The following is a 144,179-nucleotide window of genomic DNA, read 5'->3' as shown; positions in this document are numbered from 1 at the left end:
AAAAGGATTAGTAACAAAAAATGTGAATGCTTTTCCACTTTCAGGGTTGTTTCTTGTCAGCACACTTAATGACACACTCTTTCAGTCCTCCTTTGACTGGTGGCTCTAATGTTGTATCCTTAAATCATTCAGAAGCCTGCATGAGTCGGGCGAGATGTCTGTAACTCCAACTGTTGTCATATCCAGCAGTCTTGCACCAGTCACTGAAGCCTGGTATCAGTTTGTGTGCCACAGACATTCACACACACTCACCCGGTCATATAGCCACCCACCATAGTCATTGACCCTCCCATCCATGCTACCCCACAGAAATAGGTACACACAGTTTCGGCTATCAATTGCCAAATTATTTTATTATTATGAACCAAGTTTACTATTGTAGACAAAGGTTTGGGAATCTTATCTACTTTTCAGGCTTGAGAGAGAGATCAAATTTGCCATAAGACACTGACACTGACCAGTTGAAAACTGTGATTAAAATGACTCCCTAGTCTCATAGTCAACGAAGAGATAAACATTAACTAATGATATTCAATAATATTATATTAATGAAGTTTGTTTCATAATTTCTTAGTTTTGGGTATTGTCAGATAGTACAATATGCTGAAAATATTGAGAGTGATAGTTCTCAATTAATCTGAATATGGCTAGCATTTTGACATGTGACTGCCTTCTAGTGTTCTTGTTCCAAAATTCATATGATGTTCAAGTTTGCAGATTGCACACATTTAGAAAATGCACCCGTAGCCATCTTTTAATTGCTATTTCATCAAGTTTCAAATGTGCAAAACTCTCAAAACATTATATAATTAGGACACTAAGAAATGTCTTATCATGTTATACTACCTTAAAAAGACTGCAGTTTCAACTTTAGGGTCTCAGGCAGCCTTGTGATTGAGTGACTGCTGGAATGTAAGAAAACAGGAAAGATATGCGGATAAAAGCTAACCACTCCTTGGTATAAAGTGCATACCATAAGGGCAATCTGTGCAAATACCATAGTCCCCCAAGAGTTCAATAGGAAATATTGTGATCAAATTCATAAGCTTGCATTGGCTGAGAATAAATATTGCACCCAAAAACAAAGGTAAGAAGAGTAAAAGCAAAGCAATAATTTACTTTTATAGATGTACCATCAACGTGAGCAATTAAAAGTTCAATAGAGTGGCCACCCATCATGGCTGATCAGACGTGACTCCAATCGGCTCCGTCCCAATCCCTATGACTTATATGGCCTGAGGCATTTTGTAGCGCACTCTGACACCCCCACGAAGCATCCAGGCGTGGGGGAAGTACAGCGCATTTGCTTTGCACCTGGAGGAGCCCAAGGGGGACAGCGACTGCCCGACAATGGACTGAGGCTGCCCCAGAGCGATCTCCTAAAATGGTGACCCTTCCCATTGGAAGGGCCGTTGCGCCTCCCAGCTGAGCCCCGGAGGTTCAAGGGAGGTGCCTAGAATGCTGGAAGCGCTGTTGATGTCCCCCTGAGCACTCCCGCTTGGTACAGAAGGAAGGAGGAGCAGTGGACGGCCAGCGGGAGGTCCCCGTGATCCCTCCGGACTCCGCAATCAAAATAAATGGCGGGATGGCGAATCGGCTGAGCTGGGCCCCTGCGGCGATGAGATAAGAGCGCACGGGGCTGCAGCTGTCAGATTCCGGGCCGCTGACGACTGTGTAACCTTTCTGGGCGGGCCACAGAGGTCCTGAAAGCAGCACCCCGGGGCCCCCCCAAGACCACCAAGTGAGAGAAGCAGACCGGGATCCGACAGCAAACCGGGGGGCCGAAGCGAGAGATTGGAGGCTGCAGTGGGAACACTGAGCGAAGCCGAAGGCAGTGCGGGCCCCCGAGATGCAGCCCGCCTTCCTCACGTGGGGGCTCACATTGGCGGGCGGCCTCTTGGGTGACTTGAAATCACCTCTATGGAGGGGGCCATGGAGAGGATCAACAGGGCCCATTTGGCACCCTAGACCACGAGGCGCCTGGATTTTAAATGGCCGCCGTGATCACAGCTTGAGCCCTGCAGCGCCGAGGAGCAGAGGAGCAACGGGGTCTGGCCCATCCTCCCAGGAGCTTCACTCTGAGTACCTGGCATAAGCGGCATGCATAGAAGGGGCCCTGTGGCTAGCTCTGACACGGGACTCTGGGCACTGGTTGCCTGACCTTAAAATGGCCGCCAACAACCATGGACACTGGCTGAAGTGATCTAACGGCAAAACCAGCGCTGCTCTGCTGGCCCCCCTACCCATTACATGTTAAACGAAGATCACGTTCTGAGGAGGGCATCACCAGAGGCTGCCGCCTTTCTAACAATGATCCAACACTAAAATGCAGACCGCCATCATCAAGTGACCCCTCGGACCAGCTTCTGTGGCCCGGACAACTGGTTCCCAAGGTATAACCGCAAGGTTTTGCAACACTGGGCGGGGGGCCCCTGGGTGAATAAAGAACGCACAACTTGGTTCTGCGCGATAATCAGGGGCAGCCAAGAGCTGACCAAGCAAAGCTTCGACTTATGCCACCGAAAAGACCCCCAACAATAAGGTCTCCAACTACTTTGCTGCAACGGGAGCAGGGTCATCCAGTGAGGAAACAGCGGTACCCACAGGAGCAATGGCACTCACCAGGGAGGACCTGCTGGCTTCTCTCCGAGAATTTAAAAAGGAGCTCCAAGCGGACATAAAATCTGAAATTTCCACCCGAAATGCCTCCTTGGAAGCATTTCGGGTGGAAATGAGGGAGAAAATGACGACCTTGCAGACATATGTGGATTCGGTTGGCACCAGAACACTGGATCTCATGGCGAAAGTGCAGGAATTGACAGATCGCCGGGATAATATCCGAGTCTGTAGCCTAAAGGAAGATTGCAAGGGGCAGGATCTGGAGGCCTTCATGGTGGGCATCTTCTCCTCAGTGATGAGAGAGGTTGGCCCCGAAATAGAGCTGGAAAGAGTACACCGTGTGGGACCGCAGCTTCCTGGGGAGGGCAGGAGACCCCGAGATGTGCCGGAAAAGTTCAGCTCCTTTAAAGTCAAAGAATTGGTCCTACAAAAAGCTAGAAACATCGATCAAGTCTCTTTTCAGAACGCCACGTGTTCGCTCTTCCAAGTTGTGGTGCAGGCCACTCTTATCCGCCGACAGCAGTTCCGCCCGATCACCAAGTGCCTGAGAGAGAAGAAAGTCAAGTACAGATGGACCTACCCATTTGGGATTGCCTTCCAATGGGAAAACAAATATGTGCACTGCACTGAGTTGGCAGAAGCGACAGACGCCCTGGGTATCACAGCTCCTGTGCATGCTGGTGCTGCAACCTCTGGTACCACGGAAGGGGAAAAGCAACGATAGTGAATGGGGGGCGGCCAGTGGAGGAGAGTGGGCCGCAAGACCAATAAAACTCCGGACTGAGCTTCACGACCAGTGGATCCGGAGACCAAGCTTTCTTCACTGGACCAGACACTCTGACCCCCCCTTCCCACCCCATGGGGGCAAGCAGATGCTGATAAGGAGAGATGGATGGAGCAGAGAACTTTCAGTTCGCGAGTCTGTGCGGTAACTATAGATCTGGTCATTTAATGTGGCTTTGGTTCTGCAGCTTGAGGCACCGGTGCTGCCTGGGCGAGCTACGCTTGTTGCGAGAGATGTGTGGAGAGACATGTCTCTAATGTGGTAAGGAGATTCAGATGGGAGGGTAACTGGAGCTGAGGACTTGCAGTCTCCTGGACAAATGCGATGCCGCCCGGGACTAACAGACTTGAATAGCTCGGGCCGGGGTGTTAAGCCAAATGATAGGCACAAGTTGGCTGTAAAACTTCGCAAAGCACATACCTCAATAGATATTGTTTTAGGGGCTGGGGGAACGGGAATGGTAATGCTCCACGAGTTTGACCTGGCAAGGAGGTTCCCCTCTGGGAGGGGGATTCTCCACACTCAAGCTTATTGTTTGTTCTGGTTTGTTAACTTAGTTAGATGTCATGGTACCTTTTTTATATTGTTTATGTGCTGGGGGAGCGGGAGGAGGGAACAGAAGATTAGTTCGAGCATGGGCCCTCGCGAGCGGGGCAAGGTCTCAGCCAGTTACCTATGGCTGTCAGGATTATAACCTGGAATGCCCAGGGCTTAATTTCCCCTAACAAGCGACAACGCTTTTGGAAATACTTGCTAGATCATAATGTCCAGGTGGCTGCCCTTCAAGAGACGCACCTCAAAAAATCGGATGAACAGCATTTTCACCATAAATCCTATCCTCTAATATTCAGATCCTCTCATGCCTCAAAACACAATGGGGTGGCACTGCTTTTTCACGTGGGAGTCCCGTTTCAGGCACAGGACACCAAGGTTGACAATCAGCCGTGGCCCGTGGAGGGAGTTCCGTGGGGCGGAAAGGCGAACGGGGGAGGGGCAAGGTGGGGGGTCCTAAAAACCGAAATATGGATAATTGCAGGTAAGTAAACAATAAAATAAATAAAACACATTTCGTTGCGCGCCCTGCATCGCAAAATGTGTGCAGCGCGCGCTACGAAATTCATTTTATTTATTTTATTGTTTACTTAATTGCAATTATCCATATTCCGGTTTTTATAACCCCCCACCCTGCCCCTCCCCCGCCCCGCCTTTCCGCCCCACAGAACTCCCTCCACGGGCCACGGCTGCTGACAATGCAGGGAGGTACGTTATGGTTCGGGGGGACATAAGGGGCCAACAGTGTACATTTTCAGTTATATATGCACCAAACACAGCACAGGCCAACAGGACTTTATTCTCTCCTTCCTTATGGCTCTGGAGAACTTTGCACAGGGGTATATACTACTCTTGGGAGACTTTAACCTCCTCTGGGATCAGGGGCTGAACACGACTCATCCACACAGGGCATCGGGAGGGTTTTTTGGCAAGGCACTCAAATCACAACTCCAGCTCATGGGATTGACAGATGTATGGAGAGACGCTAACCCTAATGTTCATGACTACTCCTTCTTCTCCCACTCTCACAGAACATACTCCTGCATTGATCACATATTTGTCAGCCAGTCTCTGCTCCCCTCGATGCTGCAAACACACTGCCACCCGATATGTCTGTCTGACCATGCTCACCAGGAGTTGACACTCACCTGGCCGAACACACTTCCAAAATATGTGCGCTGGTATTTCCCCAACTTCCTCTGTAGGGATTGACTTTTACATGATGACCTATTAAGGATTTCTTTGACTAGAATGACCCTGAGATTACTTCCCACCCCACTACCTGGGATGCCCTCAATGCGGTAATCCGATGTAAATGCTTCGAGCTGGCTACTACCCTGAGGACAAAGCAGCATGAGGAACGCCTCATGCTAGAACAGGATCTACAGTCTGAAGAGGAGGCTTATAAGGCTAGCCCCATGGTCCAGGCGATGAGAAGTCACAGCCCTCAAAGGGAAGCTACAGGCCATATAAACAAACAGGGCGGAAAAAAACATTGTACGCCTACAGACCAGGGCGTACAGGGAGGGAACAAAGTGGGGTCTCTGCTAGCACGTCAACTAAGGGCCAAACAGGAGAGGAAGTACATAAAATATATCGTAGATGACGCGGGCATCTCACATAAGACAGAGGAGGGGAAGGGGCAGGCCTTCAAAATTTTTTACCATACTCTTTATGCTTCGGAACTCCCAAGGGCGCAAGATCAAATGGGGTGCTTAGATCCCTTAGACCTCCCACAGGTCCGGGCTAATATGTATGAGAGCTTGGCAAAACCCATAACCGCTGAAGAAGTGCAGAAAGCGATTGACACACTAAAACTCCAAAAACACAGGGGTTGGATGGCTTTTTGGCACACTTCTATCGTACATTCGCACCGGAGCTGGTCTCCTTTTTAACTATTTTATTTAACGTCATTGCCTCAAAGCAGTGGATCACTCCCTCCATGTGCGAGGCGATTGTGGCAGTGATCCCCAAGCCTGGAAAGGACCCCACAGCCTGTTCCTCTTATCGCTCGATAGCTCTTCTGAACCTAGATGCCAAAATTGAATCCAAAATCCTGGCCACTCGCCTCAAATCCGTGCTTCCCGGCCATATTGACCCAGACCAATTGAGCTTTATCAAGGGGCGACAGACTCATGATAACTTGTGGTGCATCATCCATTTAATGTAGAAGGCCTGGAAGAAAAAAATCCCAGCAGCACTTCTCTTGCTAGATGCGGAAAAAGCATTTGACCGCGTAGAATGGACCTTTTTATTTCTGGTGCTCCAGCGCTTTGGTTTTAATGAGACCTTTATAGGGATAATTTGCACCAATTATCACTCTCCTAGCTCCCGGATCCTGGACAATGACGCTGCTTCCCCCCCTTTTGGCTTGGTGTGCGAGACGAGGCAGGGATGTCCTTTGTCCCCCCTTCTTTTCACCTTGAGTACTGAGCCCCTAGAAGATAAAATTAGAGGAAACCCGGACATTCGGGGGATACACTTTGGCACAGATGATCATAAGATAACGCTCTTTGCCAACGACGTGCTTCTCCCAGTAACAGAACCATTGATCTCTCTCCTGACAATCCAAGAAAAGCTCATGCTGTTTGAACAGGTGGCGGGGTTTAGGATTAATCTGGCCAAGTCCTTTTTACTAAACCTGTCTCTTCGTAAAGAGGAGTGGCGACCGGTAAAGGGAACATCACCCTTTAGCTGCATGACTAAGGAGATTACCTATCTGGGCGTCAAGCTCACCCCCCATATCTCAGATCTCTACAAGGCAAATTGTCCTCCCCTTCTACGTCAGTTAAAAATTGATCTGGGTAAATGGAGTGCTGCATACATTTCCTGGCTAGGCAGGATTAATGCCATCAAGATGAATGCGCTTCCCAGATTGCTTTACCTCTTTCAGGGGTTGCCCATTTTAGTGGAGGAGGGGCTCTTTTGGGAGCTTCAACAAATGCTTACTAAATTTATATGGCTGGGGAAGAGGGCTCACTTGCCTCACCGTCTGCTCACACGTCCACGTAAAGAAGGGGGCATGGCGCTGCCAGATTTTAAGGGGTATTAAAGAGCGACACTACTGCGACTAATCACATAATAGTCATTTCAGGCCTCAGTGAAGCACTGGCAGCATATGGACAGACAGTTAGCCGGCCATTCTATTTGGGACCTTTTATGGAAGCCAAAGCATGACAGACCGCCCAATGCTTACATCAGTACTCCCACATCTACTACACTGCAGGTATGGGATGTCCTTACTTGGAGGCTGCAGCTCCCTACTTTCCCTTCCCTCTACACACCCATACATTATAATGCTGCCTTCCCCCCTGCACTCCAAGAGGGACCCTTGGAGGCTTGGCGGGAGGGAGGTTGTCACGTGATCTCTCACTTATTCAAGAAAGGCGAGCTTTTCAACTTTCAAGGCTGTAAGAAACAATTCACACTAACTGCCAAGGAAAAGTACCATTATTTGCAGCTCTAACATTGGGTATAGCAACCCCTGGTGTGGCGGGCCGTCAGCAGGGACCTGCTCCCCATAGAGAAGTTAGCCCAATCTGGGTCCATCTCCAAGGGATGCATTTCCTTTCTGTATGCTCTCATAAAAGCTTGGAGCCCCAGGTCGACTCCGCGTTATAAACGCTTTTGGGATGTACTCTTGGAAACCCCTCTAGCGGAAAGGCAATGGGAGCATTTAAGTAAGGATGTAGTGAAATTTCACCACTCGATGTACCTAAGGGAGGCGCACTATAAGCTCATCTATGATTGGTACCTATACCCCCAGAAACTACATAAGATCTTTCCCAACACTTCGGATAGGTGCTGCCGGGGATGTGGCCTGCTGGGCAACGTTCACCACATCTGGTGGGACTGTCCCTCAATACAGCCATTTTTTAAGGAAATTTTGTCCCAAATTAAAATCATTCTTGGCTGTCCAATTCCTATGTTCCTGGAACACACTTTGCTGGGGGTGAGAGACCCAACCCCGAAACTCCAAACAGAGACCAATAGGTCTGTTTTGTGGCTTTGCCTGGGGGCAGCTAAAATGGCAGTAGCCACAGCGTGGAAAAAACAGGAGGCACCATCCTTAACTCAATGGCACGGGGGGGCTGTGGAGGGCGTTGGCGATGGAGCGCATAGCCGACATAGTGGATGACACCAGAAAAGGCTTTGAATTTATATGGTTCCCACTGGTGAGCTACTTGTTGGAGGGGCTTCCTCTGACAGCTTGTGCCCCACGGCTTAGGGCCCTTAACCTGTTCCATATTTAAACCCACAGCAGTGCAGTTGGAAACCTCATTATTGTTTGCACCATGACATCACAGTCTTGTCAGGTTTTTTAGGTATGTTAAGTTTCCTTTTCATTTGCATTAGAGCTGGTGTCCGATCCAACAGGAGCTGAAGCATCCGTGGTTACTCTAAGAATGCCGACATCAACATGGGAATACGCTGAGAACACTGCACTATGTGGGCCTTTAATGGGTTCAGAAGTACATCCACGTCTGGATGCACAGCCAATGATGTGTTAAACAGAGGTCGAACTCACATCCTTGTCCGCAGAGAAAGCACCAGAGAACAGGCAAGACACAGTCAATCCAAACTGGTCGAAATTATAGGGACCAATTCTTGCTTAGCTCTTGAAGCCGAGGTGTGCCCAGTGGGAGTACCATGCGTTCATTTCAACGTCGCTCCAAGACCACTTTTTCCATCTCCTTGGAATTTGGGACATCCATTGTGTAGCAGGGAAATTAAAATCAGGATACCCACTACCAGAAGCAGGATCAGCGGAAGCCCTCCAAAAAAGCTTGCTAGTACGGAGTGTATGAAAGCTGGAATCACTCCAAAGACTGTCTGAAAGGTGCTTAACAGTCCAGAACCTATTGTCTTAAATGGATGTACAATTCCCTTCATATCATACTTGTTAAAGATACGATGTACCATTTCTCCAAAATGGAGAGGGCAGTTAGTTCGTACTAGTGTCTGTATCTTACCTGACGACCTTGAAACTTGAAGGTCAAAAGTCTCTCGGGCTGAGGTTAAGGGCACATCCTTCTGTAAAAGCATGGCTTTCAGTCTGCTCAGAGAATCAAACTGTATAAAGGAAACATTCAACGAAGGCTATAATGGCACCTCCCTAACTGTGTGGGTCGGTGGAAAAATACTTGCATACAACAAGTAACCCTGAAACTTACTGTGACAAGATATGCGATGCCTGGCAGCATCCCACAACAACCTTGATCATTCCGCATTAAGTAACTCCCATTCGAGAGCAGCTTGAACACCGGATGAATCACGACAGCCTGAGATCCACTTGAGTGACAGGATAAGTTTGAGACTGTACCTTTATAGGCCCTGTGATGCATAATACCCTGTCCAATTAGAGATTCACTTAACAAAGTCTCACAGTCTGTACCGCTGAGAAATACGTCGTGTCCCCATTCCTGCATCTAAATATGTACGGTACTTCCCAAGATTCATGGATGTACTCCTTTCCCATCACTTTATACCTGCCTACTTGGTGATATTCTAGGCAATATTGAAATTGGAATGTTGTTACAGGCAATGTTATATGTCAATTAATTAACCATTCTGTGGATGGTGACTCTGCAACGGTGAAAGGTAATTGGTCTAATTTTTCAATGTGCAACATTGTATACTTTGCATCTCTTTGTGTCAGTGTTGTCTGTCTTTCTGATAGATTATAAGCAGAGAACATCGATGTACTGTTAATATATCACCAGGGCAGAGCACAATGACAATAGCATCCATCTTAATAATAGAATGTATCGTAACTGCGAATGCCCATGTTGAAGGATGGACAGATCTTGTTTCATTATATATATAGCAGAGGACACAAAATGTTGCCCAGTGAATAAATCCTAGATGTTAGTGTGGTCATGCCATTGTCGACCACTACCGAAGTCTTTCCTGCTTAACCTTGTCAATTTCACGCAATCTCTCAGCAGCCTACTGTTTAGAGATTTTCCATACTTCGTTGTAAATAGAGTATAGGAAGCTTTTCTGATGTGGTTTATGGGGACCTAAAAAAACATCCCTGAGATCCATGTCATCTGAGAGTAAGGACAAGTGATGTTTCACCTAAGACAGTGTTGAGGTTCTTAGCCACTCTAGTCATAACTTTCCAACCCTGTATAATGTCACCACTCATGTCCTCTATGTACATAGCATTGGTCAGGCTTATGGATACTAAACCCTTCGGTAGTACCCTTGAATCTTGACTAACACCTAATTGTGTTGATAAGCCAAACTAACCAACCCTTCCAATTGGGGTCTGATGAATTGCATGATACCTCATGAATGATGTTATCTAGCGTACCCTCACTATGTTCTGCATAGTTTTGCCATCCCTCAAAGTGTTAAAGCGAGAGAATGCAAGGTGTGTTCAAGTCCTTGATCTTGGCTAACTCAAGGCAGGAAGTCTGTTGCACAGTGTCATTCAAGAAGATAATTTGTTATGGTATAAGGCATGCTCTAAATAGTGCCTCGGTTCCCTGAACCTGCCATTCTTTGGTCCTCCAGATTGATTTATGTCTATAGTGTCTTTCCATAAGTTGAAACCCTGTTCAGACATATGGGAAATAAAGGAAACAGAGTATATCTTTTTCGTGTTGGTCAGCATGTTTTTCTTTGCAGATGTAGGTGCAAGCTTATAGTATTATGAGCGCAGACCTGATGGGCTAAATCCAGAAAAATAAGGAAACCTTTGTGCAAACGTTTGTGAACTACCGTTAGGTGGTGTAGGTTCACTTGGATCTAGAGAGAATGTGTCACAATCGATGAAATAGCCTGATGCAGTTCGATCTATCTTTGGTAGCTCAGCAAGTTTTGTTGAACTGGCCAATGTCTCCTGTAGAGGCATATTGATGTAGATGTTGGTGCTAGGCCGAATTGAGATCTGTGCTTCATTTCTGTTTTGTTGCTGTTCAATTTCAACAGGTACAAGTTCCATTTCATTGTTGGTAACCACACCACTTCGAATAGAAGACTCATCAAATATTATTAATCTTTCTATCCGAACCTCCTGTATGGTAGCGAGAGGAGATCGACAGCTACCCAAGAGCCCACGCGGCCTGCAATTCGGTATCGGCCACATAGTGTGGTTTTATCAGATCAATGGAGACAAATCTCTTATCTTTATTGCCAGTAGGAGGCAGAAGAAGTACTGTTCTTCTGCCTTCGCAAGCTAGAACAGGTACAGGCGCTCTGTAAGATGGCCCACATTCTTTCTTGTCCACAATCTTTTCTCTGACCAGATCCCTGACTTGTGGGACCCAGGTAGGTCTTGCTGGAACTGCTTTCACTTCCCCAGTGACGTTGCTTTATAATGGCCAGAATTCATTGAGTTCCTGTAAAACAGGATCATTGATGTTGGATGCTTTTTCATCGGCCACTGTGCTGCCACAATCAAGTTCAGGTACCCACATTTTTGTCCCAAATAGGACCTCATACGGAGTATGGCCTCTTAGGGAACTTCTTGGCATGTTATTAAGTGCCTTCTAAGAATAGGGGTACCCCAATATAAATATAGGGAGAGCAATAGGGGACAAAACCAATAACAACAAAGGAAAGTTTTGCTCTACCTGTCTAAATGACAATGGATCAAATAGATCTCACTGATAAATATCCCAAAAGGGTCGCTTATGGCCACACCATTTGGAAGGGAACACACAAAAAACTATATATTGTGATAAAGGGTTGTATTTTTATTCATTTTTTTTTTTTGTGGTTCAATACTTCACTTGATATGTATACACAAATAAAACATATACTCAAAACATGAATACAATGGATTTTTGAAAGAATATGTGCAAAAAACCAAGCTGGGGCCCCTCAGAGGGGTAAAGAAAGTAGATAAACAGTTAAATCACATTCATACTAATCAAGCAAACCATGCGCTCTTACTCAGTCAACCAATACACTGGACATGCATTTTCTCTACATTTAAAATACTTTTATATACACAAGAAAAATCTCCTCAAAGTCTTGGTGTATCTGGTTAGATGGACACCAACAGATCGTACAAAAAGACACGCCGACGCGCGTTTCGGTGCAATCACCCAACAGTAAGGGTGCCACCTTCTTCAGGGCATACTATATAAACGTTTCTGTAATCCAGGGGGCCCGAGATTGTGTGTTCCCTTCCAAATGGTGTGGCTGTAAGCGACCCTTTTGGGATATTTATCAGTGAGATCTATTTGATCCATTGTCATTTAGACAGGTAGAGCAAAACTTTCCTTTGATGTTATTAAGTGCCCTCTGGACACCATATTGGTGATTGACCCAACTGCCCCCGAGCCTAATACCCTTTCTGTTAAGGATTGCTTTAAGTCCCAGTTTTTCCTCTCCACAATCAAATTTCCCTCTAGATGATACGGAGATGAGTACCGCAATGCAACAGCCAAATGTCCCATGGCTTCCTTGTAAGCCCAAGAGCTGAATGCTGGGCCACGGTCAGGTTGTAATTTGCCAAATGCGTATGTCCCTATAAAGACTCGCAAATCCTTTATAACAGTTTGGGCTTCAGCCGAGTGATGAGGCCAAACCCACAGGAATCAAGAGCATGAATCCACAACCACCAAGATGTACTTGTAAGCCCCATCAGATTGTAGGGGGATGCAGTGGTCCAAATAGATGCAAACAGTCATCTTTTTGATATCAGTAGAGGTGCTTGTGGTGGACGTGCTACAGTGGAACAGATGTCGCACTTAAGGACTAATGCTTTTATCTGTTTGGTAAGACCTGGCCACCAATAACATTGTTTAAGTAGTGAAACTGTCACAGTAATACCTGCGTGTGCTGAACATAGACTTTTGTTTGCAGCAAGAATTAAACCTAATCTGCAATCTATGTTTAGTATAACCCTATCCCCCACTCCTGGAATTAGAGCATATGGAATATTATATGCATCTAACTTGTAGGTTTACATGAGTGTAAAACCTTTTGGCACGGCTGAGCTGTTTTTGCATGAAGCAATGACAGCTACCAATATCTGTCCATCTATCCTATTGCAGCTACGGCAGCAGTTCGCACTGTTGCCTTGGTGGCTTTATCAGCCAATTAATTTCCTTCAGCGTGCACGGCAGCAGGTAGATGACTTTGCGTAGGAATCACGTGAGCCCAGGGAGAGCCCTTTTTCATCTCTACCACTTGTTCCCAAAGCAACATATGCTTTATTGTGCAACCTTTTGAGTTTTAAACCCATTCTGACCCCAGTAGTGAAGCTATTCATTGCAAGACTGGACACAATAAAATTAATCACACACAATAAGTGTATTTACAAGTGCCAGGATCAGGGCTTTAAGTTCTGCCAACTATGCCTTGCAGTTTCCTAGAGACTGCATCTACGTTTTGCCAGGCGAGAATTTGCAATCCAGCATACGTCCCTTTACAATTGCACAAGCTGCGCTGTATTGCTGTTTAATTCCTATGGCAGGCTGAGAAGATCTGTCAGTGTAAATTATGTATTCATACTGATCTAGAGGCATCATTTAATTTGGGAGAGGATATCCATGTTCATACTGCAAAAATGCTTATGTTTTTAATGTAGAATCAAATGTATAGTCACATCTGTTTCAGTGGAAGACTTAGCCCATTGTATCCATCGCGGATGCAGAGCTTTAGCGTTTAGTACACTTGCCTTTGTAACAGCCTTTAAGGCAGGTACTGGAGTTAAGACAATTATTCGTTTGCCCTGTGCCCGTCCTCTTTTTCTCACTACAGCAGCCTGTACCGCTGTCGGGATTTTTTCAGTGGATGCAAAGCACATCTCAGCATTTGTGTACAAATGTGATTTATATGCAATTGGTACTGTTTCGCCTTCATCTAATGTTAGGTATGTGTAGCCTGATTGATCAGCGATTACACAGATCACCAAATTTGTGGTGTTTACACGTGTGTGTAAGTGTTTGGAAGCTATCATGTCAGCTTGTAAGGAACATAGGATTTCTGTGTGTTCCTGTGTCCAGTGTTGAACTGAAAAATCATGTCTGATTAAGTCGTAGAAAGGTTTTACTTTTTCAGCGTAATCTAAAATGTATGTTCTGCCAAAATGTAGGAATCCCAAAATGGATTGTACGTTTTTCAGAGTTTTGGAGGTTGGAGCAGTGCACATTTTTCCAGAAAATTTGCTGTTAGGCGTGTCCCTTCACTTGACAACTCATATCCCAAAAATAGGACATTAAGGTGGGCAATTTTTGATTTTTAAAAAAATTGAATTTGTGGTCCTCAGAGGCGAACCCCAAAATTACGTTGTTCACCCCGGTCAAATGAACCAACAGTTCATCATCTGTCAGATAAATATCATCGCCATAGAAAAATGCCTCTTCATCAAACTTTTGAAGCAACCCTGTTACTCTTGCTGAGAACAGCCAGGGGCTATCTTTATACCCTTGGGGCAGGCTACAGAATTGCCATTGATAGCCTAGGGCCGTGAATGCTGTCAAATATCTGCTTTCAGGCGCTATATTTTGGCAGAAAAATCCATTTAAGATATCTAGTGTTGTTTTGTATTTCTTCCGCACAATGTTATTCATTAATGCGGCACAGAGTGCATTCTGTACTGCAAATGCCCTTGTGCAGGTATTAAAATGCCTGTAGTCTAAAATTAGACTTGGTGAAGTGTTGGGTTTCATTACGGGAAACAAAGGATTATTAATTAGAGAGGTGCAATTCTCTATTATCCCCTGGTTTTCAAACTGATCTAGGATTTCCCTGACTTGTTTTTTCGTATCTTGTTTTATTGGATACTGTCTCTGTGGAGAAGGAGTAGTTTTTATTGGGATTACATGGTGAGGTGACTCAGCATCCCACCCTACATGATTGCAGTATAATGCAGGAGCTAGTGCTACTGCCCACACCTGCGCGTATGAATGTTTTTGTGATTCTGGAACGAGGTCAGAGAAAGCTGGTAAAATGACTGTTTCTCCTGAAGAACAATCCGTAGCGAACTCAGGTGGCCAAACTTTTTCAGCCAAAAGGATGTATCCAAAAGTCATGTTCTCTCATAAGAGACCTTTAACTTTCCTAGGTATGTCCCCCTCCATATGGAGTGTTATTTTGTATAACTCGTGTGTGACACTTACCCTAGTATCAGGTGTCTCCACTGTGATATGTTCATTCAACGCTGCTTTCACCAGAAATTCAATCAGGATCTGGCGGATGTATGATGTTACAACGCATACATTCACAATGCGGTATTTTATATTGCGTTTGTTACAGCGCAAGTCATTACAACGACTTGCGCTGGAGGGCGCTTGACTTAGGAATAGTATGATTTACTATTCCAACTCCAGCCTACGTTACAGTAGGGAAGGTGTTGGTATAGTAAATCATACTATTCCTTAGCTTAGAGCTCCATCCAGTGCAAGTCGTTGTAACGACTTGCGTTATAATGCCCGCGATGTAAACATACCGCGGTGTAACGACCGCGTTGTGAAGGTCGTTCTCCGGATCTGGTAAGCTATTGTTACTTCTGCTGCACTGCCTAGCATCATCAGAGCCCATTCCTCATTCAGAAGTTGAGTCCTCAGCAGCCTGGGCATTTCTTTTTTAAGGCCAGCTACTCTCTTCTTTTTAAATTGAGGTTTTGCTTTCAGTTTAACTTCTTTTTTGATGTTATAGTCTGAGCTGTTATGAGTAGCTCTTGACTGCTCGTTATTCTGATCTGTGTTCTATCGTTCCCCCTCAGAATCTTTTGATGAACCCTGAAAGGAACATTGTTGAAAGAGTTTCAAGGAAAGTGAGATATGGTTTTATGCACAATGTAGGTAACTATTACCCTCCAAGCTTGAATAAACCTACAGCCAAGACGTAGGATATGACTACTCACCTGTGGTGGATTTCTCCCTTCCCACTCCAGAAGTCTCTGGATAAATGTGAGTAGGGGACTCTGAGAAAAGCACGACTGAAATACTCAGACTTGACCGTTAAATAAGAACCAAACCAACATTGACGGTGCCATGTCGTGTAGTTTCCATATATCTATATAGGATCTGCACGTTCAGACAACATAAACAATGGGATTGGTGTCCAGACTGATTTCAGACACCCCCACCGGATATGTTCGCCTGTATACCTGCTAGCTCACAGTACCACTATGAACCCCTCATACCAAGGAGCAAAAATAGTTTCTGGCAACTATCGAACATGTCAACCTTGACCCCTCAGGGATCGTGGAACAGTACAGTACTTTTCGCTCAGTTATTTGTGCTCACTTTGTGTCAGAGAGATATACAGAATAAACAATGGGGACTTTTTCAATAAGCATTTATTGAACCAGCGTCATTCTAGTATAAAATATGTATGCTGCAACAACCATAAGACAGAAACAGATATATATGGTTTTGAGCACCAACAGAGTAAATAGATGGTAGAATTCTACCTTAGCCCTAAAACAATGGATATATATGCAGATAGATCGATACATGACAGAAATAATGCTTACTCCTTTGATGCAAACCCTAACTAGATGTACCTAAGTGTACCTAGCATGTATGTAAGTGTATAGCCAAGAATCCCCCCAGGAACGAACCAACACGAATACCTGATGTGAGAGACTGAATGGCCTCATCTTAGTCTCGAGTTGCACAGCCCGAGAGGGATGTCAGACCACTGAATGTCGGACCTCAGCGACTTGTGTCATTGTGTCAGCATGGAAGTCTTTCTCTTCTGGTTTGCCCAGGAAAGATGTGGTGCTTACATACCTCAGGGGTTTTACCTAGAGGTGTCATGTCTGCCAAGGATGATGTTTGTGATGACCCTTATACAGAGTTATTATGCAGAAGATGGTAATCCTGCTGTGATTATGAGAATCCTCATGCATAATAAATAAGGTTAATTTTCTGAGAAAAACACACCAGTCTGCACCAGAACCGTTATGTAGTACAATGGCAGGGTAAGTGTAGGTGAAACGTTAGGTGACAATCCAGGCCTAAATTAGGGTACATTGGAAAAAATAACAGCATCAATATATTTGCTGAGTGGTTTGAGAACAAATAGTCACCCAGAAACTATTGGCTGACCCGGGAGGTTGACAGCATCCTTATGTAATTTGGGGAGTACATAAATGACAGGAGTATGTGGGAGTGGGTTGTTTAGGAAGATTCATTATTTTTCTGTTATAATGTTTTGTACTCTAGCAAGATTAGTAACAGTTTGTTATTTAGACTTGATGTCCGGTAGGGGGCTCAGCAGTTAAAGCCCAGTAGTGTGAAGTATTTGACAACTATCTTATTATCTCTGTGTCATATTTATCCTAGTCCATGATAACAATCCCACTGCCTTTGTCAGCTTGATTGATTATGATATTGGAGTTTTCCTTAAAATTAAAGAGTGCCTGTTTTTCGGTGAGGTTCAGGTTGTATGGTACAAATTCAAATTCTTGTTTAATAGCTGCGACTTTGTGAAGGACTAGCCTTTCAAATTACAGTATTTCAGGTGGCATAAGGGCAGCTGGTGGATGAAAGGTTGAGGGGCGGTGAAACGGAGAGTAAAATATAAGGAGGGTTTGTCTGTGAAAAATTGTTTGACTCTAATTTGTCTAAAAAATTGAAGTAAATTCTCCTGGTGGACAAAGAAATTGCTGCGGTCCGTGGGGGTAAATAAGAGACCTTTACTCAAAATAGCAATTTCTTTTCGGAGGATAAGTCGTGTCTTGAGAGATTAAAAATGGACATTGTCTTCAAAGCGGCACAAAAGAGAGGTTGGGAGTGCTTACTGCGGTGGGACCCATTGTTAGAACTAGCGGCGGGTTTGCCATTCTCCTGAGTACTGGTATTGGTAGTTGGCTCTGGTCGTGCCTCTCTCGCGTCCATGGTTCCCATCTAAAAGATGGGCTGGTAATAGTGGAGGGGATCCTATGTGTGCTGGAACCCTCGCCAGCATCTGACACCTCTACTGAGGTATTTGACGAATCAGAGAAAGTTATTGTCTGGCTGTTCCTATATCTACCCAAGTTGCATGTCCTTGGTGGTTGATCTGGGGTAGAGTAGAATTTGTGTTGTAAATAAGGGTTATGTTTTCACTTTATCTTAGTTCCAAATGTCCTTTTGTATTTTGTTAATTTTTATGTTTTGCTTGAAAGTGTTGACGGTGGCTATAGTGCTAGTAATCTTGTCTAGAAGATTTTTTGCATCGGTGAGTGTGCTATCCTCTAGTATGAGTTTTTCTAGTTCAGCGAGTTCCTCTAGCTCTTTTCGGCTGTGCTTAATCGCTGTGTCAATACCTAGAAACATCCAGTGTCGTAAGCAGGTAGTCGACAAGTGACTGAAGCCTATCCAGATATGAATTTCTACAAATTCAATAAAAAATTATGCATTCTAGAGCCATAAAGCTGTGAGGACCTCCAGAAATTTCAAAAGGATGAACTAATGAAGTCAGGCCGATTCGGGAGTCAAACAACGGCAACTTGACTCTCCACATCAGCTGGTCTACTCCTGGAGCTTTTTAGTAATACTTTGTAGAAAGTTTTCAAACCTTCAGATCTTGTTCCTTGGTTGTCCCTTTGGGGAAAGAAGTGTCCAGCAGCACCAACCAAGGGTTCAGCGACTCTGAATTACCTCTTGGGGTCTAGGACCCAATCTCCCACAGTGCAAATGCACAGTCCAGGAAAGATCCAGCTGCAACTGGTCAGCAGCGATGATCCTCTTTTTGGGCTTGCAGGTGACTTCTTCCAGCTCTGTTGTACCTATTACTGATCAGGAAGTCCACTCCTTTGCCTTTGAGTCAGGCACAGCAGGAGCACTCTTTTTGAGTGTAAGCCTTGTGTGGTGCAGTACAAGGGTCCTGCAGGAAAGTCCTTCTTCTTCTTTTGTTCCAGGCAACGTTCAGAGGAGCTCCCACAGCACTCCCATATTTATCATCCATCGCAGGCTGGCAAGCGGGGGGAAACTAAATAAAAGGGGTAAGGTTACCTCCTTCTGCTATGGCTACTTTCTGCAAAGTGTGGCATATTTTTAACCCAGAATGCACTGTTCTCACAAAAATCAAAATGGAGAAAGTCTGTTCTTGGTGTGTGTCTGTGTGACCTCAACCAAAGGTGTAGCTAACAACTCATTGCACTCCACTTTATGTCCCCTTCCTAATCTAATTAGGGAAGCTCCCTTCTGACTGGGATCAAGGAAGTGGGGGGTGGCCTGAGGCCTGTGATATGTGCCCTCCTGCCTTTGAAGTCCAGCTTGTCTTCCCATCTCCCTTCCTCACCCTAGCTTCTCCCGAAAGCACAACGCCTCCCACCAAATGGCTGTATTGTTTCAGCCCCAGACCTCTTCACACCTACTCAGGGAGCAGCTTGGCTCAGACTGTTAAAGGCCGACCAATCAGTAGAGGCTTGGCAAGTTGTTGGACTTATTTTATCCAATATTTTGATACTTTTAGTGATATTGCTAGCTACCTTTAATTAAAACTAATTTAGACCATATTAAGTTTAACAAAGCTTTCCCATGTTAGCCTATGAGGATAGCAGCACAGCAATAGGCAATAAAGTATTTGGCAGCGTTTCCTTTCCGGAGCATATAAAACAGATGTTATATTGTCCCTGCTTTTCATAAGAATGCACCCTACCCTTGGGGCACCTATGGCAGACCGTTGGGGTGACATATGTAAGCCTGGGCAAAGCACTACGTGTAGTTTGCGAAGTTTGTGCTACTTCGCACTACGCAAATTGCACGTAGCACAGTGCAAACACGCGTAGCGTACCATATTGCAGCAGTAATTTTTTGCTTGTTCGCGGTCCTCAACATCTAGTTGGCGACCGCGAGCAAGCAAAATGACATCCCGGCGAGACTTTTTCCTCGTTCGCAATCAGCAACATCAATTTGGCGATCGCGAGCGTGGAAAATAAACTTCCCGGCGAGATTCTCAACGCGGGGAGGTCAGGTTTCTCATTGCGAGTGGTCGCGTATGCTCGCGACTGCTCGCGATAAGAAACTACCAGTCCGCGTTGAGAAAGCTGCCGCTCGAGTAAAAAATCTACTCAAGCGGCAGAAAACTACAGCTCGCACTGTGCAAGATGCCGTTTTCAATGATTGCACAGTGCCGGATGCTTGTCTGCACTGTGCAATCATTGAAAACAGCATCTTGCACAGTGTGAACAGGGTACTACGAAGTGCTACGCGTAGCTTGCGTAGTGCGAAGTGCACTTTGCGTAGCTACGCGTAGCGCTACTTTGCGAACTACGCCCAGGGTTAGACATATGTTATAAAAATGCAGTTTTGAGGCTTTGGAAGTACTTCTAATTCAAAAGTCAAATTTGAACACAGTAGTATTTTAAAACCAGTCTGCAAGGCAGGCATGGCTTTAAAATGATCCCAGACACCACATCAGTCCACACTTAAGCACATTAAGTCCACTGGTACCTCTAAACCTACATGTCCTACCATATACTAAGGACCAACAGTTAGGTTGGCTTTGCCAGTTAGAATTTTACCAATTATCATACATCTTTAGAGGACAGAGCAATGGCCCTGGGCTGGGTTAGCAGATCCCAGGGCAATCCAGTCAAAATGGGGGTGATCAGGGTAAATTAAGATGAGTTCCCTACATGCCACCCTGGACGAAAGGTTATGGTCAACTAACCTACACCCTGGTTGTCCTCATCATCTAAGTAGAAAAACCTGGAAAGTCCATCTGCATTGACATGGGCAGTCCCAGATCTGCATTCCACAGTGAAGTCCATCCTCTGTAGGGAAATGGACCACCTCAACAAATTTTTATTCTTCCCCCTCATCTACATGAGCCATCTGAGAGGTTTGTGGTCAGTTTGAACATGGAAGTGAGTACCAGACAGGTATTGCCTCAGCTTCTTCAGGGTCCAGACCACAGCAAAGGCTCCCCTTTCAATTGCACTCCATGTTTCCTCTCTGAGGAGTCATCTGCCGATGAAGATAACTAGTTGATCTTGATCCTCACTTACGTGTGCCAGTACTACCCCAGTCCCTTGCTCTGAAGCATCAGTATATACCACAAATTCCTTATTGTTATCAAGGGGCAGTAGGGCTCGTTCTGATCACATAGCCTCCTTCAGAGTGTCAAAGGTCTTCTGACATTCAAGGATCCAAATTACCTTTTTGGGCTACTTCGTTGAGGTAAGTTCTGTCAGGAGAGCCACAATGGTCCCATAGTTCTTCACAAACCTCCTGTTGTGCCCAGTCAGGGCAGGACACACCAACTGTCCTGGATGGTACTCAGTCATAGTAGTCTTCTGGTCACACCAAAGCTTAATAAGCTCTTGGCTGGTGTCCAGGCTGCTGCTTGCTGTCCTCATGTACTCTGCCATGTGGGACAGCAGGCCTAGCACATAATCAAGCACATCCTGCAATGGCCCTTTGTGAGACTTATCCCAAGCTTCTCTATTTAAACTTTATGACCCTCTTTCAGGACGGCCAAACAGTAACTCAAAGGGGCTAAAACCAACCCCTTTATGTGGCACCTCTCTGAAAGCAAACAGCAGACATGAGAGGCGTAAATCCCATCTCCTCCTGAGCTTGTCAGATAAGTTCATGATCATGCCCTTCAGGGTTTTATTGAATCTTTCTACTAGCCCATTAAGTCTGGGGATGATTTGGGGTGGGGAACGTGTAAGAAACACCACATTCATCCCATATCGCCTTTAGTTAGGTGGACATAAAACTAGTCCCCCTGTCTGAGACCACCTCCTTAGGAAAGCTTACTCTGTTGAAAATGCCAAGTTGTTGTTGGGGGAAGGGTTTACTTTGTTTGCATATCATTTCTGTTATGTTTTATTGTGGAAGAGAGTCACCAACACGACACCCATATGCATGGTACACTAATTATACATTACGACACAGCCTAGATCCCTAGAGTCCTGGGCCTCAGCATCTTGACCTGGAATGTAAATAGTCTGGACAGTAAGGTAAAGGGCAGTCTGGTGGCACAATACATTAAAAGACTGCATCCTAATGTTAACCTCCTTCCGGAAACCCATCTAATAGGGATCCACTGTTGATTACTGCGGTGGGGTACATACACTACTCTGGCTCATGCAGGGTTTTCACACTTTCCGGGTGACTAAAACATGGTTGGATCCCTGTGGCAGGTTTGTAGGGGTGCGGGGTCACTGAGGATGAGATGAAATGATTCTGCTTAGCATGTATGCCTCCTTGACTATAGACACCTACCTTGGCTAAGATCACAAACATACTCCTCGAGTCCACATCACAGCTTGATGGGTAAGCATTTTAATGATTTTATGGCCATTGGCCTTGACTGTTTCGGATCCTCTGGATGGCCCACCCCTGCTACGGCCTTGGTATAATTTGTTAGTATGATGGGTTTATCTGACCTGTGACGATATAGACACCATTTGGACAGAAAGTACTCTTACTTTTCTTGGGTACTTAAGGTGTACTCCAGATTAGATTATGTGTTTACTCTGGAACGGAAGGTTGGAGAGGTGTTGCAGGCAGAGTATAAGGCACATGGCCTTTCTGATCATTCACCTTTCTTAGTCATTTTTGGGCATCTGGGAAAGGGCGGTCATCTTGATGGAAGCTAAGTGCCTGGGATCTGCGTAATTATTATTATTATTATTATTATTATTATTATTATTTCTGATTTTGTATAGCGCCTGGTTACACTGTCAGTGTGTCCCCGCGCTGTTAGAAGAGCCAGTTGCTCCGTCAGTAAGACACGACGGGGCTAATCTTTAGGAAAGAGGAGTGTTTTAAGTTTCCTGCGGAAGATGAGCTCCGATGTTTCCACTCTTAAGCTCAAGGGGAGAGAGTTCCATTTATGTGCCGCCAAAGTACGAAAAGATCTACCCCCCATTCTGGCTCTCTTGTGTCTGGGGACAGCGAGGAGGCCTGCTTCTAATGAGCGGAGTTGTCGGGTAGGCGTATAGGGGCAGAGAAGGTTCCGAAGGAAGGCCGGGCCCTTGCCATGCACGATCCTGTGACCAATGCATAGGACCTTGAAGTCGATCCTTTCATTGATCGGAAGCCAGTGTAATATTTGTAGAGATTTTTTTGAGGCGGCTCTTCTGGACAGCCGGAGGACCAGGCGAGCGGCAGCATTCTGGATTGTCTGCAGTCGACGCCGACTAGTGGCATTGGCGCCTAGATACAAGGCATTGCCGTAGTCCAGTCTCGACGTGACAAGAGCATGGACCAGGGGCTTCCTTGAGGACTCTGGGAGCAGATCCAGAGTCTTACGGAGTTTCCGTAGAATCGAAAAGCACGTACCAGCGACCCGTCTGGTGTGGTAATCGTAATTAAGCTTTGAGTCCACCCATACTCCAAGGTTCTTGACCTGATCTCTAGGGGTAGGGAGAGGCCCCAGGGTTTGTGGCCACCAGGCAGATGACCAGACTGAGGGAGGTTTTCCTACAATCAGCACCTCAGTCTTATCTCCGTTCAGACGGAGGCAGTTCTTCGCCATCCATCCAGCCAGCTCTTGGAGGCATGATGAGAAGTTCGCGGCGGCTTGTTCAGCGGGTTGGGTCAGAGCGACCACCAGCTGAGTGTCGTCTGCGTATGTCACTACTTCCACCCCATAGCGTTCCGCAGTAGTAGCCACGGGGGTGACATATAAATTAAAAAGGGTTGGACTGAGGCTTGATCCCTGAGGCACTCCTTGACCGAGGTCAAAGGTGTCGGAGCGTGCTCCTCCTTGCTCCACCGAGAAGCTACGGTTAGTAAGAAAAGATTCCAGCCATGACCAGGCCGTGCCTGTCACCCCTCCTTTCTTCAGACACTGTAGCAGCGTATGATGTGCTACAGTGTCAAAGGCTGCACTGAGGTCCAGGAGCACTAATGCCGCCACATGCCCGGCGTCCACATGCTTCCTCAGTGCCTCAGTCGAAAAAAGGAGGGCTGATTCTGTGGAGTGGCGGGCCCGGAAGCCCGATTGGTTGGTATGCAAGAGGCCTCTGGACTCTATGTATGCTGAGAGTTGTTGGTTTACCAGCTTTTCCGCCAGTTTTGAGAAGAAGGGTAGGAGCGAAATGGGGCGCAGGTTGCTAAGCTGGGTTGCACTGATATGGGGTTTTTTCTTAAGAGGCAGTATGACTGCTTGTTTCCACCCGTGTGGGACCTTGCCAGTGTTGAAAGAGGTAGACAGTATATGGCCTACATACGGTGCCAGAAGACTCATGGCACTGGCAAGGAATTTGGCAGGGGCAGGATCGTGAGGGGAGCCTGATTTGATTCCTTTAGCAGTGGCTATCAAAAGGTCCTCTGTCGGAACCTGGTATACTGTAAGGCAGTCTTCGGTCTCTGCCTCCCAAATCGCTTCTTCCTGAGAAGGTAGAAGGTTGGAGCCAGTTCTGGCATCATCAGGGAAACTGGTGTAGATGTCGCGTACTTTTTTGTGAAAAAATTCCGCAATGACGTTACAAGATAGTGCTGAGGTATCGGCCTGCTCTAAAGAGAGGGGAGGTGTAGTGATCTCTTTATAGATCCTAAAGAGCTCCTTGGATGAGCAGTTAGCACTATCTATACGGTCAGCGTAGAAGGTCGCTTTGGTTTTCCTGATTTGGAAGTGGTATTTTTTTATGCTAGCTTTGTACACGTCTCTTGCCTCTGGTGAATAGTCCTTTCTCCAGGCACGTTCGAGCCTCTTGCAAGCTGCCTTGGTTTCTCTAAGAGCTGTGCTGAACCAAGGTGCAGTTTTAGTTTGCCGCTCCGGGCACTTACTGGCCCAAGGGGCAGTGATGTTTAGGGCTTTAGTGATGTGTCCGTCCAAGGCCATGCAAGCCTTGTCAACATCCACTCCTAAGTCTGTGGGGGAACCATTCAGTAGGAAGTGATATTTAAAAGAATCCATGGAGAAACGGGCCCATTTCCTTTGTTGTTTATTGGCGCTATGGTGGGTTTGTATATGGTGAGTCTTGACTAGGAAGTGAAAGGGGACTAGGAAGTGGTCGGTCCACGGCAAAGGAATGGGTGAGTCCTGTTTCAGATCCTCCAAATTACTAAAAATGGGGTCAAGTTGGTGCCCCTGGCGATGGGTCGGGAGGAGGGAGGCTGTTTCTAATTGTATGATTTGCAGCTCTTGACGCAATTCTTGAGCAGCTGAATTGTTGAGGTCTTCGAAGTGGAGATTAAGATCCCCTAATACAAGGAACTTCCTGTATCTCATAGCCAATGGGGTAGCGTTCTGGATGAGACTTTCTGCGAAGTTTCTGCTGCCTCCTGGGGGTCTATAGATTAATAGGCCTTTGATGACCGTATTTTTGTCGATATCGATGGAGAAAGCTCCAGTTTCGCTATCTTTTAAATTAGCTGGTTCGAGGGAGCATGTTATATTCACTCTATAGATTATGGCAATGCCACCTCCCCTTCCCTTAGGTCTATCCTGCCTGCAAATAGCATAGCCAGGGGGAAGGGCCTCCCTGATTTCAGGGTCAGAGTCCTCGTCCAGCCAAGTTTCAGTAAGGCATAGTATGTCCCAATTGTTGTCTGTTATAAGATCGAATACTTCTAGTTTATGTTTTTTGAGAGAGCGACAGTTAAGCAGAGCGCCACTGATTTTCCTAGTGTGCTCTGGTCGGGCGTTGCCGTTGGGCGTGCTTGCTTTAGGATGTTTATTAAGGATGAAGCCACAGTATTCACAGGGATTTGACGGACTGCGTATACTAAGATCAATACTGTGCTCACATACCTTAACGTATTTGTTGCGAAGATTAAGGAGCTCCTCTTTATCGTATCGGTTATCTGGGGGGTGGGGACTAGGGGGTCTGGCCCCGTGCCCCGGTCTGCCGCGGACGGGCGCAGACGGGCTTGCCCTAGGCGCGCCTTCGGTGTGCAAACGGCGCTCCCGCTGCGCTCGTCCGCTGCGCTTCCGGAGGCAACACATGATATGGGCGGGGGAGGGCGTGGCCTTAAAAGTGGGCGTGGCCTGTGCGTCGCCGGGGAGGCGAGCTAGGGGTCGTTGCAGCCGTCACCAAGGACGCTGTTTAAGATTAAGATCAGGTAGGTGAGACAACAAGCTAAAAATGAATATACACAGAATAAAAACAGATTCAACAAGCTTTTTAAAAGAACGTGTCTCCCGGCGTCTGCCTGCGGAGCTCTGACACTTCTGGAGGCGGCGCGCAACGCACGCGCTTTCAAATGAAGTCACAGAGGGGGCGTGGCCTTAAAAGGGGGCGTGGCCTGTGCGTCGCCGGGGAGGCGAGCTAGGGGTCGTTGCAGCCGTCACCAAGGACGCTGTTTAAGATTAAGATCAGGTAGGTGAGACAACAAGCTAAAAATGAATATACACAGAATAAAAACAGATTCAACAAGCTTTTTAAAAGAACGTGTCTCCCGGCGTCTGCCTGCGGAGCTCTGACACTTCTGGAGGCGGCGCGCAACGCACGCGCTTTCAAATGAAGTCACAGAGGGGGCGTGGCCTTAAAAGGGGGCGTGGCCTGTGCGTCGCCGGGGAGGCGAGCTAGGGGTCGTTGCAGCCGTCACCAAGGACGCTGTTTAAGATTAAGATCAGGTAGGTGAGACAACAAGCTAAAAATGAATATACACAGAATAAAAACAGATTCAACAAGCTTTTTAAAAGAACGTGTCTCCCGGCGTCTGCCTGCGGAGCTCTGACACTTCTGGAGGCGGCGCGCAACGCACGCGCTTTCAAATGAAGTCACAGAGGGGGCGTGGCCTTAAAAGGGGGCGTGGCCTGTGCGTCGCCGGGGAGGCGAGCTAGGGGTCGTTGCAGCCGTCACCAAGGACGCTGTTTAAGATTAAGATCAGGTAGGTGAGACAACAAGCTAAAAATGAATATACACAGAATAAAAACAGATTCAACAAGCTTTTTAAAAGAACGTGTCTCCCGGCGTCTGCCTGCGGAGCCAAGGGCCTATGGGTCAACACCTACTTGTATTTTGCGGAGAATGTGGGCTTTGTCGAATCCATGATTACCCTGTGAGAGGCATACAAGGCAGTGCATCAAGACCGGGCCCAGAATCTGATCGCACAGAAAAAAAGGAGGCAATTTGCAGAACTTGAAGATCTGGAGGCCCAGATTCTGCTCCTGGAAGAGAGGTTGGGGAATACAGTGTACCATATCATCCTTAGACAAATAGCCATGAAGCAGACTGAGTATCGGGATCTGGCGCAGGAGATGGCCAAAAAACAGATGTTGGCAATGCTGCTTTTCTTGTATGAATCAGGAGATGAGGCAGGCAAGCTCATTGCACGGTTGAGTAGGCAGGATATGGAGGCCCGCCGGCTACATACCATCATAGATCAGTTGGGAGACTCTTGTACCACTGATAAGCATATAGCAGTGGAGTGCCACAATAATCATCAATCATTTTATAAGGCTTTATTCCTCCGTGATCCCAGACTGTTGAGCGGTATCTGGCTGAGGTCCCCAATCCTTTATTGGATGCTGAATTCCAGGAAGCCCTAGAAGGAGAATTAACTCTCAGTGAGGTACAGGCAGTCGTTTAAAAAAATGCGGCCTGGCAAAATACTGAGACACAATATCATTATAGCCGAATTTTGTAAGTGCTACACAGGACAGTTGCAGCTTCATTTGTTGAACCTGTTCCGTTTACACCCTTAATACATCAGGATCAATAAGGATTTATGCCCAGTAAGTCTACACAGCTTAGCCAACAGCATACATGGTGGCGACAGTACTGGATCAACAAGAGCCTCATATTTTCCTCTCCGTGGATGCTGGAAAATCTTTGATTCAGTTAATTGGCCCCTCCTAGAACAAACGCTTCAAAAACTTGGGTTTGGGCTGAACTTTTGACAGTGAGTAGTGTTATATTGTGACCTGGTAGCTGCAGTCAGAGTGAATGGGTTGCTAGCCTCTGAATTCTCGATTGACAGGGTGACCCTGCAGGGATGTCCCCTGTCCTCACTCCTGTTCACCCTTACGGTGGAATACCTTTCTTGTGTGGTGAGAGCACATCCGAATGTCCAGGGCTTCAGAATATTGAAATCGGTTACGATCGAGGAAAAAATATCGCTCTCTGCCGATGATATTCTTTTGTATAGCACTGAATGTGAAACAACAATTCCAGTGCTTTTCTAAGTTTTTGGGGATTACGGTGCCCACTCGGGATCTAGGATCAACTGGGATAAGTCAGTGCTGTTCCCCCCCTTGGGTCAGGTGGACCAGACCCTACTCCCACAGGGGTTGATGTTGGACCAAGATGCTTTTAAATACCTGAGCATATTTCTAACACTACAGAAGGATTTTTGCTTGGGCTGTAAGCTAGAGAGGGCAGTGTTGCATTTTCAATCTGATGTTGTGCTATGGAAGGGGTTCCCCCTTTTGGCCAAGGGATGGGCAACCCTTTTTAAAATGATTGTGCTCCCCAGCAGCTATATGTGCTTCAGAACACCTATTTTAAAACTATTGGGTTTAAATTGTCTTGGTTTCCTTTACTTTGCGCCGCATTTTTAACCTTCACCTACTCAGCAGAGTGCTTGCTGACGTAGGCTCAATTTTCCCTGCTGAAACGACGGGATTGGCCGGTCGCTAGGCCACGCCCACCTCCGTAGCCACGCCCCCTCCGACATAAACGCACGCGGTTCTCGAGCGCTGCGTTTGCTTGCACCACATACAGCTCTTGAGGCACAGCCGGGAGCAGGGCACTGACAGCCCATTTTAAAACTATTGGGTTTAAATTGTCTTGGTTTCCTTTACTTTGCGCCGCATTTTTAACCTTCACCTACTCAGCAGAGTGCTTGCTGACGTAGGCTCAATTTTCCCTGCTGAAACGACGGGATTGGCCGGTCGCTAGGCCACGCCCACCTCCGTAGCCACGCCCCCTCCGACATAAACGCACGCGGTTCTCGAGCGCTGCGTTTGCTTGCACCACATACAGCTCTTGAGGCACAGCCGGGAGCAGGGTACTGACAGCCCATTTTAAAACTATTGGGTTTAAATTGTCTTGGTTTCCTTTACTTTGCGCCGCATTTTTAACCTTCACCTACTCAGCAGAGTGCTTGCTGACGTAGGCTCAATTTTCCCTGCTGAAACGACGGGATTGGCCGGTCGCTAGGCCACGCCCACCTCCGTAGCCACGCCCCCTCAGGACCCCTCTGCTATATAGCATGTGTCCCCACCGGAAGCGCAGCGGACGAGCGCAGCGGGCGCGACGATGGCGCGCCGAAGGCGCGCCTAAGGCAAGCCCGTCTGCGCCCGTCCGCGAACGACCGGGGCGCGGGGCAGGACACTCTAGCTCCTCTACCATCGATATAGGTTCTGCTAAGAGAGTGGACCAGCTGAGATTCTGCTACTCTAGCGCGACTCTGCACAATTTGGGTAGGACCGCCAACAAACTTTGTTTACATGCCATTGACCCCAACTGTATCCCACAACACTGTCACATATGTAACTATTCCTTCAGCAAGGCTCCTCTATATAAGGCCCCTACACCCAAACTTAAAATGTTGCTGCTAAATTGTAGATCGATGGTAAAACACAAGACGGAATTGCGAGAGATACTACAATCACAAGATTATGATGTGCTGTTTCTCACAGAAACATGGTTAGACGATTCTTCAGCCCCTGACATCGTAGAGGCGATACCTTTGAGTTATAGCCTTTTAAGAATCGACAGACCTAAACTACGTGGAGGTGGAATTGCATTAATTTGCAAAAAGGAATTACAATGCACACTTACTGACACTGCTAATACCCATAGCGAATGTGGGACCTTCTCAATAAAAATGACCCCATTGATGACCATTACCGGCCTTCTTATATATCGTCCCCCTGGAAACGCTACTTCTTTCTGTAACCAGCTTATAGAATCAGCTACTCAATTAGCGATAAAACATCATAACTTCATGATTTTAGGTGATCTGAATCTTCATCTGGAAGATAATAGTGCTAAAGAAGCCCAAATACTTAGAACTGCTTTACAGGCGATAGGAGTAACACTGCTATCAAACTCCCCCACGCATCAACAGGGACATCTTCTTGACCCAGTCTTTTCTACCTGGGAGGATATTGAAATGCTCCCCCCTACACCTATCATATGGTCTGACCACCACCTGATCACCTTTTATATTCCCATTAACAAGAGTAAGCTAGCCCCCAATAAACCCCTGTTCACTAAACGACGAAACTGGAAAAACTACACCCCGGAACGTATGATCAGTGAATTACAGAAACACACCCCGCCAATAGGACTCTCCTTACAAGATACCTGGAAGAATTATGAAACATGGCTGAGCAAGGCACTCGATACTATTGCACCGTGGACGTCTAAACCCCCCGTTAGAAGAACCAAATCTGAACCCTGGTATACAGAAAAATTAAAACTTGCGAAAATACACTGTAAAGTGACAGAACGCAAGTGGAGGAAAAATTACTCTCCCGAGCTTAAGGAACTATATAAACTAGAGTTAAAATCATACCAGAAAATGGTTAGAGAGGAGAAAAGTTCCTTTTACCAGACAAGAATTGAAGAGGCAACTAACCCCATGAAAGAACTTTTTAGCATTTATAAGGAACTTACAAACACCACTACCCTAGATATGCAGGACACATATTCTGATGACATATGCGATCAGATAGCTGACTTCTTTGTCAATAAAGTCGAGAAAATACATGCCACTTTTTCAAACCATGTCATAGAAGGGAATGAACCACTCCCTATCCAAAAAACCACGCTCACACGTTTTATCACTCCTGACAAAGAAAAGTTGATCAGCATTATCATTAGTATCCACTCAGGATCCCCTAACGATGTGTGCCCTTTAGGTAAAATTAAAGACATTATGAACAACGGTCTTATTGATCATATCAGACTCTTGATCACTTTGTCCTTTCAAGAATGCTACGTCCCAGAAGCATGGAAGACAGCACAAGTCATCCCTCTCAAAAAAAAAACCAAACATTCCGGTTACTCAATATCAAAATCTTAGACCCATCTCCCTCTTGCCACAATGCGCTAAGATTATAGAAAAAATAGTCAATAAACAACTGATGACTTTTCTAGAAGAAGGAAACATACTTCATCCGACACAATCTGGTTTTAGACCTGGATACTCCACGGAGTCCGCGGTTCTTTACTCCACGGAGTGCATTCGCAAGATGGTAGATGAGGGGGAGACAGCTGCACTTGTCATGCTTGACTTAAGTGCAGCTTTCGACACTGTGCTTCATGACACCCTGTTGTCCCGACTATCAGACATTGGAGTAAGGGATCATGCCCTTGCCTGGTTTAAATCTTTTCTCTCCAAAAGATCTTTCCAAATACACTGCCCACCCTTCAAGTCATCTTCTCGCGACATCAGCTATGGGGTCCCACAGGGCTCTAGTTTGAGCCCTACCCTGTTTAACATCTATATGGAACCCCTAGCTCGAGTCGTAGAGAATTTTGGGGTGGGCATTGTCAGTTATGCTGACGACACCCAGCTCATGTTCAAACTCACCCCAGACAGCGAAAAATTTGCCACCAATTTTTCTAGCTGTATGGCAGCGGTCGCCACCTGGATGGATAATAACTGCCTCCGTTTGAATGGCGACAAAACGGAGGTGCTAGTGGTAGGGAAAAAAACCTCCATATGGTCCCAGGCTTGGTGGCCTACTACACTGGGCGATTGTCCTCACCCAGTCGAAATGGTCAAAAACCTAGGAATAATGATTGACTCGGATTTGTCGGGAAGAACACAAGTCAATAAAACAATTGGCAAATGTATGGGTACGTTAAAAATCCTGCGTAAGACTATTGATCTTGTTCCCATGGAAGCAAGGAAAACATTAGTGCATGCATTGATAACGCCCCACCTGGATTATGGAAACGTTCTCCTTTTAGGTGCGAACCAAAAACAACTGCACCAGCTTCAATGCATTCAAAATGCGGCCGCCCGCATGGTACTAGGTTTACCAAAAAGAACGTCCGCTACAGCAACCTTATCCAAGCTTCACTGGCTTCCAGTTAGAGAAAGAATCAGATTTAAGGCTCTCTGCTATGCCCACAGAATTGCACACAACAAAGGACCCACTTATTTGAGAAATCTTCTTACTATCCACCGCCCTACCAGAAACCTCAGATCCTCGGGTATGTCACAATTCAAACTTCCCCGGATCAATAGAGCAAGACTAGGCGGTCGCTCCTTTAGTTTTCTTGGAGCAAAGCATTGGAATGCCCTGCCAGTTCATCTGAGAATGGAACCATCAGAAATCCTCTTTAGAGCTAAACTAAAAACTCATCTCTTCCCTTATTAACATTTCCCTGTCTCTCTGTCTCGGTGAGCTGTAAGGAGTTTTTGTCAGCAATCAGCGCGGGGATACACAGTTGTGCAGCCATGCGCTTTATAAAACGCTTTATTATTATTATTATTATTATTATTATTATTATCAGATCGCATTAACGATGTTCACTAGAATAGGTGGGGAAGTGAGAACCCTGATCTGGGATGAGGGCCACCCTAGAATATCACTTAGAACCCTACAGCGGGACCCCTACAATGTAGGGATCATGCTACCCAATATTGAGGCATATTATTGGGCAGCACACCTAATTAATATCCATGAATGGATCTTTGCTCCCTGAAAGCATACCAAATTTAGGTTGGACTCGCCTATGCTGGAGCCCATATCACACTTACACAACCTCTATGGTGGGCAGGGGGCCCAGCGGCTGTGGTGGCCTGTGATTGGGCCAAAAAAGTGACTGGTTGGGATCGCAGAGTGAAATGGGAGACACCTCTTTGGAGAGACACATGGCTGGGTGAATTGTCTAAACTCCGAGGTTTCGGATCCTCGGATACCATAGAAATATCTACGGTGGGTGATCTCATGGAAGATGGGGATCTGATGCCTCTTTCGTCAGTCCAGGTGGAATATAGTATACACCCGACAAAATTCCTGAAATACGTCCAGCTGGCTCATGCCTGGCAGGTAGAGAGGTTGGGGGAATAGAAAGCCCAGAATTCACCCCACTGGAAAGGGTGGATCCTCACAGAGGTGATCAGGAAAGGAGCTATTTCCTTGATGTACAAAACATTAATTAATAGTGTGCTAGACAATCTGGATTCACTCCGAGGAAGATGGGTACGAGATGTGGGGGAGCTAGAGGAAATTGACTGGTAGGCGGTGCTGATGCATCCGAGAGAAGGGGCTATAATTCACGACTGCAGTTAATACAGTTTAAAATACTGCACAGAGTATATTAGGATCAGCAATGATTGCATAATATGGTAAGGGTCATGGTACGACATGTCTACGCCATGATGGAGCAACTGGGTCCTATATGTATACACTTTGGAACAGTCCTCTCATACAGGCCTATTGGAACTCTACACCATATTGGAAGTCACTCTCTTGCTTGATCCAAAATGTGTGTTGCTGGGAATCCCCAACGATTTTGATGTCCCACACTTTAAGTTCCTATTTAGTGCCCTAGGTCTGGTGGTGTCTAAAAGGGACGTGGCCAGACTCTAGGGAGCACCAGAAGTGCCTTCGATTGATGAGTGGAGGCGGGTAAGGATTTATATATGGCTGTAGAGAAGGTGACATAAGATTTGGAGGAGCTGGGGGGAGGTTTATGGAATGGATTTGCTGGATAGTAACCCTGGACGTAGCTCGAACCACATTGCTGGATAGGTACTGGTACATTTTGGGGTGGTGCGCCATGCATGATGTATTAAGATTTCTTATTTGATATGCATGGATGCCTCAATAATGTGAATATCTGATTGGGCATTATTACATACTCCTATTGAACTTCTGCAAAAATGGGCACGTGTTGCGCTATCTTGTCTTTTTTATTTTGTTTTGCGTAAAATATATTTAAAAATGTCAATATCACCCTCTCATAGGGAGTCCCAACCACTGGCAGTGGTATCAAGGGAGCCTTTGGCGTGTCCCCTATCTTGCCACTGGTTTGACATGTGATTCAAGTGCTGTAAAACCCCTGTGTTTGTTAGACATAAGGGCCAAAAGAAATGGTTGACTAGCCTATTCCAGATCTTGGTCTGTCCTAAATGTCCGGCTAAGGGATGTCATGAACCAATGTGAGGAGGAACTCTCTACACTTCTGAGGAACTACGACTCTACTGGCTGCCCCTGGTTTGAGGTTCCTGCTCTCAGTTTGGATTACTCCCTTCTCCCAAAAGACTCTGTGGAAACCACTGACATCACCTTTCTCCTGCCTGGAATCAGTCTGCCTCACGACCTCAAGATGGGACAATCCCTTTGTCCCTGGCATAGCTCCTCTCTGGAGGATCCACCAGCTCCCTGCAACTCTGCCAAGTCGAACAGATCTGTCAGGGATGGAATACCCCATTCTGTACCAGATCCTCCCTCTTGGGGTTGGAATCCTTCTGGACTTCTTGAGTTCCATGGGCTGGCTCACCAGAACCTTTGCCCTTTCTTTTGTTCTTGGAGTAATGGCCCATTGTTCCAGGGTCCAAGTGCACATTACTCCCCTGATGTGCAGCCTGTGCCCTCATCATAGCACAAACCCACTCAGGAAGGTCCATCATCTGAATATAAATCTGCTGTTCCACCTCTACTGGGATGGCAGGAGACAACCACCTTCTTAGGTCAGTGACACCTCCCCACTCCAAGCTTGCTGCTGCTTTAGGTAACCTCAGTATAGTAATTCCTAAAATTGCTTTCCTGCAGGCCTGGGCATAGTTCACGGCGTTTTGCTACGCGGAACCATGCGAAGTAACAAAAAACTCTGCGGAGTTCAGCAAGTGGCAGAGTGCAGTGCGAACTGCCGTTTGCGCTGGTCTTTCTGCCCCTTGGGCAGAAATTCTACCTGATCGGCAGCTCGCACTCACAATTTTACTGTTCGTGAGCGCGAAAGGGGAAATAATTCCACTGCACTACGCAGAGCGGAGTTTTCTGTACTTTGCGAACTCCGCAGAGTGCAGAAAACTCTGCAAACTCCGAAAACAGAGCCGAGTTCACTGCCCAGGCCTACTTTTCTTTAATAGGTATAATAAATCTGTTGTTGGATTCATTGTAACCATTATTTTAATACTTTGCATTATATTGCTAGCTGTTGCAATTGTGGATCTCTAGTTGACAGAGGTAGGTACCTTTGTCCACATAGGGACCCTAGCTTCTATTCAGGGTAAGGGGGATACACACTTTAGATAACCTCTGCTCACCCCCTGGGTAGCTTGGCACGAGCAGGCTGACTTATCCCAATGGCAATGTGTAAAGTGTTAGTACTCAAAATACACAGTAATACAGTGATAACACCACAGATGGACACCACACTAGTTTAGAAAAATAAAGTATCTTTATCTAATCTGAACAAGACTAAAATCACAAAGTATTAAAAATATGACTTTAAGAAGGTTTCAAACAACATAGGTCATAGAAACTAGGGATGTGTGATTTCTTTCAATGTACCTGTAGTTGCGACAGAATTCACAAGGCCAAACATCCGCAGAGATGGGAAGCATAGAAAAACAAAGACTTGCGTCAGTTCCTGAGACATTTGGGAGGTGATGCAACAATTTTGCTGCACACAGGAGAAGTGATGCGTCGAATCCGGTCTGTAGGGGGTAGTGAAGCATCGATTTCGAGACGGTTCTGGTGCGCGGGTGATGCGTCAGGAAAACTTTCCGCACAGGTACGATGTGTGGAAATCCAGGATGCGTCGGTGATTGGAGTGGGGGCGTCAAGCAGTGCTGTGTCGGTTTCTTCAGCCGTGATCCCTTGATGCGTCGGTTCTTGTAGCAGCAACATACGCTGCATTGGTTTCGGCAGCGGCGCAGCAATGCTTGGAGATTCTTCTTGCACAGCGGTGCTGCATCAGAAAAACAGCCGCAAGAAGAGCGGCGCGTTGATTTTTTTGTAGTTGCATTACTTTTCCAGCTCCCAACAGCAGGAACAACCTCCAGAGGCCCAACAGAGTCACAGGCACCTCTTGGCAGGTCGAAACTCCCAGCAATGAAGTTCAGGGGAACTGGGGATGAAGTCTTTGTGTCCCTGAGACTTCAGAAGAGGAGGCAAGCTCTATTTAAGCCCTTAGAAATCTTCCTCAAGCAGGTGGGACACAGCACACAGCAAAGTCCTTTTCCTTTCCTTGGCAGGAACAGCTACTGCCGGCCAACCCCAGATAACACACAGCAAAAGGGCGATACTCCTCCTCCAGTTTCTCCAGCTCTTCTCCTTGGCAAAAGTTCCTCTTGATTCCAGAAGTAGTCTAAAGTTCAGGGGTTTTAGGTCCAATATGTATACTCCAAAATGTCTTTGTTCTCTTTGTGCAAGAGTCTCTGAGGCCAGTGCAAACCAGTTCCTTCCTGGCTGGTGCACATTGTCACATGGGTTGAAGAGAGCATTGTGCAAGGGAGACAAGCCCTATTCAGGTGCAAGGAAATCTCCTCCCACTACTCTAAATGCGGCCAAGCCCCATTCAGCTCAGCTCTGAGTCATCCAGGAAGGACCAGGCACACCTCAACCCCCCAGTGGTTGTCTACAGTGAATGCACATCCCCAGCCCCTGTCACTCCAAAACCAGACGGTCAATACACAAACAGGCAGATGCACACAGAATGGTTATTCAAGAAAATGCCTACTTTCTAAAGGTAGAGTTTATCTAAGACATCTAGTCATAGAAAGAGACTGCACTACCGAAAAAACACTCTACCTAGAGTGTATACAATGTTATACTGTGTTCTGTTGAGAGCGGTTATAAAATGATTACATCAAGTAAACAATAGAAACATTCCGCAGTTAACTGGTATACATGCGCATGAACATAATAACGTGGTTTCAATCCGGCGTTATGCAATGCTTCTTTAATTCAAAAGCACATTTCATTGATGATCCATGAACATCATGTTAAATTGCATTATGATACAGGCTTGAAGACTATTAATCCCAATGCATTTAGGGTGTGACATACACCCTTCGTCAGGGGAAATCTGCAACAAGTACATATACAATGAATTAACAAATCAATCTGTTTAATCAAATTGTATGATTACTGGCCTCTAATTTACCAGGAAAAAACAAGAGATTTAAAGGTATGATAAAAAACTGAAGATATTAAGTATACTGCACAAAAACATCTTGATAAACTACATCATATTGAAATGAATAGATGTGCCTTAGCAAACGTCCCTGGTAAAAAAAAAAAACTAAAGTCGAAAGATCCAGAAAATGTGGAATGAAAAAGAACACACTGAGAGTAAATGAGAAAATACCCATTCTGCCCATTCCAGTGAGCGAAGTGACAATCAATATAGATGGATAGAGTAAATGTGCACTGTGCTGAGTCTATGGTGAGTGTGCCCAAGACAAATCCTAGTAAAGGTACCTTCTCTCTCTCATCCAACCGTTACTGTAATGCCAGTGATTAACGATTGAAATATCTGCAAATTATAAAACTCAATGTCTAAGTCCTCCAGCTATGGATGTAATAAAAGATAATTACTGGTCTAACGCTGAAATAACTGTCTCACCTGACGATACTTAAAGCAAGACAAGTCCTTGTTCAGTATAAAAACGCCCAAAATTATCCTGTCAAAAAATGTGAGAGACTCTCAGTAATTCCACAATGAAAGTCCATATCACCCTTATTCCTTATCACCAGAGTGACCAAAAGCGGTGTGTCTCACCTTCCAACATGAAAGTTAACTGATGGGCATTAAAATGGGGATGTTCGTGAGGATCAACTTCTCGCTACTCCAAAAATAAACAAAAATAAACATGCGTAAAACGAAAGCATAACCAGAATAAAAAACCGGGGTCAATGCTCCCCGTTACAAGTATCCATTGCGCTGACACAAAACTTACTGTGTAACAACGTGCAGAACCTCATGCGTGGCAGTCTCGGTAATCGACGTGTAAACCTCTCCTACTGCATTTTATCTTACTTATACCTCTCTATCTCCTACGTATGCGTGCTCAGAATGTTGAACACTGACATAGGACTAGTGCGCGTGTTCAAATGACATGCGCGGCGGCCATATTTGCGTGTATGTGAACATGAAAATGTGTAAATTACGAGAAATAAAGGCACGCAAAATTGGTGATTGCATCTATTAACCAAGCAGCTGATACTTTATACGTTACTTTCTAAAAGTGGCATTTTCAAACACTCAATTTAAGAACCATCTTTACTAAAACATGTGTTATCAAATTCTGAGTTCAGAGAGCCTAAACTTTATTTCTTTATCTTGTTCCAATGGGAAGTTCTACTTGTAAGATGTTACAAAGCATTTCCCATTTTATCCTATGGGGCAAGATAGGCTTTCAATAGTGAAAAACGAAATTGGCAGTATTTTACTATCAGGACATGTCACACACGCCGGTGCATGTCACACACTGCACCCCGCCCAGGGGGTACCTTGGGCCTACCATAGGGGTGATTTACATGTAAGAAAAGGGAAGGTTAGGGCCTGGCAAGTGGGTGCACTTGCCAAGTCAACATGGCAGTTCAAAACTACGTGCAGACACTGCAGTGGCAGGTCTGAGATACCTTTTCAGGGCTACTCATGTGGGTGGCAAAATCAGTGGTGCAGACCCACTAGTATTTGATTTACAGACCCTAGCACTCTTCAGTGCACTGTACTAGGGACTTACTAGTAAATCAAATATGCCAGTCAGGGAGAACCAATTGCAACAACAATTTATGCCGGGAGCACGTGCAGTTTGGCACTGATCAGCAGTGGCAAAGTGCCGAACGCATCTAAAAAACAAAATCCAGCACAGCATCAAAAATACGGGAGGTAGAGGCAAAAAGTCAGAGGAAACCACACCAAAGATGCCAGGTCTAACACTAGCTACCGCCAATAAAAAGGTTAGACTTTATTTAAGTTTAATAAAGCCTTTTCATGTTAGCCTATCAGGCTAGCAGCACTACAATAGGGAAACACAACTTTGGCTGTTTTTCCTTACCAGAGCATATAAAACATGTTTTGTAATGTCCCTGCTTTTTATAACAATGCATCCTACCCTTAGGGCACCTAGGGCAGACCTTGGAGGTGACTTAAATGTAATAAAAAGTTAGTTTTGGACTTTGGAAGTATATTTACTTCCAAAGTCGAATTTTGACACAGTTTTATATTAAAAAAAAGTCTGCAGGGCAGGCCTGGCTTTAACGTGACACCAGACACCCCCGCAGTGCACACTTAGGTCCATTGAGTCCACTGGGTTCTCTAAACCTACACGCCCTTCAGCAGGTTAGAGACTTACAGGTATGTTGTCTTTGCAAATTAGACTTATACCAATTATCATAGACCTTTAGATGACAGAATACTGGCCTTGGGCCTGGTTAGCAAAACCCATTGCACTTTCAGAGCCAGTAAGCACCAGCATCAGTCAAACAATGGGGGTGATCAGGGTAAAAGGATGACTTTCCCACAGTCATGAATTAGCAACTAAATGGAAAATACACTTGTGAAGGTTATTGGGGTGTATCACAGATAGGGGCAAATCTAACATTATTTCATACAATGCAGTAATTTAAGATGCTGCACTGTGTTGCATGCAAGGGAGCTAGCGGGACACATCACATTTACAAAGACATTGCACTGCTGCTTTCTTTCCAAGCACTGGTGTACAAATGGAACCGCTCAGACACATTATAACATAGAGCCAATGTATGTGCATGATATAGATTTGGGACTGGAAGACTACCCTCCCTGTTCAACGATTCTATGCTCAGACATACTTCAAAGTTTCCACTCTGTATGTGTGCTCTACAGTGTAGCTTGCAAGCAAAGTTGAAAAGGTTTGGAGAACAAAAACGTTTCTCCTACTTTGTGTTAACAACAAGGAGGCATATTTTTGGGCTCAGAGCCCTTTCTACAATTATTAGTAGATAAGGCTTTGCATCAGAAACCATGGGTGGCTGCTTGGGAACATCAATGCACCACCCATTGGACTCCCTTGTTGGCACAAACTAATGCAGGTGTTCCCACCAATGATTGCCTTACTTACCGCAAAGGACATTTAATAGCAGTAGAAAAATATTTTATGACCTGGTGCATTGTGTTTAAAGCTGATTGTCACTCACCAAGAAACGCCACAAGTGTATCTCATCTTTTCACAGTCTTACACCGTTTTACTCTATATTTCAATGGAGTGTAACTTAAAAGTTGAAAAATCCTACTTGTATAGGTCTCACCATGGACATTTCCAGCCAAGTAATCAAGGGCGATATGTATGAAGCCAAATTGCAATCACAAACACAGAAATTAGCAGAATTTCAGAGTTTGCGATCGCAATTTAGGCAGTGTGCAATGTAGCACCTAAAATCCCACTCGTAAAATAAGGAATCCCAAAATTTGCGATTCCCTATTTTGCGAATGCATTTAAGGAATCCCAAATTGTGATTCCTTAAATGCAATGTAGGAAGCACCCAAGTTGTGCGATTTTGGCTTAAGGAATCGCAAATTACCACCAACTTCAGGTTGATGGTAATATGCGATTTCTTTGAAAAATTCACTTTTTTTTGCTTTCTTCAAAGTGCCATGTGGCGCACCACATACATGCCCTTAGGGCATGTATGTGCGCCACATGTACACACATGCCTTTTTCAGGGGTGCAACAGGGTGTCCTATTGACACCCTTTCAACCTTGAAATTACATTCTCAATTTGCGATTCTCTGATTGGGAATCGCAAATTGAGAATGTCTTCCCATTCATTCCTATGGGCCGTCTAGTCCATAGGAATGAATGGGAAGGTATTCCTTATTTGCAAATCTCAATTTGCGATTCGCAAATAAGGAATATGAAGGATTCGCAAAATATTTTGCAAATTTATTCATACATTGCATTTTGCGATTCTCTAATTGCGATTCCCTAAAAATCGCAATTTGAGAATTGCAAAATGCGTTTTTCATACATATGGCCCCAAATTACCTAATAGAAGGGGACATGGTTTCAACATTTAAAAAACAACATTTTGTTTCAAAGTACACACAACGAGCATACAGCCCCTGGATATCTTGTTAAAATAACAAAAACCAATATCAATCTCTACCTAACAGTGAAACACAAATTTCAGTGAAGAAAAGAGAAAGGTTTTAAGATGCAAAAACTGCAGTAAGTGGGGCATGACGATTTTATCGAACTAGGGTTAATTTCTGGTCAGACCGCTCATCAAGGAATGAATTCACTCAGATGTTCTTTAGAATTCTAACTGTTGCAATCAGATCAGCTAAAAAAAGAAATAAGAATTATGGATAGGGCGGCCCTTCCCCTGACCATATGTGATATTTATGATGCATTTGCAGACCCTCCTTGAGTGCATTATAGTAAGGTTTGAAAAATATGTACATTTTATTGATTGGGTCATTTGTATTCAGAGCTCGTTGATAATGTCAAGCAAGAAAAGATGATGTCCTACTAAAGTGAAGGTTAGAATCAACTCTATGCCCTTCCTCTGGGCTCTTTGAAGGGAAAGGAAAAGACGTACATGTTCATGATTTCAGCATAATATGGGCAATCGGGAGAGTAGTAAAAAAAAAGTGTTCAAAGAAAGCAAGCAGAATTTAAGCCAATGGTTCAAATAAACATAATATTCAACGGTTTTCAATTTTTAAGACTGTTTGACATTACGTTTAGAATTTAAACTTCAATTACAATATTCCTTGCTTCAAATGAATTTGTGAATGAATTGTGAATGAATCTGAAAAGAGTCATCAGCTATCCAGAGACAACAAACTTTACTTGGGGTATGCATCCTGACTCATTCTTCCGGAATACACTACCTGAAAGTCCTAAATAGATTTGTTTAATTCATTACATAACGTGGAGGGACTGCACATTCAGAATTGTTCTTTTAATTTTTTTATTTTAAGAGTCTTTTTCCGCTGTTCCCGTTCAGAAGACGGTTGCCTACAGAAACTTCAGATTCCAAGGAAATACTCTGAAGTACCTCATGTCAGTTTGTCACATTGATCACTTTCCCCAGGTTTATTATAATTATGATATTAAAAAATGAAGTTTCATCTTTTACACCTGCAATATTTGCAAAATGACCTTATCACATAGGGAAATACCATTAGCATAATAAAATAGTGAGAATATCGAATCCCAAATATTGACAGGACAAAATATTGTTAGATTATCGAGGAATACAATTTTGAAACATAAGTTTTTATACCTAACTCCACATGTGGAAATACCTTGGTAATATACATATCTTCAAGGTATGTAGATGTGGGGGTTCAGAATGTAAAATGCTTACCTCCCTCTGTGCAGTTACCTTTCGAAATTTTGTCCATTGATATCAGCGTAATGTTATTCTGTACCGTCGATATTCGTGATTCAATACTCCCCGCCATACTCACTATTATGATACTGGAGTTAATATATTTGAGATAGCATGCTTCTGACCTGTATTAAGCTTTATGAAAATATCCTTGTCCACGAAATAAAAGCTTGGGACAGCTGTTTAAAATATTTGTGGTACTATGAAGAGGTCTTTTTGGGAAGTCATAATACATAAAAAACTTCCACTGTGCTATTGCAATGCCAAAAGTGGCCAATAGAGGTAAACATAGCATAAATATATGAAGCATGAAACGATATGGGTCTATTGCTTTCATAAATCCACCTTATCGTAAAGATTTCTATCATTTCACAATGCCATTGAGACATCCTTATGGCCAAGTGGTAGTAAGGTGGACTCTGAGCAAAATTTCACTTGGAAACAATAAACACTCAGGCCTCGATTACGAGTCTGGTGGTCAACGGACCGCCAGACTCGCAGGGGGGTGGCAGTGGTGGTCTCCTCACTGCCCTACTATGAGTTGGGCAGTGGGAATGCCACAGCTGCCAGGGAACCATTGTTCCCTGGCAGTGTTGCAGGTGGTGTAGGACATCAATAAGCTTGGCATAGCCACCACGGGCCCGCCAAGCATATTAGGAGTTTCCTCTCCGCCTGGGTTTTCATGGAGGTTCCTCCTGCATGAAAACCCTGGCAGAAAGGAAACATAGGGGACTCTACAGGGCTCCCATGCCTCTGTGCCCTGTGGATGCACACAGGGAGCCACAACATGGGCCCACCTGTGTGCATGTACACCAGTTCCTGCACGGCATGGACTTTTCAGTCCATGCCATGCAGGAACCTTTTTTTGGTGTTTACATTGCCGTGCACATTTTTAGAGGCACCGCCGTGGTAGCGCCAAAAAAGATCCTGCCAGACAAGAGAAAACTCCTAATCTGGTGGGAATCTGACCACGGCTTTGGCGGTGCTGCGGACCAAAGTCATAATTGAGCCCTCAGTGTGATAAGGAGGGGAGCATTGCTTGATTTGGTTTGACAACTCTCTCCCCTTAGTTGGAGGTGTTATTCTCTTTTTTATTGGACTATGGTTCATAGGTACATATCCAGGCTTGGTAATATGAAGTTGTATATCTACACCGGAAGCATTCGTGTTTGCAATGTAACGATCTAAGATATAAGGTGCAGTATGGCATTAGTCACTGATTATTTTAAGAAGTGGTTCATACTATCTGTGTGCTTCTGAACAGAAAGTTCCTATAGGAGTAATATTAGTAAAGATATTACAATGTAGAGTTTGAACATCTTGGAAGAATGGGGCTTTGAGAAATACATCTGAAGATTTAGAGGGAACGATATCTTGAAGTGTCAGTTTGGATACAACCATATTTCTTTGCTAAAAAGAAGGTAAACCATTTTTCAAATGAGCCAAGGATGCTTATGAGGAGAAAATAGTCACACATAGAGGGCAATATTCATTAGGAAAGAAGATCTAGGCTGCTGGTATTTCTCTTAATCAGTAAACACTGAGGCCTCACTTATTACGTTGATTGTCACTGTCACGATGATGGTGTTGAGCGACCTTCTGTGACTACTGGAAACTGATGTGCTTTTTGAGATAGGGCAAGATAGCCCTATCAAGAATGTTCAAAATATGGGCTGTTTGGTCATGGAAAATATGTTAATAAGTTTGGTATCTTTAATGTTTGGAGCTTAGTGCAGAGGGATATAATTGAACAAGGCTGTTTAACTTAAGTAGTATCAGAAAGAGCCCTGTAACTAGAAACATCCTTGACCTCCTGTGCAACTGTATCAACCACACCATTTATCCCTTTCTACTGAACTTTCTATGAAATGTTTTGTTTCTTTGGCATGGTTGGAGACCATGTTAAACTACAGTCCCTCCATTGGTCTCCCAAACCAGCAATCTTGATGAGTAGCCCCTTCTGTACTTATTTGTACGGGCTGTCTAGTGGCAGGTCTACAATTCCTCAGAAAACAGAGCCAGGGGAAATTCCTAATGGCATTCCCTTATAAATTAAGACCTGTGGCATCTGTTTATTGTTTTAATGGGTGAAAATGTTTGCAAACATTATGTACATAGGGTAAGCAATAATGAATGCAAACATTTGAGCATATCATCGATGCTATCATTAGCAGTGTGAATTTTGTAGGACAAAAGAACCATAGGCACCAAAACTGACTAACTTAGATCTTTTGTTAGTAGACATTACCAAATCGCCCACATGTTCAATAAAATGTGGGTTTTAACTTGAAATATATCCAGCACACAATGTTCTTCTTGCTCCCAATTGATTTAGCCTCCTTTTGGCCTCACCGTGCTGTGCAATGTTTTGATCACATCTACTCAATCTCCTCTTATACAGAAGCAGCATATTTTTATTATTCTCCTAAAAAAGCAGAAAGCAAATCCTACAATCTTAAGGAACTATTGTCCGATCGATTGGCTCACTGTCCCAATAAATGATATGAACATTTTTCCTAGCCAAAAAAGTATCTCTAAGTCATGCACAATCTATGTTCAGTACCCTTAGCAGCACCAGGCAGCTTCATTGTGTAGTTTGGATGAGTTCTACTGGATGATGACAGACAGTAGGTCTTATTTTACTTGACCTTTGTGAAGCTTTTTTGCATGATATACTTTGCCTCAGGATGCATGCAATTGAAATTTAGGGCTGGGCTGCAGATTGGCTTCTCAATAAGGCCAACATCCCAAGAATTTTATCTTCATTCTTGTTTTTTGAAGGATGGAGTTTCTAGGCGGAATATGGTGGTATCCACATGAGATGAAAATTTGGCTACTCAAGTTTGAAATGCCTAAGGCTTATGGTGAACTCCCGCTGCTGCAGGGTGGCAAAACTATTTGAGGTTTTCAGTTGGGAAGGTGGACTTGATTCTTTAAGTGGTCTGATGTGGTATTGGGCTCCTTTCACTAAAGTGTAGTGTGCACATACAGATTCAGTTTTTTTGTCCAAACCCTAATGAAATAGTGCTTTCAACAATAGATGCCTTGCAAACAAATATATTTTTCACTAAGCAAGGCTCGCATTAGTTTGTGCAGTGATGAGGAGTTATCAGACGGAACTGTTTCTTTTCTGGGGTTTTGATGATGGCGTGAGAACCGCGACTGATGGTCCTCTGTTATCTCCGTAAGGACGCTTATGTCCTCCAACAAGAAGTTAGATTGTCTCAGGAGAGAGCTATGATTCACATGTACAACCTGAAGAGCATCAGATGTAGGATGGATCCTAGCTGGCCTCCTTGCTGATGAGACAGTGAGCTGGACAGGAGTACAGTGAAGTACAGTAGTATCACCACTCTGATGCAATAGCAGTTTCCAAAGCCTTCGACATTTCAAAATTTCAAAATGCCCCCCTTTTCAAGGGGGGGCTGGAGGAGAAGTGCCTAGACGTTTGTGATGATAGCTCACGTAGCTGAACCAGGAGAGCAGCAAGCATTGGCAAAACCGATAGACAAATATTTTTATGAGCTAGCTCATTCAAACACATGCATGCAGATATTCTGTTTTTTATAGGTTAACACATTAAGGTAAAACCTACTAGATTTGGCAATGCTTGTTTCACCTCAAACCTCAGTTTTTTCAGTGCAAAATAAAATAGAGGCCCAGTTGAAGTGTGTGAGATGTCAGATCATTGCATATAAGGAGCTCAAAGTGTTATAGGGTTCCCACTAGAAAAGTAAGGACTGCTTATTAGGACAACAAGACTTCAGAATACAGGGGGAAAGTCCATCTACACCATCAGAGATTGTTGGCCTAATACCTGTCTAGCTCACAGTGCCTCTCTCAAATCCCTAACCTTCCTGGGGTGGCAGGTGCTTTTGGCAACCTCACACATGATACTCTGATTCACAAGCAAATTGTGGAAACAGATCTTACCCCTTTCGTTATTTACTTATGCATGCACATGGTAAACACAAGGAAAGATACAAGTAAAGTTTTCAATACATGTATTGATACAATCATAATCATGCATAGAAAGAATGAGCTGCAATTATAAGGCAGATAAAACAAAAAAATGTAAGCAGCATTATGAACATGGTGAAAAGAATAAAGACTCCAAACATGATTTCTATGTATCCGCTTCTACCTTTCACTACCCCTACTTTGAGAACATAGCAGGTGGGGCCTCTGCCTGAAGTTAGCCTGTGCCCCATACCTGGATAACTGGACCAAGGAATTGGCCTGATGTGTAATTGGCAATCTCTCTCCAAAGGATGGTGGATCAGAGTAATCAGAGCTGCATGTCGAATACAGCAATTGTGCCCGGGCCGTTCTGGCTGGAGTGCCCCTCTGATGCATAAAGGGACAGTGGACTGTTTAGATAATAACACCACTGTGTTAGAGGTACAGCACTGATGCAATGATGTGTATAGATGTTAGAAACTGTCTCCGAACGGTCAACGCAAACACTAGGATATCTTGCTCTGTTCTTAGCCGTGAACGAAGAGTGCAGACAATGTAGCAGAAAAGACTTTCTAACAACAATCAACATGTGCAGCATCTTCTGAGAAAATAATATTGTGCTAGTCTAATCTAATAAAATAGCATTGTCAAAAAAAAATCAGACTACAAAATGTGAACTTAAACTGGAGAACCAAAGTGGGCCCAAGAAGGCCTCACCACACCGTTCCCTTGGCAGGGAAAAGACTCAGCTTCTACATAAAGCTATACTAAGAGCAAACCATAATATACAAAATGGTCAAGTTCACAAACCAAGCAAATAAAAGCCATCTTAAAACATGGCAATTAATCTACTAAAAAAAAGTGTTAACATATATATAATATATATATATATATATATATATATATATATATATATATATATATATATATATATATATATATATATATATATATATATATATATATATATATATATATATATATATATATCTCCAAACAAAGGGACCCAAAGTTCCGGGGCACACTGGCAGCGGGTGCTCTGCATACGGGCCGGATCCAGGCACCAAAGTCAATTGTAAATCCAAAGATGCGGCACTCGGGAAAGCGATTTTCAAAGGTTTATTTTATTTTGCAACACAGCTCCACCAACGCGTTTCAGCCATCAAGGCCTTGATCACGGTCAGTGAGTCCTTTCTCTATTGCACCTTTTATACACCCACTTAGCCTCAATGTTGCATTGTGGGAAATGTAGTGCAGTAAAAAACAAAGATGTATTTTTTATCCAAAAGGAAACTCAATTTCGACTGTTAAATAACAGGAAAAGGCACTTTAAACTAAGTTAAGGTATAGTACCAGACATTTCGTATATTAATGGTTATAAATTCATGTGCTAGTAAAGAAACATTCAGTAACGATGGTATCATGATGTCTCAAAAAGTCTTGATTTCATCCTCATGTAACTGTATAGTACAATTGTCATGTAGGCGGCAGAATTGAATTCGAGCAGTTAAAAACAAAGACATCTCCTATGCAACTGCTAAACACATGATACTATGCCAGAAGGGGAACTGGAGATCAATGTGCTATTATGGGATTGACACCATCCCTGCAAACGAACGAGGTGGCAATAGAATCAAGAAATTACGTCAACTTGAATCACGATATATAATCAAACTCAAAACTAAGAACCCGAGAGGCATGAACAATGACGAAGAACTCTATGTACACTTAGAATAACGTCCCGTTACTTGATGAACTTGTTGACCTCCGATGAACCTAATTGGGACCTTCACTCTCTCACTTTTCTCGTTTTCTTCTCTTGTTTGTGCTTTTCTTTTCACTTCCGTCCATGAAAACATAGTACTTTAAAACTTTTTCATTCTATATCAATTATGCCGCCTACATGACAATTGTACTATACAGTTACATGAGGATGAAATCAAGACTTTTTGAGACATCATGATACCATCGTTACTGAATGCTTCTTTACTAGCACATGAATTTATAACCATTAATATACGAAATGTCTGGTACTATACCTTAACTTAGTTTAAAGTGCCTTTTCCTGTTATTTAACAGTCGAAATTGAGTTTCCTTTTGGATAAAAAATACATCTTTGTTTTTTACTGCACTACATTTCCCACAATGCAACATTGAGGCTAAGTGGGTGTATAAAAGGTGCAATAGAGAAAGGACTCACTGACCGTGATCAAGGCCTTGATGGCTGAAACGCGTTGGTGGAGCTGTGTTGCAAAATAAAATAAACCTTTGAAAATCGCTTTCCCGAGTGCCGCATCTTTGGATTTACAATATATATATATATATATATATATATATATATATATATATATATATATATAGAGAGAGAGAGAGAGAGAGAGAGAGACTTTGCACTTCCTCGAAAATGCCGGGACACATCACACGTCGGTGCACTATTAGGTCCGATGTTACCCAATAATTTACATCCTTCTCACCATGCACTTGTCGTACATATGCACTCCTTCCAGAAATGAACACCAGCTCCAGAATCAATCGATTGCAGGAGATTTATTGCATAGCAATAGCCAGAAAAAAACACCCAACGCGTTTCGTCAGGAACCGCCTTGCTTGACCTAAGCTGCCTATGGTATAAAGAAGGCATATCATTTTGTATAATGTCAATTGCAGACAATGCAATGTTATCCAAACTATAATAATTAGTTGATAACCTTATTGTGGCAATATCAAAAACAGCTTGTGCTTTCTGTAAATTATTTTGATCAATTTGCCTTAAAAGGGCAGCAGCTTTCATTTGTAATAGTTTCCAAACTTCATTATAGGCAGCATAAATCAATCTTATAGAACGCGAAGACCTAGGACCTAACGAAAAAACTTGTAAATCCCTACCCTCTGAAAAGAGAGAAAGATGTTCTTTTACCTCAGACAAAGTGGAACGTTGACACCATTGCTGGCATAACTTTCCTACATAATAGGTAGTAATCATCCTTGAGTGTTGAGACTAGATGTAACAAGGGTCCGGTCTGCTAGCCTTAAAACCCTGTGAAGAGTTTAGAAAACAAACATGATAACCATTTGTGTCCACTGGCCACAATAACCACCTATCAGGACCTGAAAGTGTTGAGTTGTTGAACCATACTATTGAGCTTTTCATGTGAGGCTCACCTGGATTTACTGCAGGGACGAAACGAATTGAATTGATGCTAGGTCCCAACTTCCCTCACCTACTTCCTTCACCTACTTAAAAAAAGAGGGAAGGTGGGGAAGGAGGGAAACAAAACAAGGGAAGGAAGAAGGTGTTGACTTCCACTGGTTCTTCTGTTGGGAGGTCACCAAGAATCCAGAGGAAAAAACACAAGGTAAGTACTATACTAGTGTACAATTAACTGGCTGTACACTTACACCCTACGTTTAATGAGATGCCTGTGAATGAATATGCTAAGCATGTGTGGGGGGACAACTCCCATGGACTGTAGATTACTCACAGTATCTGAAATAGGAAATACAATGATGAGTATGTATAAGTACTAAAAGAGTTTGGCAACAAACAAGAGATGAACATTAATATACTAACCTATGTTAGAAGCACCATAGGAGTATATAAGACCCTTTAAATAATAATAATCTGTTACGCCTCAATTTGGGAAAAAACAAAAAACTCATTTACCAGGTCAAAAGAGAGCATGGATAAAAATAGGGGCAAAAAGCCCAGGGTCACTTTAAACAAGAAAAGTGGATTACCTATTAATAATAATGTAATCTCTCTTTTTCCATTGCAGCAAGAAGAGACATAACATAATCAAAAGACCACCAGAATCACACTTCTAACAATATAGCTATAAGATAAGTGTGATCTTCCTTCTACTTTAATAAGAAAATAAACACTAGAACCTAAGAAACTGCGATTCTTTACAACCCCTGCTTTAATTGCATTTCAGAGGCAAGCTGCCCGGGAAGCCAAGGGTTAAGAAGCTGAGGTTCCAAGGAAACAATGTTACCGGCCAGCAAGATGCTATGTAACAAATGGCTCCGGAAGAGCAATAGAGCACCCAGGAAGGAGAAGGTATCACGAAGAGGCCCTGCAATCAAGGACCAAAGGGACGACCAACCGCCAACTACTGCTGAAGGATTCAGGTAAGTGCGGCAGTGAATTGGTGGGAGGCCTGGTGGGATCCATGCTGGAACGCGAAGCACGTTACCAAGGAGGACTCCTCCCTTAAGTACGCCTCAGGCGCCGCCCTCACCCGCTGACAGAAAACAGCAGGCGGGGCTCACGTCAGCGTTCTCGAGTGGGGGAAAGAACGGCAGCATGCCCCGTAGAGCCTGACAGTTTCTCATTGTAATTTACCAAATGTTTACAATTATCAAAACTGGCAATTGAGGGTATGTTGGGCAAATTCATTTCTTTAATTCTTGCTAGAGCCAAACGAGTAGTCTGCTGTATTGTCTTATTTATTAAGATCATCTGGTTTTGGAATCAAGCAGACTGTAAATAAGTTGCCTGTGTTCTGCACACAATTCTGTTCCCAAAACTGATTTCATACCAATAGTGTTTTCCAATAGTCATAACCTCTTAGGGATAGTTGGGAAATTAATGAATAAGAAAAAATCAATCTTGTTTGTTTTGTTGTCTTCAAGATTATACCCTGTAAAATATACACATTTGTCCATGTACGCTTTGGAACTACCCACTGGAGTAGTCGGGCAAAGTTCCCATTGCGTAAAATTGAAAATTGTGCGTGGAACACTGGCTCTGAGTAAATAATGATGTGAATAGTGATGATAACAAAACATCTCTCCATAATTAGGAGAGATAAGATATAAATCTTCACTTCCAAATACAGTATAATATTCAAGCTCTGTGGCCATTGATAGTTTTTACATCTCAACTTCAGAAACATATACACGTCACACATCGCAAATTTAAAGATGTAAAGAATATGCAGTGTCTCTGTAGGACCAAAAATATCTCATGTGACCTCATTCCAAACAATTCCATCAAGCACTGGAAAAGCAGAAATGTTTACAACAGACAGGTCCCTTAGTACTTTTTGGTAAGATAAATGAGGTTCTGACACCTCGACTACTGGTTATGCAGTAGAACATTGTGAAAGATAGGGCCCATTTATTAGAAAATAGAAAGTAGTCACAAATCCAATCCAAAGAAGCAAAAAAACTAATGTAACGGCAATCCAAATGCTTGGCGATAGAAGAATCAGCTAACTGTGCTTCAGCTAAAGTATGAAAATCATGTACACCCTGTAGTGAAGTTCCAGAAGAATCAGAAGAAAAGTCATCAAGCTAAACAAAGTAAACAGAAGCAGTCTGTTAAAGAACAGGAGCTGTTGTTGGCAGAATAGAAATGGTAGACATCTCCAAAGGTGTTTCATCAGAAACAGCTCTGTTGCTAGAATTAACAGAAGCAAGTCGTATATTCACATTCGATGTATGGTTTGTATTTGTAGTGGTAACAGGAATCAACAATAGTTCATTATCTTCCCTCCCCAGTCTGGGTGAAATGATATTGTTGATGCTTAAAACCTTTCAAGGGAATCCCTGTAGGATAGTGAGAGGGGCTAGGAGTCCTTGTGGCCTATTGTGGTAAACTGGCCACATGATGTAATTTGACTTGATCAATGGAGACAAGTTGTTTGTCTTTACAACCAGCAAATGGTGACAAAGTCACTGCTCTTGTACCTTGAATGCTGAGGCCTGGCACCGGTGCACGGTATGATGGGGTAAACTCCTTCCTAAATGTAATCTTCTCTAAAACTAGATCCCCAACCTTTAGAATCCAGCAGAAAGATACTGGTTGCTCTCACATTGCATCAGTGGCAGGCTTTTTAGAAACATCATTAGACCACTCGTCCTGAATTCTTGTAATTCCTGTCAGACAGCAAAACTTTCATTTATTGCAAAAGGTGTGTCTGCTGCCACTGTGCCAGGACTGTCAAGATCTGGAACATTGATCTGGATGCAAAACAGGACCTCACATGGGGTTTGGCTACCCAAAGATTGCCTAGGCAGATAATTTTATGTTCTCTGGATGCCATACAAGTGATGGATCTAAATACGACCTGAACCTAATATTCTAGTTGTTAAGGAATGCTTTAAGTCACAGTTTTTTCTCTCCACTATCAAATTTACCTCAGGATGATAGGCCGAGGAATAATGCACTGTAAGCCTCAGTCCCAGTGGAATGTAGCTAATGCATATGTCCTGATCAAGGCTTGCAAATCTTTAATAATAGTGCGAGTATCACCGATCGTTGTGGACACACCTATAGGAATCTAGAGCAAGAATCTGCAGCAAGTCGAATGTATTAAAATGCAAAATCAGAATTTACAGGACCACGATGATCTACGTACATGCATTGGAGCAGTTTGTTTGAAACTAGGAGGGGTGTCTGCGGTGGGCGAGCATTGATGGAGCTTTTAATTTGTTGGCAGATGTCCCAACTAAAGACTTTTTTCTTTGTCTGTTTGTACAGACCATGCTACCAATAGCGCTTGTGTAGTAAAGAAACTGTGGCCACCACAACAGCATGGGGGAACATTACACCCTCACTGGCAACTATGATTAATTCTACCCTGTGGTCTTGTTGGGAATCACACAATCACTCACCCCAGGGTGATAGGAAAAGGAATATTTGGGGCACTTAAGTGATAGGAATATTTTGCTGGATATTTTTTAGGTAAAGGGGTGCCTTTGCATGAAGCATTGACAAAAGCCATTATATCTTTATCCATCCTCGCGTGAGAACGAGTGATCACAGCTACTGTAGCAGTCTTAACTGCAGATGATCAACATCATCTGCCAATGAATTCCTTACAACATTTATTCCAACATGCTGATGACTCACTGGGTTTATCACTTGAACCTGTGGCAAACTGTCTTTAATTTGTGCCACCTTTCCCCAAAGCAGTTTGTGCATTAATGTATTTCGCTTTGAGTGTCTGAATCCATTTAGGTGCCAGTAATGTATATTTTCATTAAAAGAATGTACATAGAAAATCAAATCACACACTATGAGTGTGGGGAATTCAGGATCAGTATTTTCTGGTGCCAGAACCAAGGCTTTCAGTTCAGCCAGTTGTGCAGTACAATCGCCTAGGAACTGCATGTAAGTTTTTTTAGGATGGAATATTCCATCCAACATGACACCATGTACTATGGTGCATGCCACAGAGTATTTCGAACCTAAAGCAGGCTGGGCAAAACCATCTGTACATGAATTATTTATATTGTTTGAGAGGCAAAATGTTGCCGGGCATGGGGTGTTCATGTTCATTTTGGAGAAGTTGGCGCGTTTGTAAAGTAGGGTCAAAAACATAGTATACGTCAGTAGCCAACAGGGAGGTGGCACATTGTATCCATCTAGGATGTAAGGCTTTCACGCTAGGAATGCAAGACTTTGCAACAGCCTCTAAGGCTGGGATGGGAGTAGTGACAATTATGCAATGCCATTGAGCCAGTGGTCTTTCCTTAATCACAGCCAACTGTTGTTATATTAAATGAACCTTGTGTGGTGTACAGTATTGGAGTATCTATGAAAATCTCTCTGCCCCAGTTATGTTAAAAATATTTGCTTGATGGGTGCCACCAGAACCTAGATTGCAACCAATGCTAATGGATTCTACACATGCAGTGGCTGGGGTTTATGCCACCTAGGGTGTAATAAGACAATCAAATTAATGTATAACATAGTCAATAAATACACCTTTGGTGCTTTTGTACTTCGCAAAACCCCATTTAGAGTATATGCTGTGCCTGTGAGAAAATATATATAGGGACAGTATATGACCATCAACAATATAGATACAGGAATACAGTAGGGCAAAAAAAACATCATGCTAAGAAATCTAGTGGCAGTACATATGCGCACAAGTCATCCTGCGACTTCCCAGATCTGGTTTCATACACTTGTACATCTTAGATGCAATGAAAGAGGAGGGAAAAGAGAAATTGCCTTAAGACTTACTGTGGCTGGGTGGACTTAATGGCTTAAAACTGTATTAATAGGGTTGAATACGAATAATAAGTATCATCATTTTTTGTAAGGAATTTTGCTTGTGAAGAAGATGATCTAAAACACATGGTCACCACAATTTTGAAAGTTGTTCATTGCTGTGAATGAGAAAATGCATTTTATAGTCCTTAATGAACCATTACATTTGGTTTAGAGATAGGATCATGGTGATTATTTGATCCTATCGTGAATGCTTGACTTTGGCTTCCAGGAACGCCCCTAGATGATTTGGTTGTCTAGATGTTTAAATGTAAGGGTTTGCCTATATGACTTTGCGTTGTGTAATCTACATTTGATTGACTCATATGAAAATGATGTATGTTTCAATTTTATGGCATGCAAATCAATCTTAGGATGGGGTATGTTTAGAATGTATCACGTATGGTACATAGTATCATTAGGTATAAGCATGATGTTGTTCATATGTTCTTACGTCAACATGGATGTTCTCATTTTTTCTGGCACACAAGAACGGGACTGTGCTTCTTTCTGTTAAAAACCTCCTTTGTGTTTGCCATAGGGTACAATTTTCAATGGATAGCCCCCCTTTTTAAACTCTTTTCACATATTGAGGGATATGATTTATTGATATGATGGACATAACTTCTATGATAACATAAGAAGGTGATGGGTTTGCTTTATTAGGAGCGAACATGGTTTTCTGTGGAAAATATGAAAGATATGAAGAGTTGGGGACAGTGGACAAGAAATATTGATTTAATATGCTTTTTCCACGGTTGATATACATTAGCCTTTCTGCATAAACTGTCATTGTACTGATGCACTTGGTTTATTGATTTGGAGCGGTTAACATAAAAAAGTCTGAGCCTGCCACATTACATGATGGCTGCCTCTGTGCTGTATCAAGAGGCATCTATTTGGACTGAAGGTGTGGGTTTAATTTGGTGTGCTTGTTTTTTAGCTTGGAAAAACCCATGTAATTTATTGTAGAGGCTTTCCACTTTCTTAGTTATGATGACTATTTAACAGATTCCCAAGGTGGCACAGAGTTTTAATGTGTTCGGTGAACACTGCATGGGATGCCATATGTGAAGTACTCATATTCACAGGTAAGGGGGTGAGACTCTGGGTTTGGCAATTCAAGATAAAGTAAGGGACCTAGATTGGGTAATCTTTATAGAATTACAGAGACAGACTGTGAATCCACAAACTCTTTTGCCCAATGAGCCACAAATTTCTTTTATAAAGGGAAGCCAAATGTTTTTTTTAATTATGCATGAGCTGCTGTGTACTATGTTCATGCTGTCTTATGTGTTTAAAATTGTCCTCGCAAGCTGTCAATAATAGCGATATGATTTAGTGTTGAATGGGGTAATTTGGACAAAAAATATCTTTGTAAGATGTCACTCTCTTTATTGGTTTTTGACACTGATGTGTTGAGCATTATAGCATGATTTGCGCATGGCTCGGCCAAGCACTTTATTTAATTCAAAGTGTTCTGATTTCATATTTGATAGGGTATAGTAAATAGCAATCAAAAAACATTTAAGAGAGCACTTATAATGGTTGGCTCAGGAACCTTTTTATGCTTGATGTGAGGATATACTGAGAAGATATGTGCTATCAAAGGGATGGAGCCCATTATAACGCAGTGAGATTCTTAAGCCATGAATTTTGAGACACATTATACATTGTTGCATTTTGTTTAATAATTATTTTTGTTGCTTTAAGTACTTGGCGTTATGTGATGTTGATCAGTACTTAACCTATTTATACCCTCAATGAGAGGTATTAATACACAAATTGGAATTTAGTAGAGAACTATTAAAAATATATATCCATCATATCCCTGTATTTTTATATTTTTATATATTTATATAATAGGGTGGCTTGGGCCAACTTGGATGTTGAGTGTCATGAGGCATGATCTGACTATTGAAAACCAATATGACATACACATATAATTACAAATTCTGCAAAAAATGGGACATTATGTAGGGATGTAAGGCTGAGGTGATATTTTCAGTCCAGTCTGTGATTCAGAACTAGTGATAACTGATGGGAAAACCCACCGCAACACCCATGGAATGACTCCTAGGCACAGAGTAAGTTGATGCAGCGATTTGTGCTGTGCTACTTTACTTATGATTTATGAGGCCACTCAAAACCATGGAAGATGGCTCTATGTGGCTTCATAGATAGAAAGCCCTGTACCACCTCACACAGCCCCTACGTACTCATAATCTGCATAGAAAAAAAGGTCAGATTCTTGAAGTAACTTGCAACATCTGGCTATAGACAAAAATTTTGAAACTGATGACTTAAGTGCATAAAGCTGTTTTATTGAAAAGTTATAGTCACTATTTGTTCTAGGACAGTAAATAATCTACTTCCACACAAGATAGAAACAACACTTGAATACCCTTTGCTGGATGCCTATTAGGAAGGATAACAGGGCACTCTGGATCTGTGCCCAGAGGATATCAGTATCAGGAACACACGTAATGGATGACCATGTTCTAATGTTTAGTCTAATCTTTCTGGGTCTCTTTCTGTTTAGGTGAAAGATGAACATGTCTACATACAGTTAACCCTAGTGCTTGCTAGGGGAGGGAACTAGAGGCTACGGGGTGTTCAGGGTGAGCTGGCCCCCAAGTTCAATATGTGCACTAAAGAAGCTACTCTGAATAAATTTCTGATTCTATATGTGAGAACAGGCACACTACACTTGATTGAGTGGGGTGTCAGGCATCTCAAAAAATTTGAAGGACTGTCCTCACACACCATCAGGTGTCATGCTTCATCATTGGCAGTCCTCGCTCTCTAGAAACTGTGGGGCAGATTTTCAAACCCCTTGCCCCACTTTTGCATCACTTTTCCCATGTTAAAAGTGACGCAAAAGTGGTGCAAGGGGCTTGTAAATCTTCCCCCGTGTTTGGTAGAGAGTGGGCCTTCACCTGAAGACAGGGAGGCACTTCTAAGAGCTAAGTGGGGGCCTCTGATAAAGTGAGAAGTTAAAAATCACTGCAAATGCCAAATACAGTGTATTTATTAGTTGTTTGCTTGATACTAAAAGTAAAGCATGGGGAAATGGGGGTTTAGTACCCCATCCCTATAAGTGTTGTCAACATGCTTCTGCCGTGTAGACCCAGAGGGTCCATGGCATTCATCAGGACGAGAGGTAAGGCCTCCTATCTAATCTCCACAGATTTAGATGTAACCACCATGTAGGATGACCTTTGTCAATCTCTACCTAAAGATTGGGATTTCCTTGAAACCTGTTAAATAAAGGTTAACTAAGTGTCAAAAAGGGCTTATTCAAGCATGTTGTATAAAATCAGGAAGATGACATCATGCATATTAACAAAATTACGCATGTGGATGTGAAACCCTTTTCACTGCAAACGTGGCTCACATATATATTACAAATATACAAGTAATGTGAGACCAGCTCACAATCTTACCCCAAGTCAGGGGCTGGACTGCCCCATGGGAAGGTGGGGTTTGAGGGACCCCTGTAGTCACACACTGAAAACGGAGTAGGGAGAAATAAAAAGATGTTTGTGGAGTAACATAATTGCACACAAAATTGCACAAGTATTCCATCATTCATGTGAACCAGGGTTCGGAGATGTGTAACTCTGGTGTCTCAAGCATACAGTACAACCACACCCTTACTGCCTCAAGGTGCATCCCTCGATGATCTACTAAAAATATTCTTTCCTCTTCCCCGCTGGTAGCAGACTGAGCTGGGATGTGCTGTTTATATATGTGCCGCATGTTTGGTAAACGAGGGTAAATTTCTTTAATTGGTGGCATGCGGTGCTTAATTAAGCGCCTCAAGATCCCATGTCCATGTGATGGCCTGGACGTTGTGTGCGGTTTTGATCAGCTGTTGCTTTTGGCAGCAGGACACATGACCGCGTGAGACAGAAGCCAGCCGAGAAAAAACTCCAATGTTGCTGGCCGCGCCATTGTATCAAATGACCAGCGTACGCTTGTCCTGTTTGGGAAAACCTGACGGAAGACCAAGGGCATGGTTCAGGTTTGCGCATGCGTGTTGTTGAGCAATCTGAACTGTGGAGTTGAGTTTGGAAGTAACCAGACGTGGGAACTGCGGTTCAAGAACGCACACTGTGTTCTCCATTTATAGTATTTACACAGAAAAAATTAACAGAGTATTAATATTGCAAGCAATATACGTTTTTTGGTATGCACCAGATGGATCTGAGCGCATATATTCATTCAGTGTTTTGGAGTGCCCACAGATGAAAATAAACAATAACATTTTGTTTATCATGGCATCGAGAGGACATTATAAAAGTTATAAATGGCTGAGCCAAGTTGATGGACATTGGTGGCTCCCAGAATGGGTGGGCATGATGTCATAGTCTGTTGATCCGTCACGCTTACCGCTGATCATGAGTGGCAATGGTTGGTAGGGTTGACAGGATTTGTTCCTTTATGGTAAAAGATGTTGGTAGCTGTATTATCAAATTTGTAGCCAGGGTATATTATAGTTGAGGCCAGATTCCCATGTCTTGAGGCGTTATACCCAACATTGTTCCCGAGCGTGAAGTCTATTTTGTATATTTGGGACGTTGGGGCTCATTTTCTCCAGGACCACCCATTTTAGATCCCCATCCTTGTGGCCTTTTTCAAGGTAGTGATGTGTCAATTTAGTGTTGTTCCTTCTACATCTGATCTTACTGCGATGTTCATTGATTCTCATCTTGATTTTTCTTGTCATCATACCCACGTAGAAGAGGTTGCAGGGGCATGTAATGAGATAGATGACGTTTTCACTGTTGCATTTCATAAAGTTCCTTAAAACCCATGGTATTCCTGTTTTTATTTCAACTTCCTTCATGTGTTGTGTGAACTGACATGCCACACAATTGCCGCATGGGTAGTGGCCCACTGGTTGCTGGTGTTCCAATAGAGTTGTCTGGTCTTTGATGGGCGGTAGCAGATGTTTTTATTTCTTTTGAATGCAAACAAGGGTGCAAACCCTGCTCCGTTTAGGGTGTGCCAGTTTTTTTGTTCTATAGTTTGAACTTTGTTGGAAATAGGGGTGTTGGTGGTGGCACATACAATTCTCTCATTCTCTTATTTTTCACGGTTTTCCAATGGGGCCTCTCGGTTATTTTTAATTGCTCTTTTTCTTGCTTTTGTTACCAATCTCCTTGGGTAGTGGTGTTTAATTAGTTTGTTTTCCAGGGTTTGTGCTTGTGTGTCATAGATGTCCAATGAGGAACATTTTCTCCTGATACGGAGGAACTGGCTTACAGGAAGGTTCTGTCTAAGTGCTTTTGGGTGGAAACTTTCAAACATGAGGAGGCTGTTTTTGTCCACTGTCTTGTTATGGACCCTTGTCTTAATTCCATCATCATCCAGTGTTATGACGAGGTACAAGAACACTGCTTCGTGTTTGTTGATAGTGAATGTGTTCATCTTTGGTATTTACCCACTTTGCAAATTCAATTGCTTGTTGTTCATTACCATGCCAGATTATCAGAAAATCATCGATATATCTGCGCCAAAGCTTTAATTGTTGCTTGTAGGGGTTTTCCGGATTGTATATATGGTCAACCTCAAATTGATCCACATAGAGGCACACCATGCTGGGAGTAAAGGTACTCCCCATAGACGTGCCCCTAATCTGATGGTAAATGGTGTTAACAGACACAAAAAAAGTTTCAGTTAGAGCTATTTCTGCACACTCCAGAATGGCATTGCGTGGGGTTAAAAATTGCCAATCCCTCTCTTGTAGGATGTGTTCAACCACTGATAGTGTCCGTGTCTGTGGAATGCTTGTGTAAAGAGCCTCTGTGTCTATTGTGATGAACCAGTCTTCAGTAGGGTTGATTTCCATATCACTGAGTAGACAGAAATACATCTTTAGTGTCTTTCAGCTATGAAGCTGATCTCTGTGCAATTGGTTTTAGGAACCAGACACAAAACTGCAAGAGTGGTTCTAATACGGATCCAATGCCAGCTACTATGGGTTTGCCCGTTGGTGTGTCCTTATTCTTGTGTATCTTGGGCAGGATGTGGAATATTGGTGCGAGTGGAGGGTTCAATAATTCCCTGGTACACAAGTTGTGAGAGAATATCTCTCCTAGGAGCTTTTGCTTCATTTTTAATTGGGTATTGTGGTTGCATTTATGGGCTGGAACTTATGGGTATAATATGATAAGGCAAATACTTATCCTAGCCTACATGGTTGTGGTATAATTCCGTAACTTGTGCAAGGGCCCATTCTGTGGCAAATGCTTGCTTATCCTCTTTGAGGTGAGGTAAAAGATGGTAAAATGGCTTCCTCTTCTTGTGGGGCTGTTCTTACAAACCCTGGTGGCCATTCGACCTCCGTTAAGAGATTGTCATACCTAAGGGCCCGATTACAACTTTGGTGCAGTTGCTCCGGCGCCCCTCTGGTGTGGTTGCACCAAAGCAGTGTGAGGACTGCCTGCCCTATAATTACTTTTTTAGTCATTGGTGGGCCTTTCTTTCAAACTAGGCACCGCAATTAGAACGTCATGGGAAGTTCCAGCATGGCATGGACTTAAAAGACCATGCCATGCTGGAACATCTGTACATGGACATATAGGGCACATGTTGTGCCCCCCTGTGTGCACCCACAAGGCTTGAGGCACAAGGGAGCCCTGCAGGGCCCCCTTTCTTTCCTCACAGCCACTGTATTCATAGACGAAATACCACAATGATATCTGTGGTGGTGACGTTGGTTACCTAGCAGTGTTTGTGGACCCATGGAGGCACAACCACTAGGGTCCTAATGTGGCAGTCACAAGACAGCCATCGCCACGCCACCATGAGTCTGGTGGTCCTTGGACTGCCAGATTCGTAATCGGGCCCTAAGTGTTAGATTTTCCAAGAATATTACCGTAATGGTCTGCAATATGTAACCCCGAATTTATATGTTTAGTTTATAAAGTCTGTCAGGAGGGCTGACATGTGGAACTGGGGTTTCAACTTCTACGAAGATGTGTCTTGTTTTTGCGCCCAGACACTCTTGAAGAATCTGGAGAATTAGCAAGACCTCTGCCACGCTGTTTAACAGAGTCACTGCATATGTCTTGTTCTGAAGGAGAGTTCTCAATATGTGTGGCACATGTAGCTGAAATTCGGGCAACCTTCTAATTTTTTAATTTGAGTTTTTGTTGTGGAAGTTTCTCTTTTTTTGCTATGCTGACACCAGAAAATTGTTATGAGTCCTTTTTTAGTTTCACATACTGTTCTTGTCTGCGCTCTGATTGCCCCCACTCTCTGATCATTTGTCTGAAGAGTCCTGAAAGGAACGAGAAGGACATATGTACTGATACCTATCAGGCTGTTTTAATGTATTACAGTTGCATAAATTGTAATGTTTATCGGAGGTCTCCAGTTGCAGAGATCCATCGTGTGATTTTGTTTCTTTGGCTTGACCAAATATTTTTTAAAAGGCTCTTGTGCTTGTTTATAATTGTTCTTGTCACAACTACCCTTAAGCTGTGACTTCTTAGATCTGGCCCCCAAATTATCTTGACCTAGAGATGTGTAGGTGTCTGCAATTATTTTTGGTAATTTGTGCTCGTTGTCTGCTACCACAACATGTACAAAGCATTGGCATACTGCCAGTACTGCTGCTTTCCATTTAATATTGCATTATAGGATTGAGCCTACTGCAGCAAAATTGCTAATTAATTTCAGCCCCATATCCAAGGCAGGAGCAATCCCGTATTCATTTTGAATCTGTTTTAGCACTTCAGACAAAACAGCAAGTGATGTTGTGCCATGAGTTATGGTAAACAATGCAGCAAAAACTGTACCCTAAGTGGCACAGTCATCAATGGGGGTAATCCTTCCAAGTGGCAAGCACAGTGTGAGAATTCTATGTTTATCTTGTTGTCCCATATGGGGGAAAACTGCTTAAAGCTGATTTGTTTTTTGTTCAATCCAGAATGGAATCTCCTCCCGTCTAGTGGGAATCATGCCCATAATAACACTGATAGTTTGCAGGATTATTGGAAGAGGCAGCTAACTGTGGATCAACAGCTTGACCAGCCCTCCTGGGGTAGTTGCTAGTGGACACATAAAAACTGTGTTAAACATCTTTATAGTTTAACTAGACCAGTGTAGAGTGTACGTAGTTCACCCGCATTAAGTGGTACTAAATTTGGGAATGTGGTGTAGCGGCTATGGCTGGTCATGTAGCCCCGTCATGACTGAGGGGACCCAGTCTGATCACATGTAATGTATAGGTAGGGTACCTTGGAAGCAATTTTGATGTTCCTGATATGTTAATGGTATTTGCAAGTCGCTATAAAATCTGTATTTGTCTGGTAAGGCAGCTTCATCGCAATATTGAAATGTTTGTGTTAGCATTTATTGTTGGAAAAGTGACCATCAATCAATCAATCAATCAGGGGTTTGTTGAGTGCAAGTGCAGCGCCTTGAGACCCGGAAGGGTCTCAAGGCGCTGGGGGGGAGGGGAGGGTGAAGCTCCTAGGTGCTCATGGAGGATAATCAGAGGCCAAGAGGGTCAGAGGTCTTTCCTGGCATTTCAGGGTACGTGCTGTGCTGGGTGCTCATGGTGATTAGCCAAAGAACCAGGTCTTGAGAACCTTAAGGAACTTGGGGAGAGTGGGTATCTGGCAGAGGTGGAGAGCAAGGGTGTTCCAGGCCATTGCGGCAAGGAAGGAGAAGGAAAAACCTCCTGTTTTGGTCTTCTTGATGCATGGTACCGTGGCGAGGGAAAGCTGGGCTGAGCGGAGGGATCTTTGAGGTGGGTGGAACGAGAGATGGTGGTTCATGTAGGCGGGCCTGGTGTTGTGGAAGGCTTTGTGGCCGTGGGTGAGAAACTTGAAGGTGCTGCTCTTCTCGATGGGGAGCCAGTGTAGTGCCCGCATGTGTTGGTTGATATGGCAATGGTGCGGTAGGTTAGGGACTAGTCTGGCGGCGGCGTTCTGGATGTTCTGAAGTTTGTGGGTGAGGCTCTTGTTGGACCCGGCGTAGAGTGCTTTGCTGTAGTCCAGTCTGCTGGGTGACGGTTTTCCTGTGTTTGAGGGGGAGCGAGTAGAAAGTTTTATGTAGGAGAAGGAGGGTGTGAAAACAGGAAGAGATGATGGCGTTGATCTGGCTGTCCATTTTGAGTTTGGAGTCCAGGATGATTCCTAGATTGCATGCGTGGTCCGCAGGTGGGGGTGGATTCCCGAGGGCTGGGGCCACCAGGTGTTGTTCCAGGCATCGGGATGTGGGCCTATGATGAGCACTTTGATTTTGTCTGTGTTCAGTTGTAGCTACAATGGTCCCCAACAGAACCATTGTAGCTCATTATATACATACCCAGGTTCTGAGGGACACAGGGTTACCCCATTGTTGCCATATTGTGTTCAGTTGTAGGCAGCTGTTTTTCATCCACCTGGCGACTGCTTCCATTCCTTCTTGAAAGTTGTGTTTCGAGATGTTGGGTTTGTTGGATAGTGAGAGGATGAGTTGTGTGTTGCCTGTGTATGATATGATATTGAGTCTGTGTGATCTGATGATGGAAGCGAGAGGGGCCATGTAGATGTTGAACAGAGTAGGGCTGATGAAGGATACTTGGGGGACTCTGTTTGTGGTTGGCGTGGGCTCCGAGATGAAGGGAGGAAGTCTGACCCGCTGCGTTCTGCGGGAGAGGAATGAGCAAATCCAGTCGAGGGCTTTGTTCCCGATTCCTACATTGTGGAGTCTGCGCAGAATAGAATACTTCAGTTCCAGAGCATTGTGAGCCTCAACAACAACAGTAACATCTCCACCTCCATTCTGTAGCCCAGGTAATGTTAAATGTGCTGTAACAGCAGGTATCATAAAGTGAATGACATAATGTACAACCTGTTTCTTAACAAGTTTACCCATTTTATATACTCTTTCATAACCACTGTCTGGCATGCGACCCTTGGTGCATGCTCTGTCCGAACCACGCCGTTTCATTGTAGATACCAAACTGATTGCCTGATAAGCATAACAGTCCCCAAGGTGCACAGCCCTTTAATGGGCCCATTGCCCGATATGAATCCAACGTTAATGTTCATCCTTCATTTTTTCAAATGTATCCATTTCTATCCATGTTTATTAAATTCAAACAGCCAAAGCGTTAATATGACATGATGTTTCCACTCTATAACAATCCATGGTATCACTTTCTTCACAAGTAACAATCCAAATTTCACCTATAGATGTTCAAAACCCAATGCATTTCAAGATAAATTCTCTTTGTCAGAGGGTAACTGAAACAGGAAAGTAAGGAACAAGGTTACATCAGAATCAACATTAAATTGCATATTTTCCCAAATAAACACCCACAGTAGCTGAGTAGTGCATTATCAAATATTCTGTTTGCTGTGCAGTTCAAAAACGACTGTCACTAGCACGTCATCCCTACAATCATTCAACTAATTCCTTTTCAAAAACATAAAAACTGTCAGGAATTTAAAGCACAACACAATTTATAAAAGAACATCTGTTTCAGTAATACGCTTATGTGACAAAATCAATTACTAACACACTCATGTTAACCCCTTCAATGCTCATGACGGGGTTTTTGGCCCGTTTTTGACCAGTGCTTGGCGGCCATCTAGGGAAACCTACCAAACCCACACATTTATGAAAACTAGACAGCTGGGGACTTCCAAGGAGTTATGGCTTGCGTGGATCCCCCAAAGTTTCCTTACCCAGAATGCCCCGCAAATCTCTATTTTAGCTGAAAAAATCACTTTTTTCACACATACCATACTATACCTCCCTCGAAGCCCCTGGGTGTCTAGTTTTCAGAAATGTGTGGGTTTGGTAGGTTTCCCTAGATGGCCGTCGAGCACGGTGCCAAAAACCCAGGTGACCCCCCCTTGCAAAACCAGGTGGTTTTGAGATAGGCAATTTTGATGTCACCTCACTACGTTTTGGGCCCTTGCCTGTCACGGGTACTTGGGCCTCCCACACAAGTGAGGCACCATTTTTATCGGGAGACCTGCGGGAACACTGGGTGGTGTGAAATTTGTGTTAGCCCGGTGATGCCTTAATTTACCACACAAAAATGTGTGAAAAAAGAGATTTTTTCAGCTACAATTGAGGTTTGCAGAGAATTCTGGGTAAGGAAACGTTGGGGGATCCACACAAGCCATACCTCCCTTGGAGCACCCTGGTGTCTAGTTTTCAGAAATGTGTGGGTTTGGTAGGATTCCCTAGGTGCCGGTAGAGCTAGGGTTTCACAAATTAGAGCTAGGCACTTTGCCAAAAAAGGGTCATTTTTCACCGCGAAATTGAGGTGTGACCATGTTTTCAAAAATGTATAGGTTCGCTAGATTTTCCAAGGTGCCGGCAGACCTATGGTTCAAAAACGACAGCTAGGCACTTCGCCAAAAAAAGGGTCATTTTTCACTGCGAAAGTGAGGTGTGACCACGTTGCGTTTTGCATCGTTTCCTGTCTTGGGCACTAGGCCGACCCACACAAGTGAGGTACCATTTTTCTCATAAGACTTTGGGGAACACGGGGTGGGTGGAAATTTGTGAATCCACGCAGATTCCAGAACTCTCCACCAGAAATGTGGGGAAAATTTGTTTTTTTGGACAATTTTTTTGGTTTGCAAGGGATTCTGGGTAACAGACACTAGTGGGAGGTAGTCAAGTCACCCCATCCTGGATTCCCCTGGGTGTCTAGTTTTCAAAAATGTATAGGTTTGCTAGGTTTCCCTATGTGTCGGCAGAGCTAGGGTTCAAAAAGTACAGCTAGGCACTTTGCCAAAAAAGGGTCATTTTTCACTGCGAAACTGAGTTGTGACCACGTAGCGTTTTGCGCCGTTTCCTGTCACGGGCACTAGGCCAGCCCACACAAATGAGGCACCATTTCTCTCAGAAGACTTTGGGGAATGCGAGGTGGGTGGAAATGTGTGGATCCACGCAGATTCCAGAACTTTCCCCCAGAGGTGTGACCACGTTGCGTTTTGCGTCGTTTCCTGTCGTGGGCACTAGGCCGACCCACACAAGTGAGTTACCATTTTTCTCATAAGACTTTGGGGAACACGGGGTGCGTGGAAATTTGTGGATCCACGCAGATTCCAAAACTCTCCACCAGAAATGTGGGGAAAATTAGTTTTTTTGGACAATTTTTTTGGTTTGCAAGGGATTCTGGGTAACAGACCCTGGTGGGAGGCAGTCAAGTCACCCCATCCTAGATTCTCCTGGGTGTCTAGTTTTCAAAAATGTATAGGTTTGCTAGGTTTCCCTATATGCCGGCAGAGCTAGGGTTCAAAAACTACAGCTAGACACTTTGCCAAAAAAGGGTCATTTTTCACTGCGAAATTGAGGTGTGACCACGTTGCGTTTTGCGCCGTTTCCTGTCGCGGGCACTAGGCCGACCCACACAAGTGAGGTAGCATTTTACTTGTAAGACTTTGGGGAATGCGGGGTGGGTGGAAATTTGTGGATCCACATATATTCCAGAACTTCCCACCACAGAAGTGTGGGGAAAATGTTGTTTTTGGACAATTTTTTTTTTAGCTTTTCTAGGGATTTTGGGTAACAGACCCTGGTGGGAGGCAGTCAAGTCACCCCATCCTGGATTCCCCTGGGTGTCTAGTTTTCAAAAATATATAGGTTTGCTAGGTTTCCCTAGGTGCCAGCAGAGCTAGGGTTAAAAAACTACAGCTAGGCACTTTGCCAAAAAAGGGTCATTTTTCACTGCGAAATTGAGGTGTGACCACGTTGCGTTTTGTGCCGTTTCCTGTCATGGGCACTAGGCCGACCAACACAAGTGAGGTACCATTTTTCTCGTAAGACTTTGGAAAACGCGGGGTTGGTGGAAATTTGTGGATCCACGCAGATTCCACAACTTTCCACCACAGAAATATGGGGAAAATGGGTTTTTTTGGACAATGTTTTAGCTTTGCAAGGGATTCTGGGTAACAGAACCTGGTGGGAGGCAGTCAAGTCACCCCATCCTGGATTACCCTGTGTGTCTAGTTTTTAAAAATATATAGGTTTGCTAGGTTTCCCTAGGTGCCGGCAGAGCTAGGGTTAAAAAACTACAGCTAGGCACTTTGCCAAAAAAGGGTCATTTTTCACTGCGAAATTGAGGTGTGACCACGTTGCGTTTGGCGCTGTTTCCTGTCGCGGGCACTAGGCCGAGCCACACAAGTGAGGTACCATTTTTCTCAGAAGACTTTGGGGAATGCGGGGTGGGTAGAGAATTGTGGATCCACGCAGATTTCAGAACTTTCCACCACAGAAATGTGGGAAAAATGTGTTTTTTTTACAATTGTTTAGGTTTGCAAGGCATTCTGGGTAACAGAACCTGGTGGGAGGCAGCTAAGTCACCCCATCCTGGATTCCCCTGGGTGTCTAGTTTAAAAAAAAATTCAGGTTTGCTCGGTTTCCCTAGGTGCCGGCAGACCTATGGTTCAAAAACGACAGCTAGGCACTTTGCCAAAAAAGGGTCATTTTTCACTGAGAAATTGAGTTGTGACCACGTTGCGTTTTGTGCCGTCTCATGTCGCGGGCACTAGGCCGACCCACACAAGTGAGGTACCATTTTTCTCGTACGACTTTGGGGAACGCGGGGTGGATGGAAATTTGTGGATCCATGCAGATTCCAGAACTTTCCACCACAGAAATGTGGGGAAAATGTGGTTTTTTTGACAATTTTTTAGGTTTGCAAGGGATTCTGGGTAACAGAACCTGGTGGGAGGCAGTCACGTCACCACATCCTGGATTCCCCTGGGTGTCTAGGTTTAAAAAATGTATAGGTTTGCTAGGTTGCCCTAGGTGCCGGCAGAGCTAGGTTTAAAAAACTACAGCTAAGCACTTTGCCAAAAAGGGTCATTTTTCACTGCGAAATTGAGTGTGTCCACGTTGCGTTTTGCGCCATTTCCTGTCATGGGCCCTATGCCGACACACACAAGTGAGGTACCATTTTTCTTGGAAGACTTTGGGGAATGCGGGGTAGGTGGAAATTTGTGGATCCACACAGATTCCAGAACTTTCCACCACAGAAATGTGGGCAAAATGTGTTTTTTTGGACAATTTTTTAGGTTTGCAAGGGATTCTGGGTAACAGAGTCTGGTGGGAGGCAGTCACGTCGCCCCATCCTGGATTCCCCTGAGTGTCTTGTTTTAAAAAATGTATAGGTTTGCTAAGTTTCCCTGGGTGCCGGCAGAGCTAGTGTTCAAAAACTACAGCTAGACACTTTGCAAAAAAAGGGTGAATTTTCATTGTGAAAATGTGGTGTGTTCACGTTGGGTTTTGAGCCATTTCCTGTTGTGGGCATCATGCCTACCCACACAAGTGAGGTACCATTTTTATCGGGAGACTAAGGGTAATTCAGATTTGTAAAGCAACTGTTATTACCTATAATGAAAGACATTGTGTAAAAAAGAAGTCATTTTGAAAAATGACCGATAATTCTCATGCTAGTATGAGTATTCCCAATTTCGAAAATGTGAAAATATGTACTGTTTCTAAGCTCTATAATTTGTTCCCATTTCAGAAATACATAGGTGTCTTTCATACTGATTTTTCCATGTATACATTTTCCCACAATAATTGCTATATACCCGGAACATAATAAAAAACCATTGCAAATTGCAGCTCAGTTTTTGACTCTGGGTTCATCGGGTTCTTCATGAACCTACAAGTCCTATATATCCCCACAACCAGGAAGTTCCAGCGGATGTAACGATATATTGCCTTCAAAGAGCTGTCATAATTAGAAAAAGTTACAGGTGAAAACGTTGACACAAAAAGCTGTTTTTTCAACTAATTTTCAATTTTTCCTATATTTAACTGTTAGTGTCTATAAAGAAACCTTGAAGGATCTATACAAATGACCCCTTGCTGAATTTAGCATTGTATCTACTTTTCTAAAATGTATAGCTTTCCAGGATCCATTATTGCTTTCATACCCATTTCTGCCATTAACTGGAAGGAGGTTGAAAGCACAAAAAATAGCAGAAATAGGCTATGTCCCAGAAAAATGCCAAAACTGTATAAAAAATGTTAGTTTTCTGACAAAAGTCTGTCATTCCCTAAAAGCTGGGAAAATGTTCATTTCAGCCCCACAAGCCCTTTTTGATATCATTTGCAGGGAAAAACCCAGACGCTTTCATTTGCAGCCCTTTTTTCCCATTTTTTTCCCCAAAAAACAAAATTTAGCTGTATTTTGGCTAATTTCTGGGACCCCTCCAGGGGAGTCTGCAAACCCTGGGTTCCTTTAGAAACCTCATGATGTTGGAAGAAAAGGACGCAAATTTAGCGTGGATACCTTATGTGGTCAAAAAGTTACAGGGGCCTAAGCGCGCACTACCACAAATAGCCAAAAAAGGCTTAGCACAGGGGGGCAAAAGGCCTAGCAGCGAAGGGGTTAACATTTCCCCCAGTAAACCGTCATGGAATCCAGAATCTCACCAACCCCAGGTGATCTTGCTCCCAACCATAATAAACAAAAACAGGTGTAACAGAATCTCTTAAATACCCACCCAGTTAACAAACACAACTTGTGACCACAGACCTGCACAGAAACCGTAACAGCAAGTATGCAATAAGATGTCATACTGATTACATTCATCATTGTAGTGGTTGGAATTCAGAGAGGAAATAACTATAGCGGGGTATCCTTTTAATGGTTCAAGCTTGAACAGCCTTCAGACAAAAATAGGTGGTTCCTATAATGCAGAGGAGGATTTTCACCTAACACTATGGACATCTCGATTTAAAGGTAAATACCTTAGGCATACACAAGAACTACTCAGGAGACCTGTTAAATAAGTTCCTGCCCTAAAAACATTGGTTGCCCCATGTTACACGGCTCCCACTAAAAAAGGTAGGACTGTGTATTAGGACATCAATACTTCAGAATACAAGGGAAAAAGACCATCTATACAATCAGAGACTGTTGGCCCAATTCCTGACTAGCTTACAGTGCCGAACCTGAACCCCTAACCTTCCTGGAGTGGCAGGCGATTTTGGCAACCTAGAACATGACACTCTGATCCCCAAGGGATTCGTAGAAACAGATCTTACCCATCTAGTTGTTTACCTATGCATGCACATGGGAAACGCGAGGAAAGATGCAAGTAAAGTTCTCAATACATTTATTGAAACAATTGTAATCTTGCATAGAAAGAATGAGCTGTGATTATAAGGCAGGTAAAACAAAGCAATGTAACCAGCATTATGAACATGGTGAAAAGAAAAAACAATCCAACTATGACAGTCTGATTTCTATGTATCGATTACTACCTATCACTAACCCTACTCTGAGAGCATAGCGAGTGTACCCTCTGCCTCATCTCTTAGATTAGCCTGTACCCCATACCTGGATAACTGGACAAAGGAATCGGCCTGAAGTGGAATTGGCAATCCCGCTCCACAGGATGGAAGATCAGCGTAAGCAGAGCTACATGTCAAATACAGCAGTCATTTCAGGACCATCGTGGCCGGAGTGCCCTCTGACCCATAGAGTGATAGTGCACTGTTTATATAGTTAGAAGCATAACTCTGATACAATGATGTGTCTCGATGTTGGAAGCTGTTTTTAAATGGGCAACCCAAACACAAAGATATTTTGTGCTGTTCTTAGCCTTGAATGAAGAGTACAGACAATATAGCAGAAAAGACGTTCTAAAAACAAACATGTGTAGTGTTTTCTTAGAAAATAATATGTGCGAGTCTAAAGTAATAAAATTGCTAAAATTAATTCAGCCTTAAACATGCACAAATTGAACTAAAAATGGGGAACCAAAGTGTGCTCAAGACGGTCTCACCACAAAAGTAGAAGAAGGTAAATGTGCTACTCCCTTCTACTCGCAGGACCCCAAGGGTGAGATTCGAGGTGTGTGGGGAAAACCCTTGCAAGTCATGCATTAACAGAGTCCACGGCTAGGGGGCAGAGTACAACAACACCTTTCAGCATGAATGAATTTATATTTCTCAGATATTGCTGCTTGTGATCTCACATCGTTAGAAGCCATTGCGCCATTTAACTTCAAGCACCGGTCTCATTGACGTCCGGTTACTCCCAACCCCTCTGAAGCTCTCTGACTTGATTCCATACCACTTCACCCTTGTGGCAACAATTCTCAAGATCACCCCTATTACTGCTTTCACCCCAGCTATCAATGTCAGCGTCCTTCCGCACTAACCGCCGCAGCAATCACTGAATGTCCTAATCGAACAATTGCCCCCATTAAGGCAGTGTATAAATTCAGGCTTGTTATTAACCGTCCTGATGATGATCCCAATATTTTGCTAAAGGGGATCGAAACTCATCGACTTTTTAAACAAGTTTGCACGTTAAACCACTGAGTTAAAACTAGTGTGAATATTGTTTTCTGAAAGCTTGCCCTACCTTTAACCATTGGCCATAAGCTTCTTCCTTTTTGCCTGACATGCTATTTGTCTAAATGTAATTGTCTTTGTTTGTATGTAGGACGCAGTATTGTGTCCCACTCTATTTTTGTGCTCCTAACAGGCTTAGCAATTCTTGGAATCATTAAATTGTTTTTCCGGCTGGACATCCTCAAATATATCACTGATCCTAATCTATATTCATTATTACTATAAATTGTTTTTTAAGGACCTTTGTTTGAGATTTAAAAAAATGAGTGCTCCAGAGCCCTGGAGTCCCCTAAGATTGTTTTGAAGAATGATTATTTTAAAAACATTCAATATATGATCCTTCACAGGGCCTATCTTACACTCTCTCAATGTAATTGTATGTTCCCTGGAGCCAACTTCACTTGTCCTAAATGTCTCTCCAAGTTTGCCGACCTTCAGCGCATACTTTGGTCCTGCCCCAGTATAGCACGTTATTGGCATGCAATACATACTTCATCAGCCATGCTCACAGAACTCACAACGTTAAGTTCATGGGAGGCTACCGCATTAGGTATTTTCCACAGACAAAAAAACACGGGTTTGGGTGCGCTTCACCAACTTCGCCCTCCTGCTGGCCAAGCATTTACTAACCATGCACTGGAGAGCCCAACACCTTGAGATCTCTCCCAATGGAGCAAGGCACTACATATATGGGGAGTGGCAGAAAGCTCTGCTCGTCGTATAGGCCAGTGCCCTAAAGCCGCTGCCTAGGATACTATGCTTATTCAGTACAAGGAACTAGCTGAAGAGGACATCTCTCCCTCACTGGCCCAAACTTAAAGGCCACAGGTCCCCGGTTACCCTCCCCCTCCATCATAATATGCTAAGCATTACACCATTATCGCTCGTTCATCACCTGGTTTCTTTTTCCAAGTTCTGCAGCCCATCCCCATTTTTCTGTGGATCCCTCTCATCCTTCTACGACACACAGGGAGAAAATTTTACACAGCAGCACCTAGCTGAAGGACTCATATTACATCATTATGAGCCAGGGCAATTTTCTACTAACCTATTATTTGTGCAGGTACTGAACATTGATTTCTTTGTCCTACAGAAATTGGATTGGATTTGTATATTGCTACCTGTTTTTGTTCTTATCCTGCTACAATTGTAAATGTCTAAAACAAATTGAACCAACTGCTTCAGCTGCTAATGTCTAAAGTAGATTAAACCCTATACAAATTGTTAAATCGTCAGTGCCAGGACTTTAGTGACATTCAGACAATTGTTTTTTCAAAGAAAGGTTTCCAGACCTTTTGGGGCCAGTTTACTGACTTTTAGAGGTTAGTGATTTGCTGCACCTGCAGAAAAAGCTTTGAACATTTAAAGTTCATTCTAGAGGAATTTAACATAGTGTGTACTAGTTATGTGCAAATTTGTAAAAGTCATGTTTGGGACTTCCTCCAACAGTTTGCATTTTGAGAAACTACTTTAATTTTACTTCATGAAAACAAGACAGCAATATAATTTCACATTTGACTGCATATCAGTGGTTCATGAAACTGCAAACACTGATTGATAATAGGCACGAGTGGTATGCAACCTACAGAAGTCTAAAAGCATAGCTTTGCCAAAGTTATAATTAATATACATTTGTTATGGGACATGTACATATTGCTAGGCCTCCATAATATCAAAAAGTGTAGCATAAATGCTCCAGCCACTAGTGTGATAAGAACATATAGGGACCAATTCAACAAGATAAATAAACAGCTGGCAGTTGTCACACAAGGCGATTGATAACTATATCTAGACACTACCTAAATGGATTCAGCAACTCCAATGGAGAAGCAAGCTTTGAAGTAGGAATACATGCCTCCTGCCCCTCTCATGGGGGGATTGCCTACAACTCAAATTACAACAGTAAATTTACTAAAATTAGCTTGTATACATATTTTAGGTGTAAATATACTAAATGTAGTGCTACATAGAAATAAGCAGAGATTCCATGCAAAGAAGAAATGCAGATAATAGGGAAACCGGCCTTATCTGTTTGTTACTTATCTTCGTTCCAGTCATTACTTACGAGATGAATCACAATTTGAGACTGGTATTCCTGGAGAAATGCTTAAAATAACAGCCCGTTCACCCAGCTGTGTGCCACAAGGGGCTGACATTCCCAACATTCTTAAAGTGTGTTTTATGTCTTGATGGGGCAAGGACTAGGGATGTATGCAAAATGGCCCCTTCAGGGCTTCGGCCACCAGCTCTGTGGTCTTCCTGGTCCCCTTGTGTTGGGCTCAAGGGTTCAAGACCACGTAATGCGAGAATCGGCTCTCGAGTATTTGAATGACTTAATCACTGCTGTCAGTGACTTAACTGAGTGTGCTCTCTCTCGTGGGAGTAATATTTAATATGGGTTGTTGTGAAGGAAGAGCTGATGCTGCGTTCTCTCGTTTAAGCTATGGGAGCATGGCATTGATGGGGGTGGCTTTCCATTGCTTTTATGGATCCCCATTATGTCTTAGTGAAGAGCTGGCCAATAGAAAACTAGTCACACAGGTGCTGAATTGGGTTTTGGTAGGCAAACGTGCTGTCTTTTTTCAGCTCCTATGACATTATTGTAGTGGAAAGATGTGATGTGCCATGTCTGTGAATATAAGTTTTCTTCTGTCTGCTGTCTTCTTTTCAACAGTGGCAGCTCCTCCGCTAAGGTGGAGGAGCGTCACCCGCCGCTTTTTAGCAGTAAAATAAAGAGGAAAATAAAATGATAACTTCTGTTATTATCATTTTATGTTCTCCTACTTCTGCAGCTTTGCATGAGGGGCAGGGGGAGTGGTAGCACCCTCCTAAGTGTGCAGTGACTGCTTGGCCAGCCCTCTCGGGCCGCCCAAAGCAGTCTTGCACACTTCGTTTGTTCTCCATGCAGGCTGCATTACAGCCTGTTTGGAGAATATGCCCAGGCTCCCAGTCAGCTTCTCAGTGCCCAAACATGGCAATCAGACCAATCACAATGTTGCTAAGGTAACTTTGTGTTTGGCTGACATCTTACTTCTCCTTGTGATGACTTGAATTGCCTTATCAAATGAGCTTCTTTCACAATCTCATTTCAAATCTGGTTCTTGTTTTGGTTCTGCCTGGAATATTATTGTTCTTTCTCATGCTGTCTCCTTTTGGACTGAGAATATGGCACTGCTCTGTGGCCTTGTTCTACAGAAGGTCTTATGCCAGGTTGGCTTGTGTATTGGAGACGTCTAAGCCCTTTGATAGAACTTCTTCTTCTTCTTCTTCTTGACTGTCTTTACTGTTGGGGTAAATGCTGATTTATTAGCCATCACTGCATAGTTTCGATTTGGGCTGGAATCTATTCCAGTATATGACTACCTTAGCTTTGTATCAGCATTGGGACTCTGGTGTCCCTTGTCTAGCTGTTTTGGGCATTGGTATAATTGACTTTGCCTAGTGATTCCTGGTCAGAGTCATTTCTACCAACAAATGTCCCTAGTTTTTTTGTCTCCTGTCGCAGGTTTGATGCAGGGATCAAACTTTTCCATTCCTGTATCCTTCCTTTCTCTCCTTGGAGTTTTTTGTGGCCCTTTTGTGGTGAGATTGTTCACTTTTATCCTCTGTTCAGCCTTGTTTTGCAATGATTCAATTCTTGTTCTGTAGTTTGGGTCAAATTGCATGGGGCAGTTTCTTCTACGACATATCATCAAGGTCAAAATTATCAGTGCAAAAATATCAAGGACAAAAAGATTGACATTTACATACTTTCTATGTAAAGTACAAAAATATAGTAAAATTAAAAAAGTTATAACATATTTAAACTTATACGTATAATTTAGAAAATGCAAAAATAACTTTAACAACTAAAAAAATATAATAAATATGTAATATTAAACTAAATGTAAAAAAAATATAAATGAACTAAAATAAATATGAAATATGCACATAATTAAGTGTATTATATACAATACATAATCAAATATGTTATTAATAACAGTCACAATTCTTTAGAAGCAGAAAATATACAAACACATCATAATAAAATTTACAAATTCTACAATGACATTACATTATTAATTATTAAATTATTAAAAGTTAATTATTACACAAATATTAAAATTAGATATAAATCAAGTTGCTAAAGGTAGTATGGTTCAAATGATAAAACAAAAATAGAAAACTATAAATGAAATACAAAATAGAGAATTTATTTATTTATTTATTTATTTATTTATTTAGGCGATTTATTAAGCGCACAACTACCCGGAGGTGTCTCGGCGCTATAGGACAGATTAGAACAGTCAGTCAGGTGAGACGAAGAGAATTATTTGAATAACCATGTTTTTATGTACTTCCGAAAAGATAAAAGAGTGGAGGCACTCTTAATATGTAGCGGAAGTTCATTCCAGAGTTTGGTTGTTGCCACGATGAATCTCTTATCGCCCCAGGTGGCTTTCTTGGTTCTAGGGACCGTAAGCAGCTGATTAGAGCTAGAGCGTAGATTCCTGATAGGTCTATACTGGCAAAAGCTTCTCCTAAGGAATTCAGGTCCTGAGCCGTGGATTGACTTATAGGCTATACATAATGCCTTAAATTTGGATCTGCTTTTGATAGGCAGCCAATGAAGCTGTCGAATGACTCCTGAAATTGGTTTAAATTTAGGAGTACCCGAGAGAATCCTAGCCGCGGCATTCTGTACCATTTGTAACTTTTTTTGGACTTTTTCTTGTGCGTTTATAAATAGTCCATTGCAATAGTCTATTCTAGACATGACAAGGGTACTGATAAGAGTTTTTCCTGCACTAGGAGGAAGATAGGGTAGAAGCTTCTTTATCATTCTGATGGTATAGAATGAGGATGAGGTGATATAATTAGCGTGTGGCATGAATGTTAGTCTGTCGTCAAATAAAACTCCAAGGTTTTTAACTCTGGTGACCGGAACCGGGGGGGAGCCTAATTCCTCAGGCCACCAGGAGGATGACCAGCTGGGGAGAGGTTTTCCAAAAATCATCACCTCCGTTTTGTCAGAGTTTAGTTTTAGACAATTTCTTGACATCCAGGTGCAAATGGTGGACATTCCTTTTTTAAAATTGTCTGCAGTGATGTTTCCATTTTCGTATATTTCAATGACAATTTGGGTGTCATCAGCATATGATGAGAGTCGCAGATCGTGCGATTTTATGATTTTAGCAAGGTCAGCAACATAAAGATTAAACAGCGTAGGGCTCAATGATGAGCCCTGCGGGACACCACATGGTTGGGAAAAGGGAGGTGAGAGGAAGCTTCCCAATTTAACTTGTTGTGAACGATTGTCTAGAAAGGAGGCTAATAAGGCCTTGGCTTTATCTTTAATTCCTATGGCTGATATACGGTTAATGAGGGTTGAATGGTCCACCGTATCAAATGCAGCTGAGAGATCCAACAGCACCAGAATTGCAGCTCCACCCTTATCCAAAGTTGTACGTATTTCATCAGCTGTTTTAATAAGCGCTGTCTCCGTTCCATGCCCTTTCCTGAATCCAAATTGGGTTTCATCTAGACAGTTGTTGTTCTCGATGTATTCGGCCAGCTGAGTGTTCATCACCTTTTCTATGATTTTAGCTGGAAGAGGGAGACCTGCTATGGGTCTGTAGTTACAACAGTCGGAGGGGTCAAGGTTGGGTTTTTTTAAAAGAGGTCTGATTATTGTTTCTTTCCAGATGGAGGGGAAAATTCCAGTTTCAAACATAGAGTTACAAATTTTTGTTAGTTCTGGGGCTATGGTTTCTGCAATGGTTTTTATTATATTGGGTGGGCAAGGGTCATTGGGAGATCCAGATTTGGATTTAAGAATGAGGTCAATTATGTGTTCGTTAGTGATTTTTTTAAATTCTGAAAAGGAGGGAGAAGGAACCTGATTCTTGTTTTGGGAAGCTGGACTATTGTATGGGGAGAGGTCCATAATAGACATAGTGGTTTGTGCAGAGAAACTGGAGTAAATGTCCATTACCTTATTCTGAAAAAAACTGGCAAGATTATCACAGAGAATTTGGGTAGGAGTTACTGACGGGGGTGTGTTTAATCCTGATAATTTGGTAACAACTTTATACAGTTGTTTCGTGGAGTCTTGAGATGCTTCAATTTGATCAGTATAGAATTTACTTTTTTCTGTTATTAATAATTTTTTGTAGTTGGAAAGTGCTTCCTTATACTGAATTTTAGCTGCGCTATCATAATTTCTGCGCCAGTGGCGTTCCAGGTTTCGACATTTCTGCCTAACCAACCTTAAATTCTCTGAAAACCAGGGAGCAGAGGGAGTTTTACGATTTTTGGAGGTGTTTTTTGTAGGGACAAGCGTCTCGACGGCTGAGCGAAGCCATTGTGTGTAGAGCATTGCTGCGTGCTCAGGATTTTCAGGGAGGTCTTGATGTGTATCTTTCAGATGCGTTTTGATATTATCTGGGGAGATGCTGTTCCATGCTTTAAAGTTGACCTTCGAGAAAGTGGAGGTCTGATTGGGTGGTCTATGTACGGTGTTAATATTAAAAAGAATTGCAAAGTGGTCAGACCATGTTAAGGGGAGGATGTTTCCTAGAGAGATATGTTTATTGTTGGTAAACAGTCCATCAAGAGTGTGACCGGCAGTATGAGTCGGTTTGTTTATTAGCTGAGAGAGTTCAATAGAATTGAGATCTGAAAGTAAGGCAGATGTATTTTCATCGTTATTAGATTCAAGGTGAAAATTGAAATCACCTAAGATAGTGAAATCAGCTTCTCCTGCAGAGGGCTCTATTAGGGCCGCTATAGATGAGAGGAAATCTGATCGAGAGCCGGGAGGGCGGTATAATAATATACCTTTGAACGTGTATGCTTTGGTAAGTGATATGGCAAAAGAAAAAGCTTCGCAGCCATTGATGAGTATAGGATCTATTTTGATATTATAAATATCACGATGTATCAGGGCTATACCTCCACCTCTTTTATTGACTCTGTCCAGTCTTTTAACTGAAAAGTCGTTAGGGGTTACGGTAGCAAAGTCAGGCCCTGATGATGGATCGGCCCAGGTCTCGGTTAGAAATAAAAGATCCAATTTGTGGTTCTCGAGAAAAGCAAGAATTTCGTATTTGTGCTTAGGTAAGGAGCGGACATTGATGAGCGCAGCTGTGACCCTATGATTTTTAGTGGGGTTGGTCGATGAATCTATGGACATAGATAGTGGTAAGCAAGAGTTACGTGTGCAGTTGTTGCATGGCATTAGCACTTCACGAGGTATGTAGGTGTTACAGGGACACCTTTGTGAGTTCTTGGATATAATCCTGATGTTTAGCAACTGTTTTCTGGTATATATTAGCGAGGCGGGTGGCTGGGCTGGCCTGGGAGAATCAGGGGGGGGGGCGCTAGGCGCGGTCCAGGCGCGGACGGGCGCAGACGGGCTTGCCTTTGGCGCGCCTTCGGCGCGCCGGCGGCGCGCCCGCTGCGCGCGTCCGCTGCGCGTTGCGCTTTGCATCTGGCTTTGTAGTGTATATGCCAGCAGCTGATTGGATGGCTAACCGGAAGTGCCGGGTCCTTCCTGTTGCACGTGATCCCTCCACTCAATCCGAATAATCGGTGGTGGAACGGGGATTATGTGCTCCTGAATGGGTGAGTGCGCGGCGCAAAATATATTTAAAAGGTTGTAAAAGGGTGGTGGGTTAAAACGTCACAAAGTACATTGATTCAATATGCAAAATAAAGCGTGATTAATGAGCCCTTTTCCAGGCGCTCTTAACAGTTTCAAGCTACAACAAAAGGCAGGAACCCTTTACCAGGCGCTCCTAACGTACTGTTACGAATTCTCAGCTCACCTTACTGAGTCTAAGCGCGTCCGCTGCGCGTTGCGCTTTGCATCTGGCTTTGTAGTGTATATGCCAGCAGCTGATTGGATGGCTAACCGGAAGTGCCGGGTCCTTCCTGTTGCACGTGATCCCTCCACTCAATCCGAATAATCGGTGGTGGAACGGGGATTATGTGCTCCTGAATGGGTGAGTGCGCGGCGCAAAATATATTTAAAAGGTTGTAAAAGGGTGGTGGGTTAAAACGTCACAAAGTACATTGATTCAATATGCAAAATAAAGCGTGATTAATGAGCCCTTTTCCAGGCGCTCTTAACAGTTTCAAGCTACAACAAAAGGCAGGAACCCTTTACCAGGCGCTCCTAACGTACTGTTACGAATTCTCAGCTCACCTTACTGAGTCTAAGCGCGTCCGCTGCGCGTTGCGCTTTGCATCTGGCTTTGTAGTGTATATGCCAGCAGCTGATTGGATGGCTAACCGGAAGTGCCGGGTCCTTCCTGTTGCACGTGATCCCTCCACTCAATCCGAATAATCGGTGGTGGAACGGGGATTATGTGCTCCTGAATGGGTGAGTGCGCGGCGCAAAATATATTTAAAAGGTTGTAAAAGGGTGGTGGGTTAAAACGTCACAAAGTACATTGATTCAATATGCAAAATAAAGCGTGATTAATGAGCCCTTTTCCAGGCGCTCTTAACAGTTTCAAGCTACAACAAAAGGCAGGAACCCTTTACCAGGCGCTCCTAACGTACTGTTACGAATTCTCAGCTCACCTTACTGAGTCTAAGCGCGTCCGCTTAAACGTTACTTTAAAATTAAATTACAAAAATATGCCCAACAAATGCTAAAATAAATACAAAGCAAATTATAAAATTCAAATGAAAATAGCAATATTCAAAACACTACTATAAATAAAATCCTACAAAACAAAAAGAAAAACAGATGTAACTTACCTACAAAACAAGAAGAGTAATATTTTCAATTGTAACCCCAATCTAATAAACATAAAACCATTACAGATAAAACAATTATACTATTATAACTCCATTCAAACAAAACATTAAAATAAACCACAAAACATGTATCAATCAAATGAACTACCCCAACTGCTCTCCAAACAACTTTAGAGAAAGTTTTGGACATGAAAGAAATAACAGTTACTATTCAGTCTACAAACAAAACAACACTATAGAAAGTGATACACTTTGCTGGAGTCAAATGTACTATTTAAACTCCAACCTAAGCAACTGTATAGAAAAAGAAATCAAACAGTAAAAAAAAATGTTGGAGTTTGGAAGGGTGACATTTACTATTCACACTCCAATCAAACCAACATTTGGGAAAGTGTTGGACTTTGAAGGGGTCAGATTATTTTTATAGTCACTCCAACCTACAGAACAGTTTGGGAGTTGTGGACTTTGGAGGAGCCATATTTACCATTCCCACTGCAATCTAAGCAACATTAGGAACAGTGTAGGACTTTATGGGGGATCCTATTTACTCTTCCCTCTCCAACTGAAAGTAGAGTAGGAAAAATGTTGGACATTTAAGGAGTCAATTTACTGTTCTTTAAACTAAGCACCAGTAAGAGGATTGTTGGACTTTGGATTGGTTAGATGTACTGTTTCCATTCTAAACTAATCAACAGAAAGCAAAGTGTTGGGCTTGGAGAGGTGAGCTTTACTGTTCCTTTTCTAAACTAATCAACAGTAAAGTATTGGATTTTACAGGGGTGACATTTACTATCCCCACTCCAGAACATGCAATAGTAGGGAAAGTGTTGGTCTTCACAGAGGTGAAATTTACTATTTCCACTCCAACCAAAATAACAGTAGAGAAAGTGTTGGACTTTAGTGGAATCGTATTTGTTACTCCCAGTCCAACTCAAACAGCATCAGAAAAGTTTTAATACTTCAAAAACTCACGATTTCCCATCAGAAATAATGGACACATTTAAAAAGAGTAAAACAAAATAAATAAATGTACAACACATATATATAAAATATTTACCCTATCACAAATATTGAAGCAATACATACATTTACATACATTTGTAATCATGTATACAAATACAAATTAATATTTCAAGTCATAGCCTAAATATAATAATACAAATTTTAAAAGGTACTTTAAAAATATATAAACATAGATCAATACACTCAAATAAGCATGTCATTTAAATATACTTTTTATATAAAAATATATGTATAAATTGCAAATTATATACATATAAAACAAAATATCTAACATCAAAAATGTAAATGTGTTTATCCAATGATTATAAAAACATAATAATAATTAAAAAAATTGCATTTTGAAAATCTTCAAACCCAACAGACCACACAAAGCAATTAAAATCACAATGATTAATAAAAAATGATCAAACATAATAAATACAAACACAAAGTAATTGGACACACACATTAATATAAGTAATAAAACAAAGATATTTGACTTTTTTAAAACAACTGAGGCCTTCATTATGATGCCGGTAGGAGTTGCCTCCAAGAACATTTCGGTGTGCGAATGGCCCAACCATAAGTCGGGCGGTTCTGAACACCTAATTACGATAGTGCAGTTGGAAACTTCCAATTCTCTATGGGAGCTTGTGCAGTGGGCAGAAACCACCCACAGCACAAGCTCCCACTGAGAAATGGAGGTTTGTGAACATCCTGCACTGTGTAGAAAGCACCTCACAGTGCCTACCACATGGTGCTGGGATGTTCAGGGGGCACCATAGGTGCCCCCCGGCCCAAATGCAGAGGCTGCATAGGGAAGGGGGTCCTGCTAGGGGCCCCCAATGTTGCTTTGCTACAGCCTTTCCATGTCGGAAAGGCTGGCATGGAATGGCTGTCGGAAACCAAAATCATAGTCACTATGGTGCAAACACCATCTTTAAGGGATTTTGGTGAGTTTGTGACTGACCAACGGGCTCCATGAGCCCGACGGAATGAGTTGGTCGGTCCCTCTGACTGCTGCATTCGACCGCACGCATCGTAATGCGTCAGTCGGACAGCTGCCGGTTGCGGTACGACCTGCATCGTAATTAGCCCTTACATTTTAATAAAGCAATCAAAAGGTGTATACATACTTATTAAACATATTATCAAATAATTCTTTGGGGAAGAATTCAAAACTCATATATGTGAATATTTAAAACACTTGCCTACAATCTCAACAACCTCCAAAAATGGAAAATATTATTAATAATATTAATAATATTAGTAATAATAAAAACAATAATAATATGAAAATATACTTAAAATACAACAAAGTTTATGTATCATCATTGATGAATTAATTCCCATCTTTAATAATAGTATTGAGCAATAATTCATTTATATATTAACAATGGATACAATTTAACAACCTATATATTTAAACCCCCCCCGGTATACTCCTACAATCTCAACAACTATCTAATACATAAAAAAATTATTTAAATAAAATATTATTTAAATATATCCCCAAAGATCCCCTAAACATAATTACAAAAAATTATAATAAAATAATACCAATTTATACACACAAATTAATAACACATTATAAAAAATAAAAATATATACAGCTATATTAAATAAAATATTAATAAATTGGTATTTTTAACAAAGTTTAAAAAAAACTACAATAGTATCCCCTTTAATATTCTTGCCACCACGTTTTTTTAAATTATATTAGTTTTCAATGTATTTATGTAACAATATTAATGTACAACACCAGTCAATTACTCTCCCTGTTTCATGAGACTGTACCCTAATTGCTTGGCTTTTTCCATTAAGTTATAACTTTTTGGAGTTCTTCTTTACAGGTTCATTATTCTATCTGACTGATTTGTCTTGGGAATCTTTTATGGAGCCACTTCTTGGGACCTCTTGTCCTGTTGGTGGTGACCTATCCAAAGGACCTTGGGATAACGTCCTTTGGATGTATGAAGAAGTACTCTTGTCCACTATGAAGTCACTGTTGGTTGTATTGATGAGATTAGATGTTTTTGGTAATTGAGTCTGAAGTCCAGATTAGGCTTCAGAAGAAATTAATATCTAGGACGAGGCCGAGGGTTGTAGAGCTAATGCTCTGATTACTAACTGTTACTCTTCATTACTTTTACTTCTATTCATTACAGACACTATGAACTGCCCTACTCCCTTGACTAGTCTGGCTTTCGATTTTTGATTGGTTTTGTCAGAGCAAATGCTGGGAATAAAAGTCCTTCAGAGAGCCCAGCTGGGTGGGCTGGATTTCATTTTCAGCATTTCTTCTTGTGTTCACTTGGTATTCACTTGAAAGGTATTTATTACGGGACAGATGAGTAGGACTAAGATCGATGAGCATTACAATTAAGTAACATGGAGATTAGTTTAGGAAAATAATACCCACCTGACAGTCATTACTAGTGCTGAGCACATACATAGATTCCAAACAATGGGTGTGTTTGTGACATGCAGTATAATATGTATCTTTGAGTTTGTGTAGATTTGTATTAGATCTGAATTCAGTCATTTAGTATAAAATCCATTACCAATTTACACACATTCTCTGTATATGCGCATATTTTATGTTTAAGTATTTAAATTCTGATTTATATTAGTACATTGCAATGTTTAAAGTTATTTGACTACTTTACACATCAACTTAACATGTTTGATTTATGTTATGCTATTCTAATTTTACATTTTTAACATGTGGCTTACATGGTTGCATGCAAATAGGGCTCGGTGAAATTCCTAAGTGAATTTTCAAAAGAGGAAAAAACCAGCATTTGTCTGCCTGTGGATTAGAATTAGGGTTGTTCCATTGGCGGAAAAAACAAATATGCTCAAAGACTTAAACAGTTGCTTTTACGAGCATTGTTGGGGTGAGTGGTCAATGTAACAACCTTAATGATCATTGGATTAAGATAAATACTTAGTTGCACCCCTAACTGTGCTCTTGAAAGCAACTTTCCATCAGGGAAGCCTCTTTTCTGAGCTGCCTGAGGGGTACTTCTAGCACTCTAGCAGCCAGGAGTCACCCATGTGCTTCCATGATGGGGAACTTGCTTTAATGCACTGTCAGAGGCTGGGAAGTGTAATTAGCTTGATTTAGTTACTATAAATCTCAAGACTGGCCAGCCCCTGAAAGTGTTGGAGAGTGCACAAGTATTCCTAGGTCCTTGCGTTTCTCACATTAGAGAATAAGAAATACTTATGCTTTAAGGTATTCCACTTGCTTTCTAATTTTTCTAGTCAGGGGAAAGTGGATATAAAACTATTGGAAATGGGTATAATGTTCTAAAGTTTGACATATGCTTAACAAAAAACATGTTTAAAATACCTACCACTATATGCATTGTCTAAAGGTATGTAACATTTTTTTTATTTTCTTAATTTTTATTTTTACATAGGTGTTTTGCTCTGTGCTGGACATTTTCTTCCTCAACTTCATTGATTTCTATATGACTTCCAGGCATTACCAGTGAGCTGGCATGTCTTTGGGTGACTTACTCCAAGCTTTGTAGCAGAAGATTAAAGCCTGTCTGGGCTTGTTGTACTAATGAACTAGAGATTGGTGAACCGCAACTGACTTATTACCATTTTGTAGGTATGTTTGTGTGTGCTTGTCTATCCTTGTGTCCCTTCTTAATTTTTCAATTCCTCTTTCTATTTTGCATTAAATATGACCTATTTTCCAGCCACTCTCCTTTGCTAGTCCCATAGTTGCTAAAAAAATTGAAATGGACATGCACAGTTAGGGGCCGATTATGATCTTGCGAGGAAAACCCTCTGTATGACTTTGATCCGGAGGGCTTTCCTAGCGAATCACAATGTGTGAGTCTGACTGAACGAGTACAATGCAGCCATAAGCTGACGGACTCAGTTCGCTCAGACTCCCATTGAACTCCATGGGAGCCTGTGTAATGACGCGTACATAGGCTCTCATAGGAAAAAAGGCGTAGGTAGGGAAAAGTGTACACCCTGTGGCGGGCACCCCATGTTGCACACCACATTGTGCATGCTTGGATCGAGGGGTACCCATGCGCACCTCCTTGCGACTGATTCGGAGGGCTCCGTGTGAAGGGGGCCTGCTAGAGCCCCCGGAGTCCGATTCTGACAGCTGTTTCGTCTCGCTGACAACGAGTCAATACAGCTGTCTGAATTGTGCATCGTACCCACTCCTTCAGAACCCAGCTCCATTGCTCAGCTCGATTCATTCGTAAATGTGTCCAATAGTGTCATTGGTGAATGAAGGAAAAGTAGATGGCTCACAGTATAGACTTCAAATGAGCCATTATAACTCACTTGCATCTGTATAGTTTATGCATAGTTAACCAATTTAATTATATTTACCATATGATTTTGTCCACTGATCTCAGCCTGTTAAAATTGAGGTTTGTCTTTTGGCATGTGGAAACACTTTAAGCCTCATTTATAATGGGACCTTGTATATATCCAAAATGCTAAATTGCCTGAGTGTTCCAAGAAGTCTTACATACACATACTCTTTAGTAAATTCTCAAATAATTTCCTTCTCTCTTGAGATTATTTGTTGCAGAGCAGTAGACTATACTTTAAATGTATCATCCTGATCGCCATACTCTGAGCTGCAGGAATATATAATACACATGAATATTCCCATTTCTAAAAGGTATTTTTTTTATTGTAGGATGATATGTTGAGGAATTTATTGGCATCTTTTCTTCCATTGATGTATTTGTTGATTTGCCCCTTGTGAAATAAGGATGGGAAAAATAGGCATATCTTGTAATGGGTGTCTCAGGCCAATGTGTTCATGTTCAGTGCCTTAGGCTCTATTTTCCATGAATACCCCAATATGCATTTAGTGGTCTAGTATAGAATGTATATGCATATTGCTTAAGGATATCCCATAATACAAGATACATGAAGTGGGAACCTGAATCATCTGTTACTCTTTCATGGTGCACAGAGGTCCTCAGTTTTTGAAGGACTGCCGTAGAGATGAAAGGAGGGTTGGCATATTTCAATTCCCATATACGGGACTCAATGGCTATGTGAAGAGATTACATTTCTTTATCTCTTTCATCAGATCAGAATCTTTTTCTATGGTTTTTCTTGTTCCCTTTTCTCTGTTCTGAAACATTTTGCCAATTTTCCACCTCTCACTCACAATGTAATCTACTTCTCCAACCACTCTTTACTTACAACAGTCCTTAAATGACAACATATCAAGTACATTTAGGTGCCGATCACGATCCGGCAAAAACCGGGTACGAACCGTCGGACGGAGCATAATCTCCGCCCGACGCGTACCCGGTCGTCAAATTTTACAAACAAGGAATTACGATTCGCACGGGTACACCATTACCGTACGATTCGTAAAAAAGCCCGACCGAACAAAAAACACCTACCAATGCGATCCGGGAAAGCGCCGACCTGACGTCGGGACGCACGCAGCCAGCCATTCACGACCCAGGAATCACGATTCGCACCGACGTCACCCCGCACGGTGAATATTTTGCGGCAGCCAAAAACTGCCGGGAAATCAGGACGACGCGAAAAAGGACCACAAGTACGCGACGGACAGACGACGCCGCGAACAAAGAGGACCAGTACGTGACGGACAGACATGGACCCGAACCTACGAGTCATCCCTGCCCTCATAGCAGTCCACCTCCTCTACAGGTTACGACGCAGACGCCGCAGAAGGTCAGAATAACTAAGGGAGGGGGGAAAGTGGGGTGGGGTGGGGGTGGCACCACCAGGGCAGGCCACAAAACAACCACATGAGTGACACACTACACATGGCCTGGACATACCTGACTCCCATGCCCTGGTCACCACGAGGGGGTGGGGGCGTGTCCTGATAAGCCAGCGACCGCCACAACGGAAGTCCGTCACCACGCGAACCGGCAACACAACCAGACAGGTACGTCCCGTACCCACGCCTGAAGAGCGTGGGTACGAGTCGGACCACGCCCACACACGTCACCCCAACAATGGCGGGACGGATCGCACCCACGTGGCAAAGGCCTGGGTATGGGCCGCACAAACATCACATAGCGTGGGGACGGATATGTACGGACCCTACCCCCACCCCGTATGCAAGGAGCGTACCCCCCACCCCAACAGTGAAAGTACGACCCGTACCCCCACCCGTGTATGCATGGAGCGTACCCCCCATGCCAACAGTGTAAGTATGACTCGAACCCCCACCCACGAATGCAAGGAGCGTACCCCCCAGCCCAACAGTGTAAGTACGACCCGTACCCCCACCCGCGGACGTACGGAGCGTACCCCCCATGCCAACAGTGTAAGTACGACTCGAACCCCCACCCACGAATGCAAGGAGCGTACCCCCCAGCCCAACAGTGTAAGTACGACCCGTACCCCCACCCGCGAATGCAAGGAGCGTACCCCCCTGCCCAACAGTGTAAGTACGACCCGTACCCCCACCCGCGTATGCATGGAGCGTACCCCCCATGCCAACAGTGTAAGAACGACCCGTACCCCCACCCGCGGACGTACGGAGCGTACCCCCCATGCCAACAGTGTAAGTACGACTCGAACCCCCACCCACGAATGCAAGGAGCGTACCCCCCAGCCCAACAGTGTAAGTACGACCCGTACCCCCACCCGCGAATGCAAGGAGCGTACCCCCCTGCCCAACAGTGTAAGTACGACCCGTACCCCCACCCGCGAATGCAAGGAGCGTACCCCCCATGCCAACAGTGTAAGAACGACCCGTACCCCCACCCGTGGACGTACGGAGCGTACCCCCAGCCCAACAGTGTAAGTACGACCCGTACCCCCACCCGCGGACGTACGGAGCGTACCCCCCATGCCAACAGTGTAAGTACGACTCGAACCCCCACCCACGAATGCAAGGAGCGTACCCCCCAGCCCAACAGTGTAAGTACGACCCGTACCCCCACCCGCGAATGCAAGGAGCGTACCCCCCTGCCCAACAGTGTAAGTACGACCCGTACCCCCACCCGCGTATGCATGGAGCGTACCCCCCATGCCAACAGTGTAAGAACGACCCGTACCCCCACCCGCGGACGTACGGAGCGTACCCCCCATGCCAACAGTGTAAGTACGACTCGAACCCCCACCCACGAATGCAAGGAGCGTACCCCCCAGCCCAACAGTGTAAGTACGACCCGTACCCCCACCCGCGAATGCAAGGAGCGTACCCCCCTGCCCAACAGTGTAAGTACGACCCGTACCCCCACCCGCGAATGCAAGGAGCGTACCCCCCTGCCCAACAGTGTAAGTACGACCCGTACCCCCACCCGCGAATGCAAGGAGCGTACCCCCCATGCCAACAGTGTAAGAACGACCCGTACCCCCACCCGTGGACGTACGGAGCGTACCCCCAGCCCAACAGTGTAAGTACGACCCGTACCCCCACCCGCGAATGCAAGAAGCGTACCCCCCTGCCCAACAGTGTAAGTACGACCCGTACCCACACCCGCGGACGTACGGAGCGTACCCCCACCACACCAGTGTCAGTAGACTCGTACCCTCACCTCGAATGCAGTGTGCGTACCCCCACCGTGTATGTGCCAAGCGCACATATCCAGAAATCGGAGGTGTGTGTGCAGAGTCCACCCAGCAGTGCCCTGAGACAGGAGTGGTGGGTGTGGAGTCCTCCCAGCAGTGCCCTAAGACAGGAGGGGTGGGTGCAGAGTCCTCCCAGCAGTGCCCTGAGACAGGAGGGGTGGGTGCCTATCACTCCCAGCAGTGCCCAGAGACAGGAGGGGTGGGTGTGGAGTCCTCCCAGCAGTGCCCTGAGACAGGAGGGGTGGGTGCCCATCACTCCCAGCAGTGCCCAGAGACAGGAGGGGTGTGTGTAGAGTCCTCCCAGCAGTGCCCTGAGACAGGAGGGGTGGGTGTGGAGTCCTCCCAGCAGTGCCCTGACACAGGAGGGGTGGGTGCAGAGTCCTCCCAGCAGTGCCCTGAGACAGGAGGGGTGGGTGCAGAGTCCTCCCAGCAGTGCCCTGAGACAGGAGGGGTGGGTGCAGAGTCCTCCCAGCAGTGCCCAGACACAGGAGGGGTGGGTGCAGAGTCCTCCCAGCAGTGCCCTGAGACAGGAGGGGTGGGTGCAGAGTCCTCCCAGCAGTGCCCTGAGACAGGAGGGGTGGGTGCCTATCACTCCCAGCAGTGCCCAGAGACAGGAGGGGTGGGTGTGGAGTCCTCCCAGCAGTGCCCTGAGACAGGAGGGGTGGGTGCCCATCACTCCCAGCAGTGCCCAGAGACAGGAGGGGTGTGTGCAGAGTCCTCCCAGCAGTGCCCTGAGACAGGAGGGGTGGGTGTGGAGTCCTCCCAGCAGTGCCCTGAGACAGGAGGGGTGGGTGCCCATCACTCCCAGCAGTGCCCTGAGACTGGAGGGGTGTAACACATGTGTGTGAGGCCAGAATTATCCACATGCATACTGGCTACAAGGGAACATGTCCCCATGAACTCATGTCAACAGACTCCACACACAAGTACAGTGATCACCAAGGATGCCACGATTGTCGCAGGTGGAGACATGGCCCTGCATGCATGGCCAAAGTAGAAGGGCTCCGTCACACACACAGCTCATGTAGACACAGCTCTGCGCTAAACATTGGGAACACCCTGCAGGGAAGAAAGCTGGGTACACAGAGGAAGGAATACACCCTTGGACAAGTGCACCATGCAGTAACTGCCTACATGAACAAAGAAAGTTAGCCAACACCTTGTGATGGCACACAGATCACAGGGTCCCACCAATGAGCAGTACACTACTACATATCCCACACACCCAAACCCTTACACACCACCCAAAACCATGTAGCAGCCCCACCAACACCAATACCAGCATAGCAGTAGTGTGATAATGAAAACAAAATTAAGCTTTATTCAGCAGGAGCACAATGTCCGTGGATCGCAGGCAGTTCAATCTTCACAAAGCCCATAGGGCAGTCAATGATTCTCAGCTGGATGGGGGACACAGTGGGATGCGTGTCCCCTACCTTGCCTGCACAGTCAAATGGCATCGTCTTCCACACTGGTGAGGGCATCAGGGGGGGGGAGACACAGGCACCGCAGGGACATCAGGGCAAAGGGGCGGCGTTGTGGGTGCAGGGATGGAGGAGTCCACCACAGGGGGTGGGTCAGTGCCAAAGGCGGAGGCCAGGATGGCACTACACACCTTTGCAAGGTCCTCCAGGGAGTCCCCTGCACCCGAAGGGACCTCAGGCCCCAAGGAGGGGGGGGGTCAGAGGGATGGGTCGCAGCGCCACCGGGGGAGGGTGGAGACAGGGGGGGAGACTCAACCACCCTGACCGGGGACCTCCGTGACCGCTTGCGTGGTGGTGTAACTGTGGGGCTCAGGGACAGAGCGGCCATGAAGGAGTCCTTGGGGGAGATGTGGCCAGGAGAGCTGAGGGGAGGGGATTTGGAGGGAGTGGACTGGGTGGAATGCGGACTCCCACTATGGCTGCGTGTCACACGTTTGCCCCCCGACCCAGTGGGTGTGCCTACCTCACCCTGTGTGTGCATGTCAGGAGGAGTGCGGTGGACCTTCCCTGATGGTGTGGTGCCCGTGTCCGTTGATGTGGGTGCATGCCGACGTCTGGGTGTACGTGTGACAGGCATGGGAGTGGGAAGTGTGGATGGGGCAGGGGTAGGTGGGGGGAGGTCGCGCTGCAGGAGACCCACTGCTGCAGTCAGTGTGGAGTCGATGGACCTCAGCAAGTTGCGTTGGTCAGCCTGCGATGAATGAATGCCCTCCAAGAAAGCCTCGATGTTGGTGAGGGTTTTGCCGTGGGCATGGAGGACATTAAGGATCGCAGCCTGACCAACCTGCAGTTGCCGCTGGATGTCCACAGACTCTGCATTGGCGGCAGCAGTGGAGACAGGGGCAGGGGGCGCGGTGCCTGGCAGGAAGGAGACATGCTGTGACCGGGCACGCTGGGAAGGGACACGAGCAAGTGGGAGGCGGCTGGTGGAAACTGAGGGGGCGGTGCGAGGTGTTGTTCCGCTGTCAGCTGCTGGTGCAGCCTCCGCCCACTCGGCGACATCGTCAACGGACCTGTCAGCTTCGTAGTCTGATGTGCCAGTCGACAGGTCCTCGGCCACACTCTCCTCCGCCTCTGTCCCACTCGATGTGCCAGACCCGATGTCACGGCTGGCACTGGTGCTCGGTCCCTCCGCCTGGTCTGTGTCCATGTCTCCCTCTGTGTCCCCCGACGATGCTGTGGGCAGGGTGGAGAGACAGAAATTATTCAGACACCTGTACACATCTGTCACATGAGTCCAATCTACATAGGTAACATTGCATGGCCTGAAAAGGAAGATCCCTAACATCTACTGAACAGGGTACCGATGTAGGGCATGAAACACACAGTTGGTTGAGCCACCATGCCACTGAAATACCATGGAGAGCATGAGACAATAGCTAAACACAGGAAAAGGAGTCTGACATAGCACCCAGGTCCTGGGGACAATCCAGCACTGCATCTGCACCACACAGCGTTGGCGAAAATACCGATGACCAGGGACCATATCCATGAACTTGAGACACATGCTGCATAGGTAATGCTGAAAACATGCACAACATGACTCGGTCACTGCACATTGCGTGTGTGTCCAGGCACATCACACACTGCCCAGACCCAGCAAGTGGTAATCAGGATTTAACACATAGGCATTGCCCGCCCCAACAAGACCCTACACGAGGCAAATTGTGGAGACACAGGTGGCACCAACATCTCATGGTCTGGGTGATACACACAGGGGCAGGCAAAAAGCAAGATTGGACGCCAAACAGCCAAGGTGCGCCTGTACAAATAATGAGGTACCAGTGCCCATCCTCAGATGAGTATAACAAGACACACAGGCACTGGCAACTGTGAGTATGAAGAAGGACAATCAGGTCAGGCTGCACAGTGGACACCTGTACAAATTAGCACGTCTATATACATGGTGACAGGGGACAATGGCACAGAGCACAACTTACGCTGTAGACACTGACAGTGGCCACGTTCATGATGACACATACACCACTGAGGAAAAGGTGCCCCAGGGGACAGTAGTGGGCACGCAACTACATGCTACTGAATGGTAATGACAGCAACACACGTCACCATCCCTGCACTATGTGTATCGCACAGTCATGCACATCATGTCACAGGCCACTACATAGGACATGCGCGCTGTAAGGCATGACACATGAGAGACCAACTCCCATGTCTGGAGTCAGCATCAGTGCCAACTGACATGGAACCCACATGCAGTGAACTTGACAGTGCACAGGCAAGGTCCCACAACCTGTTACACACCACCCCCACACATGATGCTACAGACATTGTTCCCGTGGACAAAGCGCCAGCCTACATTACCCTGTGAAGGAGTGACTACACACAGACCAGGGAACACATTGCAAGGAGGGGAAGGGTGGCAGGGGCACAGCGCTATACTGGGGCAAACAGGATCTGCACAGCACCTTTAAACCCTGCCAGTGGATTCATGCTACTGTGCCCTTACAAATGCCGGTGACACACAACAAACACACATGTACCTACCCCCTTCCGGCTGCTGCATCGCCTGTAAGCGCCTCTCAAGGTCTGGAAAGACCACCGGCAGCACACGCCTGTGGAGGTGGCTCAGACGGCGGCGGCCGCGGTTCTTGTGGCTCTCAGGTGAGTCCCCCAGCAGGAGCCGTGCAATCCTCCGCGTCCAGCACCGGATATCCTGCCAGCGTTTCCTCACCTGGGCCAGGCGCCGCCTCCGACCATCCACACCCCTCACGGCACTGACGGCGGTCAGCCAGATCTGCTCCTTGGCAGTGGCGCCTACCTGTGAGGAGGAACAAGTGACACCACATCAATACACCAGCCACATGTCACAGAGAGACATATGGGTACAAATTAGCTGGTAACAACAAGGCATGTCATGCAGCCAACGCATTGCACCTTTTCATAGGGACATCATCCCCTGGTGAGGGGAAAAGCACTACGTGCCACAGTGGGTACACAGGTGGAATGATGGCAATGTCACAATCAATGATCTAGGCTCACACTGTGCATCACACCCACCCCTCCTGGCTCAGGGCACTGCTGGGAGGACTCCACACCCACCCCTCCTGTCTCAGGGCACTGCTGGGAGGACTCAGCACCCACCCCTCCTGTCTCAGGGCACTGCTGGGAGGACTCTGCACACACCCCTCCTGGCTCAGGGCACTGCTGGGAGGACTCTGCACCCACCCCTCCTGTCTCAGGGCACTGCTGGGAGGACTCTGCACCCACCCCTCCTGTGTCAGGGCACTGCTGGGAGGACTCCACACCCACCCCTCCTGTGTCTGGGCACTGCTGGGAGGACTCTGCACCCACCCCTCCTGTCTCAGGGCACTGCTGGGAGGACTCAGCACCCACCCCTCCTGTCTCAGGGCACTGCTGGGAGGACTCTGCACACACCCCTCCTGGCTCAGGGCACTGCTGGGAGGACTCTGCACACACCCCTCCTGGCTCAGGGCACTGCTGTGAGTGATAGGCCCCCACCCCTCCTGTCTCAGGGCACTGCTGGGAGACATCAGGCACCCCCCCCCCTGGGACCCCCCCGACAGTACATGGCATGTGTGTTACACCTGGACGCAATGGCAGAAGTCACAGTCACCACATAGGGACAGTCTGTGGCAGTGGCCTATGCACTCACCTGATAACCTGGTCGCCCATACAGCATGGAGTACTGTGGGAGGATCACATCCAGCAGAGCCATGTTCTCCTCCAGGGTGAATGGCTGTGTCCTCTCCACAGCCCTTGACATGGTTCCAGGGAATCAGTAGCAGCAGCTGGGTCGACGAATGCAAAGATGTGCAGGCAAGTGCTCCCTCATGGGACCTGGCTGCCTTATATGTGCCCTTCTGCCCAGTCTCATGCACAGGAGTACAGAGAGATTGGTCACTCACATTTGCATCCTATGTTTCCACCAATCCCTTCAAACCTAGCAGTCTGTGGGTTCTCTATCGGTTTCATTCTCCTGCATGATGTCAGCCCCACAAACACATTGCAACAAAGTAGACAAATCCCAACTGACTTCTGCTGTGCACCTTCCAGAACAATTTCGAATTTTGAACTTGGTCTCCATGACAACCAGCATGAATGTAGGCCTTAATACTTGTCCCCTATGTAATTTGGAGCATCACACACAGGTACGGTGCGTGTGGGGGCCCTAGGGCACCCCAAATGCATGGCAACGGCCCGTACATGCATGCCTACGCTCTCCATCACTTTTGGTCTGCACGCGTATGCGTACCCGTAGTGGTACGGACCGAACACTCGCATCTACGCTCACTATCACTACGGGTACGCATACGCGTGCAGACCCATAGTGATAGTGAGCGTAGATGCGAGTGTACGGTCCGTACCACTACGGGTACGCATACGCGTGCAGACCCATAGTGATAGTGAGCGTAGATGCGAGTGTACGGTCCGTACCACTACGGGTACGCATACGCGTGCAGACCCATAGTGATAGTGAGCGTAGATGCGAGTGTACTGTCCGTACCACTACGGATACGCATACGCGTGCAGACCCATAGTGATAGTGAGCGTAGATGCGAGTGTACGGTCCGTACCACTACGGGTACGCATACGCGTGCAGACCCATAGTGATAGTGAGCGTAGATGCGAGTGTACGGTCCGTACCACTACGGGTACGCATACGCGTGCAGACCCATAGTGATAGGGCCGTACACTCGCATCTACGCTCTCTATCACTATGGGTCTGCACGCGTATGCGTACCCGTAGTGGTACGGACCGTACACTCGCATCTACGCTCGCCATCACGATGGGTACACATACGGCAGCACTCCCACAGTGATTTGGGAACATGCACAGGCCCTCTCAGCAGCAGTACGGCGGATTTTACACATCACTGTGGTGATAGGCGACACACATGTCGGAATAGGGCGGACATACTTGTCCATGGATGGACATACTTGTCCAGGAATGGACACCAAGGCATCGTCTGTGCATTACCACATGTGTGGGGCACAGGTGTCACAGGCTGTGATGTGGAACATGCCTCCTGAGTGGAGAAGGCACCAGATGTATGATGAGATGTGTACATGTGTACTGTGTGAGGGTGCAATGTGTGCCAGGCATGCCCTTGACTCCTTTGACATATGTGCATGTGGGACTGCGCACTTGGGGTGAGCGTCACTGGCATGGCACGGACACCAACACACAGAAGTGTCCCATGATGCCCGGTACAGGGGTCATGACACATGACTCATCACTACCCACAGTGCACAATGTGACTATGCCATATATGTGTCCGGGATTTACATCGGGTTGATGTTGTAGCACCCTCAAAAGCTGCAGCCGTTGCAGCAACCAACATGTGGCTGTGTGTAGATTGTCATTGCACACTGTTCCCAACACCATGCCACATGTGTTACCGGATGTGAGGTGCACATGTATGCAAGGGACACGGAGTAGCGTGACAAGGCCATGTCAGCAAACTCACAAGGAATGTGTGGGGAGTCATGACATGTGCACCTTCATGGCAAGGTGTGTGGGCTGGACTAGTGTAATGTCATGTGACCTGTGGCTCAAGTGTTCCGCTGCCAGTCTCTGCAATCAGCATCACACTTCTGCTGATGTGTGGGTGTATGTCACTCCTGTCTTGCGTCGGGCAGTGCACTTGCACTGGGACACAGCTATTTTCATGGCGTGGCATGGGGAGGTTCTCAATCACCGTGTGTAGCTGGGTCTTGGAAGGAGTGTCACCTTGCATCCATACGTGTCCTGGGCATGTAGCACATGCCTGACTCCCTATGTGGCATGTGTGTATTGCCAGATTTACATGTGCTCAGTAGACATGAGTTGTTCTCGTAGTGCACTCACTCTTCCTTGTCACTTCCAAATTACTGCAGAGCGCCTCCTGTTGCCCGAAGAATTCCAGACTTGGCCACCATGCAGGAGAATGACAGGATCCGGCTCTACCGCTTCACCCAACCGTTGATTCTGGAGCTGACGGCGAGACTGGCACCACACCTGCAACCGCAGCACAGGTATCCTACGGCACTGACACCCCAGCTGAAGGTAATGGCTGCCCTACATTTCCTTGCCACGGGTACCTTCCAATATACCATAGCTCATGTTGGTGGCATGTCCCAGAGCATGTTCAGCGGTGTGCTGCATGATTTCTTGGAGGCCATGTTGATTCACCTGGATGACTTCATCAAGTTCCCAACCCCTGAACAGATGACTGAGGTCAAGCGTGGTTTCTATGCCCTGGGAGGGATGCCCCATGTCATTGGGTCCATAGATGGGACACATGTAGGTTTGGTACCACCACACGCACGGGAGGTGGCGTACCGCAATCGGAAGCACTACCACTCCATCAATGCCCTTGTGGTGTGTCTGTCCAACATGGTGATTTCACATGTCTGTGCTCGTTTTCCAGGATCAGCACACGATGCCTACATCATGAGGCGTAGCGGGATGCCTGATATGATGATGCAGCTGCGCAACGAACGTGCATGTGTTGTTGGTGGGTACAGTCTGTCTGTCCTGTATTCTGTTTGGCCGAGCAGCACTACCGCTTCGCCAGTTCTAACGATATCCATGTGCTTTCCATTTAGGGGACGCTGGCTATCCCAACATGCCTTGGCTGCTGACACCTCTCCGCAACCCCATCACGCCGGCCCAGCTCCGCTACAACACCGCCCATGGCCGGACAAGGCGAGTGATAGAGAGGACGTTTGGCATGCTGAAGAGCCGATTCCGGTGCCTCCACAAGACCGGCGGCGCACTCCCATATGCCCCGGCGAAGGTCTGCAAGATCTTCATGGTCTGCTGCATGCTGCACAACATGGCAGTTGAAAGAGCTGTGCCCCTCATCCTGGATCAAGATGACGAGGACCATCCACCCGTGGAGGACGAAGGGCTTGGCAATGGGGCTAGTGATGTGGAGGATGTGGAGCCGCAAGAGGACATCCGGACTCGGCTCATACGCGACTTCTTTGCTTAGTGGTGAGTACCAGGGTCTGAGTGTGCACGCATTGGTCCCCGTGTGGCATGCGTTGTGATGTGTGTCTCCACCTGCATGTATGGCACGTGGGTCAGAGGTGTGTGTGGGTGTGTCACTGGAGTGATGGTGGCAGTGATGGTAGTATTTCCCCAGGCATAATTGTGACCTAGCATGTTGTCATACATACATGTGTCGAGTCAATGCACATGCAAGTGGCTGTGCTTCTTGTGGCTGACTTCTTGTGTGTCTCTCTTCCCCAGGTACCTGCGCATGCCGTTTGCTGGTTGCATTGTTGTGGCACTGCTATTCCTCATGGACATGGCATCGTGGGCTGACTCAGCGTTACAGGCACGGACACGTTTGGAAGTCTCCATGGGGTAAGGGATGCATCTGGGGTGTATTGGGTGTGGCAGTTGTTCACGATGTGTGCACACTGACCCGGTCGGGGTTTGGGTCCTCTGCAGACATGTGGCATCCCCATGGGACACGACATGCAGCTGGGTACACCTGAATAGATGGGCTGCCTGGTTGTCAGTCATCAGTGATGGGATGGTGGATTGTGATGAAGGCATCAATGTGTGTGACACTGCCCTCGGACACATACGGTTAACATTGTCTTGACATGGCGTGGGACTTCCACATCAGCGGATGTATGGTGTATGGCAGTCTCTCCGTGAGCAGCTGTGGGTATTTAGCTGTTATCCGACACTTGTGTGCCAGTTCCATGGCTATCACGCATTTGTGCTGCAGAAGGGGGGTGCCAGTGTTGGAGCCACATGTTACTCCACATGATGTGTTCATGTGTACTTCAAGTTGCCTCTGCAATCCCAAACACATGACTATTAAAGGTGTCCCTATGCCTCCAAGGTGCCTCTTCTCAGTCAATGCTGGTGTGTTGGCACGGTGCATCCTGCATGTCTGGCATGGTATTCCCTGATTGTGGCTATGTGTCAATGTGTCGAGTGGCAAGATGCAAGCTGTGTGTGTGTGCTGAGACTGTGTAATGGGCATGATGTCCATGACTGTGTGGGTATTGTGACATGTGCCATCCCCATGCATCCAACGTTGTCCATGACCCCATTCTCTGCATCCACCGGACTCAAGCTTGCAGGACATGGTTCTGCCACCTGTCTACACGTACCTGGGTGCCCCCCAGGACACGGGCCAGGATCCCTGACCTCTGCGCATGACTGTTGCTGTACTCAATGTGTCTGTCAGCACGGTTGTTCGGCCACCCCCTCAGCTGGTTCTGACCATCACGGGTGTGTATGGTGCTCCATGTCTGTCTTGCCTAGAAAACTGTGACCCATGTGTCCTGTGCCAGACTCAGGCCCCAGGGTGTGGATGGTTGAAGTGAACAGATGACTCAGGCATGTTTAGACTGTACAAGACACATGTTAGGTAATAATGCTACCAGCAGGCATCTACTCTTAATAGTGTGATTTATTATTGGGGGGGGGGCCAAGTGAGGGCCTTTCCGGGATTAGGGAATCCAAAGTTCAGTAGGGGAGTTGGTGTCCTTGCCATTGGAAATCCTCAGAGTCCATGCCACAGTCTTTGTCAACATTGGTCAGCCAGTGACCAGCAGGGCCATGTGGCAGAGAATGTCTCTTGATGCTGTGATGCTGTTGCTCCAGTGGGCCAGGTGCCAGGCCAGGTGTCCTGGGAGATGGTGATTTAGCAGCCACCCTCACGGTCCTTTCCATGGACGACCCGGCTTCCTGCGGGGAACCTCAGCAGCAGGCCGTGACGACGTCTGGGATGCTCCGTCGGATGTTTCCTCCTCCTCCTCATGATCCCTCCCTGTGGGTGGTGATGTTCTCCGCCTTCTGGCACAGGGAGGGTCGGCCATGGTGTCGGCCATCCGACGGAGTTCAGCGTGAATCCCCTGGGACGCCGTCACTTGCTGAGCCTGTCTGTCCTCCATCCTCCGTTGGTGTAGCTGTAGACAGGCTATTAGCTCCGCATGTTGCTGGGCCTGCTGGACCTTGATCCCCTCGAGGACGGACACAACCTGGGCCATGCCCGTGGTGTCCTGCCGGTATGAGTCCAGGATGTTACGGACATGGGAAAATACCGGATCCCCAGCCAACTGGTCAGGCTCGCGCCTCCGCCGTTCTCCACTCCCACCACCCCTGCCCACTTGCGTCTGGCCTGCACTTGTGGGCACATGGGGTCTCCGGGACCCCTGAGGGGTGGCATTGGCGTTGTCGCCTGCCTCCTCCTGGGTGCCCGGGACACCGTGTCCCTCCTGGCGAGCCTGGCTGCATTGTGGTGTTGGGGCAGGGATCCTGGGTGTCTCCTGGGATGTGGCAGGAGTGGGGGTGGTGGTTGGCACGGTTGTACCTGACGCAGGTGCTGCAGGTGTTTGGACACCAGAGGGGCCAGGTCGGTCGGGGTCGTCCGCAGAGTGGTGAGAGTGGTCGCTGCCGGTGGGATCGGTCTCCTGCAGATCCGGGTCCTGTGAGTGTTCCCCCCCAGTGTTGGGGGGTGCAGCACGACGTTGACCTGTGTGTGAGAGAGACAATGTTAATTTTGATCCATGCAACATCCATGTTTCATCCGTTACAAAGTTGGCACATTTCCTCTTGGAATTAGGATCTGTCTTGCATTCCACTCACAGTGCACTTGTGCATGTGTGTGTCCCTTGGGCACCAATTTGGCCCCTTTAACTATGTGTGGCACAGTCTTACTTGCTGCGTCAAGTGTGACTGCAGTCAGCAGTGGAGTGTGCATGTGTGCCGAGCTATGCATTTGCGCCTTCCTTGTAGCACTGTACATGTGCACATGGAGTGGATCCACACACTCATATGATGCAGGTGGCTGTCCTTGTGCTCGTGTACAGGTTGTAACATGGCCCTGCGTTTTGCCATGATGAAGAGGGGGGGTTCTGGCACTGGCCACCCTTGTCTACATGCACGCAGTCCACCTGCTGACGAGCAGACATTCCCACACACCAAAGGACTGATTTGCTCTCCCTGTGTCTCCCTCCTTCTCTGTCCCCCTCTCCCTCCCTCTCTGTCCCCCTCTCCCTCCCTCTGTGTGTCAGCCTCCTCCCTCTGTCCATCTTCCTGTGTCTCCCTCTCTCTCTGTCCCCCTCTCCCTCCCTCTCTGTCCCCCTCTCCCTCCCTCTCTGTCCCCCTCTCCCTCCCTCTGTGTGTCAGCCTCCTCCCTCTGTCCGTCTCCCTCCCTCTCAGTCCCCCTCTCCCTCCCTCCCTGTCCCCCTCTCCCACCCTCTGTGTCCCCCTCTCCCTCCCTCCGTGTGTCAGCCTCCTCCCTCTGTCCGTCTCCCTCCCTCTCTGTCCCCCTCTCCCACCCTCTGTGTCCCCCTCTCCCTCCCTCCGTGTGTCAGCCTCCTCCCTCTGTCCGTCTCCCTCCCTCTCAGTCCCCCTCTCCCTCCCTCCCTGTCCCTCTCTCCCACCCTCTGTGTCCCCCTCTCCCTCCCTCCGTGTGTCAGCCTCCTCCCTCTGTCCGTCTCCCTCCCTCTCAGTCCCCCTCTCCCTCCCTCTCTGTCCCCCTCTCCCTCCCTCTGTGTCCCCCTCTCCCTCCCTCCGTGTGTCAGCCTCCTCCCTCTGTCCGTCTCCCTCCCTCTCAGTCCCCCTCTCCCTCCCTCCCTGTCCCCCTCTCCCACCCTCTGTGTCCCCCTCTCCCTCCCTCCGTGTGTCAGCCTCCTCCCTCTGTCCGTCTCCCTCCCTCTCAGTCCCCCTCTCCCTCCCTCCCTGTCCCCCTCTCCCACCCTCTGTGTCCCCCTCTCCCTCCCTCCGTGTGTCAGCCTCCTCCCTCTGTCCGTCTCCCTCCCTCTCAGTCCCCCTCTCCCTCCCTCTCTGTCCCCCTCTCCCTCCCTCTGTGTCCCCCTCTCCCTCCCTCCGTGTGTCACCCTCTGTCACCTTGGCCCAGCTTCCTGGGCACACACTGTTAGCAGATCTTTGAGTGGCCCTTGGCCTGTTGATGTGAGTTTGTTTCTGATCTCCAGGCACCCATTTTGTCTGCTGTGTATCTGTGCGCTGCTGCTGTGGTGGTGTGTGCTGCCACTCTTTCACACTGTTGGCTGTTCATTAGCTGCTGGCATGTGCAAAACAGTGCCTTCACCCCCATGTGTTGATGCAAGGCGTCCGCCATTTGCTGGCAAGTCATTCCTGTGTTGGGACACAGTGTTTGTCTGGCTGTGACCTAGGCCATATGGGCAGAGGGCATTGTTGTCTGCTTTGGAGTCGCACTATGTGATTCTTGGTGCCCAGCCTCCCGCCATCCGGGTTACCGTGTCATGTGTTGTTGTCTTCTGTGGCCTGTGACTTGACATTGTCCAGCTGGGTGCATGGGGCATGGTGGCAGCAGTGGCATGTGCCTGCTCATGGAGTGTGGTTGAGTAATGCGATGGCTTGTGGTGGTTGCGTGCCTGTTATTAATTTTGGTTGTGGTTGCAGTTCCCCCCATGTGAGGTGCGTTGTTTGTGTACTCACCCGGGTCTCGGAGTCCTTCTACTCCTTCAACTGCCTCCACCGGCAGTATGGCCATCACCCTCTCCTCCCAGGGATGGTACTGTACGGCTCTGCGGGAGGGCCCTCCTCCGGTGGCGTTGGCCTGGTCGTGTTCCTCCTGCCTCTTGGCTCTGACCCTCCTCCGCAGATCGTACCACCTGTTCTGGCAATCCTGCTTGGTCCTCCTGGTGTGCGCAACAGCATTCACAGCATCGACGATGGTCTGCCACATGGCTGTTTTGGCTGCCTGGCTGGTGCTTCTGACCAATGTTCCAAAGATCTGTGGCTCGACTCTGAGGATTTGATCAACAAGGACCTCCAACTCTCGGTGACTGAACTTTGGATTCTTGGTAGTGAGCATGGTGAGGGGTGTGGGTGGGGATGGTGTGGGTGTGGGGGGGGGTGTGGATGTTGGGGGGGGGGTGTGGATGGTTGTGTGTGTGTGTGAATGTGATGAGAGGGTGTTTGTGAGGGTGGTCGTTTGAAGGTGTGCAAGTGTAAGGTGTGGTGTAGCTTGTAGTCTGGTTCTGTGGTGTCTGGCAGCAGTGAGTCTGTTGGAAAGGCTCATGGTTTGTGTGTGTGGGCCCTTTTTATTGGTCCATGGGTGGGTGTGGCAGTTTTTGAATTTTGGGTGGGTGTGTTATAAGGAGTGGTGGTGTATTGGGCCTCTGTTTGTTTTTGGCAGTTGCAGGTCAGTGATTGTGTTATTTAAGTGGTTGTTGGCCATGTTTAGTGGCTGTGTGCCTTTCGACTGGTGTATTCTTGTGTTGTTTTATTTTGTCCTGGTTGTGTACGTGCGTTTTGAGCATGTGTACGGTGTGTACATGGGCCATTTGGTTGTACGATTTTGTCCTTGTGTGTGGCTTTGTAAGACTCGTACATGCGGTTGTGATGTTGGGGCATGGGGTGCGCTCCGTACTTAGGAGGTTGTGTTGGGGGTGCGCCAGGAACGTCCAGGGGTGGGGGTACGACTGGAACGTACTGGGGTGTGGGTACACGGGGGGTACGACACGTCCAGGGGTGGGGGGTGTACATTGACGGTGGTACGACACGTACTGGGGTGGGGGGGTGTACATTGACGGTGGTACGACACGTACTGGGGTGGGGGTACGACTGGAACGTACTGGGGTGTAGGTTCAAGGTGGTACGACACGTCCAGGGGTGGGGGTACGACTGGAACGTACTGGGGTGTGGGTACACGGGGGGTACGACACGTACAGGGGTGGGGGGTGTACATTGACGGTGGTACGACACGTCCTAGGGTGGGGGTACGACTCGAACGTACTGGGGTGTGGGTACACGGGGGGTACGACACGTACAGGGGTGGGGGGTGTACATTGACGGTGGTACGACACGTACTGGGGTGGGGGGGTGTACATTGACGGTGGTACGACACGTCCTGGGGTGGGGGTACGACTCGAACGTACTGGGGTGTAGGTTCACGGTGGTACGACACGTCCAGGGGTGGGGGTACGACTGGAACGTACTTGGGTGTAGGTACACGGGGGGTACGACACGTCCAGGGGTGGGGGGTGTACATTGACGGTGGTACGACACGTACTGGGGTGGGGGGGTGTACATTGACGGTGGTACGACACGTACAGGGGTGGGGGGTGTACATTGACGGTGGTACGACACGTACTGGGGTGGGGGTACGACTGGAACGTACTGGGGTGTAGGTTCACGGTGGTACGACACGTCCAGGGGTGGGGGTACGACTGGAACGTACTGGGGTGTGGGTACACGGGGGGTACGACACGTACAGGGGTGGGGGGTGTACATTGACGGTGGTACGACACGTCCTGGGGTGGGGGTACGACTCGAACGTACTGGGGTGTGGGTACACGGGGGTACGACACGTACAGGGGTGGGGGTACGACTGGAACGTACTGGGGTGTAGGTACACGGGGGTACGACACGTACAGGGGTGGGGGTACGACTGGAACGTACTGGGGTGTAGGTACACGGGGGGTACGACACGTCCAGGGGTGGGGGGTGTACATTGACGGTGGTACGACACGTACTGGGGTGGGGGGGTGTACATTGACGGTGGTACGACACGTACTGGGGTGGGGGTACGACTCGAACGTACTGGGGTGTAGGTTCACGGTGGTACGACACGTCCAGGGGTGGGGGTACGACTGGAACGTACTGGGGTGTAGGTACACGGGGGGTACGACACGTACAGGGGTGGGGGTACGACTGGAACGTACTGGGGTGTAGGTACACGGGGGGTACGACACGTCCAGGGGTGGGGGGTGTACATTGACGGTGGTACGACACGTACTGGGGTGGGGGGGTGTACATTGACGGTGGTACGACACGTACAGGGGTGGGGGGTGTACATTGACGGTGGTACGACACGTACTGGGGTGGGGGTACGACTGGAACGTACTGGGGTGTACCTAGACGGGTGGGGGTATACATACACGGGGGGTACGTGTCGGACGTACGGGGGCTGGGGGGAGTGTTGGGCGCGTATGCGGGCACATGTCTCCATGGTTGCTATAGGTGTTCGGTGCGGACGGTGTTTTTTCCATACGGTTGTACGCTCGGACGCACGGGATGGATCGTGATTCCTCGGTCGGACTTGGCTTTTCACGTTTGTAAGGTAAATCGTCCGAGGACGTGTCGGACACATTTTCCGACCCGAGGACGTGTGGGGAATGATTCCCAGTGCGGTTCGTATGGACTTTTTACCATGCGAATCGTGATTGCCAGTTCGTACGGCACTTGTACGATTCGTACGGTAAAAAGACCCGATACGAGTCGCACGGGGGAATTTTTTGCCGGATTGTGATCGGCACCTTAGTATGATCGATTTCAAAAGTTGTGAAAAACCAAATGAAAAAGCCAAAAATTGACATCTGAGCCTATCAAACAATTACTATGAGGATCTTCACCAAATACTGACACAAGTCGAAAGTCTGATGTACACCACTATGCAAAGTGTTGGGAGACTTTAAACCTTGATTTATAAAACTGTGGCCATCTATGATCCACTGAAATGTGGTGGATGTACAATTTATTTCATAAGAGTAATTTCCACTTAAGGATTTTCCACTAGAAGAATGACCATTTCTATGCTTAGCCTCTTAGGTGCTGTACAAGTCCATTGCATTACCTCTCATTTGTTAAGGGTATGCCCAGCATGTCCTGGCACTAGTGGCATGAAATCCCTCTGGTGTGAGCAAATAGGGAGGATTCCCATTAACCCTGGTTTGATCTGTTCCTGTCGTGAGCACAAGGCCCAGCCACACAAGTGGGATAATTATTTATCAGGACAAGTGGTGAACAACTAGGTAGGAAGAATTTTGTGAATCCTTACGGATCCAGAAAAGTGTATGTTACACAATTGCATGCGGGTAGGAAAAATTCATAGGATCTATGCGAAGCACACCTTCTTGGATTCCCTCAGCATTCAAGTTTTAAAAAATGCCTGGGATTAGTAGGTTTCCCTGGATGCCCTGTGAAATCGGGCCTAGATACTGCAGCTACCCTTATATATTTTTATAAGAAATGTTGATTTCTCCACATTGGCTTTTGGGCCCTTTACTGCCACTAGTGCTATGTCCACCCACGCACGTGAGATGCCACTTTTATGTGGAAAATTGGGAAAATGCTGGGTGGTAGGAAAATTCTGGATCCCTAAAGAGTCTGGAACTTTCTCTCAGACAAATGTGAGGAAAATGCATGATTTTAGGCAAAGTTTGAGGTTTACTAGGGCATTGTAGGTGGGAAGACATTGTGTGAACTGCACAAAGTACACAACCCTGTGTAGGAAAGTAGTATCTGCTTCTTATGGTTACCCCTACCTTTTGCTATTGTAACATATTTGGCCTAGTCTGGGATCCTGCTATCCAGGACCCCAGTCGGTCTGCTTTCCCCTGTAAATTGATATGCATGTACTTTAGGTGCACTCCAGATTGGATTCTGGGGTACCCTTATCAGCCCCTAGTATACGGTACACCATGTACCCAGGGCATAGGTACCCCAGAGGCCTCCCATGGGTTGAAGCATGTATGATGCCACCCTTGAGAGGCCATCCAAATTGACACGACCAACCTGCTACTGAAGACTGTGTAAGCTGGTGCTTGCACCACTTACTTAAGATATAGGTTCACTATATCTATTTAAATCACTACACTTAAATACCTATCAGTCACCCCTATGGCAGGCCTTAACAATCCTGATGGCAGGGTGCTGAGTTTTATGTTAGATGGTGCCCCTGCATGAGCAGACCATTCTCCAGGGTTGTCTGTGATGCATCAATCAAAAAATCAAAGGAGGGGGTGAAGAGGAAAAAATGATGCAGCCAGGCATATATGTTTATGTGCATTATAACCTCGCGGTAAATGCTAACTTTAAAACGGCTGCTCAGAAACATGTTGTGTTTGGTGTCAAACACCTTGGAATCATACCTCCACACCAGTAACTGGCATGGGAGGTATGATTCCTTCCTTCCGAACGGACATATGTGGGTCACCGGTATACCCGGCACCAGCTTTCTCAACCTGGGCAGCACAAAATGGATGCTGCCAGCCACCGACATGAATCTGCTCTCCTGTTGCTGCTGAGCCAAGCTTGCGCAGAGAAAGGCCTGACAATAGGAATCCTGTCACAGGGAGGTGTAACCACCTCCCAGACAGGATTTAGTGTATTGGGGCTGGGTGGGCGCACTCTTAGAGTGCCAGAAAGTCTGCACTGGGGGCACATTTGGAGTCCCTGTGCATAGTCCAGCTCAAACCAGTTCTAGGAGCCATTTGTTCCTGCTCTGGCATGAAACTGGACAAAGGACATGGGTGTAGCCACCACTCTGTCCTGCCCCTCCCCTAGCAGGGTCCACAGAATCTTTCCAACCCCTTCCCATGGGTATAAAGAGGTTACCTGGCTACAGGACTTTAGATTTTACCTGGACAAGATTCTGCTAACAAGAAACCAAGTACTTCCACCGGCTGCACGACACTGGACGACTGAAGAATCTCCCTTGGAGTAAAGGAGTTACTCCCCTGCAAAAGCAGGCACCTAAACGCATCTGACCAGTTTGCTTCTCCCAAGCTCCTGAGGACTCCGAAGAGTTCAGCAACACAGGAGGTAGGTTTCCGAAAGTCGCTGACGTTGATCTGCCCTCTCAGTGATTCTGAGACCAGTATCCCTCGTGGGGACCATGCAACCTGAAACCCTATGCATTGGGTGCATTTGCAGTTGTATATGCTTAGTGACAATTCCTGAGCCTGTGCTTTGGCCTCCATGTAGTCCTGACCCCAAGCAGTATTTGCACTGAAGATTTCCAGCCTCCACTCCACGAGTGTCCTGTGGGCTGGTGCTTTGCAGACTTGCTTGAATGTCTCCTCGTGATCCCTGGTCTGTTGGCCCGTTGTTCCTGGCAAGGGTCACCTTGCTAATTCTTGGGCTTACCTGGTTGCTCCAGGTGTGCCCTGACTCTCCATTGCTTGGAGAGTCCCCTGGACCTTGCTGGTTCTCACCGTAACCTGTTTCCTCTGACCACATCGGTTGCATTTGCCAAGGCTTGCTGGTGCTCCAGCCAGACTTCAACCCCTCAGCTCTCGACATCCTTTGTGGGACAGCTCACCTCCAGACTTTGGTCATCCTCGACATCTCCCGGTCCCCGTGGCTGCAGAGTCAAGCAACCCTTCTTCACTCCTGAAGCACTCGACATCGGTGGGCATTCGACTACCGAGCCCTTGGTAACCTGAAGAGACCCAGACTCTGCTTTCAGGTTCTTCTCACCTCAAATCCAGGCTTGTATTCCACCGGACATTCTTTGCCCTTCTGGCAGCAGGACTTCTTTGCAGCTCTCCATTGAAAACGAGAAAGGTTTCTGACACCACTTGACCCCTATGCACCCGGCTCTTCTGGGATAGGTAATACGGGTACTCCGGTACTCACTGCTGGGTTGGGCTTAGAACCTCCTAAGTTCTAAAGAGTTTGCTCGAAGTCCTCTTAGAAGTGTCCTTAACTTGTAATTTTCCAACTGCGACTTTCCCATAGAGTTGTACGGCACACGCATCTGTGTTTCCTCATTGCACCTGTCCTCCGTGGGCTCCCTGTGTCACGCTTCTGGGTGGTTCCTTGCGGTCCCAGCGATTTTACGTGCTCTAGGAACTGTGTCTATTGAAGTCGTTGTTGTTATACCATTACTTTAGTATATGGTTCGATCCTCCCCTGGAGCCTGCTGTGTATTTTGCTATTTAGGAATGTTCTATTGATTTAGTACTGTGTGCTTTGTGCCCTAGTCTCGTGTAGAGACTAGTAGAGAGTGTTATATTAATAAATACATGTTTTTATATAAATACTGTGTGATTTTCCTTTCATTTAATCATTTTGGAGGTGATATTCTGGTAAAACAAGCTGCTTTACATTCCTTCAAGATTAAGCCTGAAGGCTGCTCTCCATAGCTACCACTAGGATAGCTTTCAATAAGGTTATCTTTGACCTCAGACATCATAAGGGTCATTTGGCCTGGTACAAGGTGCCCACTTTATTAGTAGCCAGCATATACCAACCCACCTTCTCACACCCTGGACTCCTCTCGATGTCTACTTTTCAGAAATGGAAGAGTTTGGTAGATTTTCAGGGGTGCAGGCTCTGTGAGCTAGGTTCAAAAATCCACTGCTAGACAATTTGTTTTAAAAAGGGTCTGCTTTGAATAGTAAAAATTGACCTGCCCATGTCTCTCTTTTAGCCCTTTCCTGTTGTAGGTGCTAGGCCCTCCCACATAAGCGAGGTACCATTTTTATCGGGAGATGGGCGGGAATTCTGGGGGTAGGAAATCTGTGGCTCATCACAAATGCCAGAACTTTTCCTTACAGAAATATGAGAAAAATGTGTTTTTAGCCAAAGTTTTAAGTTTGCAAGGGCTTCTAGTTAAGAAAACCGGAGACGAGCCACACAAATCACACCACCCTGGACTCCCCCGGGTGTCTAGTGTAAAAAAATGGGTGGGTTTGGTAGGATTTACCTGGTGCCGGCTGTGCTAGGGTCTAAAATATGTGGTTACCTAATTTGCTAAAAAGGTGTAGGTTTCGAGTGGAAAAGTTTAATCTGTGCATGTTGTGTTTTGGTCCTTTTCTTGTCACGGGTGTTCAAGCAATCCACACAAGTGAAGTACCACTTTTATCATAAGATTTTAGGGAACTTTGTGGCTCCCTAGATAGGTCAGAACGTTTCCTGGTAGAAATGTGAGATAGATGTTTTTTTTTTGCCAAAGATAAAGGTTTGCCCTGGGTGTCAGCTAAACTAGGGTCTTAAATCCACAGCTACCCACATTGTAAAAAACACGTGGGTTCTGATAGGCAAAATATGATTTTGCCAGTTCTCATTTTGCGGTGTCTTGCATTGCAGGCTCTAGGAGAAAGCCACTCAAGTAGGGTGCTGTTTTGGGCAGAAGATTTGTGGAAACGCAGAATAGCGGAATCTTTTTTATTACCAATTGGATTTTTATGCATTTGTGGATTGCAAGAAGAAGACATTTAGCAAAATGCCCTCTGATTCACATGATAGTATAGGTAATCCCAAATTCAGAGGTATAAAAATAACCACTGTTCCTAAACCCAGTATCTTGTGTACATTGCAGAAATATGTAGTCTTCATTCATTTTATTTTGCCATATGCTGTACGGTCATTACACAATGAAAATTCATTGTGAGGTGCAGCTCACCTATTTGCTTTGGGTATCTCATGTTTTTTGTGAACATAAAACCCTATATATCCCTATACCAGAAAGGTCTGTCAAACATAATGACATTTTGCTTTTGTAAATCGGCTGTTGTGGCAAGAAGTTACATATGAAAATGGCTCTGATGAGTCAGCCATATTCAGAGACGTAGAGCCTCCTGGCTCCCATTTTTCCTTCTCATTTACTGTTATTTATACAGTATAGCACTGATTATGATACCAGTCATCCGAGCATCCAATTGGTATTGTGTCAGAATGGAAACCGACCAAGTAATTGTCGGCATTTCTATCTGACATATTAGGACGCGACCACCCTTTAGGCAGTCAGAAACAGTAACTTTTCAATTGTGGCTTGTGCAGCTGTTAGAAAAGGGCTGCAGCAAATGGATGTCTGCAAACATCCAGGCACCATGTGCCAGGCATCATGTGGTTCCATGCACATGGGGTATGGATGTTTGGGGGAACCACAGGTGATCCCCAGACCTCCTCGTGGATGCTGCGGAGGGACGGGGACCTGCTAGGGCCCCCAAAATCAGTTTACGCCAGCCTTTCAGTGGCGGTCAGACCGCCATTGAAATCCTGGAAAGGCTGTCTGAAAGGGGACATTGTAATCCTTATGGTAGTGCATGAGCAGGCACCGCCCTTATTGTAGGGAATTACATGTTGAACGATGGTCAATTGGGCTCCTTGAGCCCGTTGGCATCATTAGTCGGTACCTCTGCAGCTGCCTCCGACTGCCGCGCATCATAATGCGGTGGTCATACTGCGGCACCAGATGTCAGTCGGACCGCAATGGAAAGCTTGTCAGCTGCAATATGACCAACATTGTAATGAGAGCCAATGTTTCTATGGGAAACCTTGTGGTATCTACAAAAATGACTCCTTGCTGACTTACGAATAATTTTATCTACATTTGCAAAAATGTATAGCTGTCTGGGATATGTGGTATATTTGATACAACTATGCATGTTCCTAAAAGTTTGGAAGATGGTGGTCCAAGCACAGTAAATGTTGATGTCATTTGTAGAACAAAAACAAATATATACTTTCTTGCACAGAACTTTTTTCCCGTTTTTCACAAAAACCTAAAGATTTAGCTATGTTTTGCATATTTTCTTGGTCTTCTTCAAAGATATATAAAACCTCAAGGTACCGTTAAACTCCCCAGGATGTTGGGAAAAAAGCATTCAAATTTAGCATGGATATTTTATGTGAGAAAAAATTATAAAGGTCTAAGGGAATGATTAGAAGTTCAGTGGTACATCGTACAGCCGAACAAGTGGTGGAGGTGTGGTGGTGGTCAGGGACCACCGTGTCAGTTGCCAGACCGCCGTAATACACATACAGCAGTCGGACCATTTTTAGACTGCCGCAGGCACCAGGGAACCATATTCCCTGGCAGTGGCGCAGCAGTCTGGGGAAGCAATATGCTGGGCGGTGCCGCTGTGGCACCTCCAAGCATATTCTGAGTTTCCCCACCACCAGCCTTTCCATGTTTGTGAGCCTGCCATGAAAAGGCTAGCAGAAGGGTAGAAAAGGGGGCCAGATGGCCCCCCTGTTGGCCCTCTACACTGGGATGCATGCAGGGGGGCACATGGTGTGCCCCCCGTTGTGCATGCACACCCAGTTCCTGCATGGCATGGATTAAATAGTCCATGCCATGCAGGAACCTGCTTTGGCGTTCCCATTACTTTGTCTTTTTTCAAAGGCACTGCTGTGGGAACGCCAACGGACCGTTCACCAGACCAGAAGAAAATGCCTTATCTGGCGGATGGCTGGCGGTCGACTTTGGAGATGCAGAAGTGGGGCGGTGGCATGCTGACCAACTCCCGCACCTCCAAAGTCATAATCACCCCCTTAGTGTGATGTACCCTCAATAACAAACAAAGGACTTAGCATTCTAGGCAGAAAAGACTTATCAGCCAAGAGGTCAAGTCTGGCAATCTTAACTACTTACTATTTGTTCTAGATTTCACACTTATAATGTCAGAGCAGAATACTGTTACCTTTCTTTAGTTTCCACTTTTCAGCAATTAAAAGCTCCAGATATCGCGCGGATAAAATTAATTTTTTAATCTTCATCAATCTCACTCACAGGTCACATGAGCCCATTGACCTTTTTCAAAAGACTTGGGGCATATTTATGAAGCTTTCATGCAGCACGGCAACCCACCTTGCTGCACTGCATGGAAGGGAAAGGGCAGGAATGTCCCATATTTAAAATAATATGGTGCATTCCTGTCCTTTGCTTGAGCTGAAACCCTTTTGGTTGCAAAGCGCCAATGCAGACACCCTTGCACTGTGATGCAAGGGTGCCTGCTTTGCAGACAGGATTGTTTCTTGTGCCAGAAGGGACACCTTCCTGCACAAAAACAATCCTATGAGGCTTTTTCCTCTTTCTATGTCTGCTACAGGATTCAGCAGAGATAAAAAGTGGAAAAACGAGAAGTAAAGATATAGCATTGTGACACATTCTCAGATTTACCAGTGCAGGTAAATCTGGGAATGTGCCAAAATCCATTGGTGGATGCTTGGGAACACCCATGCTCCACCGATGGAACACCTTCCCAGGGCAGAATGAACCAATGCAGCGATTTGCTCTGTGTTGTGTTGCTCTGGACTTATCAAGCCATGCAGGGTCATACAAGGTTGCCTTGCGTGGCTTGATAAATCCAATTTTGGGTTTGCATCCCATTTGCACCCCCCTGCATGGTGCAAGGGTGATACTGAACATTCATAAATAATGCCCCTCGTTCTATAGAGACATGATACAATAGAAACATTTGATATATGTCCTTACTGTTAGTTCTATACAGCACTACTTTTCTGTCCATCATAAAGTAACACTCTGTGCACCCATAGGCTAGAGCTGAACCTACCTGATCATATTTTTGTAATTGTTACTGGTTACATGTGAAAACGTATAGCAATGCGTGAGGTAATCAGTAAAGGGCAGTTGTGGGAATTTGGTTGCATAGGTTTCATTTGAACATAATCCCTAATAATTAACCAGCTGTGTACCACACAAAGCACCCATCTATGTACAGCTTGCATTAACTATGTGATTTCTGGTAGCATTTCCTTAAACTAAAAGCATTAAAGTTCATTGTTTCCTTTAAATGCATGAAGTTCGTTAGTAGACTGTCTAGCAGAAACAGATTGCCTTATTTAGAGTTTGGTGGATGGGATTATACAATACAAATGTATCGGAGTCCCCATGCACCATATTGTAAGTGCATTATACTCTCTAGCACTTGTAATTTGTGGGATGCAATATCCATCATGTGTACCCCATGCCAAACTCCAAATAAAGCCCAGAGTCAGGGTAAGGTTCAGTGAAGATCAAAGTTCCAGTTGTATCAGACATTTTGGACTTGCTTGCTTCCAGGTGGACACAGACTTCTAAAGAATGGACAAGGAGACAGCTAATCAATCTAGGTTTAGGAAGGGTATGCAGCTCACCTATCATAGTTCCAGGTTGCTAAAGCAAAGTTTATTAATATATATTGCAGACTGTCGTAATTACCTATGTCCTGCCTCACTTATTTGTGGTAACTAAGATGGCAAGCCATTGGTGTAGTTCACAGCACGTGTCCGTACATTGTTAGATGCATGAAGGTTAGTGATAAATTGATAGAAAAGTCACTTCTGCTATTCGCTGATACAGACTTCTCCATATCCATATTGAGCAAGACAAATACATCAAAAAAAGAAAGCTGGTGGATCTTGGAGCCCTTGACGACAGAGATGGTATGGTTTTTCTGGAGCTGAAGATGTCCTGTATGAAATGGTGGTAACACACAATGATACAACGGCTGAGAGACTTCATGAGTCATGGAATCCCATGGATGTCAAAACCCAGTAACTAACCTGATTGCTGCAGACCTTGTAGGAATAATGTAAATCCCACATACATGTTCTCACCTCTATCCAACATTGTTGTCAGCTAACACTATGCCAAATGTAGTGGAAAAGGGGGAGGGATGACTATACTGCAATATGCTGGTTATGTTGTCATCTGAATTTTCCATGTAGGTCTAAATTGATTTCACACTGACATCGTGAATAGTAGTCTGTAACTGCTGTGCTGAGAACATGTACTCATGTAGATGAAGCACTAGATGTTAGGATACAGATTCTGTGATGCTGTAGGTGCTGCAGTGCTGTCAAGTTATCCGATGCCGTAGCTGAGATCTTTGAGAATAGCCTGTTGGGGCGAGTGTCAAAGTCAAAGTGGGATCCTACTCTTAAATTGGTTATTTGAGGATAAGAAGAGATGCTGGATAGGATTGGCTTTTATATTGGAGCTATGATGAACATGACCACTGTTCTTTCAGTAACTAATGAGACTTACATCATTCTATTAGAATCCGGTGTTGCAAAGCTGGCCAGTTAACTACCAATATTGTACGAGTCAACCTGCAATAATATGCATGTTTGTTTCCCAAATACTCTGCATCTGGTCCTGCTTCTTCCTTTTAAAGAATAGGGCTGGAGAAGCATGGAGCAGTGGCTCTTTCAAGGCACTAGCAGTCATGCAAGAGCGCTGAATTCTGCTGTGTACGTAGGTGGTCCTGCAGGAAGTGACATGGTGAAATCATTACATTGGAAGGTGGCCAAAACACTGAATCCATAAGTGTTATCTCCTGAAGTCCTTATGAAGCCTGGAAGCCACTGGATCAGGTCCTGCTCAATTGGTTTAGTTGAGAAAGAATGAGAGTAGGATACATTAAACTTTTGTGACCTAAGTCCTTACATCTGGCTGATTCTTATTGTGCCTATGCCTGGGCAAGATTTCCACCGTTGGACTTAGTCTTTTTTTGAAGGAGCTTAAAATATTCCAGTGGGGCAAGTCTGAAGCTGATGCTACAGACATGGTTGTGCCAAGTCAGGCACCTATGCCTCAAGGTCCCACTGAAGCTTCTGAGCTCTTGAAAGTTCAAAACCTTTCTATATCCCAACTTTCAAACTTCATGGGACAGTTCCTCTTATCCACCTGCAAGTCTTGTAGGACCTCAAGGACAGCACTTAGGGGCCAGGTTACAGGCCAGGAGAAGCCACCATCAAAGTTCATTTGAGTTATAGTTGTAATTGGTCCACTGGTCACTCCACGAAAAATATCTCTTGTTTGTTTTTGTTCCTGAAGCCACCCGGGAGGTGCGCTAACTGATTCTTTGAGTCAACTTCTTAGTCCTGGGTGCACATGGGAGTGGAACAAACTCTTCAGGTTTCCGCACAGATTAAATACAGCAGTTCCAGTCTTCTACTGTTCTGCCACAAGTCCAGAAAGTGTTATGAGGAGATGGGGATAAGATGACACTGTTGTTCAATGAACTAGCCAGTAGGAGGGGACTGCCAACCATCCCACTGTTGCAGCACAAGATGTTTGTCTCACTGTAAACTATCCAACAGAGCACCATTTTCAGTAAAATCTAACATAACAAAATGTTTCTGCCCTTGGAGAGATCTTGCAACATATCCAGTGAGAGAAACTGGGTTGTTGGTTGTGGACAGTGTGAGCCATTCTCAATCAACAGCCACAATCTTTGTCAGGGTGAACTACAAAAAGTCTATAAATTAAACTATGCTTAACCCTCTGGTAGCTTGGCACAAAATCAGTCAAGGTTAACTTAGAGGCAATGTGTAAAATATGTATGCAACACACACGCAGTGATAAAGTGAAAACACAACACAAGAAAATCCCACACAAACTTAGAAACATAGAGAAAATTGTAATAAATAAAATGATGCCAGATGGAAAAAAAATTCAATTAGTAGAACTGGAGATATGTAATTTCAAAGCCTTACAAAAAAGTAGTGCCAAAAAGCGAAAAGCAAGAAACAAGTTATCAGGTCCCACCGGCCTGAGACAAAGTCACAATTTCAAACATACCGCAATGGAATTCAGTGCTCAGTGCAATGTACCTTGTTGCACTTGTACAGAGATGCAAGGTCCTGCGTCGTGCTGCATTGAGTTGCTTCAGTTCCAATGGGGCTGCCGGTTGGGAGCTGTGAGGTGCTGTGATGCAAGCTCCTGTCACGTGCTCCATCAAGTTGCCTCACACAGCATTGATACTGAGGGAACCCAGAGTTGGACCAGCAGTAGCACTCTCTGATGCTAGCCATTTGTCTAGGACCTGGGGGACACCTCTTGGGAACCAGAACTGACTTCAGCAGAGGCCAGCAGCAGCACACAGGCAGGTCCACTTTAAGGGTGGGCATCAAATTCCGTTCTGCTCGCGGAATTGCGATATTTTGACATTTTTGCGTTCTGCGGAGAGCGCGAAAATGCCAACATTTCTGCTATTTTCCGCATTGCGAAGATTTTTTTCATGTTCGTGCTCATGATCGCCTTACCGGGATCCCTGCGTTCACCGACGAGTTTTCCAATCTGTTCGCTTGCGCCACGAGATGTTGATAGCCGGTCGCGCTATCCCGTGAGAGTTCGCGATCACGTCATTCTCCTCGCCATCAGACACCGCGAGAGTCTGCGATCGCGAACACGTCATTTTCCAGCACGAGAGAGAGTGTGAGGTCGTAAACACATCAATCTCTACCGCGACAAAGACCATGAGATCGCGAACACGTCATTTTGGACGCGCCATCGACATCCGGCGGAAGTGTGGAGAAGGTCGCGGTCGCGAACACGCCAAATTTTCAATTTGGAGAGGAATATTAATTCTAGCTGCATAAAACCTTCTCTAAATGATGATTTGGATGGAAAAAAACTCCTCTGATTGACATTTGGCTGTCCTTTTTTGTGCAAGGAGTCCTTTAAAAAAAAAACCTTTTGGGGGGGGAGAGGGAGGAAGAGCCACAGAGTCTCCAACTTACTGTTCCTGTCCATCAGGCTCCTCCCAGTGTTTTGTCCATCTCCTGTTCATTCTGCCTTTGGATTTCAGCTGGAAGGATCACTCTTTGTGTCTGCTGTATCATTATCATTGGATTTGAGGACTTTTGAATTTGATATTTTACAAGTAAGTTGGTGTTGTGTCTGTTTGATTGGGGGCATTGCAGTTGCTGCAACTACAATGTTGGTACTTATCATTCTTTTTTTTTAATTGTTAGGGGTAGCCAGTATGCCCAGAGCTAGTCATGAGTGGGTGCATGATGTAGCAACTGTTCCTTTGGTGTGTTGAATGTTTTTCAAACATCATTTAGGGCATGGATGGCATTGGGTTGAGTTGGAAAATGTGCTTTTTGGGGGGATTTCTGTTTTTGGGGGTGTGGTAAAGAAATGCCTTTGTTGTGTGTGCCTGGTGTGTTGGTGTGCACCCTGCAGACTTTGTTTTGCCCTGTGGATTTTCGTTTTTGCATTTTATTGCATTAAAAAGGCACAGCAGTGTGGTTTAGCATGCATCTTTTGCCTGGCTTCTTTATAGTCCTTTTGGCAGTTCATAGATTGCCAGGCCTCCAGCTTGTTGCTAGTGATTTGCGAGAGTCCATGTGGCTGTGGGCCTTTTCTGGTGGGAGTTATTAGTGTGCTGCTTTTGCCAGATATTGGCCTGCATGGTATTCCTTTGTGGCCTAGGCTTCTTGTTGTGGGCCTGGCCATGAGGCTGGCGGCCATTTTGAAGGCAGGCAGTGTGTTTTTTGCAACAGGCCTGCATTGTCTGTCTTCTCTTTCTTGTAGTTGGGTGGGCCTGGCCATGTGGCTGGCGGCCATTTTGAAGGCTAGGCCTGCAAGCTTGTGTGGCCTTGTCTGCCCATGGGCCTGCCTTCATCCAGTAGGCTCAGAGCAGGTAGCCACAAGTGCATTAAACAAGTGTTTATCTGTGTGCCCTGTTGAATTTAAACATCATTTAGGGCATGCATGGCATTGGATTGAGTTGGAAAATTTGTTTTTTGTGGGGGATTTCTGTTTTTGGGGGTGTGTTAAAGAAATACCTTTGTTGTGTGTGCCTGGTGTGTTGGTGTGCACCCTGCAGACCTTGTTTTGCCCTGTGGATTTTCGTTTTTGCATTCTATTGCATTAAACAGGCACAGCACTGTGGTTTAGCATGCATCTTTTGCCTGGCTTCTTTTAGAGGCCTTTTAGCAGTTCATTGTTTCCCAGGCCTCCTGCTTGTTGCTTGTGAGTGTCCATGTGGCTTGTGGCCTTTTCTGGTGGAAGTTAATATGGGCCTGCATGGTTTTCCTATTGGCTTACTGCTTCCATCCATCCCCTTTGCCAGCAGCAGCTCCCTTCCATTACATTTGTATTTTTGTGGTTGTTCTTATTCTTTCCTATCCTTCCTCAGAGTGTAGTGTGTGTATACTCTACACAGTAAGTAGTATACCATAGCCCTTGTTGCCAAAGTCTCACAAATGGCTACACTATATCTTCTATTTTTTAGTTTGTACTAGTGGTAATTGAACCACAACAACAAATGCAAGATTTCACTGATGTTCTTCTCCTGGCTTATTTGCTTTTGGGTGCACAAAAAGACACACTATCAACATCATCTATTGTACTGCCAGATAGAAGTCCTGCTGCGGACCACATCACGTCCAACTGTGGCCCCAGACATCTCTGCAACTTGTGCACCTGCGTCCTGTCTGACCTCTGAAGAAAATGGGCCCAAAAAAGGTACCAGGTCCTCCAGTACCAAGAAAGTTGCCGGTGAGTAGAAGGATCAGAAAAAGCAAGAGGCACTAACCACGACTGGTGTGCCGGCAAATGTGTTTTTTGGGACCCAAAAACACACGCCTGCAGCATCGTTGTCCGGCGGGAACCAAGCTGGGAGCAGCACATCCGCACCAGCGGGCCAACCCCACCAACCTAGGCCCAAGCCCATGAGTGCCGCAGAGGTAGCCAGTCTACTAACGAGCAGCGATGTTGAAATGTCAGTATCGCAAAGTAGTACACAATCAACGCATGCCAAAACTCAGCAGATAAGTCTGCAGCAGCAGGCGCAGCCGCAAGAACAGCAGCAGCAGGCGCTGCCGCAAGAAAAGCAGCAGCCGCAAGAACAGCAGCAGCCGCAAGAACCGCAGCAGCTGCAAAAACCGCAGCAGCCGCAAGAACAGCAGCAGCCACAAGAACAACCACAACAACAGCCCAAAATAGTATTTGTTCCTACTGAAGTAGGGGCATTTCAGGAAATTGAGCTTCCTGCAGACAAAGAAGGGCAAGCCACTGTTTCAGAAGATCCATTGTCTTCCAGACCCCCAGCAAGGAAAAGGAGGGTTATTCCATAATCTTCTTCTTCTAGCCCAGCTTCTGATGAACTTGATACCACTTGGAAGACACCAGCTCAGTCTGAGAGTGATGCAGGCCACAAGACAAGTGAACTAGTGAACATGAAGGTTCCAGAAAGCCTTAGAGTTATGGAGGTAGATGTACAAGAGGGAGATGATGATGATGATCACGGACATCACTCCCAGACCAAAGGATATGGAGACCAACATTATTACCCTATCCAAAATGGCTGCAAGGGATGTAGCACAGATCCCACCAACACAGGTAACACCACCACGACCTCCAGCTTCCATATTTTCATTTGCAAGGGAAAGGCACGGACCTACATCCAGTTCAACCACCACCTCAGTAGGTAGTGGTAGAAGTCGCAGTGTAGCTGCTCAGAGTCACATTCCAAGCACACCCTCCAGATCATCTGGTATTGAAAGTGGCACATCCAGCAGCACCAGAAAGTTCTCCTCCCCAGTTTGGGACTTCTTTTCGGTTAGTAGTAAGGAGGAGAACATTGCTATATGCTCAATTTGTCGCCATGCTGTTCGGCGGGGTAAGCTTGGTACAAACTATGGTACCGGAGGCCAAACAAGTCATCTCAAATTACACCACACTATCGTGTGGGAGGCTCACCTACTTCACTTAGAACAAAGTAAAACTCAACCCATTGTTGTTGGGCATGAAGAATCAGGGGACGATATTATCGCAGTGGAAGGTGAACAAGAGGGAGACAATTCTAGCCCTGTCCCCAGTAGTGTAGTAGTTCCGCCAACATCCTCCTCAGCAACATCTCAGTGGCACCGCAGTAAGAGTCTGAGTCAGGCTGAGACACCAAGGCGACCTAGCAGAACTGCAATGATTATGAAACAAAGTGCATCGTTGAGCCTAACTGGGTTGAAGAAAACTGCATCCCAAAGGGAAATAATCCAGACTACCATTGACAGCATGCTTAGGTTGGAGGGGCAGTACCAACGCAACCACCCAGCGGCACGGTTGTACAATGCGAAGCTGGCTAAAATGTTAGCGCTGGACCTTCTCCCTTTTTTATTTGTGGAAGGGGTGGGTTTCCTTGAATTTGTGTCAACCATCTGCCCTAAATGGATGGTTCCCAGCCGGTCCTATTTTGCAAGAGTTGCTGTTCCAGCACTACATCATGATGTGCTGTCATTGGTTGGACAAGCTTTACAGCAGAGTGCTGTTCACAATATCCACCTAACAACAGACATGTGGACCAGTTGCCAAGCCACTGATTACATGTGCATCACTGCACACTGGGTCTCATTTGTGGGGGTTAGAGATAAGCTATCTGAAGGTGCTGTTGACACAGCTGAGTTTTTTAAAGCTACTCGGAAACATGCAACTGTATCCATGTTCGCCATGGAGAAATCTCATACTGCTTTAAACATATTGGAAGAGTTTCAGAGCAAGGTTTTTGAATGGCAGCGCCAAAGAGGGCTTAAGATTGGTTTTGTTTCCACGGATAGTGGCAATAATGTACTTAAGGCCATGGAGCTTGGTTCCTATTTCAGGGTTCCGTGTTTGGCACACTGCAGTAACATTATTGTTCAAGAGTTTCTGAAAAAAGAAGCCATAGTCAGCAACTTATTGACGATCTGCAGAAGAATATGCACTCATTTCAGCCATTCTTTTAAAGCTCGGAAGCAGCTTAGGATCATTCAATGTGACTATAGAATGCCAGTCAAAGCACTCGTCCAGGAGTTGGCAACACGTTGGAACTCAACTTATTACATGCTTGACCATCTGTTTGAGCAGTACAGGCCAATCAGTGAATATGTCATGCGAAGAGGGGATGCTACTGTGAAAGCCATGAGCCTTCAGATGGACCAATGGTGCCTAGTTAAATGCCTGACTGAGATGCTTCTTCCTTTCGAGGTCTTCACACGTGAAGTCAGCAAGGAGGACTGTACTATGGGCCAAGCTATCCCATTGTTGCAAATGCTAGAGCATCAGCTGAAGGAGGTGTCAGAAGCATAAAAAGATGTAGAGGAAAAAAAGAAGCAGATGAGTTGGTGGAGAACTTGGCTCGTCGCTTAGCTGACAATACAAGGGTGCAAAATAAGATTTTGTCACAAAAACATTACATTTGTGCCACAATTCTGGATCCACGGACAAAATGGGCACTGAAGACATTAATTCCTTTTTCAGAAATGGATGTTGCCCGGTACAAAACGTGAATAGCTGAGTCAGCGTGTAAGTTGGAAAATGAACGGCTGCTAATTAAAAGCCCGCTAGATAAACCCACAACAAGTACTGCAGCAGGGCATCCGGCGTCAAGTTCAACTTGGGAGCCTGAGCGCAGTGCGTTTGGCTCAGAACACTCACCAACACTATCTACAACAGCAAGAGCTGTATCTTCAGGCCCAGTAAATTCGTTACAGGATTGGTACTTACAGCAAGGCATTGGTAAGTCCAGTGCTGATGCAACAAGAAAAGAGCCCGAAAAAAGTTTTGCACCCCTGAACATTGAGCAGATGGTCCAGGCCTATCTGGACGGCCCAACAGAGGTGTACATTGATCAAAACCCATTGAGGTATTGGTATGGAAAAAGGGCCCAATGGCCAGTGCTCAGTAGGCTGGCGATAAACTATCTGGCTTGCCCTGTCGCAAGTGTCTCTTCGGAACGTGTTTTCAGTGCTGCTGGTTCCATTGTAACAGTGAGAAGGACCAGTCCCTCACCCAAAAACGTGGAGAGGTTAACAATGATCAAAATGAATCAGAACTTTATACCACTGAATTACACAATACATGAATCAAGGGAGGAAGATGAGGACAGCGGCTCAGGTGAAGGAACTGGTGTGTTAGATGATGATTACCTACTTCTGGTTGAACCCCCAGAGTTTGAGGACAAGCTATACTTCCCTGAAAATTAGGCTTGCACTTCCAGTTCTTACTGTCTTCCTCACTTATTTTCTTTTATTGGTGTATCTGTCTTTCTGGTTAGAAACTTTGAATCACAACAAATCCATCACCACCGTCTTCTAATTGTTTTATTGCCATATACAAGTTTCGGCAGGCTGCATATCACAGTACACTCCACAAAATCCTGCTCCTCCACCCTCCTGAATCTCCCTAAATCCATTGCCCTCAAGAAGTCAGATGATGATTGGATGATGCAAAATAGAAGAAAAAATAAAAAATATTTCCAAGTCCCTCCAAAATAAGTGGAACATGATTGATGATGACTACTATAGCTATCCTCCTTTGTGATCCGAGAGAGACTGCCCATTAATTGAAGATGAGAAGGAACAGGTACTGAATGATGCCATGCATTGGACGCTGACTGAGTGATTTTGTTGTTGTTTGTTGTGCATGAAGTTACTTCATTGTGTACTTTATGTAATAATCTACACACTAAAAGTAACTTAAGTCCCTTTTCCCTTCTTGTTTTTTTAATACCAAATTTGTACTTCTACTGCAGGCCGATACATTGCATTTTGAATATAGGAAGGGGACTCACTCGGTACACCCAGACTGAGTTGAACAACACTATCATGATTACCACAGTGACATAGTATCTTCACAGTCACTAAGTATACGGATTGGAGATGATTGATGCAATAAGTCAAACCATTTCATGAGTGGCGTAAACAAGTAAACAACAACCACAGCAGACCTAAATGTCTGTGTAGCGGTGGAGTCAAATGTAGCGGTGGTATGACTGCGGTAAATTGTAAAATGCTATGTTGCTGGATATGTGCTTTGTCCAACTCTTTCAAAAAATCTACGCTAAATGGAGGATGTGCAAAGGGTGCCATCACCGTGGGCCTGCTCTGTCCTGTTGGTGTTGTAGGTTAATGCTGGAAACAGACTAGAGAAGGATGATGCATCCATGCCACCTCGCAAAGTGTTCTTGTTGCACTACAACATTAACTTGTCCATTTTTTCAACTTGGTTTCAATCTCAATATCCATTTTGTTTTTGCATCTACAATTACAGGCCGGGTCTCACCCTGTGCTATACTTGGGAAAACAACAATGCACACTTACCTTACCAATGAATCTACATCTGCCAGGCAGGCAGTGGCATTACCCAAGATTGATGGACGGAGCATCCATGGAAGGGAGGATCAAGAGGAATGCCGAGATTCAACTCACCATTTGACCAGGATAACACAGTAACAGTATCAACTTTCATCTTTTAAATAATTTGATTCATTTGTTTGTCTACAATCATTACAACAGTGCATTCTTGTTGTTATTACTATTATTCTCATTAGGTTTGCTCTCTGTCTATAATTCATCCCTACAGATATTTTAAAATTTTCTTTGCTGTCTGTAAAAGTAAGCCCGGTAACACTTAACACAAACTGTATGTAATCCGGGTCTCTCCTTATCATCAATCATCATGCATGCTTTATTTCCTTTTTCTCCCTTAACATATTGATATGGATATGGTAATCTACAAAGATTCTGTTGTTTGATGTTTGTCCATGCATACTGTTTTTCTTTCTCAAACCTTTCCCCAAAACCCCCTTCCCAACCATTCAACAAACCCTAACCCTCTTCCCCTGGGCTGTGTGACTTATTGAGGAATGACTACATTAAATGTACATCAATAATTTATCACACGCTTGCTGGGGCGGATGTGGCAAAAGCAACAGTACTTCAATTTCAAGGCTGGGCAGGGATCTTTGTCTGCTTGCCCACCCATGAGCAGTATATTTGTGAGGTAATTTTTTTACCAAAAGAACCGGCTAATATATGAGCATTAATTCATGGCATTGATTGGATTAATGGATTTCATTCGTTGTCATCCTCCAACACAGCACTAACAGTTACGCTTGTGTCAGTGTGCTTTAGACCTAGTCAAGTGACTTGACACAACTAGAGTTTATAACTTTGTGTACTACTAGGCTATCTCCATCACCATTATGTGTTGTTGTATTTGGGCATATTATTGTTTGGCAGTTAGTTCTGTTCTGTACTGTACTTCATTCTATTACTCCTCGAAGAGTCTCTCTCAGGCTACTGACTGTCTCATTTTCTTTTTTGGCAAATGCTGCTGCCAGTGTCTACTACTACTACTACCACCACCACAACCAATGCATGTTAGAAAAGAAAACCATCATCACCATGCAGCCATCGCTGTGCCTAAGTTAAACATCAAGCAAAGGTAAGAGAAGTTTGGGGGAGGCATAATTAATAATGGACATGTTTTCATTAATTCAATTTCACGTACCCCTTTGAGTCCAGTTGCAGAGTGCCTAGAGTAGAAGAGACTGACAGTACTAGTAGTAGGACAAGTCACTCAGTGAGGGGTGCCGCATCTATCTGTTTCTGTCTTACAAAGTCATCCAATTATTAAAATCAAACACTGGCTGTGTGTGGCCCTGCACCAGCAAGGAAAGAAGGATACAGTGTGATGTAAAACAGTAACCCCACCCAGAAAACATTAACAACATTGTATGTAAACTTAAGTAGAAATATATTATTTAATACCCTAACAAAAATAAACTATGTGTAAAAAAAATCCCACACCTGACCCACCCCTCTCCCTAACCCCAACCAATGTCCGTAAAGAAAATGTACAATTGTCCAAAAGAGAAAACCCAACGCCTGGATCCCACCCACCCCAAGAATAATTTAAAAAGGGGCAATAAGAACAGGGTCTAAGTTCGGCTGGCTTTTTTCAGGAGGACACAAACTTGCTCCTCCAGGCAGACAACACGGCGCTTCAATGCGCGGCAGTTGCATCCACGGGGGGCAGCACTGATGGAGGGGCGGAGGCAGGCGGCTGCTAGACGGTGGCACCGTACCACTGGAGGGCGTTGGCTAGGGGCCCGGGGCATTGGAGGAGGCTGCAGCTGCTTCTCAAAAATCCAACTTCACTATTGAATTGGTTTGGATTTTACATAAATATTAAAAACAGTGGTTATTCCAAGCCAAACACAGAAATTTAACATTTTAATTGTAATTTATCTTTTTTCATACAAGCAGTAACAGGTCTAACAGTGAAAATAGATTTTGAGGCTTGTCAATGAAGGGACATGCACCCATTAAATTCCAACATGTTTCACTTTTTGTAAATAGCAGGCTCCATAGCTTGAGGGTTTCACGGCCTACTTAAGGGTGATATATATATATATATATATTCACTTAAAAAACCATAGGTTTCAGGCACGTTATGGTTAGAAATTAGCATTTAAAAAACCTTAGAAATTCACTGAAAAAACCATAGGTTTTAGAGAAAGTTATAGTTAGTTGGAAATTTCACTCGTACAAAACCATAGAAATTCCCCCGTTATAGTTAGTTCAGCTAACAATAACTCGCGCCCCCGCAATGCACTGCTGATGACGTCACATATTACATCACTCATGACATGGTCAGTGACATCACTGATGACATCACTGATGACATCTCAAATGACATCACTGATGACATCACAGATGACATCATCCATGTGATAAATTGATGCATCTTCTCACACCCTAATATAACCTTTGATACACCCACTCTAAATTATTACAGACTGCCATTCTCAAAACCATAGACACTCCAACACCAATAACTCTATACCCACTCACTGATTCTTAGGTTTACACACACATCCACTCACTCACCTGTACAGTCACTCATACTTATGGTCACTAAGTACAGGACTATCATCTGCATTCATACACCTATATAGACAATAACACACCGCCACTCATCCATAGAGGTACTCACACACCTAGTCAGTCATACAAATAATTAATCACGCTGCCATTTACTCACCTATACAGTTATACACACACCAGCTCAATTACTTATACAAATACTAGCACATTCTTACGCTCATATACAATCACTGATACAAGAACACACTCATCCATACAGCCACTCTCACAATCACACACTCTCACTTACAGCCCTTTATATACTCCAACACACATATATACTGCCTTTCACATATGTACTTACTCACACATGTACCACTGAGATATACATTCACTCAGTAACAGACCCATACACACACTCACCCACCCATACAGTCCATCACAGATCCACTCTTGAAACCATGCACCCAGTGAATCACCCACTCACACATCTATGCACAGAGTCACACACACCCCACCCACACAAACATTCAGGCACCCAAACAGATACTCAGAGAACCAATCAACAACCCATATAGACACTCATGTAGCTATTCTCAAACCCATGCAGTCACTTACACACCAACAGACAGACAGATACATACATTCACACAGTTTAGTCACTAACCCATGCATTCATTAAGATACGTTTAATCACTCACTTATAGAGTCAGTCACGCACCTACTAAATCATCCATTCAGACACTTTTACACCCACTCATTCTTCAATACGCCGTTCCCTTTGTATATTAAACATATTTAAACTTTACGGAAACACACAGTCACTGGATGATGTCATCAGTGATGTCATCAGTGATGTAATTTGATATGTCATCATTGATGTCATCAGTGATGTCACTGACCATGTTATGAGTGATGTAATATGTGATGTCATCAGCAGTGCATTGCGGTGGCGCGAGTTATAGTTCGCTGAACTAATTATAACGGAGGAATTTCTATGGTTTTGTACGAGTCAAATTTCCAACTAACTATAACTTTCCCTAAAGCCTATGGTTTTTTCAGTGAATTTCAAAGGTTTTTTTAAATCCTAATTTCTAACTATAACGTCCCTGAAACCTATAATTTATTTCAGTGAATTTCAAAGGTTTTTTAAATGCTAATTTCTAACTATAACGTCCCTGAAACCTATGTTTTTTTCACTGAATTTCAAAGGTTTTTTAAATACTAATTTCCAACTATAATGTCCCTGAAACCTATGCTTTTTCCAGTGTATTTTTAAGGTTTTTTAAATGATAATTTCTAACTATAACATCTCTGAAACACTATGGTTTTTCCATTGAATAAAAATGTATACTGAAATTATTTTTGAACACCGGTACTGTGATACAATTGGGATATGCGAATAAGTAGCACACACACTTGGATAGAACCGTTTCCAAGGAGAACAGCGAAACAGATTCTGTAATTTACAATTACTATCTATATTAACAGTTATGTAGTCAGCAGACAAAGCTCTGAGATGTTCTATTTTATAATAATACTTCTTTTTAGCAGGGAGAGGGATGTTACGCAAGATAGTCTTTTCTCTCTTCTCTTTTCATGATGACATCTCCCTTTATCAGATATCGATTCACTGCTATACTGATTATAATTCTATCATACAATTTTATTTTTGTTCTGGCACATATACTGCACATTACGCCATGTTATTTAAAATATTTTTTTTTAAAGGTTTCATGTCTGTGTATATACAATAGTGACAGTTAAAGGGTGTGTCTTGATAACAGAATTCCTGAAACATGTGTGAATGTTGTGTTCTGGTTTGTCTATGCATTTATTTCTCTGTAACGGATTAGGACACCAAATAAAATAATATAACAAGTTTCTCCGGGCCTTATAGGCACTTAGGTAATAGGATGACTCAGTTGCTACCTAGTAACGTCCCATCATTGTACACATACTTGTCATCTTACCTAGAATACCTGCAACAGCCTCAGTGCATAGATTACTCTATAGGTACTGTCTGATTGAATGCCTGAATGCAACACTATTGCCTGGTTGATTGTATGAGAAAATGTGTACTCTGTTGGTGATTGCATAAGTGCAGGAGTACTGTGTGGGTGATGCTATCAGTGCATAGGTTGTGCCTCTGCAAATAGAAACACAAAAATCTAATCTCTAGATTATTGATTTAAATGTTAACATTGTGTTACAGAGATACATGAGAGCATACATATTGTCTGTCTAAAAGAAAAACTACCTAACAGATTAGATCAGCTGTATGACCGAAGTTACTCAACACTATAAAATATCACAGTTTTTTAAATTTCAAACAAATGACATATAAATGTTGTTCAAACATTCTTTTACGGTATAATATATATTATGTTATGTAATCTTACCTATTTAGGTAATTTAGAAAAATGACTCTCTTCAGCTATTTCAAAGTACTATTGTGCTATTCATCACAAACACTATTTTCAAAGTTTATCACTCCGTACAATAAAATAAACCAAAAAACTGTTATGTAATGTAATGTATGACACAAATCACACTGTTACTTTTTTAAGACTACAACATAATTTAAGATTTACATAACATTTCATTTTCCCTTTTTTGCTGTTCTCAGATTCCACTTAACTTCACTATACACAGTGATGTCAATGTAGTATCATCTTGATACAGTGGGGAAAAAAACAATCAACTACATTGCTGGAAAAAAAAAGCAGCGTACAACATTCTTTTCAATATCTGTACCTATATGTGTTCCTCCTTACAATTGTTTCATTACATCCTTCTTCTACAGGATGTCTTTCATTTATCTCAAAAACATTTTCAAATTGTACACTCATTTACATCTCCTACAATATACAGAACAAATATGTAAACTATTTGCATTTCAACGCAATTTTTCCAAATGTAATACCAATCAGCACAAATAATAGTCCCAATACTAGTTATAATTAGTAAGTTTCCAGTGCTCTCTACTTTCTGTTCACATCTTACGAATAGGCCGAATAATGTGTTCAAAACTTTGGTATGCAAAATATCCAATATGAATTTGTTACAGCATGTTTACATCTTCCCAATAGGCTGAATAATGTATTCAAAACTTTGGCTTCAAAAAGATCAAATATGAATTTGGTAAGTAATATGGCAATCTGGGTTTTATATCCAAGTGCGCATCATTGCAATATGTCCGTCCTTTATTACACTTTAAATACACAGTATAGTGTCCAGATGTTGTAGTAGGTCAAGCATGGAAAATAATAGCCACTGTTGTGAAAGTTCTTCCAGAAACAGATATTTGACTGGCAACAAAAGTTTTAATTCTGGTTTCCAGTTTTCTTCCATTTGCTCTACAATGTTGTAGCATTTAAATCAAATATTTTCCATATCTCTCTATGTGTAATATAGATATCATCTCTGATTTACAATGAGAACATTTCATATCATGATTTGCCGCTTTTACTAATGTGCTGAAAGCTACAGATTTGCAGTCTGGTATTGTTAAGTAGATGAATAGTTCTGTGTTGACTTCAGTGCTTGAAATTAATGAATACTGTTCACTTTTATGATCCCATTTGTAACTTAGTCCAAATAACTTTTCAATCTGTGTTCCTTCATCTTCTAATACTCCAAGCATAGGCATTAGAAATTCTTGTGCATCTTGTTGTATATTAAGACTGAAGGTCAAATAACCAGTACATATATCCAAGAGATGGTGAATACCACAAGCAATATGGATTTTACTTCTGTCAATTGTCAATTGTTGAAATACATAATGTAGTTCAGAACATAATCTTTTTTCATGATTTCCCATGATTTCATGATGAAGATCATGTACATAAAATACAACATTCAGAATCACATTAGCGTAACAGTTGACACCTGAACTAGTTTCCAATTGGTATCCCACAAAGTCATCAACACTTTCCATTTTCTGTTTCTTTACACCTTTTCCTTTCTCTTCAATTTTGTTACTTTTTTCAACCACACTTTATTCTTTAACATTTTTTTGGTTTGAACACACAACACGTTTCTCATAAATGGGATATTCACCTAAATTTGGTGTATAGTCTTCTTAAACGATTATATTCTCTTACACAATTTACATCAGCACTAATCTTGTTGTCATCGAAATCAATCAAATACACACCACACAATGTTCTTAATCGAGATAATTCAACATATGCCATTCCCTCTTCGAACACTGTACTTCCATTATTTACCAAAGCAATGTCTGTACTTAAACCTTGAGATTTATGAATAGTTACTGCATTTGCTAAAGACAAAGGAAACTTTTTTCTGCGAACGTACAAGTCTTTTACGAGCAAAAAACATATAGCAAAATGCCCATCTGTTTTACCTCTGTAATCTGAGCAAATTGTATTTTCAAGAATTCTATTCCATCTCTGTTCTGATATTTTACAAAATCAACTTTCCCCATAGCTCCATCTACTAAACCTTCTTCTACATTAAAATTACGCCGCAAAATTACCCAACAGTTTATACATGCATCTAAAGTTTTTCTAAGCCGGCATATTTAGATGCAGACCTTTCCAAAGAGTGCAATTTAGTCTGTAGTTTCTCTGAAAGAACAATGGTCACTCCCTGGTGCTCTATTTTATCCATAGCTTCAATGTAAACTATTTCTTGTTTTCCAATTGCAGAAGCTCCTGATTAAATATGCAACACTCTTGCAGTGTAGGCATTAGGCAAACTATAGACTTCTTTTCTCTAATCTTCTTGTACATTACTTCAGCTGCTGTGTTTTCAGTTGTAAACAAATTACTTAGTAGCCGACTATCTAAAGCTTGTTTACCATGTTTCATTAGGGCACCAATTCTTATCTTTGAGAATATTTCCATAGTCTTCAACACTTGCTTGTCACATATTCTTTATAAATTCTTTATATTCAAAATTTAACCACATGTTCACATTTCCAATACTTCCCAAACATTTCCTAGAGTCTTCATGCACAACTGTTTAAAAAACTGGTTGTCCTTTTACAGGAGTTAGTTGTAGTAGATCTCCAAATACAATTAAATGCTTTCCTCCAAATAGAACATCATAATCTGTTTTTAAAGCCTGTTCCACTCTCAAGTGTACAAAGGCAAGCATTAAGTTTGAGACCATGCTCACCTCATTAATGATTACAAGTTTAATTTTCTTCACCACTCTTGACACCTCATAACAAGCATCTCCAGACAGCTTCTGATATTCCAAATTAATATCATGTTCAACTGGTAGCATAAATAATCTATGTAAAGTAATTCCTTTAATATTGTGCGCTGCTAATCCAGTCGGAGCTGTTACAACACTAGATAAATGTGAATCTGTAGTTTTTTATAGATAACTGGTCAAAACTTTAATTAAAAAACGTTTACCTGTTCCAGCTTGACCACTGATGTACATAAGAATAGGTTTAAATGATAAACATAGACATTGTTTTTTTTGATGCAACAAACCATGTTATATCTGTTCTGACATTTGCAGAGCTATCTCTTTCTGTTCAATATGAAGATGTTCTTCTAAGTTCTCCAACGTAGTATTCACCTGTTTGCTTATTGCATTGCAATTTCTACTTCATTCATGAGTATTGCTGCTTCATTTTTGATTATTGGTTGTCCCAGTGGATCTTGACTAGGTGGACCAGAACTTTGGCTATCTTGAGAACCGTCGTTAGCTATTTCAGCTGCAAAAGTCTTTTCTTGTTCAATTTCATCATTTAACATTTGTAGATATGTAGGGAAAATTATACATGCAATGGTATCTTTACATGCATTGAAAGAATCTTCATAGCAGTCGAAATGTCCAAGTAATTGGGTTTCGTTACGCCATGGCTTGAACAGTTGCCGAAGTGCTAAATAGAAAAATTCTCTGTTATCTGGAGTTTCGCAACTGAGGTTTTCTGTGGTTAATAAGTTTTCCTTTGGCATGTTTTACTAAACAACCGTCACATCCAATTACTGCAAATTTTCCTTGTTTTATTTTTAGTGTAGCATTTTTTTTAAAGCTGTAATGTTGAAGTATTTCATACAGACATAGCTCTTCCAGATGTGGACTCCTTTTGGGATAGTATGTATCCAACATATTAGTTTAAAGAATTTCTGTACTGGCTGGTTCATTCACTTCTAAGCATTCAATTTCTTTATTAATGTTTTCAACACTCTATTTTGTGTGCAGGCAAAACCTAAACTTACCCAAATGATTCCTCATGACTTTGAATATAAGCTGGAAGAGCACAAGCGATCCGAACATTCATAGCATCCAATTCCTCTGTGGGAAGGCATTTTCAAGCTAAAGCTGTACACATTTTTGCTAAGGCTCTTCTCTTGTGAAATTTCTTTCCACATATCTTTCATCTCTGTCTGAGGTGGAGCGGAAGGGTGTTCCAGGGTTTGGCCACGAGGAAGGAGAAGGAGCGTCCTTCCGGTCTGGTCTTTCTGGTACGGGGACGACAGTGTAAGAGAGCTGGGCTGATCATAGGGTCCTTTGGGGTGCGTGGAATTTGAGTATGCTGTTCAGGTATTCTGGTCCGGTGCTGTGGAGGGCCTTGCGTGTGTTGGTGAGTATCTTGAAGGTGATACTCACCTCAACGGGGAGCAAGTGGAGTGTGTGCAGGTGCTGGGAGATGTGGCAGTGTTTTGGTAGGTTGAGGATCACTCTTGCGGCAGTGTTCAGGATGTTCTGTAGCTTGCGGGTGAGGTTTTTGTTTATTCCGGCGTAGAGTGCATTACCGTTGTCAAGTCTGCTGGTGACCAGGGCTTGAGTGACAGTCTTTCTGTGTTCGAGGGGGATCCATTTGAAGGTCTTACAAAGGAAGGGGAGGGTGTGGAAGCAGGAGGACGAGATGGAGTGTATCTGGTGGTCCATTTTGAGCTCAGAGTCCAGGATGATTCCCAGGTTGCGTGCATGGTCCGTGCGGGTTGGCGGGTTTCCAAGGGCAGGGGGCCACCAAGTGTCGCTCCAGGCATCGGGTTCGGGCCCATGATGAGTACATCTGTTTTGTTGGTGTTTAGTTATAGGCAGCTGTTTTTCATTCATTTGACGACGGCTTCCATGCCTTCTCGAAAGTTGTGTCTGGCGGTGTTTGGTTCGTTGGATAGGTAGAGGAGGAATTGGGTGTCGTCTGCGTACGACACAATGTTGAGTCTGTAGGTTCTGACGATGAGGGTGAGCTCAGCCATGTAGATGTTGAAGAGCGTCAAGCTGAGGGAGGAGCCCTGGGGGACTCCACAGGTGGTAGGTGTAGGGTCTGAGAGGAAAGGGGGAAGTCTGAGTCGCTGCATTCTGCCGGAGAGGAAGTAGCATATCCAGTTGAGGGCCTTGTCCTGGATTCCTGCATCGTGAAGTCTGCGTATTAGGGTGTAGTGAGAGACTGTGTCGAACGCCGCTGAGAGGTCAAGGGTGTAGATGTTGTCTGTTGTGGCGAGGAGGGCTGTTTCTGTACTGTGTTTTTTTCTGAAGTCGGATTGGGAGGACTCGAGAATGTTGTGCTCTTCGATGAATGTGGGAGTTTGCTGTTGATGGCTTTTTCAATGACTTTCGCTGGGAACGGGAGCACAGAGATGGGTCTGTAGTTTTTGAGGTGGGTGGGTACTGCTGAGGGTTTCTTCAGGAAGGGGTTGACCTCGGCGTGTTTCCAGTCATCGGGGAACAAGGCGGTCGCCAGGGAGAGGTTGATGGTGTGGAAGAGCATGGGTGCGATGGTGTCGGCGGCTCTGTTGAAGATGTGGTGGGCAGGGGTCCGTGGGGGGCCCTGAGTGGATTGACTTAATTGTCTTCAGTGTGTCGTCGGTTGCGAGGGCTGTACAGTTGTCAATCGCTGGTTTCCGTGTGTCAGGGGTGGTTGGTGAGGGTTCAGTGTGTTGGTTGTCTTCTTCGAAGTTGTTGTAGATGCTCTTGATTTTGTGGTGGAAAAAGGTGCTGAGTTTGTCACAGAGGTCTTGTGAGGGAGGGATGTCAGTAGACTCGCTGGTGGGGTGAGCAAACTCCTTGATGATGTTAAAAAGTTCCTTGATGTTGTGCACGTGAGTGGAGATTCTGTCTTCAATCACTTTTTTCCTTGTTTCTCTGATGAGTTGGTGGTGGGCGTTGGTGGCGGCTCTGAAGTTGCTGTGGGCTTCTGTGGATTCGGTGTTCCTCCAGGCCTTTTCACGGTGGCAGCAAGTGCATCTGGACTCTCAAAGTGCGGTGGTGAAGCATCTGGCTTTCTTGGCATGGATATTGTTGTTCTTCTTGAGGAGAGCTGTGGTGTTGGCACTGTCCGAGATCCATCTATGCAGGGTTCGGACTGTGGTGTTGGGGTCGTCGTTTTCCGCAATGGTTGGGGTGGAGTTGTTGAATGAGGAGGTGAGCTGGTCGTCTGCGATTTTGGTCCAGTTTCTTTGTGGGAGCAGGTGCTGGCGTCTGTGGATGGTGGGTGTTCTGAAGTTGAACTGGACACAACATGGGAGTTCGGTGGTGTGGCTGAAGGTGATGGAGTTTCCTGTAGTGACGAGGGGGTTGAGGGTGTGTTTTGCTGAGTGTGTGGGCTCGGTCACGATCTGGCAGAGTCCAATGTTGTGGAGGTTGTCCAGGAGGGATGCGGTGTTGAGGTCCAATTGGTTATCGAGGTAGAAGTTGAGGTCTCACAGCAGTGTGTAGTTGGTGGATGTGATGGCCTGAGGGGAGATGATGTCTGTGATGGCATTGGGGCTGGCCAGTATCTTGAAGTGAAGGTGGACCATCAGGTCTGTGTGCTCGTCGGGGAGTGTGCTCAGGTGGAGGGTGGATTTGTGGACAATGGCGAATCCTCCATCCCGGGTGGGTGGGGCGGTCCTTCCTGGAGATCTTGTATCCTTGGGGGATGCCGATGGCGATGTCTGGTCCTAAGGTGGTGTGGGTCCAGGTTTGAGTGAAGAATGCTACGTCTCGGGTGGTGCTGTCGAGGAGTTCCCAGATTTCTGTGGCGTGTTTGTGGAGTGATTGGACGTTGAGGAGGATGCATTGCAGGGTCTTTGGTTTGGTTGTGTTCTTGTGGGCAGGTTGTGCGGGATCTGTGTTTTTGGTGGTGCTGCAGGTGTACATTCAGCGGTGACAGCTGAAGGGTCTGTGGGTGTTGGCTGGTGATGCTAGCTTGCAGTTCTTGTTGCGGCCTGGGTTGAGTGTGTGAAGTGCTGCTGGGTTGTAGCCTTGGCCGCAGTCAGGTCGAGGATGGGCACGGATGTGCTTGACTTTGGCGGGAGCGGGAAGGGGAGCTGGATTGGTCGTGCTGGTCGTGCTGGGGGAGGGGCCGTGGGGGCAGCAGCGGCAGGAGAAAAATGGGAGGGAAAGGAGGAGAGTAGGAAAAAAGGGTAAAAGAGAAGACAAGCAGAGCACAGGAAAGTGCAGAAAGCAGAAAAAAGCAGAAATATAGATTTAGGAAAGAGGGTGAAAGAACGAGTGAAAACGAGTGGAAAAACAGAGTGGAAAGTGGGAGACAGAGGTCCACTGGACCACCAGGGTTGAGGCGCAGATGAACCTGCGGGTGGAGGAGGGCCTTGACAATTCACACTAGAGAGTGAAGGGGCTGGGGGAGGCCTCACTCAATGGTTATAGCTGCAAGGGTGGGAGAGCAATTTCACTGACAAAGAGTCAGTGGTCTCGCTCTTCCCATGCATACTCAGCACAGCTAAGTGTTACAAACCATGTTGGTGTACCTAAGTTTCTTAACTTAAGTTCACCATGACGACAAAACAAATACTCATTGGTTCAATGTTGACATGCCATCAAATTAATTAACTGTGCTTCTAAATTTTTGGCTGTTCGTTAAACATTGTCCATGAATTATTTGGCTTAAACGAGTGATTGATGAACTCCTGTTTTAAGTATGTGGTTCACTGCATACGAAAGAGAAGACAAATCACTTTCAAACAAAAGGTGAAATATATATGGAATGCACTGTCAATATCTAGGATCTTCAGAGTATAATGTTGTTGAGCGATATTCTGAAGCCGGAATCCGTACAGGCCGCTCATCATATCGTCCACCTTGTCCAGTGGGGAACAACTGTAGAAAACAACAAGCTTCTAAGCTTTTCTCCCATACACTCATTGGAGTTCCCTTTCCTTTTTTCATTTGAAATAATTCAATGCTGTTTCCTTTTACTTCTTTTGAATGTAGAGGACATATTCTGTAATGTTCATAAATCTCTTCACTCCTCGACTTGTCCACTTTCTCTATTTCGAAGATAATCTACTGCCGCATTATATTTTAATGTACTGTTTGATTTTTTGTCGTGTTATTGTTTCAGTAATTTAATTTTTGTGGTTGTTATACACAAATTTAATGATGTATCAATGTAATATTAGCAACAATAATAACCAGAGAAAATTGGATTTATTTTTACATTTTGTAAAAATGTGTTCCTCTTTTTAACTTATGATTGTTTCATGGCCAAAAAAAATATTTTTATATAACAAATTATCATTTCTTTATAATAAAGAAAATAAAAGCTTATTTTATAATCATCTACTGTGGTACACTGTGTTTTTTATGCTTCTTTTAGACAAATTTTGGTTTTGTCTTCTGAAATAGACATTATTGTGATAATTATCTTACAACGATTGCCTTGGAAGTTATTACTTACCACACTTTCTCTATTTGACCACTGGAAATTTCTGATTCATCTTCTAAACATATTACCTGTTCATCAACATTTACAGTTTTATGATAAATATTGTTCTCTACAGGATATAAAGTAGCCTTTTGAAGTTTATTAACATCTACAAACTCTTGCCATATTTTCTGGCTCTTTGTTGGTACTCCATTTACTAGAATAACTACTGGTTCATTTTCCTCTTTGTCTCCACCAACAGTTTCAATATTTTTCTTAAAATCTAAAGGTAAGTACACAACTCTTCCTTTCAGACCTCTGTGTAAGTCTGTTGGTGACAGTTTACCTGTTTTAGGCTTCATACAAATTATAGCTTGAAATGAGTGAACAGACTGAATTAGAACTGACTCATATGTATTTAAATCTGCTAGTTCCTCTGGAATATTTACTAATTCTAAGTTGTTATGCTCTCCTCTAGCTGGAATGTTGTTCACTTCTTATTTGTTGTAACAATATTTACAAATACGTTGATCAGTACCCAAGTCAAATCGACCTTCCACCAACAAGTAAGCTCCAAATTGCTGTCACCTATCATTGTTCTCCTTCTCACTTTTTAGATATAAATTAACATTCCTAGTTTGACTTTTATAATGTGTATGTCGACAACAAATACAAACATAGTTTGGTTTTTCAGAAGACACTGTCTTAAACTTTCTAATTTCTACTTCCAACTGATCAATGCTAATCTCCCTCCCATGTTCTTCAACATCTACACTTCTCAAGCTCTCATTTTCTACAAACTGCTGTTCTGAACCAAAAAAACAAAACTCATTTTCATCACACTTTTTTCTACATCTGATAAACAACTGTGTAAAAGTGCTCTGTTCAGTTCACTTAAACATAAAGCAGGAGTTTTTACATAGTACACTTTCCTTACAAACTTCCGCATTCCTGAGTGGTGTACTGCTAACATTCTTAAGTGATAAAAAGTACTTTTATACACTTTTCTTGAAAGACAAGCCAGAGAACGTCTGTGCAACTTAGTATATTACCTTACATTACATGGATCTAGTCCTTTTAACAACCTAGGAGCATATTCTCAAGGAACTATCGCCGAGTTATCGGCACTTTATCGCAGCCAAAGTCACAGTAAATCCATCGCCCCATTTACAAGCTGGTGCTAACAGCCGATACCACCAGTTTACCTGCGATAGCATCCGCAAAAAACATTGCCACAGATGACCCCAGCAACTATCGCTAATGAGATGCAGAGTAGGCGTTTCCGAGAAAAAAGCAGCGACAACACCACACCTCAACATTCTCAATGACCAGCCAGATCGGCAATAAGACCACAAAACATGCGATAAGGCGCGTTAGCAGTAGGAAATTAACACCTGCTCTGACCTGGTGCAAAGTCGGACGACAACAGGCACCAGAAAAAGGAGCCCAGCCCACAGCCACACCGGAAGGCGATCAGATGCCATGGAGCCAGTGATCACGAAGCTTGGAGCCCCAACAGGGACAAAACACTCACTGCCACCATCCCCAGGAATGCCCCCCCGAAACCCCTCCACCCCTGGACCACAGGCAGCACGGACAAAGACAGCAGACCTTCAGGAAACGCACCAGCCTCACAGACCTAACACCAGACAATGTCATTGCCCACTACAGGCTCAAAAGGACAACCATCCTACGCATCCTGACCATCATTGCCCACAAGCTGACGGTACCAACACAGAGGACAACCAACATCCCACCTCAGACAAAGCTGCTGGCTGTGCTGCACCTGTTGGCCTCTGGTACCTTCCAACCAACAACCGCCAGAGTCGGGATGAGTCTCACAGCCAGCCCCATCCAAGTTCCTCACACCTGTCCTGGATGCCATCATCAGCTTTGTACCCCAGTACCTATACATTCCCCACAATGCGCAGGAACAGCTGGGGACCAAACAAGGACTATACGCCATAGCTGGATTCCCGCACGGGTTGGGGGCAATCAACAGCACACATGTCCTACTTGTGCCCCCTGCCGACACTGCACACAACCACCGCAACAGAAAGCACACACATTCCATCAATGTGCAGGCAATAGTGGACCACCGGGGACTCTTCATATGTCATCGCTAACTAGCCAGGCAATGTGCATGATTCCTTCATCTTCCGACAGTCCATTATCAACCAGCGCTTACAGGATGGCACCTATGAGAATGCACTGCTCGTTGGGAAGTACCAAATGGAGACACCACACACCTCAACTCCACAATCATGCAAATCACAACTCTGGCAATGCACGTGTTACAAAATCACATACAACATGCCCACCCACCCGACATGACAGCACAACTTACTGTGGCAACCTGGGCTAGCCATGTACATGTGCTTTCAATGGCATGGCACCTCAGCCACACAATAGCGGAATGTAGGGAGAGGTGGGAACCAGGCATGTGTGAAGGAGGCAAGTGACCCATGAATGAGAATGTACACAATGCCAAGTGTGGCGGAGATGTGCTGGGCAGACTGCAGTATGCATACCACAGAAATATCCATGTCTAGATGCACTGCTGGTGTTTGGAGTGTAGTGGACAGTGGACACAACCATGTCACCCATCCAGTGGGGATTATCACGGAAATGTAGCTTGTGACGTCCCCCCTGTAAGGGTTTGCGGAGCGGGCTGGCCTGGCATACGCCAGGCCTGTGTAGGGGTGTGAATAAAAAGCATGTAGCTCTGGGCATAGTTATCTTCCGGAATGCCCAACATGTCTGCCAGGGCGGCGCCTCCAGGCCCACCATGAGGCCGATGCCATCGCCTATGATCCGGTGTGCCTGCTGCTCACCATACTGCTCGTCCCCCAACCCGTCTTGCCCACCCCTGCGCAGCCATGCCAGCGCAAGCTCCAAGCCAGAGGCACGCGACCTTGGCAGCCTCCTCAGACTATCACGGCCTCCGCGACACAGGCCCGCTGTACTCTTTTTTCATTGACGTACTCTACCACTGCCTCCGACCTGCACTATGGTCAAGTAGGTCACACATTTGGAACTGAGTATTGATTATACAATGGCCGAGTACACATATCAAAGCAGAGTTTAAATCACTATACTCCCTTCGAAGTGGTGACACCAAGTCTGTGCATAGCATCCCAACCACACGTGTCTGTGGTCCCTTGATGACTACGACTTCGGCCTACACAGCAGTCCAGCAGGCCTCACACTAATCCAATCCAGTCCATACCAGGCAGGACACGGCATCGTCTCTGGCTGAACACCCACTCAGCTCTGATGCTTCTACCTCCGTCAACCACAAGTCATCCCCTCATGCCATTTCAACATCGTGTGTTAGAGTTCCAGTAGGAGCTTGCTGAACAGCGGTTAGCCTGCACTGACCACTGCCTCTGGCCTACACAGCTGTCAAGTAGGTCACACATGTGGAACTGAGTCTTGATTTGTGTTTGGCAGTGTTCATATCATTGCACGCAAGGTGAGGTGTAAGTGGAAGACGCGTTTGGGTCTGGAGGAATAAAGGATCATTGTTACGGAGGTGATCAAACACTGACAACAACTGCTCTGGTGTTGCTAACTCTGTGCATTGCGAGCAAGTTACATGTGACTGTGGGCCCCTGCTGACTGCTGCCTCAGGCCTACACTGCGGTCGAGTAGGTCACACATTGGGAAATCAAACTTGATTTATTGATGGCAGATTGTATTTCACTGTACAGGCCTCATCGCAGACTGCATCCCCTTTCAGTTCCGGTGCCACAAAGTCTGTTCCCCGACATCCATGGACACTTTCTGGTTGCACTTTGGTGGTGACTGAATCTATGGACTGGAGGTTGTCTTCATCATCATGTCAGTGATACTGACTTTGTGGCAAAAACGAGGCTGTAGCATTCCACTCCTCCATGTGCCGCTTCCGGACGGCTTCTGCCCTCTGCTTCATGCCCTGGAGGACACCTTCCATTATCTCCCTCAACCCTCAGCTACAGTCACCTTTGACATCGATGAGGACCAGCTCAGCTCGCGTGGCCCTATATCACTGCACCGCAGGTCACCATCCCGTGGCGGTGTGCCAGCTGCAGTGCATCCGAGGCAACAAACTCTGTGCAGTTCAAGTCATGGACCCTGTCTGATAGAAAATTGGATGGCCTCTGGCTGGATGGTCTGGGGGTTATCAACGCCATGTGTCTGTGGCCCTGCGCTTTCCACTGCCTCCGGCCTCTACTGCGGTCCACCTGGGCTCACACATCAAATCGAGTCCTGACCTGCCAGGACGTCGTATCACCGCAGGATGCACACGCCACCACCGCCAGGACCAACTCCAAACAACAGGTGCCAGTTTCAGAGGTGTCTTACTGCCAAACTATCAGAGTTGCTCACACCTGTCGTGGGTGCCATCATCAGCTTGATACCTTGCTCAGCTCTTCAGGTGCCACTAACTCAGTGCACCACAGCTCATGGACCATACTGGTTGCATATTGGGTGAACACTACTTTTTCCAGCTACCACTATGATGCTTCACAGTTGTTTATGTTTTGCTGGTTTTTTCTGTTTCCGCTTTAATTGTGATCACTGTTCAAGTTGTTGCCAGCACCAACGACTCCATGAGGGCTGGCTTACACTCACCCCACACACATCCAGCACAGGCGTCACAGTACATGTGACCCTGGTAATAAAGGTGTCGAGCGCATGTGCCCGTAGCCAGTTCAACAAACTATCTGAGTGTGTCTGTGTGCTCATGATGTATGCATTAGGGCTCCGGGCCCTACAACATTACCTTGTGCCATGTAGAGCGGATGTAGCCATGTCACTGGAGGCAGTGGGTGAGACCTTGCACATGTAGCTTTGTCGTCCCCCACTCAATACATATGAGGAGTGAAGTGGGCCAGCATACGCCAGTCCAGCGTGGGGGTGTTAATGATTTTCCCATGGCTCTGGGTGTGGTTCAGTACTGGAAATGTGCAAAGGCATGTGTCTCGGTCGCAGTGTGGGCTCCGTTGGGGAGTGTACGTGGTCCCTGATGGGACTTAGATACCCACGTATGTAATCTAGTTTGGCTTCCATGAGATCAAACCCACCCACACCTGTTGGGCCACCCCCTTCTGGCAGTCTGACACCTGGCCTTGGAATGCGATGTGTGCTTCGGTGGGCTGCTGGGAGCCAGTCGTGGCAGTGGGTGCGTCCAGCTGAGTTGTCTGTGCAGGGGTTGGGGTATCCTCAATGCAGCTGTGCTGCCCTGCTCCTGGAGGTCAGTTGCCTAATATGTCCATTAACTGTTGTAGGGCGTCGGTGTCAAAAGTGTGGAGGTCCTCTTCAGCATCTCTGTAGAGTTGTCTGGTCTGCTCTGCTGGAGGTGTTGTTTGTCCCTCTGCAATGTGAAGGGGAGATGCTTGTTGACATTGTTTCGGCATGTATGTTGACGCATTGTTCAAGTTTACATACAGACTGCATGACAATGTACATTGTGACTGTTTGGGAGGAGCAGACTATTTGATGCGGGACACTGGATATTTGGACTACATGGTGTAGGTGAGGTTGTACATGTACATTTCCATCTCACAGTTTCCTGCTATGTCAGATGTGATTGGCTATTTTCTACACACAAGCGGACCCAGTTGTGCCCTCTGTTCTGCAGTTTAAGTGTTGCACTGTGTACCAAATTGTCGTGTGTGTGCTGCATTGTGGGAGAGTCGCCCCTGCAGCTGTGATTTTGCTGCCCTTTATCCCTTGGAGGCGGAGTGCCTTTGACTTTTGTGCTTTTAAGGTGCTGTGATGTTGGCGACTTGGGTCATTTGTGCTCTTGGACGGTTTTTGTACTCTTGTGCATTGTTTGTCTGCAGATGTATTGTTGACGTTAGTGGTTGTTTGTGCATGTGGATGTGTCAGAGTGTGACCTTCTCCTTTATGGATATGGTCCACACTCAGCCACCTCAGTGTCGTGGCATGCACGATGTCATGGTGCTTGTACTCCAGCCATGCTGCTCGTCATGTAGTGTCACTTGCATTGTCAGTGTGGCTCACAAATACTCATCTTTGCTGTGTTTCACACGGGTGCATGTGTGTGTTGTGGAATTGGTGATGTGTGTGGTGGGACCCCTTTGGGCACATGGTGGACGGGGGCCTACTTGATGTTTGAATGTGTGCTGTAGTGTGCCACGGGGACCAAGGACATGACCCAGGGTCATTGTGGGTGTGCGGTGTGCTACACGTTGTTGTGCATGTGTGCCATTGTGCCCGTCACCCTGTCCCCCCAGCCCCTGTTCATTACTCACCCTGTTGATGTTGTGTCAGGTCATGTCGAGCAGTGTCCGGACTCCCGACTCCTTGCACCGTCTCCACACTGATGACTGTGGCCACCATTTGCTCCAGCTCCTCATGTGGTGCAGGACTCCCACCTCCATTCCCTGTTGCTGCGGTCCTGTTGGCAGCGGGTTTCTCCTTGGTTTGGCTTTTCACATCATGCCAGCGCATCTTGGCCTCTTCGACCACTCTGACTGCATTCACGATGGAACGCCATTTTTCCGTCTGTGTTGCCAATGACACGGTGGAGGTGATGGACAGTTGTTGTTGGGGTTCTGTCACCTCCATGACGATGATCCAGTTGTCATGCGAACTGAAACACGTCTTCCCCTTCCTCTTCTCCTTGGCCTTACCCGACCCCGAGGTTCCTTGCTGGTGGACTGTGGGGCTTGTGGGGTTCGCGTTGACCTGGCTCTCGGTCCTGGTGCATCCATATTGCTGCGCAGTTTATTTTGTTTTTGGTGTGTTTTTCTTGTTCTGCTTTTATAGTGCATTTTCCCGCAAGACCCGTGGGAATTGCAGGCCTTCCGCTGGTTATCGCTGATTTTTGAATGACGATTGGCCTCATCGCAACTTTTTTCGCATTCGTGTTTCGCATTTTTGCGGCGTCGCGTTGATTTTAATGCGGTCATTTGATGCGTTATCGTGGGACTATTGCATGGTGCCACCGGGTTGAGAATTCTACATTAACACGGCATTGTTTTATCGCGATAGACTGCGATATGCAAAGTTGCGTTAAGCTAATTTTGCAATGATTATCACACTTTCTTGAGAATACCCCCCTAATCTTCTGTTTAACACTTTTGTTTGCATATTGTCGTAAAAACTTTCGCATTATGTCAATAGATTCCTGTTGAATACTGCAAATACTGCTACAATCCGACTTATATACAGGAGCTTGTGTGTGACGCCCTTGCGCTTCTTCAGCTATTAAGTCTTCTGCACTCCTAACAACCATTTCTTCTTTTGGAATGGGGCAACCACTCTTAATTTCATAACATCGACCACGGGTCTCAACTGAAAACGCTAATGTGCTTTGTTGAAAGTAGCTTTCTTCATTAATGAAAGGTTCACTAGTAGAAGCGTGTTTCCATTCACCAGTGAAACAGTAACAAAAGTTTCTTCTATTAAAAAGTCTTTTTCTTTTGCTTTTGTCTTTCAGAAACTTCATTATTTTATCCACTGTTGTTATTCTCTTCAATATTAAAATAAATAATTTTCATTTAAAACTCAAAGCAGTATCTACTACAGTTTCAATCTGTTGTTTCTGCTTATATGCTACTAATTTTCTTCTATACTACAATAAATTCTGAATTACTCTACTTCGAAAGAGTCGTTGTCAAATCTGTTGAAATTGTTTTTGTCTTTGTATAACGTGTTGTTTTCCCAAAAAGTATTTATTTTACCATTTGAATTGCCATTCTCTTTCTCCTTAGTTGAAAAACTCTTCTTTTTCCTGTCATTCCTATTCTGTTCATGTAATTTCTCGACAACTCTTTTAAGAAAATATTTAGTGCTCTTACCTAAACAAACTTTATCCTTAGTCACATTGTCATTTGTTTATAATGCAGTTTTTTTTACTTTTCATTAAGTAGATCTCTTTTTTGTTTTCTTCTCTTTTCATCTTTTCTTGCCATCTTGAATTTGTGATCCAAACAAAATAATTTTCTGAAAAACAAAGAACAGTTTCAATAGTTTCTTACATCTTTTCAATATTTTAAAATAATTATATATGATTACTGATATTAACTACCAAGCAATTTTTTACATTACTATTTTCTAGATTTCAAATATCAATACATTACTCATTCCACTTAAATATATAATGCGTACTTAAACAATACCTTCCCAAACACTCATACAAAGTACCATAATCAGTAATTCCTTTGCCACCACGTCTTTAACCTCATTCGCCTGTTGGATTTTCACTACTTAGCAACTACTAACAATGTTGGGCCTACCCAAATGCAAACCAGAAACCCTTTCCATGTCACAGTTGAAAGTCTCACCATATTACTGAAAGGATGCCTGCATCTCCCTGTGCCTTTTCCTAGTGGCATCATACTTAAAACAAACATACAAATAGATCTACACCTGTGTTTTATAAGTATCGGATCTTCAGATACACAACTTGTGTGAAAATACATGTTGAAGCATAGACATACCTCAGCAAAGTTAAACTGTAAAGACGAATCGTCGAGCAATGTAAATTGGGGTGATATGTAAGTTGCAACTGTGTGCAGCTTTTTTTATAGCAT

The sequence above is a fragment of the Triturus cristatus genome, chromosome 1_2 (genome assembly GCF_964204655.1).
Source record: "Triturus cristatus chromosome 1_2, aTriCri1.1, whole genome shotgun sequence".
Taxonomy (NCBI): Eukaryota; Metazoa; Chordata; class Amphibia; order Caudata; family Salamandridae; genus Triturus; species Triturus cristatus.
This window is presented reverse-complemented; position numbering follows the sequence as displayed.